This window comes from Rutidosis leptorrhynchoides, chromosome 3 (assembly GCF_046630445.1).
Source record: "Rutidosis leptorrhynchoides isolate AG116_Rl617_1_P2 chromosome 3, CSIRO_AGI_Rlap_v1, whole genome shotgun sequence".
NCBI classification, from domain to species: Eukaryota; Viridiplantae; Streptophyta; class Magnoliopsida; order Asterales; family Asteraceae; genus Rutidosis; species Rutidosis leptorrhynchoides.
In genome coordinates this window covers 428,331,594-428,475,772 of record NC_092335.1, presented here as the reverse complement: position 1 = coordinate 428,475,772, position 144,179 = coordinate 428,331,594, and positions in this window count along the sequence as shown.

Here is a 144,179-nt window from a genome sequence, read left to right as displayed (position 1 = left end):
TAACAAGGTCTTAATACTTTGTTTAATAATTACACCAGGATATCGACTGCGTGTAACCCAAGGTTTTAATACTTTGTTATCAATTATGCCAAGTGTCCTTGTACATAATTTCACCCCTGTTTTAATAATTCTAGTGACTATTAATTCATTCCCGTATCCGGTTAAATGAACGATTATTCGTACATATAAATATCCCGCCCATCATGTCCGATTGAGTGTATATGGTTATTTATAGGTACGTCCAATTGTAATTCTTTATATTAAAATTAACAAGCTATCATTTAGTTAAACAAATATAAAGCCCATTAATAGCCCATAGTCTAATTTCCACAAGTGTCGTTCTTTTGTCCAAACCCCAATTATGGTACAAAGCCCAATTACCCAATTTTAGTATTTTAGCCCAACATCATGATTACTTCGTCTTAAATAAGCATAATAATAACTTAAGTACGAGACATTAATTTAAAAAAGGAGAACATATCTTACATTGATTATTTATCGCGTAGTGTTACACGGACACAGCTCCGACTTTAAAACCCGTAAAATAACCTTTGCATAACCCAAAACTAATCTAATATAAAACTATACTATACTATATATATAATATATATATATATATATATATATATATATATATATATATATATATATATATATATATATATATATATATATATATATATATATATATATATATATTTATTATTACAGAGGAGTATTATTTATTTTTTATGTATAAAACTCGGCAGAAGCTCGTTGAATTTATAGGAAATTTTGATCCTGGTGTGCTCCGCGATCGTGGAGGTTTAAGCCTTCAGAGCTCCGCGAGTGCGGAGGTCCGAAATCCAGCTCACAAATTGAACCACTAGGATTGTATTTTGTACATTTGAGCTTTTTGGACGTTTTTGTCTTCAAATCTTCGTTTTTGCCTTTTGTCTTCGCACTTATTTATTTAAACGAATATTACTTGAAAATAGAACAATTGCAACTGAAAACTTTACATATCGGAAGGATATTGCGCCTAAATATATGTTCATTTGGAGCACTATCAAATATCCCCACACTTGAACGTTGCTTATCCTCAAGCAATACAGAACTTGAAATTAAATCACACGAATCACTTCTTTATTCTTCACACTTTATACATTAGTGATTTTGGTACGGCGGTATAAACAATGATAGTAACGATGTGGTTTACAGTCCCACATGACTATATAAATTTAGATCCTTAAGGAAATTGGATCTTTATGAAAATATTTGATCTTTTGTAAATTAAATCTAGATTTTATCCTAGATAAGTTTTCCGGAATAACCCTTCACCGGTGTTTGCAAATTGTTTTTGTGGGTTTGGTGGGTTTCAGATTTGAAAATTTTAGCTCAAAACTTATGGTTTTGTGTCACCCACTTGCTAACCTTGTATTGGGAAAGCAACACGTCCAGTATACTTGCTCCGTATATTACCTTTTGGTAAACTACCGTCCGGTTGTAAAGGAAAGTGTTGAACAAGCAACTGTTAAGGCAATGTCTAATGACATGCAGATGTTCATGGTCTACAACGTGTCGGATGCAATTACTCTCCTTTATAGGAGCAATAGTAAAGATCACCCTATAATTTTTTTCGGTCTGGCACAAGGTCCTGTCTTCAACCATGCTATGCAACCACCGTTCTTACGGTTGACACCCGATTTGGTTCAGATGACCTAATGAATTCCAGGTGAATTTCTAGGATTTTACGTTCGATGGTAATGAACGCATTGAAAATAGGTTTTCAGAAAACAAATCGGTTTTAATTTTGATCAAAATATTTTCTCGTTCAGGCTCGAGTTTAGATATCATCGAATTCTATGAGTTTGTAATTCTCAATCTTTAAGGTCAATCTCAAGGATTGAGTAATATCAGGCTTAAAAGCTGATTTTTAATCTTTAAGGAGATTATCCTTTCTGGGGGTCTGATTAATTAGTCTTATCAAGCTAATTTGCACGGCGCCCTCCCCATTTTACGAGACAGATCCTCTCATGGTTAGGATAAGTTTGACCACTTGGCGACCCTGTTTGATGCTGAGGTCCGTGGATTTCCTGCTGATTTTAGAGATGACTTTTCTAGATTTTTCGTCAACCTACAGCTGGTCTGGACGATAACTTCTTGACCTAAATCAAGAAGCGCGTGTCTTTTTTGGAAGACTTTACTTCCTTTTAACGATGGAATTGATTCATCGTGTAGATCCATCTTTCTTCCAGTAAATCGGGTAAAACTGTTTAGTTTAGTCCAAAGCAAAAGTATCTTCAATTATTTGTTACAGAAATATGTGACATATGTTTAAAATAACTTGGTAAATTTTCCCACACTTGGCTTTTATTTTCTTTTATTTGCCTTTTTATTGTCCTCTATTCCATTTTAAATGAATTCTAACATTTTGGTTTGTTTCGCAATTTATGTCCTTTCCGAGGTAACAATAATTTCGGTGTTAACACCTAGTTTTATCATTCATAAATATGTATAAACATGATTTTGAGTTCATTTAATTAAAAATTTTGAAAAATTTTACTAGAAGTGGGTAGTCAGTATATAAGACTAGGGCTGTTCTTTATTATCAGAGAGCACTAGATTCTAATACAACTACTACGTTACTAGTATTTTTAATGATAACCAAGTGTTTAAGTTAAAAATTTTAAAAATCCGAAAAAATTTAACCCCTTCCCACACTTAAGATCTTGCAATGCCCTCATTTGCAAGTAATCAGTAACAATTTAAATTATTGAGGGTGATTAGCATAGAAAAATGATTAAATTTTACCAAAGTTTCCAAACATATTGGCGTTTGTTTACTGAATGATAAATGGTTCATATCATTTGTTCATTCCGTCTGTTGGTACATCACATTTGTTTTTCGTTTTGTCGTCAAAATTAATAGCTTTTGCTGAACTTAATGCCAGTCTTTGAAAATACGTTGTTTTACCCTGTTTTGTACATGAGATAAACTACAACCACATATATACATATTTTTGAAGTTGGGTTTTCACACCACATTCAAAAATTCTTAAAATCTAATAAAGTTAGAAAATTATAAAAGCTATTATAATAATAAAATAAGAAATAAGAAAATTAAGAATTAGTAACATTACAATAAAATAAACAAAAATAGAAAATTACGGATGAGGAGGATGGTTCCAGTATGGGTCCCAAGCGTATCCATAGATGCTGTAAAATGCTTGGGCCGGGTCTTATGTAGGATATGGTGGTCGGCTCTCTAAAGTCCAAGGAGCAAATTCGGGCATAACGGTAGGAATGTAGTCTCTACCTACGTGTGTACAATGACTTATGATTTGGCTTTGATGATACTGCCAATCTTGAAATGCTTTTTGTCTAGCCATTTCATACTCGTGTCGAGCCATAAAAATTTGCATTTTCGTCATTGGATTACCCCCTCCCGGTTGACCTTGCTGTTGATCTCTCTCAACCTGTGGATGCCTACCATCATAACGTGCTGCCGCGTTGTTTCATTTCTTTAAGACCTTAGCACCATGATAAACACGCAAATCTATTCTATCGCGGGGTTCTGGTTCTGCCATTAATATTCCCTCCGACTTCTATCCACATAAAGATATTCAGCAATTAAAGTAATAAATATACCACCTCCTATTATGCTACCACGCCTCATACCCCTAACCATAGTCAATAAATAATAACCCACACAAAAAGGTATACTTACAGCGCTATGTGGGTCTCGAATATACATGTGGTAAAACAAATCATGTTCATTTACCTTTTCCTTATTCTTACCTCGTTGTGTAATCGAATTGGCTAAAAACCTATGGATTACTCTTAATTCAGCTCTATCAATATCAAGATAAGAGTATAATCCCCCCTGGAATCGGCGATGGCTAGTCATCCTACTCCATACGTCATTTGTATCAAAATTCTCATCCACCTTCCTACCATAAACTATTAACCTATGGCAATCATAAGATGCTAGCTCCTCGGGCGTATATATACCTAAAGCCCGAGCCATGTCAAGTAAGGACATATGGCGCATCTCCCCTCCTAATAAAAATCTAATAAAACTACGATCGGTTAAAGTATCTACCCGATCATTTATTTCAATAGTACACAATAACTCTATACACCATTCTCTATATACAGGTCTACGCATGTTGAATAAATGTACCCAATCACTAAAAGTAGAATTACCATACCTTTGATTAAGTAATTCCCTGATTGGCTCGGCCAATTCCACTACCTCTAATGGTGCCCAATCTATAACTCTGGGTACCTCAACATTATTAGACACAAGGTTGTGCAGGTTCTTTTGATATTTTGGATAGTCTATCCAATATCTATCAAATCTCAAATTCGGATGTAAATATGCCTCATGAATGTTTGAATATGAAACAATTGGGTGAGGCATATCTTGTCGGTATTGGTTATAAATTTCCTGTTGATTTGCATCTTCCGGAGGAGCATTGCGAGTCTAGGATGAAGATTCACCCCTTTCAGTCTGCAAAATAAACACAATTTTTGTGCATCCAAATATGCATTAGTTTTAGCAAAATCATAAATCCAAACAATTACAATGACATGTTTAATCCATATTAAACTCTATACACATTTTCAAAATATTAACAATTCTACACTTTTACAAATATACTTTTACAAAAATGTACACAAAGTTCCTTCACATTTATCTTTTAAAACATGTCAAAAACAATCATTATAACAATTAAACAAGTTCCTCATGGCATTCATATCAATTAAATCAAGTTTATGCAATTTTGGTTCAAAAAGTCCACTTTAATCTTCATAAATCATGTTTAGGATCAAAGTTTTGATCATTTAGCAACTTAAACATGTTACACTACTCAATTTAGCATAAACTAACAACAAAATTCGGCCATAACCTGTTTATATCAAAAAGCCCTAATTTTGCTCAAGAACACAAACCCTAGATTATACAAAAATTGAAGTTCAAAGCTTCTAATCATGTTAAATAGCATCAATCTAGGTTATACAAGCATAATACACAAACAATTGAAGCATTATTACACTAGAAAGCATCAAAATCGAATTAGGCATAAAATTGTTCAAGAACACTAAAAATTCGGATTAAATGGTGTTTAGGTGTAAAAATTTACCGATTTCCTTGAGTAATTCCTTGATAATAGTCTCCTCATTGTGATTTTATGAAACATTTGATGAAAAATGGTGAAAAATCACGAATTTGGGCGATTTTTTTGTGTGTTTTTTCGCAGAAAAATGGGTGTGAGTGTGCAAACTGGTCTGTTCGACCAGTTATATTTTTTTCTGGATTTTTGATGCTCCGCGAGTGCGGTGGTGGGAACCCACAAAGCACCGTGAGTCGCGGCGAAATTTTTATTTTTTATTTTTTATTTTTTTTATAAAACCTTATAACTTTATAAAACATAAAATTAATTTAAAAATTAAAATTTTGTTTCTTTTTAGGATGAGGGAGTTTCGGATCGGTGTCCTAGTCCGTCCCTCGACAAAAATTTTAAAATTTGTCATTTTTAAGCGCGGTTTTAAAAGGAAAGATTTTTGGGTTTTTTTTAAATGTTTTTGGCATACTTTAATTCAATAAGATTAAAAATAATAATAATAAAAGTTCTCGTCCCTCCCTCGGGTAAAGAAATTTCGGTTCAACGACCTAGTCTTCAACTCACGACGAATTTTAAAAATCATATTTTTAACTTAGCGAAATAAAGTAAATTTTTGTTTTTAAATTCAAACCAAACTTAAATTTAAAATGCATAAAATTGAAAATTCATATTAATAATTAAAAATTCACACCAAACTTATATTATATTTTTGTTTTTATACATACAAACTTATATTAAAAATATTAAAATTTTCAAATATTTACAAACTTAAATATATTGATTTTAAAAAAAAGTTCACAATATTAATTTAATATTTATATATTAATTTTAAAAACATGGTAAAAATAAAATTAAAAATCTTTTTGGCTTTTATCCCACTTTAATCAATCAAATATTATCAAAAATATGCGCCCCTCTTTTCGGTAAAGTAATTTCGGTTCCATGACCTAATTTAACTCATGACGAATTTTTGAAATATTTTTGGTTGATTGATTAAAGATATTTATACCTTAAGAATAAACGTTAAATTTTGCAGTGATGTAATAAATTTTTGTATGATATCAATAATTTCGGCCGCAAGACCTAATTTTATCGAATACCAATTTAATACTTTATAGCGAATAAATTAGCGTTTATTATCAAAAGGTTAAAAATAAAAATAAAAATAAAAACTGTACAAACTTACCTGTGAAATATATTTCTTAGTGATATGCTCTAGCCCATTCATAAGATAGTCGGACTAATTGATTTTCCATGGCTACATAGGCATAACCTCGAGCATTTAACGTTTTTTCTTCTAAACATATGAACGGTCTGTCTCTGCATGAAGTAACAAATTCGGTGTTTGAATAGGTTTGATTATTTGAACATTTACCTTCATGTGACCATTTTCCGCATTTGTGACATCTTTCAAGGTGTCGTGCTCTTCTTTTCGCTGCGGATTTTGATTTTCCTTTACCAAATTGTAACTTATTATTTTCGCATCTGGATTCTTTTCTTACTCCGTCCAATTTTTCTCTGATTACTGATACTATTTCACTTGGAAGGGTGTCATTATTACGTTTAGTGATCAAAGCGTGTAGCATTAGACCATGGTTTAATTCACAGGAAGTCTTCATTTCGTAAAACCTAAAAAAAATAAAAATTCAGAATGGGGGGGGGGAAGACTAGTTCTTTAGGGTCTGCTAGGGAAAGACCATTCGGGTTCCATTTTTGAGAACTACACGAAAACAGAAAATCTAACTCTAACAGAAATACATATTATCCTTAAAAGACTTGATTCTCCCCACACTTAGTTAGCTATTGTGTTGAAATTGTGATTAACTTCGTTGTCAACTTCCATCAAACTATCTATGTAATGTTTAACTCTGTGACCATTAACTTTAAATTCAATCCCATTTGAATTTATTAATTCTATTGTTCTGTATGGGAAAACTCTTTTGACTATGAATGGTCCAGACCATCTTGATTTCAATTTTCCAGGAAATAGCTTGAATCGTGAATTGAAAAGAAGAACTTTGTCTCCTTCCTTAAATTCTTTTGAACTTCTGATTCTTTTATCATGCCATTTCTTCGTTCTTTCCTTATAAATTAGCGAATTTTCGTATGCTTTTTGTCTTAATTCTTCTAATTCATTTAGTTGACTTAATCGTAGACGTACAGCTTCATGTAAATCAAGATTACATGTCTTCAAAGCCCAAAATGCTTTGTGTTCAATTTCTACTGGAAGATGACATGCTTTTCCGTAAACGAGTTTAAAAGGTGTGGTTCCAATTGGAGTTTTATAGGCTGTTCTAAAAGCCCAGAGTGCATCCTCCAATTTAATGGACCATTCCTCAAGTTTTAAGAACTTTCTCAAGTTGATTATTACAGAAATGAGTTCCCCGATCACTTATTAAAGCTTTCGGTGTTCCAAACCTAGCAAAAAGGCGTTTTAAAAAGTTGAATACAACTCGTGCATCGTTAGTTGGGAGAGCTTGTGCTTCCGCTCATTTAGATACATAATCAATGGCTACGAGAATATAGAGATTATTATGAGGTTTTGGAAATGGACCCATAAAGTCAATACCCCAAATGTCAAATACTTCACATACTTGAATGACATTTTGTGGCATTTCATCACGTTGACTTATTTTTCTGGCCCTTTCACAAGCATCACAGGATTTGCAAAGAAGGTGTGCGTCTTTGTAAATTGTAGGCCAATAGAATCCAGCATCGTAAACTTTTCTTGCTGTTAGTTGAGGCCCATAATGCCCTCCTGTTGGTCCTGTGTGACAATGGTTTAAGATTTTACTAGCTTCATCTCCGAATACACATCGGCGTATTATTCCATCTGGACAACTTTTAAACAAATGTGAATCTTCCCAGAAATAGTGTTTTATATCACTAAAGAATTTCTTTCGTTTTTGGTATGACAATCCTTTTTCAAGGAATCCACATACTAAATAGTTTGCATAGTCTGCAAACTATGGAATTTCATTATAATCTATCTTCAATAGATATTCATCAGGAAAGTTGTCTTGTATGGCCGATTCATTTAGAACTTCTAATTCTGGATTTTCAAGACGAGAAAGATGATCAGCGGCGAGATTTTCTGCTCCCTTTTTATCTCGGATTTCAATATCAAACTCTTTTAAGAGTAAGATCCAACGGATTAATTGTGGTTTAGCATCTTGTTTCGAAAATAGGTATCTAAGAGCAGAATGGTCGGTATAGACCACCGTTTTCGCTAGAACGAGATATGAACGAAATTTGTCAAAAGCAAAGACAATAGCAAGGAGTTCTTTTTCAGTAGTTGTGTAATTTGTTTGTGCTCCTTGTAATGTCTTACTAGCATAATATATATGTTGAAATCGTTTTTCAATCCTTTGTCCTAACACGGCTCCCATTGCAAAATCACTTGCATCGCACATAAGTTCAAATGGTAGATTCCAATTTGGAGTTATCATAATCGGCGCATTAGTGAGTTTTTCTTTAAGAATATTAAAATATTTGATACATTCATCTGAAAAGATGAATGGAGCATCCTTTTCTAGGAGTTTATTCATAGGAGTGGCAATTTTAGAAAAATCTTTTATGAAACGTCGGTAAAAACCGGCATGCCCTAGAAAACTCCTAACTCCTCTAACATTTGTGGGATGTGGAAGTTTAGCAATTACATCTACTTTAGCTCTATCCACTTCAATTCCTTCCTTTGAAATTTTATGTCCAAGAACGATGCCTTCTTTAACCATGAAATGGCATTTTTCCCAATTAAGAACTAGATTTGATTGTTCACATCTAATAAGCATTCGTTCAAGATTAACTAGATATGATTCAAATGTATCACCGAAAACTGAAAAGTCATCCATGAAAACTTCCATGCATTCTTCTATCATGTCGTGAAAAATCGCCATCATGCACCTTTGAAAGGTTGCAGGGGCGTTGCAAAGTCCAAATGGCATGCGTTTGTAAGCAAAAGTACCATAAGGGCATGTGAACGTGGTTTTTTCTTGGTCCTCGGGTGCTATTGGAATTTGAAAATATCCGGAAAAACTATCAAGAAAACAATAGTAACTATTTCCGGCTAATCTTTCCAACATTTGATCAATGAAAGGTAAGGGAAAGTGATCTTTTCTGGTGGCGTCATTTAATTTTCTATAATCAATACATACACGCCATCCTGTTATAGTCCTAGTCGGAATAAGCTCATTTTTCTCATTTGTGATGACAGTCATGCCACCCTTCTTAGGCACGCATTGAACTGGGCTTACCCATGGACTATCAGAAATTGGATAAATTAAACCTGCATCTAGCAGTTTAATAATTTCTTTCTTTACAACATCTTGCATATTAGGATTTAGTCTTCGTTGGCGTTGCACATACGTTTTATGACCTTCTTCCATAAGGATTTTATGTGTGCAATACGAAGGACTTATTCCTTTAATATCATGAATTTTCCATGCAATAGCTGGTTTATGAGCTTTTAGCACAGAAATGAGTTGAGATTTTTCATTTTCAGTAAGAGAAGACGATATTATTACAGGTAATTCAGATTCACCATGTAAATAAGCGTATTCCAAATGGTTTGGAAGTGGCTTTAACTCTAATTTTGGTGGTTCTTCTATCGATGATTTATATCGATATCTGTCTTCTTCTTTTAGCATTTGAATTTCTTCTGTTGTTGGTTCATATCCATTAGCCATAAGTGTAGCTAACATTTCAGTTTCATCAATTGGTTCAGTTCCTTCTCCTAAAGAACATTCTCCTGTTCCTTGTAATTCTGGAAATTCTTCTAACAATTCTGCATGTGATTCTATAGTTTAAATATAATAACATGTATCATCTGCAGATTGCGGTTGTTGCATTGCTCTATCAACTGAAAAGGTAACACTCTCGTCCTCTATACTTAGGGTTAGTTTCTTACCAAACACGTCTATCATTTCTTTAGCCGTGTTTAAAAATGGTCTTCCTAATATGAGAGGAACTTGAGAATCTTCTTCCATGTCCAGAACAACAAAATCTACTGGAAATACTAAAGTACCAACTTTAACTAGCATGTTCTCCATTATCCCTCTAGGATATTTTACTGATCTATCGGCTAGTTGTATGCTTATTCGTGTTGGTTTCAATTCTCCAAGGTCTAGTTTAGTGTATAGTGAATACGGCATTAAATTTATACTAGCACCTAAGTCTGCCAATGCTTCTATTGAACTAAGACTACCCAGAAAACATGGAATTGTGAAACTTCCTGGATCAGATAGTTTTTCTGGTATCTTATTCAACAGCACTGCTGAATAATTAGCATTCATAGTAACAGCCGAGAGTTCTTCCATTTTCTTTCTATTCGTGATTAGATCTTTCAGGAATTTAGCATATGTAGGCATTCCTGAAATCACATCAATGAAAGGAAGATTTACATTTATCTGTTTAAACATATCCAAGAATTTGGATTGCTCGGCTTCAAGTCTCTCTTTTCTCATTTTACTCAGGTAAGGAAGTGGTGGTTGGTATGGTTTAACATAAGGTTTAGCCTTAACTGTGTTATCTTCATTAACCTTTTCAACTACCGGTTCTTTTTCCTTATCTTGCTCAGGTTGTGGTTCTTGTAGAGTAGGAATAGCTTCATCAGAAATTACAGGTATTTCAGGTGGTTTAAGTATAATACCACTTCTTGTGGTAATGGCTTTAGCTGTTTCATTCCGGGGGTTAGCATTTGTATCACTAGGTAGACTTCCCGGTTTTCTTTCACCTATTAACCTTGCTAGGTTACTTACTTCTTGTTCCAGATTTTGAATAGAAGCTTGTTGATTTCTAAATGCTTGAGAATTATGTTCATTGGTTTGTTTCTGAGATGTGAAAAACTGTGTTTGAGATTCAACTAGCTTCGTCATCATGTCTTCTAAATTTGGCTTTTTATCATCGGTTTGTGGTGGTTTGTTTTGAAAATTAGGTCTTTGCTGATTGTAAGTATTATTGGATACTTGTTGATTACTAGGACCTTGTTGGTTGTTGTATGGAACATTTCGGTTATAATTCTGGTTTTGATTGTAAATTGGTCTTGGCGGTTGATAATTATTCTGATAATTATTTCCAGGCCTTTGGTTTATGTATGAAACATTCTCTCTTTGTTCCATTGTTAGTTCAATACTGAGACAATCTTTTGTCAAATGTGGTCCTCCACACTGCTCACAACTAATTCGTATTAAGTGAATATCCTTAGTCATCTTTTCCATTCGTCTCTCGACAGCATCTATCTTTGTAGAAATGGAATCTAAGTCATGGCTAGAATCGGCTCTAGCTGCTTTAGATGATCTAACGATATCTTTTTCTTGGTGCCACTCATGTGAGTGGGAAGCAGTGTTATCAATAATCTTATAAGCGTCAGTTTCTGTTTTCTTCATAATAGAACCACCAGCTGCTATGTCTATGTCTTTCCTTGTAGTGATGTCGCATCCTTGGTAGAATATTTGTACTATTAGACAGGTGTCTAAACCATGTTGCGGACATCCTCTCAATAACTTTCCAAATTTGGTCCATGCCTCATATATAGTTTCATTTGGCTTCTGTATGAACGTAACAATTTCTCCTTGAAGTCTCACGGCTTTGGATGCCGGAAAGAATTGTTTAAGAAAATTTTCAACTAAAACGTCCCATGTATCAATCGCCCCTTCAGGTAACGATTCCAACCAATCTTTGGCTTCTCCCTTTAAAGTCCAGGGAAATAACATGAGATATATCTGTTCATCCTCAACTTCTCGGATTTTAAATAGTGTGCAGATCCTATTAATGGTATGAAGATGTTCATTTGGATCTTCCTTCGGCACACCACTAAATTGGCATTGATTAGTCACCATGTGTAGAATTTGTCCTTTGATTTCATAATCTGGCGCATTAATGTCTGGTTGAGTAATTGCGTGACCTTAGCCATTGCGTTTAGCTCTCATTCGGTCTTCCATACTTAAAGGTTCCAGATTTTCCATGATTGAATTTGTTGAATCTGAATCACTAGAGGATTCTGATTTAATGGTTCGTTCCTCAAAAATCTCTGTTTGAATGATTGGTGGCTCCGGAGGAAAGATTAATGGTTCAGGATCTATAAATCGTCCTTGAATATTCTCCGGATTCTCAATTGTGAGGTCGGGTTCAAAAAATGGATTATCGGAAATTTGAATTGGAGTACTTGGTCGACTGGATGACGATTCTAAAGAAAAATCAACGGCAACAATATTTGCTAGATGTCTTGATCGAGTTATAGGTGGTGAACGTACAAAAGGTGGTGAACGTTTTGCTCGGTGCATTCACTGAATATCCTATTAGTTTTTAAAAAGGAAGAAAAATTATATAAGTTATCAAATTAATAGACTTTTCTGATTTTGCCCACGTTTCGAATAGCCAAAAGATGCAGCAGAGGGGCAGGATTCGTTTGGTCTCAATATAATTGAGTACTGTTTGGCTCCAATAACCCGGTCCACGTACAAATCCAACTATGTCCTAAAAACTAGAATGTCGAGAAATAAGAAAGAGAAAGAGCGCCTCGCATAACATCAAGTATTTTCTGGACCGGGTTATTGGAGCCAAACAGTACTCAATTATATTGAGACCAAACGAATCCTGCCCCTCTGCTGCATCTTTTGGCTATTCGAAACGTGGGCAAAATCAGAAAAGTCTATTAATTTGATAACTTATTTAATTTTTCTTCCTTTTTAAAAACTAATAGGATATTCAGTGAATGCACCGAGCAAAACGTTCACCACCTTTTGTACGTTCACCACCTGTAACTCGATCAAGACATCTAGCAAATATTGTCGCCGTTGATTTTTCTTTAGAATCGTCATCCAGTCGACCAAGTACTCCAATTCAAATTTCCGATAATCCATTTTTTGAACCCGACCTCACAATTGAGAATCCGGAGAATATTCAAGGACGATTTATAGATCCTGAACCATTAATCTTTCCTCCGGAGCCACCAATCATTCAAACAGAGATTTTTGAGGAACGAACCATTAAATCAGAATCCTCTAGTGATTCAGATTCAACAAATTCAATCATGGAAAATCTGGAATCTTTAAGTATGGAAGACCGAATGAGAGCTAAACGCAATGGCTAAGGTCACGCAATTACTCAACCAGACATTAATGCGCCAGATTATGAAATCAAAGGACAAATTCTACACATGGTGACTAATCAATGCCAATTTAGTGGTGCGCCGAAGGAAGATCCAAATGAACATCTTCGTACCTTTAATAGGATCTGCACACTATTTAAAATCCGAGAAGTTGAGGATGAACAGATATATCTCATGTTATTTCCCTGGACTTTAAAGGGAGAAGCCAAAGATTGGTTGGAATCGTTACCTGAAGGGGCGATTGATACATGGGACGTTTTAGTTGAAAATTTTCTTAAACAATTCTTTCCGGCATCCAAAGCCGTGAGACTTCAAGGAGAAATTGTTACGTTCACACAGAAGCCAAATGAAACTCTATATGAGGCATGGACCAGATTTGGAAAGTTATTGAGAGGATGTCCGCAACATGGTTTAGACACCTGTCAAATAGTACAAATATTCTACCAAGGATGCGACATCACTACAAGGAAAGACATAGACATAGCAGCTGGTAGTTCTATTATGAAGAAAACAGAAACTGACGCCTATAAGATTGTTGATAACACTGCTTCCCACTCACATGAGTGGCACCAAGAAAAAGATATCGTTAGATCATCTAAAGCAGCTAGAGCCGATTCTAGCCATGACTTTGATTCCATTTCTGCAAAGATAGATGCTGTCGAGAGACGAATGGAAAAGATGACTAAGGATATTCACTCAATACGAATTAGTTGTGAGCAGTGTGGAGGACCACACTTGACAAAAGATTGTCTCAGTATTGAACTAACAATGGAACAAAGAGAGAATGTTTCATACATAAACCAAAGGCCTGGAAATAATTATCAGAATAATTATCAACCGCCAAGACCAATTTACAATCAAAACCAGAATTATAACCGAAATGTTCCATACAACAACCAACAAGGTCCTAGTAATCAACAAGTATCCAATAATACTTACAATCAGCAAAGACCTAATTTTCAAAACAAACCACCACAAACCGATGATAAAAAGCCAAATTTAGAAGACATGATGACGAAGCTAGTTGAATCTCAAACACAGTTTTTCACATCTCATAAACAAACCAATGAACATAATTCTCAAGCATTTAGAAATCAACAAGCTTCTATTCAAAATCTGGAACAAGAAGTAAGTAACCTAGCAAGGTTAATAGGTGAAAGAAAACCGGGAAGTCTACCTAGTGATACAAATGCTAACCCCCGGAATGAAACAGCTAAAGCCATTACCACAAGAAGTGGTATTACACTTAAACCACCTGAAATACCTGTAATTTCTGATGAAGCTATTCCTACTCCACAAGAACTAGAACCTGAACAAGATAAGGAAAAAGAACCGGTAGTTGAAAAGGTTAATGAAGATAACACAGTTAAGGCTAAACCTTATGTTAAACCATACCAACCACCACTTCCTTACCCGAGTAAAATGAGAAAAGAGAGACTTGAAGCCGAGCAATCCAAATTCTTGGATATGTTTAAATAGATAAATGTAAATCTTCCTTTCATTGATGTGATTTCTGGAATGCCTAGATATGCTAAATTTCTGAAAGATCTAATCACGAATAGAAAGAAAATGGAAGAACTCTCGGCTGTTACTATGAATGCTAATTGTTCAGCAGTGCTGTTGAATAAGATACCAGAAAAACTATCTGATCCAGGAAGTTTCACAATTCCATGTTTTCTGGGTAGTCTTAGTTCAATAGAAGCATTGGCAGACTTAGGTGCTAGTATAAATTTAATGCCGTATTCACTATACACTAAACTAGACCTTGGAGAATTATAACCAACACAAATAAGCATACAACTAGCCGATAGATCAGTAAAATATCCTAGAGGGATAATGGAGAACATGCTTGTTAAAGTTGGTACTTTAGTATTTCCAGTAGATTTTGTTGTTCTGGACATGGAAGAAGATTCTCAAGTTCCTCTCATATTAGGAAGACCATTTTTAAACACGGCTAAAGCAATGATAGACGTGTTTGGTAAGAAACTAACCCTAAATATAGAGGACGAGAGTGTTACCTTTTCAGTTGATAGAGCAATGCAACAACCGCAAACTGCAGATGATACATGTTATTATATTCAAACTATAGAATCACATGCAGAATTGTTAGAAGAATTTCCAGAATTACAAGGAACAGGAGAATGTTCTTTAGGAGAAGGAACTGAACCAATTGATGAAACTGAAATGTTAGCTACACTTATGGCTAATGGATATGAACCAACAACATAAGAAATTCAAATGCTAAAAGAAGAAGACAGATATCGATATAAATCATCGTTAGAAGAACCATCGAAATTAGAGTTAAAGCTTCTTCTAAACCATTTGGAATACGCTTATTTACATGGTGAATCTGAATTTCCTGTAATAATATCGTCTTCTCTTACTGAAAATGAAAAATCTCAACTCATTTCTATGCTAAAAGCTCATAAACCATCTATTGCATGAAAAATTCATGATATTAAAGGAATAAGTCCTTCGTATTGCACACATAAAATCCTTATGGAAGAAGGTCATAAAACGTATGTGCAACGCCAACGAAGACTAAATACTAATATGCAAGATGTTGTTAAGAAAGAAATTATTAAACTGCTAGATGCAGGTTTAATTTATCCAATTTCTGATAGTTCATGGGTAAGTCCACTTCAATGCGTGCCTAAGAAGGGTGGCATGACTGTCATCACAAATGAGAAAAATGAGCTTATTCCGACTAGGACTGTAACAAGATGGCGTGTATGTATTGATTATAGAAAATTAAATGACGCCACCAGAAAAGATCACTTTCCCTTACCTTTCATTGATCAAATGTTGGAAAGATTAGCTGGAAATAGTTACTATTGTTTTCTTGATGGTTTTTCCGGATATTTTCAAATTCCAATAGCACCCGAGGACCAAGAAAAAACCACATTCACATGCCCTTATGGTACTTTTGCTTACAAACGCATGCCATTTGGACTTTGCAACGCTCCTGCAACCTTTCAAAGGTGCATGATGGCAATTTTTCAGGACATGATAGAAGAATGCATGGAAGTTTTCATGGATGACTTTTCAGTCTTCGGTGATACATTTGAATCATGTCTAGTTTATCTTGAACGAATGCTTATTAGAAGTGAACAATCAAATCTAGTTCTTAATTGGGAAAAATGCCATTTCATGGTTAAAGAAGGCATCGTTCTTGGACATAAAATTTCAAAGGAAGGAATTGAAGTGGATAGAGCTAAAGTAGATGTAATTGCTAAACTTCCACATCCCACAAATGTTAGAGGAGTTAGGAGTTTTCTAGGGCATGCCGGTTTTTACCAACGTTACATAAAAGATTTTTCTAAAATTGCCACTCCTATGAATAAACACCTAGAAAAGGATGCTCCATTCATCTTTTCAGATGAATGTATCAAATCTTTTAATATTCTTAAAGAAAAACTCACTAATGCGCCGATTATGATAACTCCAAATTGGAATCTACCATTTGAACTTATGTGCGATGCAAGTGATTTTGCAATGGGAGCCGTTTTAGGACAAAGGATTGAAAAACGATTTCAACCTATATATTATGCTAGTAAGACGTTACGAGGAGCACAAACAAATTACACAACTACTGAAAAAGAACTCCTTGCTATTGTCATTGCTTTTGACAAATTTCGTTCATATCTCGTTCTAGCGAAAACGGTGGTCTATACCGACCATTCTGCTCTTAGATACCTATTTTCGAAACAAGATGCTAAACCACAATTAATCCGTTGGATCTTACTCTTACAAGAGTTTGATATTGAAATTCGAGATAAAAAGGGAGCAGAAAATCTCGCCGCTGATCATCTTTCTCGTCTTGAAAATCCAGAATTAGAAGTTCTAAATGAATCGGCCATACAAGACAACTTTCCTGATGAATATCTATTGAAGATAGATTATAATGAAATTCCATGGTTTGCAGACTATGCAAACTATTTAGTATGTGGATTCCTTGAAAAAGGATTGTCGTACCAAAAATGAAAGAAATTCTTTAGTGATATAAAACACTATTTCTGGGAAGATCCACATTTGTTTAAAAGTTGTCCAGATGGAATAATACGCCGATGTGTATTCGGAGATGAAGCTAGTAAAATCTTAAACCATTGTCACACAGGACCAACAGGAGGGCATTATGAGCCTCAACTAACAACAAGAAAAGTTTACGATGCTGGATTCTATTGGCCTACAATTTACAAAGACGTACACCTTCTTTGCAAATCCTGTGATGCTTGTCAAAGGGCCGAAAAAATAAGTCAACGTGATAAAATGCCACAAAATGTCATTCAAGTATGTGAAGTATTTGACATTTGGGGTATTGACTTTATGGGTCCATTTCCAAAATCTCATAATAATCTCTATATTCTCGTAGCCATTGATTATGTATCTAAATGGGCGGAAGCACAAGCTTTCCCAACTAACGATGCACGAGTTGTAGTCAACTTTTTAAAACGCCTTTTTGCTAGGTTTGGAACACCGAAAGCTTTAATAAGTGATCGGGGAACTCATTTCTGTAATAATCAACTTGAGAAAGTTCTTAAAAGATATGGAGTAACTCATAAAATCTCCACTACTTATCATCCACAGACAAGTGGACAAGTTGAAAATACCAACCGAGCATTAAAACGTATTCTAGAGAAAACCGTAGGATCAAATCCGAAGAAATGGTCCATTAAATTGGAGGATGCACTCTGGGCTTTTAGAACAGCCTATAAAACTCCAATTGGAACCACACCTTTTAAACTCGTTTACGGAAAAGCATGTCATCTTCCAGTAGAAATTGAACACAAAGCATTTTGGGCTTTGAAGACATGTAATCTTGATTTACATGAAGCTGGACGTCTACGATTAAGTCAACTAAACGAATTAGAAGAATTAAGAAAAGAAGCATACGAAAATTCGCTAATCTATAAGGAAAGAACGAAGAAATTGCATGATAAAAGAATCAGAAGTTCAAAAGAATTTAAGGAAGGAGACAAAGTTCTTCTTTTCAATTCACGATTCAAGCTATTTCCTGGAAAATTGAAATCAAGATGGTCTGGACCATTCATAGTCAAAAGAGTTTTCCCATACGGAAAAATAGAATTAATAAATTCAAATGGGATTGAATTTAAAGTTAATGGTCACAGAGTTAAACATTACATAGATAGTCCGATGGAAGTTGACAACGAAGTTAATCACAATTTCAACACCACTGCTAACTAAGTGTGGGGAGAATCAAGTCTTTTAAGGATAATATGTATTTCTGTTAGAGTTAGATTTTCTGTTTTCGTGTAGTTCTAGAAAATGGAACCCGAATGGTCTTTCCCTAGCAGACCCTAAAGAACTAGTCTTCTCCCCCCATTCTGAATTTTTATTTTTTTAAGGTTTTATGAAATGAAGACTTCTTGTGAATTAAACCATGGTCTAATGCTACACGCTTTGATCACTAAACGTAATAATGACACCCTTCCAAGTGAAATAGTATCAGTAATCAGAGAAAAATTGAACGGAGTAAGAAAAGAATCCAGATGCGAAAATAATAAGTTACAATTTGGTAAAGGAAAATCAAAATCCGCAGTGAAAAGAAGAGCACGACACCTTGAAAGATGTCACAAATGCGGAAAATGGTCACACAAAGGTAAATGTTCAAATAATCAAACCTAGTCAAACACCGAATTTGTTACTTTATGCAGAGACGGACCGTTCATATGTTTAGAAGAAAAAACGTTAAATACTCGAGGTTACGCCTATGTAGCCATGGAAAATCAATTAGTCCGACTATCTTATGAATGGGCTAGAGCATATCACTAAGAAATATATTTCACAGGTAAGTTTGTACAGTTTTTATTTTTAACCTTTTGATAATAAACGCTAATTTGTTCGCTATAAAGTATTAAATTGGTATTCGATAAAATTAGGTCTTGCGACCGAAATTATTGATATCATACAAAAATTTATTACATCACTGCGAAATTTAACGTTTATTCTTAAGGTATAAATATCTTTAATCAGCAACCAAAAATATTTCAAAAATTCGTCATGAGTTAAATTAGGTCATGGAACCAAAATTACTTTACCGAAAAGAGGGGCGCATATTTTTGATAATATTTGATTGATTAAAGTGGGTTAAAAGCCAAAAACAAAAATACTTGATGTTATGCGAGGCGTATATGAAATAGTGTATATTTTACTAGGAAAAACTATTAAATACGATACAATTTTACACAAGATATTTATTTATTTATAGAATGGATATACCTAAACCTTGCTACAACACTTATAGGTAGTGTACCTAATCGTATAGTAGTGTAGTTTTTAGTAAGTCCGGTTCGTTCCACAGGGAAATCTTTTAAACAAAGCTTAACCCTATATTAGTTTTAATTTATAAAAATACAAATATATATATATAAGTAATATTATTATTATAAAAGGGGGTTTTTACCGTTTAATGACCGGTTTGTCGATTTTTAAAACTTTAGTCGCAGTTAAAACCTAATGTAAAATATTAAATAAATAAAAGACTTAATTTAAAGCGTAAAATAAATAACGATAATGAAATTGCAATAAATAAAAGTGTGATGAAATAAAATTGCGATAATTAAAAAGTGCGATAATTAAAAGTGCAATTAAATACAATGACAATAAATAAAAGTGCGATAATTAGATGTGCAATTAAATATGAAAATAAAGGAATTATGCTTATTTAAACTTCCGTAATCATGATATTTGACGTGTTGATTTTAGTTTATTCCCATGGGTTAATTATTCTTTGTCCTGGATTATTTAATATGTCCGTCTGGTTTTTGTCCATAACAGTCCATCAGTCATAAATATAAAGTGCGAGTGTCCTCGTCAAATTATCCTTATACCCGAAGTCAAATATTCCAACTAATTGGGGGCTTAAACTGTAACAAGGTTTTAATACTTTGTTAACAATTACGCCAAGTGTCCTTGTACATAATTTCACCCTTGTTTTAATAAATCTATTAACTATTAATCCATTCCCATGTTTGGTTAAATGAACGATTATTCGTACATATAAATGAACGATTATTATCCAAACCCCAATTATGGTACAAAGCCCAATTACCCAATTTTAGTATTTAGCCCAACATCATGATTACTTCGTTTTAAATAAGCATAATAATAACTTAGCTACGAGACATTAAATTAAAAAGGTTGAACATAACTTATAATGATTAAAAATAGCATAGCGTTACACGGACAGAATTACACCCTTACAATATTCGCTAACATACCCTTATTATTAGAAATTAAAATTAAAATTAAAATTAAAATATAAATATATATATATATATATATATATATATATATATATATATATATATATATATATATATATATATATATATATATATATATATATATATATATATATATATATATATATATATATATATCTTACGTATGAATGAAGAAGAAAAAGATGTGTAAAAATCGGCCGAATGCTCGGCCTTTTATAGGCCCACATAATACTATTTGACCTCCGCGAGTGCGGAGGTTTTTGTCTTCAAAGCTCCACGAGTGCGGAGCCCCTGATTCCAGCTAACATAAATTTAGCTCCTAGCTTGCCGACGGATTTTATTATATAAATATAATATAAATATATAATTTATATAATTAATTATATATTATATTATATTTATATACATAATTAATTAGTAACTTTCGGTCCGTTGCGTCATACGTTGAAAGCTGGTTCATGTCTTGGTTTCGGATTTTCGAACGTCCTTTCGTATGATTTAATATCTTGTACTTTGCGTTTTGCGGCTTGTACTCTTGTCATTTTTAGGCGTTCCTTATCAATAATTTGAACCTCTTTGCTTGTACTTTTTACTTTTTAGCTTTTTGGTCGTTTGCGTCTTCAATTTGTCGAATCTGCCTTTTGTCTTCACCTTTTAATATTTAAACGAATATTCCTTGTAAATAGGACAACTGCAACTAAAAGCTTGTCTTTCTTGAGGGATAATGCTATGAAATATATGTTCGTTTTTAGCATTATCAAATATTCCCACACTTGAGCTTTGCTTGTCCTCAAGCAATATAGTCTTGAAATATACTAGAATCACTTCTTTATTCTTCACACTTTGTACATCAGTGATTTCTATACGGCGGTATGAACAATGGTAGTAACGTTATGGTTTACAGTCCCACATGACTATAAAAATTTAGATCCATTAAGGAAATTGGATCTTTATGAAAACATTTGATCTTTTGAAAATTAAATCTAGCTTTTACCCTAGATAAGTTTTCCGGAATAACCCTTCACCGGTGTTTGCAAATTCTTTTTGTGGATTTGGTGGGTTTCATATTTGAAATTTTTAGCTCAAAACTTGCAGTTTTGTGTCACCCACTTGCTAACCTTGTATTGGGAAAGCAACACGTCCAGTATACTTGTTCCGTATATTACCTTTCAATAAACTACCGTCCGGTTGTAAAGGAAAGCGTTGAACAAGCAACTGTTAAGGCAATGTCCCCTGACATGCTTTTAATTATGGTCTATAACGTATCGGATGCAATTACTATCCTTTGTAGGAGCAATAGTAAAGCTCACCCTTATAATTTTTCGGTCTGGCACAAGGTCCTGTCTTTGACCATGCTATGCAACCACCATTCTTACGGTTGACACCCAATTTGGTTCAGGTGACCTAATGAATTCTAGGTGAATTCTCAGAATTTTACGTTCAATGGTAATGAACGCATTGAAAATGGGTTTTCAGAAAACAAATCGGTTTGTAATTTTGATCAAAATATTTTCTCGTTCAGCTCGAGTTTAGATATCATTGAATTCCATGAGTTTGAATTCTCAATCTTTAAGGTCAATCTCTAGGATTGAGTAATATCAGTCTTAAAAGCTGATTTTTGATCTTTAAGGAGATTATCCTTTCTGGGGATCTGATTCATTAGTTTTATCCAGCTAATTTGCACGGCGTCCTCCCCATTTTACAAGACAGATCCTCTCATGGTTAGGATAAGTCTGACCACTTGGCGACCCTGTTTGATGCTGAGGTCCGTGGATTTCCTGCTGATTTTAGAGATGACTTTTCTAGATTTTTCATCAACCTACAGCTGGTCTGGACGACAACTTCATGATCTAAATCAAGAAGCGCGTTTCTTTTTCGGAAGACTTTACTTCCTTTTAACGATGGGATTGATTCATCGTGTAGATCCATCTTTCTTATAGTAAATCGGGTAAAACTGTTTAGTTTAGTCCAAAGCAAAAGTATCTTCAATTATTTGTTACAGAAATATGTGACATATGTTTAAAATAACTTGGTAAATTTTTCCACACTTGGCTTTTATTTTCTTTTATTTACCTTTTTATTGTCCTCTATTCCATTTTAAATGAATTCTAAAATTTTGGTTTGTTTCTCAATTTATGTCCTTTCCGAGGTAACAATAATTTCGGTGTTAACACCTAGTTTTATCATTCATAAATATGTATAAACATGATTTTGAGTTCATTTAATTGAAAATTTTGAAAAATTTTACTAGAAGTGGGTAGTCAGTATATAAGACTAGGGCTGTTATTTATTATCACAGAGCACTAGATTCTAATACAACTACTACGTTACTAGTATTTTTAAGTTAAAATTTTTAAAAATCCGGAAGAATTTAACCCTTTCCCACACTTAAGATCTTGCAATGCCCTCATTTGCAAGAAATCAGTAACAATTTAAATTATTGAGGGTGATTAGCGTAGAAAAATGATTAAATTTTACCAAAGTTTCCAAACATATTGGCGTTTGTTTGCTGAATGATAAATGGTGCATATCATTTGTTCATTCAGTCTGTTGGTACATCACATTTGTTTTTCATTTTGTCGTCAAAATAAATAGCTTTTGCTGAACTTAATGCCAGTCTTTGAAAATGCGCTGTTTTACCCTGTTTTGTACATGAGATAAACTACAAACACATATATACATATTTTTGAAGTTGGGTTTTCACACCACATTCAAAAATTATTAAAATCTAATAAAGTTAGAAAATTATAAAAGCTATTATAATAATAAAATAAGAAATAAGAAAATTAAGAATTAGTAACATTACAATAAAATAAACAAAAATAGAAAATTACGGATGAGGAGGATGGTTCCAGTATGGGTCCCAAGCGTATCCATAGATGCTGTAAAATGCTTGGGCCGGGTCATATGTAGGATATGGTGGTCGGCTCTCTAAAGTCCAAAGAGCAAATTCGGGCATAACGGTAGGAATGTAGTCTCTACATACGTGTGTACAATGACTTATGATTTGGCTTTGATGATACTGCCAATCTTGAAATGCTTTTTGTCTAGCCATTTCATACTCATGTCGAGCCATAAAAATTTGCATTTCCGTCATTGGATTACCCCCTCCCGGTTAACCTTGCTGTTGATCTCTCTCAACCTGTGGATGCCTGCCATCATAACTTGCTGCCGCGTTGTTTCGTTTCTTTAAGACCTTAGCACCATGATAAACACGCAAATCTATTCTATCGCGGGGTTCTGGTTCAGCCATTAATATTCCCCCTGACTTCTATCCACACCAAGATATTCAGCAATTAAAGTAATAAATATACCACCTCCTATTATGCTACCACGCCTCATACCCCTAACCATAGTTAAAAAATAATAAAACACACAAAAAGGTATACTTACAGTGCTATGTGGGTCTCGAATACACATGTGGTAAAACAAATCATGTTCATTTACCTTTTCCTTATTCTTACCTCGTTGTGTAATCGAATTGGCTAAAAACCTATGGATTACTCTTAATTCAGCTCTATCAATATCAAGATAAGAGTATAATCCCCCCTGGAATCGGCGATGGCTAGTCATCCTACTCCATACGTCATTTGTATCAAAATTCTCATCCACCTTCCTACCATAAACTATTAACCTCTGGCAATCATAAGATGTTAGCTCCTCGGGCGTATATATACCTAAAGTCCGAGCCATGTCTAGTAAGGACATATGGCGCATCTCCCCTCCTAATAAAAATCTAATAAAACTACGATCGGTTAAAGTATCTACCCGATCATTTATTTCAATATTACACAATAACTCTATACACCATTCTCTATATACAGGTCTACGCATGTTGAATAAATGTACCCAATCACTAAAAGTAGAATTACCATACCTTTGAGTAAGTAATTCCCTGATTGGCTCTGCCAATTCCACTACCTCTAATGGTGCCCAATCTATAACTCTGGGCACCTCAACATTATTAGACACAAGGTTGTGCAGGTTCTTTTGATATTTTGGATAGTGTAGTGACCCGAACTTTTCCATGTTTATATATATTAATTGAGATTGATATTTACATGATTAAATGTTTCCAACATGTTAAGCAATCAAACTTGTTAAGACTTGATTAATTGAAATATATTTCATATAGACAATTGACCACCCAAGTTGACCGGTGATTCACGAACGTTAAAACTTGTAAAAACTATAGGATGACATATATATGGATATATATATAGTTAACATGATACTATGATAAGTAAACATATCATTAAGTATATTAACAATGAACTACATATGTAAAAACAAGACTACTAACTTAATGATTTTTAAACGAGACATATATGTAACGATTATCGTTGTAAAGACATTTAATGTATATATATCATATTAAGAGATATTCATACATGATAATATCATGATAATATAATAATTTAAAATCTCATTTGATATTATAAACATTGGGTTAACAACATTTAACAAGATCGTTAACCTAAAGGTTTCAAAACAACACTTACATGTAACGACTAACGATGACTTAACGACTCAGTTAAAATGTATATACATGTAGTGTTTTAATATGTATTTATACACTTTTGAAAGACTTCAATAGACTTATCAAAATACTTCTACTTAACAAAAATGCTTACAATTACATCCTCGTTCAGTTTCATCAACAATTCTACTCGTATGCACCCGTATTCGTACTCGTACAATACACAGCTTTTAGATGTATGTACTATTGGTATATACACTCCAATGATCAGCTCTTAGCAGCCCATGTGAGTCACCTAACACATGTGGGAATCATCATTTGGCAACTAGCATGAAATATCTCATAAAATTACAAAAATATGAGTAATCATTCATGACTTATTTACATGAAAACAAAATTACATATCCTTTATATCTAATCCATACACCAACGACCAAAAACACCTACAAACACTTTCATTCTTCAATTTTATTCATCTAATTGATCTCTCTCAAGTTCTATCTTCAAGTTCTAAGTGTTCTTCATATATTCTACAAGTTCTAGTTACATAAAATCAAGAATACTTTCAAGTTTGCTAGCTCACTTCCAATCTTGTAAGGTGATCATCCAACCTCAAGAAATCTTTGTTTCTTATAGTAGGTTATCATTCTAATTCAAGGTAATAATCATATTCAAACTTTGGTTCAATTTCTATAACTATAACAATCTTATTTCAAGTGATGATCTTACTTGAACTTGTTTTCGTGTCATGATTCTGCTTCAAGAACTTCGAGCCATCCAAGGATCCGTTGAAGCTAGATCCATTTTTCTCTTTTACAGTAGGTTTATCCAAGGAACTTAAGGTAGTAATGATGTTCATAACATCATTCGATTCATACATATAAAGCTATCTTATTCGAAGGTTTAAACTTGTAATCACTAGAACATAGTTTAGTTAATTCTAAACTTGTTCGCAAACAAAAGTTAATCCTTCTAACTTGACTTTTAAAATCAACTAAACACATGTTCTATATCTATATGATATTCTAACTTAATGATTTAAAACCTGGAAAAACGAAAAATACCGTAAAACCGGATTTACGCCGTCGTAGTAACACCGCGGGCTGTTTTGGGTTAGTTAATTAAAAACTATGACAAACTTTGATATAAAAGTTGTTATTCTGAGAAAATAATTTTTATTATGAACATGAAACTATATCTAAAAATTATGGTTAAACTCAAAGTGGAAGTATGTTTTCTAAAATGGTCATCTAGACGTCGTTCTTTCGACTGAAATGACTACCTTTACAAAAATGACTTGTAACTTATTTTTTCGACAATAAACCTATAATTTTTCTGTTTAGATTCATAAAATAGAGTTCAATATGAAACCATAGCAATTTGATTCACTCAAAACGGATTTAAAATGAAGAAGTTATGGGTAAAACAAGATTGGATAATTTTTCTCATTTTAGCTACGTGAAAATTGGTAACAAATCTATTCCAACCATAACTTAATCAACTTGTATTGTATATTATGTAATCTTGAGATACCATAGACACGTATACAATGTTTCGACCTATCATGTCGACACATCTATATATATTTTGGAACATCCATAGACACTCTATATGTGAATGTTGGAGTTAGCTATACAGGGTTGAGGTTGATTCCAAAATATATATAGTTTGAGTTGTGATCAATACTGAGATACGTATACACTGGGTCGTGGATTGATTCAAGATAATATTTATCGATTTATTTCTATACATCTAACTGTGGACAACTAGTTGTAGGTTACTAACGAGGACAGCTGACTTAATAAACTTAAAACATCAAAATATATTAAAAGTGTTGTAAATATATTTTGAACATACTTTGATATATATGTATATATTGTTATAGGTTCATGAATCAACCAGTGGCCAAGTCTTACTTCCCGATGAAGTAAAAATCTGTGAAAGTGAGTTATAGTCCCACTTTTAAAATCTAATATTTTTGGGATGAGAATACATGCAGGTTTTATAAATGATTTACAAAATAGACACAAGTACGTGAAACTACATTCTATGGTTGAATTATCGAAATCGAATATGCCCCTTTTTATTAAGTCTGGTAATCTAAGAATTAGGGAACAGACACCCTAATTGACGCGAATCCTAAAGATAGATCTATTGGGCCTAACAAACCCCATCCAAAGTACCGGATGCTTTAGTACTTCGAAATTTATATCATATCCGAAGGGTGTCCCGGAATGATGGGGATATTCTTATATATGCATCTTGTTAATGTCGGTTACCAGGTGTTCACCATATGAATGATTTTTATCTCTATGTATGGGATGTGTATTGAAATATGAAATCTTGTGGTCTATTATTATGATTTGATATATATAGGTTAAACCTATAACTCACCAAAATTTTTGTTTACGTTTTAAGCATGTTTATTCTCAGGTGATTATTAAGAGCCTCCGCTATCGCATACTTAAATAAGGACGAGATTTGGAGTCCATGCTTGTATGATATTGTGTAAAAACTGCATTCAAGAAACTTATTTTGTTGTAACATATTTGTATTGTAAACCATTATGTAATGGTCGTGTGTAAACATGATATTTTAGATTATCATTATTTGATAATCTACGTAAAGCTTTTTAAAACCTTTATCTATGAAATAAAGGTTATGGTTTGTTTTAAAAATGAATGCAGTCTTTGAAAAACGTCTCATATAGAGGTCAAAACCTCGCAACGAAATCAATTAATATGGAACGTTTTTAATCAATAAGAACGGGACATTTCAGTTGGTATCAGAGCGTTGGTCTTAGAGAACCAGAATTTTGCATTAGTGTGTCTTATCGAGTTTGTTAGGATGCATTAGTGAGTCTGGACTTCGACCGTGTTTACTTGAAAAATGATTGCTTAACAAATTTTGTTGGAAACTATATATTTTTAACATGTGAATATTATGTGATATATTAATCTCTTAACGCGTTTGATATTATGTGATAGATGTCTACCTCTAGAACAAGTCCCATTGACTCACCTAATAATAATGAAGAGTCAAATGTAAATTGGAATGATTCATGGACTGATTCACAAGTTCCCGAAGAGGAACCGGAAGAAGAGTCGGAACCGGAAGAAGAATCGGAACCGGAAGAAGAATCGGAACCGGATGAAGAAATAGAACCGGTGGGGGAAATAATAAAACGGTTAAGTAAAAGAAAATCCTCAACCAACCGACCAAGGTTAATTATGGTCAATGGTGTTTCCGCCAAGGAAGCAAAATATTGGGAGGATTACCAATTCTCCGATGAATCGGATTCCGACGAGAATTCCGATAATGTTATAGAAATTACCCCAACTGAATTTAAAAAGGCAAAAGAAAATAATAAGGGAAAGGGCATAAAAATAGAGAAATCTAATTCCAACCCCGATGAACTTTATATGTATCGTCAACCCCCGAAGTCCTTAAGTTGTAACAATGACCCGGGAACCTCTAAACCACCAGGTTTTTCTAAACCAATGTGGAAAACGACGACTCGTATTAGGGGAACATCATATATCCCTAGAAACTTGGCAAAACGAACCAAAACCGAAGAAGAAGAAGAAGAAACAAGCGAGTCGGAATAAGATAGTTGTATTCCTGTGGTGTAATATATGTAATATAGTGTGCTTATGCTTTATGATATATGTAAAAACTGCTTGTATTAATAAGTATTTTTTTTATGAATCTAACTCTTGTCTATTTTACAGTATAAAAACAAAAAATAGATAGACAACCCAATATTTTAAGAGACCTACCCGGAGACATGATTGATGAAATCTTGTCTAGAGTCGGTCAGAATTCTTCGGCACAACTATTTAAGGCGAGATCAGTTTGTAAGACATTCGAAGAACGTTCCAAGAATGCCTTGGTTTATAAAAGACTTTCGTTCGAAAGATGGGGGATATCACATTGGGAAATCCATAAGTTACGATGTGTTTACTTTGACGCATATATTGCGGGGAACCCAAATGCTATTTTACAAAAATGGGTTAAGAAATTATTTTGACTCAATATATCCGAATATTGGACTTCGTGATTTAGAAAAAGCGGCTAACATGCAACATAAAGAAGCATGTTATGCTTACGGATTAGTAATGTTCGCTTCTCACCAAAGTGAGAACAAGAACATCGGGCTACAACTATTAAACAAAACGTTTCCACAAGTGACGGAGTCGGTAATTGGGGTAAGAAATGAGGTTTTTAGATTGTTACGGGACTGTTGGACATTACGTAACCCTCGTCCCTTTGACGACGTTACAACACGCTGTCTTATCAATGGCCATAACGGTTGTGTTCCACAAGACCAAGGATGGGAAGTAATCCTAGTAAAACCAGAATGCATGACTTGTTTCTGGACATATGAATTACGTGTCTTTATTGCCTTTGCTGAACGACTTGTGTACTAGCTAGAATTATCTTCACAACCATCTTGTATCAAATTTATTGTGTGCTATATTTCATGCTATATGTAAAATAAGCGGTATTGTAAGTTTGTAAAATATTGTGTAAAAGTTTGAACGCGAAATATTATTATAATCAGTTTTTCATATAGAATTGTAGTAGTTGAATTATATATTAGCTACTAAGTATGAACTTAACGGGTAGGTACTGCCCGAATTTAAACTTATAAAACGCTAATATGAAGAAAAAGCTTTTATAAATGAGTTCATATTATGCTACGAAATACTATTAACTACTCTTAATATTCTGTATGATTAACTTGTTCCATTTGACTATTTTGAAGGAAATGGCACCGACTACTCGACACACCGTGAATATGAATGAAGAGGAATTCCGTACTTTTCAAGATTCAAACATAGCCGCAGTACAGGCTGCGCTACATACCAACAATAACCTTGGATCTAGCAGTACAGGAAATCGTGTAGGATGTACCTACAAAGAATTCACTGCCTGCAAACCTTTGGAATTTAATGGAACCGAAGGACCGATCGGATTGAAACGGTGGACCGAGAAGGTCGAATCGGTGTTTGCCATAAGTAAGTGTACTGAAGAGGACAAAGTGAAGTACGCTACGCATACCTTCACAGGTTCTGCGTTAACATGGTGGAATACCTATCTAGAGCAAGTGGGACAAGACGATGCGTACGCACTACCATGGTCAGAATTCAAGCACTTGATGAACGAGAAGTACCGTCCCAGAACCGAGGTCAATAAGCTCAAGACAGAACTTAGAGGGTTATGAACCCAAGGATTTGATATTACCACGTACGAAAGACGATTCACAGAATTGTGCCTATTGTGTCCGGGAGCATTCGAAGATGAGGAAGAGAAGATCGATGCGTTTGTGAAAGGATTACCGGAAAGAATCCAAGAAGATATAAGTTCACACGAGCCCGCCTCCATACAACAGGCATGTAGAATGGCTCACAAACTAGTGAACCAGATTGAAGAAAGAATTAAAGAACAGACTGCTGAAGAGGCCAATGTGAAGCAAGTCAAAAGAAAGTGGGAGGAAAACGGTGATAAGAATCACCAATACAACAACAACAGCAATTACAACAATAATCGCAACAATTATCCCAACAATCGCAACATCAATCGCAACTACAATAAACGGCCCAACAACAACAACAACAACCCCAACTACAACAATCATCCCAACAACAATAATAACCGCAACAACAACGACAATCAGAAGCAGCTATGCCAAAGGTGTGAAAAGTATCACTCGGGGTTCTGCACCAAATTTTGCAACAAGTGTAAAAGAAATGGTCATAGCGTGGTGAAGTGTGAGGTCTACGGACCAGGGGTTAATAGAACCAAAGGAACAAATGGTGTCGGAACGAGTAATGGCGGAGCAAGTAGTGTCGGAGCAAGTTATGCCAATGTAGTTTGTTATAAATGTGGAAAACCGGGCCACATTATTAGAAATTGCCCGAACCAGGAGAACACGAATGGACAAGGCCGCGGAAGAGTTTTCAATATTAATGCGGCAGAGGCACAGGAAGACCTGGAGCTTGTTACGGGTACGTTTCTTATTGACAATAAATCTGCTTACGTTTTATTTGATTCGGGTGCGGATAGAAGCTATATGAGTAGAGATTTTTGTGCTAAATTAAGTTGTCCATTGACGCCTTTGGATAGTAAATTTTTACTCGAATTAGCAAATGGTAAATTAATTTCAGCAGATAATATATGTTGGAATCGAGAAATTAAACTGGTTAGCAAAACATTTAAGATTGATTTGATACCAGTAGAGTTAGGGAGTTTTGATGTGATAATTGGTATGGACTGGTTGAAAGAAGTGAAAGCAGAGATCGTTTGTTACAAAAATGCAATTCGCATTATACGAGAAAAAGGAAAACCCTTAATGGTGTACGGAGAAAAGGGCAACACGAAGCTACATCTTATTAGTAATTTGAAGGCACAAAAACTAATAAGAAAAGGTTGCTATGCTGTTCTAGCACACGTCGAGAAAGTACAAACTGAAGAAAAGAGCATCAATGATTTTCCCATTGCAAAAGAATTTCCCGATGTATTTCCGAAAGAATTACCGGGATTATCCCCACATCGATCCGTTGAATTTCAAATAGATCTTATACCAGGAGCTGCACCAATAGCTCGTGCTCCTTACAGACTCGCACCCAGTGAGATGAAAGAACTGCAAAGCTAATTACAAGAACTTTTAGAGCGTGGTTTCATTCGACCAAGCACATCACCGTGGGGAGCTCCTGTTTTGTTTGTCAAGAAGAAAGATGGTACATTCAGGTTGTGTATCGACTACCGAGAGTTGAACAAACTTACCATCAAGAACTGCTACCCACTACCAAGAATCGACGACTTATTTGATCAACTTCAAGGCTCATCTGTTTATTCAAAGATTGACTTACGTTCCGGGTATCATCAAATGCGGGTGAAAGAAGATGATATTCCAAAGACTGCTTTCAGAACACGTTACGGTCATTACGAGTTTATGGTCATGCCATTTGGTTTAACTAATGCACCAGCTGAAATGTCCCGTTCTTATTGATTAAAAACGTTCCATATTAATTGATTTCGTTGCGAGGTTTTGACCTCTATATGAGACGTTTTTCAAAGACTGCATTCATTTTTAAAACAAACCATAACCTTTATTTCATAAATAAAGGTTTAAAAAGCTTTACGTAGATTATCAAATAATGATAATCTAAAATATCCTGTTTACACACGACCATTACATAATGGTTTACAATACAAATATGTTACATCGAAATCAGTTTCTTGAATGCAGTTTTTACACAATATCATACAAACATGGACTCCAAATCTTGTCCTTATTTTAGTATGCAACAGCGGAAGCTCTTAATATTCACCTGAGAATAAACATGCTTTAAACGTCAACAAAAATGTTGGTGAGTTATAGGTTTAACCTATATATATCAAATCGTAACAATAGACCACAAGATTTCATATTTCAATACACATCCCATACATAGAGATAAAAATCATTCACATGGTGAACACCTGATAACCGACAATAACAAGATGCATATATAAGAATATCCCCATCATTCCGGGACACCCTTCGGATATGATATAAATTTTGAAGTACTAAAGCATCCGATACTTTGGATGGGGTTTGTTAGGCCCAATAGATCTATCTTTAGGATTCGCGTCAATTAGGGTGTCTGTTCCCTAATTCTTAGATTACCAGACTTAATAAAAAGGGGCATATTCGATTTCGATAATTCAACCATAGAATGTAGTTTCACGTACTTGTGTCTATTTTGTAAATCATTTATAAAACCTGCATGTATTCTCATCCCAAAAATATTAGATTTTAAAAGTGGGACTATAACTCACTTTCACAGATTTTTACTTCGTCGGGAAGTAAGACTTGGCCACTGTTGATTCACGAACCTATAACAATATATACATATATATTAAAGTATGTTCAAAATATATTTACAACACTTTTAATATATTTTGATGTTTTAAGTTTATTAAGTCAGTTGTCCTCGTTAGTAACCTATAACTAGTTGTCCACAGTTAGATGTACAGAAATAAATCGATAAATATTATCTTGAATCAATCCACGACCCAGTGTATACGTATCTCAGTATTGATCACAACTCAAACTATATATATTTTGGAATCAACCTCAACCCTGTATAGCTAACTCCAACATTCACATATAGAGTGTCTATGGTTGTTACGAAATATATATAGATGTGTCGACATGATAGGTCGAAACATTGTATATGTGTCTATGGTATCTCAAGATTACATAATATACAATACAAGTTGATTAAGTTATGGTTGGAATAGATTTGTTACCAATTTTCACGTAGCTAAAATGAGAAAAATTATCCAATCTTGTTTTACCCATAACTTCTTCATTTTAAATCCGTTTTGAGTGAATCAAATTGCTATGATTTCATATTGAACTCTATTTTATGAATCTAAACAGAAAAAGTATACGTTTATAGTCGGAAAATTAAGTTACAAGTCGTTTTTGTAAAGGTAGTCATTTCAGTCGAAAGAACGACGTCTAGATGTCCATTTTAGAAAACATACTTCCACTTTGAGTTTAACCATAATTTTTGGATATAGTTTCATGTTCATAATAAAAATCATTTTCTCAGAATAACAACTTTTAAATCAAAGTTTATCATAGTTTTGAATTAACTAACCCAAAACAGCCCGCGGTGTTACTACGGCGGCGTAAATCCGGTTTTACGGTGTTTTTCGTGTTTCCAGGTTTTAAATCATTAAGTTAGCATATCATATAGATATAGAACATGTGTTTAGTTGATTTTAAAAGTCAAGTTAGAAGGATTAACTTTTGTTTGCGAACAAGTTTAGAATTAACTAAACTATGTTCTAGTGATTACAAGTTTAAACCTTCGAATAAGATAGCTTTATATGTATGAATCGAATGATGTTATGAACATCATTACTACCTTAATTTCCTTGGATAAACCTACTGGAAAATAGAAAAATGGATCTAGCTTCAATGGATCCTTGGATGGCTCGAAGTTCTTGAAGGAGAATCATGACACGAAAACAAGTTCAAGTAAGATCATCACTTGAAATAAGATTGTTATAGTTATAGAAATTGAACCAAAGTTTGAATATGATTATTACCTTGTATTAGAATGATAACCTACTGTAAGAAACAAAGATTTCTTGAGGTTGGATGATCACCTTACAAGATTGGAAGTGAGCTAGCAAACTTGAAAGTATTCTTGATTTTATGAAACTAGAACTTTTGGAATTTATGAAGAACACTTAGAACTTGAAGATAGAACTTGAGAGAGATCAATTAGATGAAGAAAATTGAAGAATGAAAGTGTTTGTAGGTGTTTTTGGTCGTTGGTGTATGGATTAGATATAAAGGATATGTAATTTTGTTTTCATGTAAATAAGTCATGAATGATTACTCATATTTTTGTAATTTTATGAGATATTTCATGCTAGTTGCCAAATGATGGTTCCCACATGTGTTAGGTGACTCACATGGGCTGCTAAGAGCTGATCATTGGAGTGTATATACCAATAGTACATACATCTAAAAGCTGTGTATTGTACGAGTACGAATAAGGGTGCATACGAGTAGAATTGTTGATGAAACTGAACGAGGATGTAATTGTAAGCATTTTTGTTAAGTAGAAGTATTTTGATAAGTATATTGAAGGCTTTCAAAAGTGTATAAATACATATTAAAACACTACATGTATATACATTTTAACTGAGTCGTTAAGTCATCGTTAGTCGTTACATGTAAGTGTTGTTTTGAAACCTTTAGGTTAACGATCTTGTTAAATGTTGTTAACCCAATGTTTATAATATCAAATGAGATTTTAAATTATTATATTATCATGATATTATCATGTATGAATATCTCTTAATATGATATATATACATTAAATGTCTTTACAACGATAATCGTTACATATATGTCTCGTTTAAAAATCATTAAGTTAGTAGTCTTGTTTTTACATATGTAGTTCATTGTTAATATACTTTATGATATGTTTTCTTATCATAGTATCATGTTAACTATATATATATATCCATATATATGTCATCATATAGTTTTTACAAGTTTTAACGTTCGTGAATCACCGATCAACTTGGGTGGTCAATTGTCTATATGAAACATATTTCAATTAATCAAGTCTTAACAAGTTTGATTGCTTAACATGTTGGAAACATTTAATCATGTAAATATCAATCTCAATTAATATATATAAACATGGAAAAGTTCGGGTCACTACAGTACCTACCCGTTAAATAAATTTCGTCCCGAAATTTTAAGCTGTTGAAGGTGTTGACGAATCTTCTGGAAATAGATGCGGGTATTTCTTCTTCATCTGATCTTCACTCTCCCAGGTGAACTCGGGTCCTCTACGAGCATTCCATCGAACCTTAACAATTGGTATCTTGTTTTGCTTAAGTCTTTTAACCTCACGATCCATTATTTCGACGGGTTCTTCGATGAATTGAAGTTTTTCGTTGATTTGGATTTCATCTAACGGAATAGTGAGATCTTCTTTAGCAAAACATTTCTTTAAATTCGAGACGTGGAAAGTGTTATGTACATCCACGAGTTGTTGAGGTAACTCTAGTCGGTAAGCTACTGGTCCGACACGATCAATAATCTTGAATGGTCCAATATACCTTGGATTTAATTTCCCTCGTTTACCAAATCGAACAACGCCTTTCCAAGGTGCAACTTTAAGCATGACCATCTCTCCAATTTCAAATTCTATATCTTTTCTTTTAATGTCAGCGTAGCTCTTTTGTCGACTTTGGGCGGTTTTCAACCGTTGTTGAATTTGGATGATCTTCTCGGTAGTTTCTTGTATAATCTCCGGACCCGTAATCTGTCTATCCCCCACTTCACTCCAACAAATCGGAGACCTGCACTTTCTACCATAAAGTGCTTCAAACGGCACCATCTCAATGCTTGAATGGTAGCTGTTGTTGTAGGAAAATTCTGCTAACGGTAGATGTCGATCCCAACTGTTTCCGAAATCAATAACACATGCTCGTAGCATGTCTTCAAGCGTTTGTATCGTCCTTTCGCTCTGCCCATCAGTTTGTGGATGATAGGCAGTACTCATGTCTAGACGAGTTCCTAATGCTTGCTGTAATGTCTGCCAGAATCTTGAAATAAATCTGCCATCCCTATCAGAGATAATAGAGATTGGTATTCCATGTCTGGAGACGACTTCCTTCAAATACAGTCGTGCTAACTTCTCCATCTTGTCATCTTCTCTTATTGGTAGGAAGTGTGCTGATTTGGTGAGACGATCAACTATTACCCAAATAGTATCAAAACCACTTGCAGTCCTTGGCAATTTAGTGATGAAATCCATGGTAATGTTTTCCCATTTCCATTCCGGGATTTCGGGTTGTTGAAGTAGACCTGATGGTTTCTGATGCTCAGCTTTGACCTTAGAACACGTCAAACATTCTCCTACGTATTTAGCAACATCGGCTTTCATACCCGGCCACCAAAAATGTTTCTTGAGATCCTTGTACATCTTCCCCGTTCCAGGATGTATTGAGTATCTGGTTTTATGAGCTTCTCTAAGTACCATTTCTCTCATATCTCCAAATTTTGGTACCCAAATCCTTTCAGCCCTATACCGGGTTCCGTCTTCCCGAATATTAAGATGCTTCTCCGATCCTTTGGGTATTTCATCCTTTAAATTTCCCTCTTTTAAAACTCCTTGTTGCGCCTCCTTTATTTGAGTAGTAATGTTATTATGAATCATTATATTCATAGATTTTACTCGAATGGGTTCTCTGTCCTTCCTGCTCAAGGCATCGGCTACCACATTTGCCTTCCCCGGGTGGTAACGAATCTCAAAGTCGTAATCATTCAATAATTCAATCCACCTACGCTGCCTCATATTCAGTTGTTTCTGATTAAATATGTGTTGAAGACTTTTGTGGTCGGTATATATAATACTTTTGACCCCATATAAGTAGTGCCTCCAAGTCTTTAATGCAAAAACAACCGCACCTAATTCCAAATCATGCGTCGTATAATTTTGTTCGTGAATCTTCAATTGTCTAGACGCATAAGCAATCACCTTCATTCGTTGCATTAATACACAACCGAGACCTTGCTTTGATGCATCACAATAAATCACAAAATCATCATTCCCTTCAGGCAATGACAATATAGGTGCCGTAGTTAGCTTTTTCTTCAATAACTGAAACGCTTTCTCTTGTTCATCATTCCATTCAAATTTCTTCCCTTTATGCGTTAATGCAGTCAAGGGTTTTGCTATTCTGGAAAAGTCTTGGATGAACCTTCTGTAGTAACCAGCTAGTCCTAAAAACTGGCGTATGTGTTTCGGAGTTTTCGGGGTTTCCCACTTTTCAACAGTTTCTATCTTTGCCGGATCCACCTTAATAACTTCTTTGTTCACTATGTGACCGAGGAATTGAACTTCTTCCAACCAAAATGCACACTTTGAAAACTTAGCTTACAATTCTTCCTTCCTCAATACTTCTAACACCTTTCTCAAATGTTCACCGTGTTCTTGGTCATTCTTTGAGTAAATAAGTATGTCATCAATGAAAACAATGACAAACTTGTCAAGGTATGGTCCACACACTCGGTTCATAAGGTCCATGAACACAGCTGGTGCATTAGTTAAACCAAACGGCATGACCATAAACTCGTAATGACCGTAACGTGTTCTGAAAGCAGTCTTTGGAATATCATCTTCTTTCACCCGCATTTGATGATACTCGGAACGTAAGTCAATCTTTGAATAAACAGACGAGCCTTGTAGTTGATCAAATAAGTCGTCAATTCTCGGTAGTGGGTAGCGGTTCTTGATGGTAAGTTTGTTCAACTCTCGGTAGTCGATACACAACCTGAATGTACCATCTTTCTTCTTGACAAACAAAACAGGAGCTCCCCACGGTGATGTGCTTGGTCGAATGAAACCACGCTCTAAAAGTTCTTGTAATTGGCATTGCAGTTCTTTCATCTCGCTGGGTGCGAGTCTGTAAGGAGCACGAGCTATTGGTGCAGCTCCTGGTACAAGATCTATTTGAAATTCAACGGATCGATGTGGGGGTAATCCCGGTAATTCTTTCGGAAATACATCGGGAAATTCTTTTGCAATGGGAACATCATTGATGCTCTTTTCTTCAGTTTGTACTTTCTCGACGTGTGCTAGAACAGCATAGCAACCTTTTCTTATTAGTTTTTGTGCCTTCAAATTACTAATAAGATGTAGCTTCGTGTTGCCCTTTTCTCCGTACACCATTAAGGGTTTTCATTTTTCTCGTATAATGCGAATTGCATTTTTGTAACAAACGATCTCCGCTTTCACTTCTTTCAACCAGTCCATACCGATTATCACATCAAAACTCCCTAACTCTACTGGTATCAAATCAATCTTAAATGTTTCGCTAACCAGTTTAATTTCTCGATTCCGACATATATTATCTGCTGAAATTAATTTACCATTTGCTAATTCGAGTAAAAATTTACTATCCAAAGGCGTCAATGGACAACTTAATTTAGCACAAAAATCTCTACTCATATAGCTTCTATCCGCACCCGAATCAAATAAAACGTAAGCAGATTTATTGTCAATAAGAAACGTACCCGTAACAAGCTCCGGGTCTTCCTGTGCCTCTACCGCATTAATATTGAAAACTCTTCCACGGCCTTGTCCATTCGTGTTCTCCTGGTTCGGGCAATTTCTAATAATGTGGCCTGGTTTTCCACATTTATAACAAACTACATTGGCATAACTTGCTCCGACACTACTTGCTCCGCCATTACTCGTTCCGACACCATTTGTTCCTTTCGTTCTATTAACCCCTGGTCCGTAGACCTCACACTTCGCCGCGCTATGACCATTTCTTTTACACTTGTTGCAAAATTTGGTGCAGAACCCCGAGTGATTCTTTTCACACCTTTGGCATAGCTGCTTCTGATTGTTGTTGTTGTTGTTGTTGCGGTTATTATTGTTGTTGGGATGATTGTTGTAGTTGCTATTGTTGTTGTTGTTGTTGTTGGGCCGTTTGTTGTAGTTGCGATTGATGTTGCGATTGTTGGGATAATTGTTGCGATTATTGTTGTAATTGCTGTTGTTGTTGTATTGGTGATTCTTATCACCGTTTTCCTCCCACTTTCTTTTGACTTGCTTCACATTGGCCTCTTCAGCAGTCTGTTCTTTAATTCTTTCTTCAATCTGGTTCACTAGTTTGTGAGCCATTCTACATGCCTGTTGTATGGAGGCGGGCTCGTGTGAACTTATATCTTCTTGGATTCTTTCCGGTAATCCTTTCACAAACGCGTCGATCTTCTCTTCCTCATCTTCGAATGCTCCCGGACACAATAGGCACAATTCTGTGAATCGTCTTTCGTACGTGGTAATATCAAATCCTTGGGTTCGTAACCCTCTAAGTTCTATCTTGAGCTTATTGACCTCGGTTCTGGGACGGCACTTCTCGTTCATCAAGTGCTTGAATGCTGACCACGGTAGTGCGTACGCATCGTCTTGTCCCACTTGCTCTAGATAGGTATTCCACCATGTTAACGCAGAACCTGTGAAGGTATGCGTAGCGTACTTTACTTTATCCTCTTCAGTACACTTACTTATGGCAAACACCGATTCGACCTTCTCGGTCCACCGTTTCAATCCGATCGGTCCTTCGGTTCCATCAAATTCCAAAGGTTTGCAGGCAGTGAATTCTTTGTAGGTGCATCCTACACGATTTCCTGTACTGCTAGATCCAAGGTTATTGTTGGTATGTAGCGCAGCCTGTACTGCGGCTATGTTTGAAGCTAGAAAAGTACGGAATTCCTCTTCATTCATATTCACGGTGTGTCGAGTAGTCGGTGCCATTTCCTTCAAAATAGTTAAATGGAACAAGTTAATCATATAGAATATTAAGAGTAGTTAATAGTATTTCGTAGCATAATATGAACTCATTTATAAAAGCTTTTTCTTCATATTAGCGTTTTATAAGTTTAAATTCGGGTAGTACCTACCCGTTAAGTTCATACTTAGTAGCTAATATACAATTCAACTACTACAATTCTATATGAAAAACTGATTGTAATAATATTTCGCGTTCAAACTTTTATACAATATTTTACAAACTTACAATACCGCTTATTTTACATAAAGCATGAAATATAGCACACAATAACTTTGATACAAGATAGTTGTGAAGACAATTCTAGCTAGTACACAAGTCGTTCGGCAAAGGCAATAAAGACACGTAATTCATACGTCCAGAAACAAGTCATGCATTCTGGTTTTACTAGGACTACTTCCCATCCTTGGTCTTGTGCAACATAACCGTTATGGCCGTTGATAAGACAGCGTGTTGTAACGTCATCAAAGGGACGAGGGTTACGTAATGTCCAACAGTCCCGTAATAATCTAAAAACCTCATTTCTTACCCCAATTACCGACTCCGTCACTTGTGGAAACGTTTTGTTTAATAGTTGTAGCCCGATGTTCTTGTTCTCACTTTGGTGAGAAGCGAACATTACTAATCCGTAAGCATAACATGCTTCTTTATGTTGCATGTTAGCCGCTTTTTCTAAATCACGAAGTCCAATATTCGGATATATTGAGTCAAAATAATTTCTTAACCCGTTGCGTAAAATAGCATTTGGGTTCCCCGCAATATATGCGTCAAAGTAAACACATCGTAACTTATGGGTTTCCCAATGTGATATCCCCCATCTTTCAAACGAAAGTCTCTTATAAACCAAGACATTCTTGGAACGTTCTTCGAATGTCTTACAAACTGATCTCGCCTTAAATAGTTGTGCCGAAGAATTCTGGCCGACTCTAGACAAGATTTCATCAATCATGTCTCCGGGTAGGTCTCTTAAAATATTGGGTTGTCTATCCATTTTGTGTTTTTAAACTGTAAAATAGACAAGAGTTAGTTTCATAAAAAAATACTTATTAATACAAGCAATTTTTACATATATCATAAAGCATAAGAACACTATATTACATATATTACACCACACGAATACAACTATCTTATTCCGACTCGGTCGTTTCTTCTTCTTCGGTTTTGGTTCGTTTTGCCAAGTTTCTAGGGATATATGATGTTCCCCTAATACGAGCCGTCGTTGTCCACATTGGTTTAGAAAAACCTGGTGGTTTAGAGGTTCCCGGGTCATTGTTACAACTTAAGGACTTCGGGGGTTGACGATACATATAAAGTTCATCGGGGTTGGAATTAGATTTCTCTATTTTTATGCCCTTTCCCTTATTATTTTCTTTTGCCTTTTTAAATTCAGTTGGGGTAATTTCTATAACATCATCGGAATTCTCGTCGGAATCCGATTCATCGGAGAATTGGTAATCCTCCCAATATTTTGCTTCCTTGGCGGAAACACCATTGACCATAATTAACTTTGGTCGGTTGGTTGAGGATTTTCTTTTACTTAACCGTTTTATTATTTCCCCCACCGGTTCTATTTCTTCATCCGGTTCCGATTCTTCTTCCGGTTCCGATTCTTCTTCCAGTTCCGACTCTTCTTCCGGTTCCTCTTCGGGAACTTGTGAATCAGTCCACAAATCATTCCAATTTACATTTGACTCTTCATTATTATTAGGTGAGTCAATGGGACTTGTTCTAGAGGTAGACATCTATCACATAATATCAAACACGTTAAGAGATTAATATATCACATAATATTCATATGTTAAAAATATATAGTTTCCAACAAAAATGTTAAGCAATCATTTTTCAAGTAAACACGGTCGAAGTCCAGACTCACTAATGCATCCTAACAAACTCGATAAGACACACTAATGCAAAATTCTGGTTCTCTAAGACCAACGCTCTGATACCAACTGAAATGTCCCGTTCTTATTGATTAAAAACGTTCCATATTAATTGATTTCGTTGCGAGGTTTTGACCTCTATATGAGACGTTTTTCAAAGACTACATTCATTTTTAAAACAAACCATAACCTTTATTTCATAAATAAAGGTTTAAAAAGCTTTACGTAGATTATCAAATAATGATAATCTAAAATATCCTGTTTACACACGACCATTACATAATGGTTTACAATACAAATATGTTACATCGAAATCAGTTTCTTGAATGCAGTTTTTACACAATATCATACAAACATGGACTCCAAATCTTGTCCTTATTTTAGTATGCAACAGCGGAAGCTCTTAATATTCACCTGAGAATAAACATGCTTTAAACGTCAACAAAAATGTTGGTGAGTTATAGGTTTAACCTATATATATCAAATCGTAACAATAGACCACAAGATTTCATATTTCAATACACATCCCATACATAGAGATAAAAATCATTCACATGGTGAACACCTGATAACCGACAATAACAAGATGCATATATAAGAATATCCCCATCATTCCGGGACACCCTTCGGATATGATATAAATTTCGAAGTACTAAAGCATCCGATACTTTGGATGGGGTTTGTTAGGCCCAATAGATCTATCTTTAGGATTCGCGTCAATTAGGGTGTCTGTTCCCTAATTCTTAGATTACCAGACTTAATAAAAAGGGGCATATTCGATTTCGATAATTCAACCATAGAATGTAGTTTCACGTACTTGTGTCTATTTTGTAAATCATTTATAAAACCTGCATGTATTCTCATCCCAAAAATATTAGATTTTAAAAGTGGGACTATAACTCACTTTCACAGATTTTTACTTCGTCGGGAAGTAAGACTTGGCCACTGTTGATTCACGAACCTATAACAATATATACATATATATTAAAGTATGTTCAAAATATATTTACAACACTTTTAATATATTTTGATGTTTTAAGTTTATTAAGTCAGTTGTCCTCGTTAGTAACCTATAACTAGTTGTCCACAGTTAGATGTACAGAAATAAATCGATAAATATTATCTTGAATCAATCCACCACCCAGTGTATACGTATCTCAGTATTGATCACAACTCAAACTATATATATTTTGGAATCAACCTCAACCCTGTATAGCTAACTCCAACATTCACATATAGAGTGTCTATGGTTGTTCCGAAATATATATAGATGTGTCGACATGATAGGTCGAAACATTGTATACGTGTCTATGGTATCTCAAGATTACATAATATACAATACAAGTTGATTAAGTTATGGTTGGAATAGATTTGTTACCAATTTTCACGTAGCTAAAATGAGAAAAATTATCCAATCTTGTTTTACCCATAACTTCTTCATTTTAAATCCGTTTTGAGTGAATCAAATTGCTATGATTTCATATTGAACTCTATTTTATGAATCTAAACAGAAAAAGTATACGTTTATAGTCGGAAAAATAAGTTACAAGTTGTTTTTGTAAAGGTAGTCATTTCAGTCGAAAGAACGACGTCTAGATGTCCATTTTAGAAAACATACTTCCACTTTGAGTTTAACCATAATTTTTGGATATAGTTTCATGTTCATAATAAAAATCATTTTCTCAGAATAACAACTTTTAAATCAAAGTTTATCATAGTTTTGAATTAACTAACCCAAAACAGCCCGCGGTGTTACTACGGCGGCGTAAATCCGGTTTTACGGTGTTTTTCGTGTTTCCAGGTTTTAAATCATTAAGTTAGCATATCATATAGATATAGAACATGTGTTTAGTTGATTTTAAAAGTCAAGTTAGAAGGATTAACTTTTGTTTGCGAACAAGTTTAGAATTAACTAAACTATGTTCTAGTGATTACAAGTTTAAACCTTCGAATAAGATAGCTTTATATGTATGAATCGAATGATGTTATGAACATCATTACTACCTTAATTTCCTTGGATAAACCTACTGGAAAATAGAAAAATGGATCTAGCTTCAATGGATCCTTGGATGGCTCGAAGTTCTTGAAGGAGAATCATGACACGAAAACAAGTTCAAGTAAGATCATCACTTGAAATAAGATTGTTATAGTTATAGAAATTGAACCAAAGTTTGAATATGATTATTACCTTGTATTAGAATGATAACCTACTGTAAGAAACAAAGATTTCTTGAGGTTGGATGATCACCTTACAAGATTGGAAGTGAGCTAGCAAACTTGAAAGTATTCTTGATTTTATGAAACTAGAACTTTTGGAATTTATGAAGAACACTTAGAACTTGAAGATAGAACTTGAGAGAGATCAATTAGATGAAGAAAATTGAAGAATGAAAGTGTTTGTAGGTGTTTTTGGTCGTTGGTGTATGGATTAGATATAAAGGATATGTAATTTTGTTTTCATGTAAATAAGTCATGAATGATTACTCATATTTTTGTAATTTTATGAGATATTTCATGCTAGTTGCCAAATGATGGTTCCCACATGTGTTAGGTGACTCACATGGGCTGCTAAGAGCTGATCATTGGAGTGTATATACCAATAGTACATACATCTAAAAGCTGTGTATTGTACGAGTACGAATAAGGGTGCATACGAGTAGAATTGTTGATGAAACTGAACGAGGATGTAATTGTAAGCATTTTTGTTAAGTAGAAGTATTTTGATAAGTGTATTGAAGTCTTTCAAAAGTGTATAAATACATATTAAAACACTACATGTATATACATTTTAACTGAGTCGTTAAGTCATCGTTAGTCGTTACATGTAAGTGTTGTTTTGAAACCTTTAGGTTAACGATCTTGTTAAATGTTGTTAACCCAATGTTTATAATATCAAATGAGATTTTAAATTATTATATTATCATGATATTATCATGTATGAATATCTCTTAATATGATATATATACATTAAATGTCTTTACAACGATAATCGTTACATATATGTCTCGTTTAAAAATCATTAAGTTAGTAGTCTTATTTTTACATATGTAGTTCATTGTTAATATACTTTATGATATGTTTTCTTATCATAGTATCATGTTAACTATATATATATATATCCATATATATGTCATCATATAGTTTTTACAAGTTTTAACGTTCGTGAATCACCGATCAACTTGGGTGGTCAATTGTCTATATGAAACATATTTCAATTAATCAAGTCTTAACAAGTTTGATTGCTTAACATGTTGGAAACATTTAATCATGTAAATATCAATCTCAATTAATATATATAAACATGGAAAAGTTCGGGTCACTACACCAGCTGTGTTCATGGACCTTATGAACCGAGTGTGTAGACCATACCTTGACAAGTTTGTCATTGTTTTCATTGATGACATACTTATTTACTCAAAGAATGAACAAGAACACGGTGAACATTTGAGAAAGGTGTTAGAAGTATTGAGGAAGGAAGAACTGTACGCTAAGTTTTCAAAGTGTGCATTTTGGTTGGAAGAAGTTCAATTCCTCGGTCACATAGTGAACAAAGAAGGTATTAAGGTGGATCCGGCAAAGATAGAAACTGTTGAAAAGTGGGAAACCCCGAAAACTCCGAAACACATATGCCAGTTTTTAGGACTAGCTGGTTACTACAGAAGGTTCATCCAAGACTTTTCCAGAATAGAAAAACCCTTGACTGCATTAACGCATAAAGGGAAGAAATTTGAATGGAATGATGAACAAGAGAAATCGTTTCAGTTATTGAAGAAAAAGCTAACTACGACACCTATATTGTCATTGCCTAAAGGGAATGATGATTTTGTGATTTATTGTGACGTATCAAAGCAAGGTCTCGTTGTGTATTAATGCAACGAACGAAGGTGATTGCTTATGCGTCTAGACAATTGAAGATTCACGAACAAAATTATACGACACATGATTTGGAATTAGGCGCGGTTGTTTTTGCATTAAAGACTTGGAGGCACTACTTATATGGGGTCAAAAGTATTATATATACCGACCACAAAAGTCTTCAACACATATTTAATCAGAAACAACTGAATATGAGGCAGCGTAGGTGGATTGAATTATTGAATGATTACGACTTTGAGATTCGTTACCACCCGGGGAAGGCAAATGTGGTAGCCGATGCCTTGAGCAGGAAGGACAGAGAACCCATTCGAGTAAAATCTATGAATATAATGATTCATAATAACCTTACTACTCAAATAAAGGAGGCGCAACAAGGAGTTTTAAAAAAGGGAAATTTAAAGGATGAAATACCCAAAGGATCGGAGAAGCATCTTAATATTCGGGAAGACGGAACCCGGTATAGGGCTGAAAGGATTTGGGTACCAAAATTTGGAGATATGAGAGAAATGGTACTTAGAGAAGCTCATAAAACCAGATACTCAATACATCCTGGAACGGGGAAGATGTACAAGGATCTCAAGAAACATTTTTGGTGGCTGGGTATGAAAGCCGATGTTGCTAAATACGTAGGAGAATGTTTGACGTGTTCTAAGGTCAAAGCTGAGCATCAGAAACCATCAGGTCTACTTCAACAACCCGAAATCCCAGAATGGAAATGGGAAAACATTACCATGGATTTCATCACTAAATTGCCAAGGACTGCAAGTGGTTTTGATACTATTTGGGTAATAGTTGATCGTCTCACCAAATCAGCACACTTCCTGCCAATAAGAGAAGATGACAAGATGGAGAAGTTAGCACGAATGTATTTGAAGGAAGTCATCTCCAGACATGGAATACCAATCTCTATTATCTCTGATAGGGATGGCAGATTTATTTCAAGATTCTGGCAGACATTACAGCAAGCATTAGGAACTCGTCTAGACATGAGTACTGCCTATCATCCACAAACTGATGGGCAGAGCGAAAGGACGATACAAACACTTGAAGACATGCTACGAGCATGTGTTATTGATTTCGGAAACAGTTGGGATCGACATCTACCGTTAGCAGAATTTTCCTACAACAACAGCTACCATTCAAGCATTGAGATGGTGCCGTTTGAAGCACTTTATGGTAGAAAGTGCAGGTCTCCGATTTGTTGGAGTGAAGTGGGAGATAGACAGATTACGGGTCCGGAGATTATACAAGAAACTACCGAGAAGATCATCCAAATTCAACAACGGTTGAAAACCGCCCAAAGTCGACAAAAGAGCTACGCTGACATTAAAAGAAAAGATATAGAATTTGAAATTGGAGAGATGGTCATGCTTAAAGTTGCACCTTGGAAAGGCGTTTTTCGATTTGGTAAACGAGGGAAATTAAATCCAAGGTATATTGGACCATTCAAGATTATTGATCGTGTCGGACCAGTAGCTTACCGACTTGAGTTACCTCAACAACTCGCGGCTGTACATAACACTTTCCACATCTCGAATTTGAAGAAATGTTTTGCTAAAGAAGATCTCACTATTCCGTTAGATGAAATCCAAATCAACGAAAAACTTCAATTCATCGAAGAACCCGTCGAAATAATGGATCGTGAGGTTAAAAGACTTAAGCAAAACAAGATACCCTGATGGAATGCTCGTAGAGGACCCGAGTTCACCTGGGAGCGTGAAGATCAGATGAAGAAGAAATACCCACATCTATTTCCAGAAGATTCGTCAACACCTTCAACAGCTTAAAATTTCGGGACGAAATTTATTTTACGGGTAGGTACTGTAGTGACCCGAACTTTTCCATGTTTATATATATTAATTGAGATTTATATTTACATGATTAAATGTTTCCAACATGTTAAGCAATCAAACTTGTTAAGACTTGATTAATTGAAATATATTTCATATAGACAATTGACCACCCAAGTTGACCGGTGATTCACGAACGTTAAAACTTGTAAAAACTATAGAATGACATATATATGGAGATATATATATATATAGTTAACATGATACTATGATAAGTAAACATATCATTAAGTATATTAACAATGAACTACATATGTAAAAACAAGACTACTAACTTAATGATTTTTAAACGAGACATATATGTAACGATTATCGTTGTAAAGACATTTAATGTATATATATCATATTAAGAGATATTCATACATGATAATATCATGATAATATAATAATTTAAAATCTCATTTGATATTATAAACATTGGGTTAACAACATTTAACAAGATCGTTAACCTAAAGGTTTCAAAACAACACATACATGTAACGACTAACGATGACTTAACGACTCAGTTAAAATGTATATACATGTAGTGTTTTAATATGTATTTATACACTTTTGAAAGACTTCAATAGACTTATCAAAATACTTCTACTTAACAAAAATGCTTACAATTACATCCTCGTTCAGTTTCATCAACAATTCTACTCGTATGCACCCGTATTCGTACTCATACAATACACAGCTTTTAGATGTATGTACTATTGGTATATACACTCCAATGATCAGCTCTTAGTAGCCCATGTGAGTCACCTAACACATGTGGGAACCATCATTTGGCAACTAGCATGAAATATCTCATAAAATTACAAAAATATGAGTAATCATTCATGACTTATTTACATGAAAACAAAATTACATATCCTTTATATCTAATCCATACACCAACGACCAAAAACACCTACAAACACTTTCATTCTTCAATTTTCTTCATCTAATTGATCTCTCTCAAGTTCTATCTTCAAGTTCGAAGTGTTCTTCATATATTCTACAAGTTCTAGTTACATAAAATCAAGAATACTTTCAAGTTTGCTAGCTCACTTCCAATTTTGTAAGGTGATCATCCAACCTCAAGAAATCTTTGTTTCTTATAGTAGGTTATCATTCTAATACAAGGTAATAATCATATTCAAACTTTGGTTCAATTTCTATATCTATAACAATCTTATTTCAAGTGATGATCTTACTTGAACTTGTTTTCGTGTCATGATTCTGCTTCAAGAACTTCGAGCCATCCAAGGATCCGTTGAAGCTAGATCCATTTTTCTCTTTTCCAGTAGGTTTATCCAAGGAAATTAAGGTAGTAATGATGTTCATAACATCATTCGATTCATACATATAAAGCTATCTTATTCGAAGGTTTAAACTTGTAATCACTAGAACATAGTTTAGTTAATTCTAAACTTGTTCGCAAACAAAAGTTAATCCTTCTAACTTGACTTTTAAAATCAACTAAACACATGTTCTATATCTATATGATATGCTAACTTAATGATTTAAAACCTGGAAACACGAAAAACACCGTAAAACCGGATTTACGCCGTCGTAGTAACACCGCGGGCTGTTTTGGGTTAGTTAATTAAAAACTATGATAAACTTTGATTTAAAAGTTGTTATTTTGAGAAAATAATTTTTATTATGAACATGAAACTATATCCAAAAATTATGGTTAAACTCAAAGTGGAAGTATGTTTTCTAAAATGGTCATCTAGACGTCGTTCTTTCGACTTAAATGACTACCTTTACAAAAACGACTTGTAACTTATTTTTCCGACTATAAACCTATACTTTTTCTGTTTAGATTCAGAAAATAGAGTTAAATATGAAACCATAGCAATTTGATTCACTCAAAACGGATTTAAAATGAAGAAGTTATGGGTAAAACAAGATTGGATAATTTTTCTCATTTTAGCTACGTGAAAATTGGTAACAAATCTATTCCAACCATAACTTAATCAACTTGTATTGTATATTATGTAATCTTGAGATACCATAGACACGTATACAATGTTTCGACCTATCATGTCGACACATCTATATATATTTCGGAACAACCATAGACACTCTATATGTGAATGTTGGAGTTAGCTATACAGGGTTGAGGTTGATTCCAAAATATATATAGTTTGAGTTGTGATCAATACTGAGATACGTATACACTGGGTCGTGGATTGATTCAAGATAATATTTATCGATTTATTTCTATACATCTAACTGTGGACAACTAGTTGTAGGTTACTAACGAGGACAGCTGACTTAATAAACTTAAAACATCAAAATATATTAAAAGTGTTGTAAATATATTTTGAACATACTTTGATATATATGTATATATTGTTATAGGTTCGTGAATAAACCAGTGGCCAAGTCTTACTTCCCGACGAAGTAAAAATCTGTGAAAGTGAGTTATAGTCCCACTTTTAAAATCTAATATTTTTGGGATGAGAATACATGCAGGTTTTATAAATGATTTACAAAATAGACACAAGTACGTGAAACTACAATCTATGGTTGAATTATCGAAATCGAATATGCCCCTTTTTATTATGTCTGGTAATCTAAGAATTAGGGAACAGACACCCTAATTGACGCGAATCCTAAAGATAGATCTATTGGGCCTAACAAACCCCATCCAAAGTACCGGATGCTTTAGTACTTCGAAATTTATATCATATCCGAAGGGTGTCCCGGAATGATGGGGATATTCTTATATATGCATCTTGTTAATGTCGGTTACCAGGTGTTCACCATATGAATGATTTTTATCTCTATATATGGGATGTGTATTGAAATATGAAATCTTGTGGTCTATTATTATGATTTGATATATATAGGTTAAACCTATAACTCACCAACATTTTTGTTTATGTTTTAAGCATGTTTATTCTCAGGTGATTATTAAGAGCCTCCGCTATCGCATACTTAAATAAGGACGAGATTTGGAGTCCATGCTTGTATGATATTGTGTAAAAACTGCATTCAAGAAACTTATTTTGTTGTAACATATTTGTATTGTAAACCATTATGTAATGGTCGTGTGTAAACAGGATATTTTAGATTATCATTATTTGATAATCTACGTAAAGCTTTTTAAAACCTTTATCTATGAAATAAAGGTTATGGTTTGTTTTAAAAATGAATGCAGTATTTGAAAAACGTCTCATATAGAGGTCAAAACCTCGCAACGAAATCAATTAATATGGAACGTTTTTAATCAATACGAACGGGACATTTCAGATAGTCTATCCAATATCTATCAAATCTTAAATTCGGATGTAAATCTGCCTCATGAATGTTTGAATATGAAACAATTGGGTGAGGCATATCTTGTCGGTATTGGTTATTAATTTCCTGTTGATTTGCATCTTCCGGAGGAGCATTGCGAGCCTGGGATGAAGATTCACCCCTTTCAGTCTGCAAAATAAACACAATTTTTGTGCATCCAAATATGCATCAGTTTTAGCAAAATCATAAATCTAAACAATTACAATGACATGTTTAATCCATATTAAACTCTATACACATTTTCAAAATATTAGCAATTCTACACTTTTACAAATATACTTTTACAAAAATGTACACAAAGTTCCTTCGCATTTATCTTTTAAAACATATCAAAAACAATCATTATAACAATTAAACAAGTTCCTCATGGCATTCATATCAATTAAATCAAGTTTATGCAATTTTGGTTCAAAAAGTCCACTTTAATCTTCATAAATCATGTTTAGGATCAAAGTTTTGATCATTTAGCAACCTAAACATGTTACACTACTCAATTTAGTATAAACTAACAACAAAATTCGGCCATAACCTGTTTATATCAAAAAGCCCTAATTTTGCTCAAGAACACAAACTCCAGATTATTCAAAAACTGAAGTTCAAAGCTTCTAATCATGTTAAATAGCATCAATCTAGGTTATACAAGCATAATACACAAACAATTGAAGCATTATTACACTAGAAAGCATCAAAATCGAATTAGGCACAAAATTATTCAAGAACACTAAAAATTCGGATTAAATGGTGTTTAGGTGTAGAAATTTACCGATTTCCTTGAGTAATTCCTTGATAATAGTCTCCTCATTGTGATTTTATGAAAGATTTGATGAAAAATGGTGAAAAATCAAGAATTTGGGCGATTTTTTTGTGTGTTTTTCGCAGAAAAGTGGGTGTGAGTGTGCAAACTGGTCTGTTCGACCAGTTATATTTTTTTCTGGATTTTTGATGCTCCGCGAGTGCGGTGGTGGGAACCCACAAAGCACCGCGAGTCGCGGCGATATTTTTATTTTTATTTTATAAAACCTTATAACTTTATAAAACATAAAATTAATTTAAAAATTAAAATTTTGTTTCTTTTTAGGATGAGGGCGTTTCGGATCGATGCCCTAGTCCGTCCCTCGACAAAAATTTTAAAATTTGTCATTTTAAGCGCGGTTTTAAAAGCCAAAAAGATTTTTAATTTTATTTTTACCATGTTTTTAAAATTAATATATAAATATAAAATTAATATTGTGAACTTTTTTTTAAAATCAATATATTTAAGTTTGTAAATATTTGATGTCGTGCGAGGTGTACGTGAAATACTATCTATTTTTGATACGAAAAGCGATACAAATTACACAAGTTTTAATTATTTACAGATGGGATATACCTAAACCTTGCTACAACACTATAGGCAGTGTACCTAATCGTAGAGTAGTATAGTTTTTAGTAAGTCCGATTCGTTCCACAGGGAGACGACTTATTTTACACTATATTTTAAACAACTATATTTGTACAAAATATATATTTTTATATATAATAATAATATAAAAGGAGGTTTACCGTTTAATGACCGGTTTGTCGATTTTATATTTTAAGTCACAATTAAAACCTAATGAAAAATATAAATGACGATAATTTAAGTGCGATAATTAAAAGTGCAATAAATAAAATGATAGTAAATAAAAATTCGATAATTAAAAGTGCAATTAAATATGAAATAAAGGAATTATGCTTATTTAAACTTCCGTAATCATGATGTTTGACGTGTTGATTTTTAGTTTATTCTCATGGGTTAATTATCCTTTGTCCTGGATTATTTAATATGTCCGTCTGGTTTTTGTCCATAACAATCCATCAGTCATAAATATAAAATGCGAGTGTCCTCGTCAAATTATCCTTATACCCGAAGTCAAATATTCCAACTAATTGGGGACTTAAACTGTAACAAGGTCTTAATACTTTGTTTAATAATTACACCAGGATATCGATTGCGTGTAACCCAAGGTTTTAATACTTTGTTATCAATTATGCCAAGTGTCCTTATACATAATTTCACCCCTGTTTTAATAATTCTAGTGACTATTAATTCATTCCCGTGTTCGGTTAAATGAACGATTATTTGTACATATAAATATCCCGCCCATCGTGTCCGATTGAGTGTATATGGTTATTTATAGGTACGTCCAATTGTAATTCTTTATATTAAAATTAACAAACTATCATTTAGTTAAACAAATATAAAGCCCATTAATAGCCCATAGTCTAATTTCCACAAGTGTCGTTCTTTTGTCCAAACTGCAATTATGGTACAAAGCCCAATTACCCAATTTTAGTGTTTTAGCCCAACATCATGATTACTTCGTCTTAAATAAGCATAATAATAACTTAAGTACGAGACAATAATTTAAAAAGGAGAACATAGCTTACATTGATTATTTATCGCGTAGTGTTACACGGACAGAGCTCCGACTTTAAAACCCGTAAAATAACCTTTGCATAACCCAAAACTAATCTAATATAAAACTATACTATACTATTTATAATATATATATATATATATATATATATATATATATATATTTATTATTATTACAGAAGAGTATTATTTATTTTTTATGTATAAAACTCGGCAGAAGGTCGTTGAATTTATAGGAAATTTTGATCCTGGTGTGCTCCGCGATCGTGGAGGTTTAAGCCTTCAGAGCTCCGCGAGTGCGGAGGTCCGAAATCCAGCTCACAAATTTTTGGCCATTTGCTTGTCGACGTTTTATTTAAATATATATAATATATAAATAATTTATATAATTATTTAAATATTATATTATATTCTTGTGCATAGTTGACTCATAATTTTTAGTCCGTTGCGTCGGGCGTTGATAGTTGGCTTAGGTCCTGGTTCCGGATTTCCGAACGTCCTTTCGTATAATTTAATATCTTGTACTTTGCGTTCCGCAACTTGTACTCTTGTCATTTTTAGACGTTTCTTATCAATAAATTGAACTACTAGGATTGTATCTTGTACATTTGAGCTTTTTGGACGTTTTTGTCTTCAAATCTTCGTTTTCGCCTTTTGTCTTCGCACTTATTTATTTAAACGAATATTACTTGAAAATAGAACAATTGCAACTGAAAACTTTACATATCGGAAGGATATTGCGCCTAAATATATGTTAATTTGGAGCACTATCAAATATCCCCACACTTGAACGTTGCTTGTCTTCAAGTAATACAGAACTTGAAATTAAATCACACGAATCACTTCTTTATTCTTCACACTTTATAAATCAGTGATTTTGATACGGCGGTATAAACAATGATAGTAACGACGTGGTTTACAGTCTCACATGACTATATAAATTTAGATCCTTAAGGAAATTGGATCTTTATAAAAACATTTGATCTTTTGTAAATTAAATCTAGATTTTATCCTAGATAAGTTTTCCAGAATAACCCTTCACCGGTGTTTACAAATTGTTTTTGTGGGTTTGGTGGGTTTCAGATTTGAAAATTTTAGCTCAAAACTTATGGTTTTGTGTCACCCACTTGCTAACCTTGTATTGGGAAAGCAACACGTCCAGTATACTTGCTCCGTATATTACCTTTCGGTAAACTACCGTCCGGTTGTAAAGGAAAGTGTTGAACAAGTAACTGTTAAGGCAATGTCTAATGATATGCAGATGTTCATGGTCTACAACGTGTCGGATGCAATTACTATCCTTTATAGGAGCAATAGTAAAGATCACCCTATAATTTTTTTTCGGTCTGGCACAAGGTCCTGTCTTCGACCATGCTATGCAACCACCGTTCTTACGGTTGACACCCGATTTGGTTCAGATGACCTAATGAATTCCAAGTGAATTTCTAGGATTTTACGTTCAATGGTAATGAACGCATTGAAAATAGGTTTTCAGAAAACAAATCGGTTTTAATTTTGATTAAAATATTTTCTCGTTCAGGCTCGAGTTTAGATATCATCGAATTCCATGAGTTTGTAATTCTCAATCTTTAAGGTCAATCTTAAGGATTGAGTAATATCAGGCTTAAAAGCTGATTTTTAATCTTTAAGGAGATTATCCTTTCTGGGGGTCTGATTCATTAGTCTTATCAAGCTAATTTGCACGGCACCCTCCCTATTTTACGAGACAGATCCTCTCATGGTTAGGATATGTCTCGTAAAATAGGGAGGGCGCCATGCAAATTAGCTTGATAAGACTAATGAATCAGACCCCCAGAAAGGATAATCTCCTTAAAGATTAAAAATCAGCTTTTAAGCCTGATATTACTCAATCCTTGAGATTGACCTTAAAGATTGAGAATTACAAACACATGGAATTCGATGATATCTAAACTCGAGCCTGAACGAGAAAATATTTTGATCAAAATTAAAACCGATTTGTTTTCTGAAAACCTATTTTCAATGCGTTCATTACCATTGAACGTAAAATCCTAGAAATTCACCTGGAATTCATTAGGTCATCTGAACCAAATCGGGTGTCAACCGTAAGAACGGTGGTTGCATAGCATGGTCGAAGATAGGACCTTGTGCCAGACCGAAAAAAATTATAGGGTGATCTTTACTATTGCTCCTATAAAGGATAGTAATTGCATCCGACACGTTGTAGACCATGAACATCTGCATGTCATTAGACATTGCCTTAACAGTTGCTTGTTCAACACTTTCCTTTACAACCGGACGGTAGTTTACCGAAAGGTAATATACGGAGCAAGTATACTGGACGTGTTGCTTTCCCAATACAAGGTTAGCAAGTGGGTGACACAAAACCATAAGTTTTGAGCTAAAATTTTCAAATCTGAAACCCACCAAACCCACAAAAACAATTTGCAAACACCGGTGAAGGGTTATTCCGGAAAACTTATCTAGGATAAAATCTAGATTTAATTTACAAAAGATCAAATGTTTTCATAAAGATCCAATTTCCTTAAGGATCTAAATTTATATAGTCATGTGGGACTGTAAACCACATCGTTACTATCATTGTTTATACCGCCGTATCAAAATCACTGATGTATAAAGTGTGAAGAATAAAGAAGTGATTCGTGTGATTTAATTTCAAGTTCTGTATTACTTGAAGACAAGCAACGTTCAAGTGTGGGGATATTTGATAGTGCTCCAAATTAACATATATTTAGGCGCAATATCCTTCCGATATGTAAAGTTTTCAGTTGCAATTGTTCTATTTTCAAGTAATATTCGTTTAAATAAATAAGTGCGAAGACAAAAGGCGAAAACGAAGATTTGAAGACAAAAACGTCCAAAAAGCTCAAATGTACAAGATACAATCCTAGTAGTTCAATTTATTGATAAGAAACGTCTAAAAATGACAAGAGTACAAGTTGCGGAACGCAAAGTACAAGATATTAAATTATACGAAAGGACGTTCGGAAATCCGGAACCAGGACCTAAGCCAACTATCAACGCCCGACGCAACGGACTAAAAATTATGAGTCAACTATGCACAAGAATATAATATAATATTTAAATAATTATATAAATTATTTATATATTATATATATTTAAATAAAACGTCGACAAGCAAATGGCCAAAAATTTGTGAGCTGGATTTCGGACCTCCGCACTCGCGGAGCTCTGAAGGCTTAAACCTCCACGATCGCGGAGCACACCAGGATCAAAATTTCCTATAAATTCAACGACCTTCTGCCGAGTTTTATACATAAAAAATAAATAATACTCTTCTGTAATAATAAATATATATATATATATATATATATATATATATATATATATATATATATATATATATATATATATATATATTATATATAGTATAGTATAGTTTTATATTAGATTAGTTTTGGGTTATGCAAAGGTTATTTTACGGGTTTTAAAGTCGGAGCTCTGTCCGTGTAACACTACGCGATAAATAATCAATGTAAGCTATGTTCTCCTTTTTAAATTATTGTCTCGTACTTAAGTTATTATTATGCTTATTTAAGACGAAGTAATCATGATGTTGGGCTAAAATACTAAAATTGGGTAATTTGACTTTGTACCATAATTGGGGTTTGGACAAAAGAACGACACTTGTGGAAATTAGACTATGGGCTATTAATGGGCTTTATATTTGTTTAACTAAATGATAGTTTGTTAATTTTAATATAAAGAATTACAATTGGACGTACCTATAAATAACCATATACACTCAATCGGACACGATGGGTGTAGTGACCCGAACTTTTCCATGTTTATATATATTAATTGAGATTGATATTTACATGATTAAATGTTTCCAACATGTTAAGCAATCAAACTTGTTAAGACTTGATTAATTGAAATATGTTTCATATAGACAATTGACCACCCAAGTTGACCGGTGATTCACGAATGTTAAAACTTGTAAAAACTATATGATGACATATATATGTATATATATATAGTTAACATGATACTATGATAAGTAAACATATCATTAAGTATATTAACAATTAACTACATATGTAAAAACAAGACTACTAACTTAATGATTTTTAAACGAGACATATATGTAACGATTATCGTTGTAAAGACATTTAATGTATATATATCATATTAAGAGATATTCATACATGATAATATCATGATAATATAATAATTTAAAATCTCATTTGATATTATAAACATTGGGTTAACAACATTTAACAAGACCGTTAACCTAAAGGTTTAAAAACAACACTTACATGTAACGACTAACGATGACTTAACGACTCAGTTAAAATGTATATACATGTAGTGTTTTAATATGTATTTATACACTTTTGAAAGACTTCAATACACTTATAAAAATACTTCTACTTAACAAAAATGCTTACAATTACATCCTCGTTCAGTTTCATCAACAATTCTACTCGTATGCACCCGTATTCGTACTCGTACAATACACAGCTTTTAGATGTATGTACTATTGGTATATACACTCCAATGATCAGCTCTTAGCAGCCCATGTGAGTCACCTAACACATGTGGGAACCATCATTTGGCAACTAGCATGAAATATCTCATAAAATTACAAAAATATGAGTAATCATTCATGACTTATTTACATGAAAACAAAATTACATATCCTTTATATCTAATCCATACACCAACGACCAAAAACACCTACAAACACTTTAATTCTTCAATTTTCTTCATCTAATTGATCTCTCTCAAGTTCTATCTTCAAGTTCTAAGTGTTCTTCATATATTCTACAAGTTCTAGTTACATAAAATCAAGAATACTTTCAAGTTTGCTAGCTCACTTCCAATCTTGTAAGGTGATCATCCAACCTCAAGAAATTTTTGTTTCTTATAGTAGGTTATCATTCTAATACAAGGTAATAATCATATTCAAACTTTGGTTCAATTTCTATAACTATAACAATCTTATTTCAAGTGATGATCTTACTTGAACTTGTTTTCGTGTCATGATTCTGCTTCAAGAACTTCGAGCCATCCAAGGATCCGTTGAAGCTAGATCCATTTTTCTCTTTTCCAGTAGGTTTATCCAAGGAAATTAAGGTAGTAATGATGTTCATAATATCATTCGATTCATACGTATAAAGCTATCTTATTCGAAGGTTTAAACTTGTAATCACTAGAACATAGTTTAGTTAATTCTAAACTTGTTCGCAAACAAAAGTTAATCCTTCTAACTTGACTTTTAAAATCAACTAAACACATGTTCTATATCTATATGATATGCTAACTTAATGATTTAAAACCTGAAAACACGAAAATCACCGTAAAACCGGATTTACGCCGTCGTAGTAACACCGCGGGCTGTTTTGGGTTAGTTAATTAAAAACTATGATAAACTTTGATTTAAAAGTTGTTATTCTGATAAAATGATTTTTATTATGAACATGAAACTATATCCAAAAATTATGGTTAAACTCAAAGTGGAAGTATGTTTTCTAAAATGGTCATCTAGACGTCGTTCTTTCGACTGAAATGACTACCTTTACAAAAACGACTTGTAACTTATTTTTCCGACTATAAACCTATACTTTTTCTGTTTAGATTCATAAAATAGAGTTCAATATGAAACCATAGCAATTTGATTCACTCAAAACGGATTTAAAATGAAGAAGTTATGGGTAAAACAAGATTGGATAATTTTTCTCATTTTAGCTACGTGAAAATTGGTAACAAATCTATTCCAACCATAACTTAATCAACTTGTATTGTATATTATGTAATCTTGAGATACCATAGACACGTATACAATGTTTCGACCTATAATGTCTACACATCTATATATATTTCGGAACAACCATAGACACTCTATATGTGAATGTTGGAGTTAGCTATACAGGGTTGAGGTTGATTCCAAAATATATATAGTTTGAGTTGTGATCAATACTGAGATACGTATACACTGGGTCGTGGATTGATTCAAGATAATATTTATCGATTTATTTCTGTACATCTAACTGTGGACAACTAGTTGTAGGTTACTAACGAGGACAGCTGACTTAAGAAACTTAAAACATCAAAATATATTAAAAGTGTTGTAAATATATTTTGAACATACTTTGATATATATGTATATATTGTTATAGGTTCGTGAATCAACCAGTGGCCAAGTCTTACTTCCCGACGAAGTAAAAATCTGTGAAAGTGAGTTATTGTCCCACTTTTAAAATCTAATATTTTTGGGATGAGAATACATGCAGGTTTTATAAATGATTTACAAAATAGACACAAGTACGTGAAACTACATTCTATGGTTGAATTATCGAAATCGAATATGCCCCTTTTTATTAAGTCTGGTAATCTAAGAATTAGGGAACAGACACCCTAATTGACGCGAATCCTAAAGATAGATCTATTGGGCCTAACAAACCCCATCCAAAGTACCGGATGCTTTAGTACTTCGAAATTTATATCATATCCGAAGGGTGTCCCGGAATGATGGGGATATTCTTATATATGCATCTTGTTAATGTCGGTTACCAGGTGTTCACCATATGAATGATTTTTATCTCTATGTATGGGATGTGTATTGAAATATGAAATCTTGTGGTCTATTATTATGATTTGATATATATAGGTTAAACCTATAACTCACCAACATTTTTGTTGACGTTTTAAGCATGTTTATTCTCAGGTGATTATTAAGAGCTTCCGCAGTCGCATACTTAAATAAGGACGAGATTTGGAGTCCATGCTTGTATGATATTGTGTAAAAACTGCATTCAAGAAACTTATTTTGTTGTAACATATTTGTATTGTAAACCATTATGTAATGGTCGTGTGTAAACAGGATATTTTAGATTATCATTATTTGATAATCTACGTAAAGCTTTTTAAACCTTTATTGATGAAATAAAGGTTATGGTTTGTTTTAAAATGAATGCAGTCTTTGACAAACGTCTCATATAGAGGTCAAAACCTCGCAACGAAATCAATTAATATGGAACGTTTTTAATCAATAAGAACGGGACATTTCAGTTGGTATCCGAGCGTTGGTCTTAGAGAACCAGAATTTTGCATTAGTGTGTCTTATCGAGTTTGTTAGGATGCATTAGTGAGTCTGGACTTCGACCGTGTTTACTTGAAAAATGATTGCTTAACAAATTTTGTTGGAAACTATATATTTTTAACATGTGAATATTATGTGATATATTAATCTCTTAACGCGTTTGATATTATGTGATAGATGTCTACCTCTAGAACAAGTCCCATTGACTCACCTAATAATAATGAAGAGTCAAATGTAAATTGGAATGATTCGTGGACTGATTCACAAGTTCCCGAAGAGGAACCGGAAGAAGAGTCGAAACCGGAAGAAGAATCGGAACCGGAAGAAGAATCGGAACCGGATGAAGAAATAGAACCGGTGGGGGAAATAATAAAACGGTTAAGTAAAAGAAAATCCTCAACCAACCGACCAAGGTTAATTATGGTCAATGGTGTTTCCGCCAAGGAAGCAAAATATTGGGAGGATTACCAATTCTCCGATGAATCGGATTCCGACGAGAATTCCGATGATGTTATAGAAATTACCCCAACTGAATTTAAAAAGGCAAAAGAAAATAATAAGGGAAAGGGCATAGAAATAGAGAAATCTAATTCCAACCCCGATGAACTTTATATGTATCGTCAACCCCCGAAGTCCTTAAGTTGTAACAATGACCCGGGAACCTCTAAACCACCAGGTTTTTCTAAACCAATGTGGATAACGACGGCTCGTATTAGGGGAAAATCATATATCCCTAGAAACTTGGCAAAATGAACCAAAACCGAAGAAGAAGAAACAAGCGAGTCGGAATAAGATAGTTGTATTCATGTGGTGTAATATATGTAATATAGTGTGCTTATGCTTTATGATATATGTAAAAATTGCTTGTATTAATAAGTATTTTTTTTTATGAATCTAACTCTTGTCTATTTTACAGTACAAAAACGCAAAATGGATAGAGAACCCAATATTTTAAGAGACCTACCCGGAGACATGATTGATGAAATCTTGTCTAGAGTCGGTCAGAATTCCTCGGCACAACTATTTAAGGCGAGATCAGTTTGTAAGACATTCGAAGAACGTTCCAAGAATGTCTTGGTTTATAAGAGACTTTCGTTTGAAAGATGGGGGATATCACATTGGGAAACCCATAAGTTACGATGTGTTTACTTTGACGCATATATTGCGGGGAACCCAAATGCTATTTTACGCAACGGGTTAAGAAATTATTTTGACTCAATGTATCCGAATATAGGACTTCATGATTTAGAAAAAGCGGCTAACATGCAACATAAAGAAGCATGCTATGCTTATGGGTTAGTAATGTTCGCTTCTCACCAAAGTGAGAAAAAGAACATCGGGCTACAGCTATTAAACAAAATGTTCCCACAAGTGACGGAGTCGGTAATTGGGGTAAGAAATGAGGTTTTTAGATTGTTACGGGACTGTTGGACATTACGTAACCCTCGTCCCTTTGACGACGTTACAACACGCTGTCTTATCAACGGCCATAACGGTTATGTTGCACAAGACCAAGGATGGGAAGTAGTCCTAGTAAAACCAGAATGCATGACTTGTTTCTGGACGTATGAATTACGTGTCTTTATTGCCTTTGCTGAACGACTTGTGTACTAGCTAGAATTATCTTCACAACTATCTTGTATCAAAGTTATTGTGTGCTATATTTCATGCTTTATGTAAAATAAGCGGTATTGTAAGTTTGTAAAATATTGTATAAAAGTTTGAACGCGAAATATTATTATAATCAGTTTTTCATATAGAATTGTAGTAGTTGAATTGTATATTAGCTACTAAGTATGAACTTACCGGGTAGGTACTACCCGAATTTAAACTTATAAAACGCTAATATGAAGAAAAAGCTTTTATAAATGAGTTCATATTATGCTACGAAATACTATTAACTACTCTTAATATTCTGTATGATTAACTTGTTCCATTTAACTATTTTGAAGGAAATGGCACCGACTACTCGACACACCGTGAATATGAATGAAGAGGAATTTCGTACTTTTCTAGCTTCAAACATAGCCGCAGTACAGGCTGCGCTACATACCAACAATAACCTTGGATCTAGTAGTACAGGAAATCGTGTAGGATGCACCTACAAAGAATTTACTGCCTGCAAACCTTTGGAATTTGATGGAACCGAAGGACCGATCGGATTGAAACGGTGGACCGAGAAGGTTGAATCGGTGTTTGCCATAAGTAAGTGTACTGAAGAGGACAAAGTGAAGTACGCTACGCATACCTTCACAGGTTCTGCGTTAACATGGTGGAATACCTATCTAGAGCAAGTGGGACAAGACGATGCGTACGCACTACCGTGGTCAGCATTCAAGCACTTGATGAACGAGAAGTACCGTCCCAGAACCGAGGTCAATAAGCTCAAGACAGAACTTAGAGGGTTACGAACCCAAGGATTTGATATTACCACGTACGAAAGACGATTCACAGAATTGTGCCTATTGTGTCCGGGAGCATTCGAAGATGAGGAAGAGAAGATCGACGCGTTTGTGAAAGGATTACCGGAAAGAATCCAAGAAGATATAAGTTCACACGAGCCCGCCTCCATAAACAGGCATGTAGAATGGCTCACAAACTAGTGAACCAGATTGAAGAAAGAATTAAAGAACAGACTGCTGAAGAGGCCAATGTGAAGCAAGTCAAAAGAAAGTGGGAGGAAAACGGTGATAAGAATCACCAATACAACAACAACAGCAATTATAACAATAATCGCAACAACTATCCTAACAATCGCAACATCAATCGCAACTACAACAAACGGCCCAACAACAACAACAACAACAACAACAACAACAACAACAATAGCAACCACAACAATCATCTTAACAACAATAATAACCGCAACAACAACAACAATCAGAAGCCGCTATGCCAAAGGTGTGAAAAGTATCACTCGGGGTTCTGCACCAAATTTTGCAACAAGTGTAAAAGAAATGGTCATAGCGCGGCGAAGTGTGATGTCTACGGACCAGGGGTTAACAGAACGAAAGGAACAAATGGTGTCAGAACGAGTAATGGCGGAGCAAGTAGTGTCGAAGCAAGTTATGCCAATGTATTTTGTTATAAATGTGGAAAACCAGGCCACATTATTAGAAATTGCCCGAACCAGGAGAACACGAATGGACAAGGCCGCGGAAGAGTTTTCAATATTAATGTGGCAGAGGCACAGGAAGACCCGGAGCTTGTTACGGGTACATTTCTTATTGACAATAAATCTGCTTACGTTTTATTTGATTCGGGTGCGGATAGAAGCTATATGAGTAGAGATTTTTGTGCTAAATTAAGTTGTCCATTGACGCCTTTGGATAGTAAATTTTTACTCGAATTAGCAAATGGTAAATTAATTTCAGCAGATAATATATGTCGGAATCGAGAAATTAAACTGGTTAGCGAAACATTTAAGATTGATTTGATACCAGTAGAGTTAGGGAGTTTTGATGTGATAATCGGTATGGACTGGTTGAAAGAAGTGAAAGCAGAGATCGTTTATTACAAAAATGCAATTCGCATTATACGAGAAAAAGGAAAACCCTTAATGGTGTACGGAGAAAAGGGCAACACGAAGCTACATCTTATTAGTAATTTGAAGGCACAAAAACTAATAAGAAAAGGTTGCTATGCTGTTCTAGCACACGTCGAGAAAGTACAAACTGAATAAAAGAGCATCAATGATGTTCCCGTCGCAAAAGAATTTCCCGATGTATTTCCGAAAGAATTACCGGGATTACCCCCACATCGATCCGTTGAATTTCAAATAGATCTTGTACCAGGAGCTGCACCAATAGCTCGTGCTCCTTACAGACTCGCACCCAGCGAGATGAAAGAACTGCAAAGCCAATTACAAGAACTTTTAGAGCGTGGTTTCATTCGAATAAGCACATCACCTTGGGGAGCTCCTGTTTTGTTTGTCAAGAAGAAAGATGGTACATTCAGGTTGTGTATCGACTACCGAGAGTTGAACAAACTTACCATCAAGAATCACTACCCAATACCGAGAATCGACGACTTATTTGATCAACTACAAGGCTCGTCTGTTTATTCAAAGATTGACTTACGTTCCGGGTATCATCAAATGCGGGTGAAAGAAGATGATATTCCAAAGACTGCTTTCAGAACACGTTACGGTCATTACGAGTTTATGGTCTTGCTGTTTGGTTTAACTAATGCACCAGCTGTGTTCATGGACCTTATGAACCGAGTGTGTGGACCATACCTTGACAAGTTTGTCATTGTTTTCATTGATGACATACTTATTTACTCAAAGAATGACCAAGAACACGGTGAACATTTGAGAAAGGTGTTAGAAGTATTGAGGAAGGAAGAATTGTACGCTAAGTTTTCAAAGTGTGCATTTTGGTTGGAAGAAGTTCAATTCCTCGGTCACATAGTGAACAAAGAAGGTATTAAGGTGGATCCGGCAAAGATAGAAACTGTTGAAAAGTGGGAAACCCCGAAAACTCCGAAACACAAACGCCAGTTTTTAGGACTAGCTGGTTACTACAGAAGGTTCATCCAAGACTTTTCCAGAATAGCAAAACCCTTGACTGCATTAACGCATAAAGGGAAGAAATTTGAATGGAATGATGAACAAGAGAAAGCTTTTCAGTTATTGAAGAAAAAGCTAACTACGGCACCTATATTGTCATTGCCTGAAGGGAATGATGATTTTGTGATTTATTGTGACGCATCAAAGCAAGGTCTCGGTTGTGTATTAATGCAACGAACGAAGGTGATTGCTTATGCGTCTAGACAATTGAAGATTCATGAACAAAATTATACGACGCATGATTTGGAATTAGGCGCGGTTGTTTTTGCATTAAAGACTTGGAGGCACTACTTATATGGGGTCAAAAGTATTATATATACCGACCACAAAAGTCTTCAACACATATTTAATCAGAAACAACTGAATATGAGGCAGCGTAGGTGGATTGAATTATTGAATGATTACGACTTTGAGATTCGTTACCACCCGGGGAAGGCAAATGTGGTAGCCGATGCCTTGAGCAGGAAGGACAGAGAACCCATTCGAGTAAAATCTATGAATATAATGATTCATAATAACCTTATTACTCAAATAAAGGAGGCGCAACAAGGAGTTTTAAAAGAGGGAAATTTAAAGGATGAAATACCCAAAGGATCGGAGAAGCATCTTAATATTCGGGAAGACGGAACCCGGTATAGGGCTGAAAGGATTTGGGTACCAAAATTTGGAGATATGAGAGAAATGGTACTTAGAGAAGCTCATAAAACCAGATACTCAATACATCCTGGAACGGGGAAGATGTACAAGGATCTCAAGAAACAGTTTTGGTGGCCGGGTATGAAAGCCGATGTTGCTAAATATGTAGGAGAATGTTTGACGTGTTCTAAGGTCAAAGCTGAGCATCAGAAACCATCAGGTCTACTTCAACAACCCAAAATCCCGGAATGGAAATGGGAAAACATTACCATGGATTTCATCACTAAATTGCCAAGGACTGCAAGTGGTTTTGATACTATTTGGGTAATAGTTGATCGTCTCACCAAATCAGCACACTTCCTGCCAATAAGAGAAGATGACAAGATGGAGAAGTTAGCACGACTGTATTTGAAGGAAGTCATCTCTAGACATGGAATACCAATCTCTATTATCTCTGATAGGGATGGTAGATTTATTTCAAGATTCTGGCAGACATTACAGCAAGCATTAGGAACTCGTCTAGACATGAGTACTGCCTATCATCCACAAACTGATGGGCAGAGCGAAAGGACTATACAAATGCTTGAAGACATGCTACGAGCATGTGTTATTGATTTTGGAAACAGTTGGGATCGACATCTACCGTTAGCAGAATTTTCCTACAACAACAGCTACCATTCAAGCATTGAGATGGCGCCGTTTGAAGCACTTTATGGTAGAAAGTGCAGGTCTCCGATTTGTTGGAGTGAAGTGGGGGATAGACAGATTACGGGTCCAGAGATTATACAAGAAACTACCGAGAAGATCATCCAAATTCAACAACGGTTGAAAACCGCCCAAAGTCGACAAAAGAGCTACGCTGACATTAAAAGAAAAGATATAGAATTTGAAATTGGAGAGATGGTCATGCTTAAAGTTGTACCTTGGAAAGGCGTTGTTCGATTTGGTAAACGAGGGAAATTAAATCCAAGGTATATTGGACCATTCAAGATTATTGATCGTGTCGGACCAGTAGCTTACCGACTTGAGTTACCTCAACAACTCGCGGCTGTACATAACACTTTCCACGTCTCGAATTTGAAGAAATGTTTTGCTAAAGAAGATCTCACTATTCCGTTAGATGAAATCCAAATCAACGAAAAACTCCAATTCATCGAAGAACCCGTCGAGATAATGGATCGTGAGGTTAAAAGACTTAAGCAAAACAAGATACCAATTGTTAAGGTTCGATGGAATGCTCGTAGAGGACCCGAGTTCACCTGGGAGCATGAAGATCAGATGAAGAAGAAATACCCACATCTATTTCCAGAAGATTCGTCAACACCTTCAACAGCTTAAAATTTCGGGACGAAATTTATTTAACGGGTAGGTACTGTAGTGACCCGAACTTTTCCATGTTTATATATATTAATTGAGATTGACATTTACATGATTAAATGTTTCCAACATGTTAAGCAATCAAACTTGTTAAGACTTGATTAATTGAAATATGTTTCATATAGACAATTGACCACCCAAGTTGACCGGTGATTCACGAACGTTAAAACTTGTAAAAACTATATGAAGACATATATATGTATATATATATAGTTAACATGATACTATGATAAGTAAACATATCATTAAGTATATTAACAATGAACTACATATTTAAAAACAAGACTACTAACTTAATGATTTTTAAACGAGACATATATGTAACGATTATCGTTGTAAAGACATTTAATGTATATATATCATATTAAGAGATATTCATACATGATAATATCATGATAATATAATAATTTAAAATCTCATTTGATATTATAAACATTGGGTTAACAACATTTAACAAGACCGTTAACCTAAAGGTTTAAAAACAACACTTACATGTAACGACTAACGATGACTTAACGACTAAGTTAAAATGTATATACATGTAGTGTTTTAATATGTATTTATACACTTTTGAAAGACTTCAATACACTTATCAAAATACTTCTACTTAACAAAAATTCTTACAATTACATCCTCGTTCAGTGTCATCAACAATTCTACTCGTATGCACCCGTATTCGTACTCGTACAATACACAGCTTTTAGATGTATGTACTATTGGTATATACACTCCAATGATCAGCTCTTAGCAGCCCATGTGAGTCACCTAACACATGTGGGAACCATCATTTGGCAACTAGCATGAAATATCTCATAAAATTACAAAAATATGAGTAATCATTCATGACTTATTTACATGAAAACAAAATTACATATCCTTTATATCTAATCCATACACCAACGACCAAAAACACCTACAAACACTTTCATTCTTCAATTTTCTTCATCTAATTGATCTCTCTCAAGTTCTATCTTCAAGTTCTAAGTGTTCTTCATATATTCTACAAGTTCTAGTTACATAAAATCAAGAATACTTTCAAGTTTGCTAGCTCACTTCCAATCTTGTAAGGTGATCATCCAACCTCAAGAAATCTTTGTTTCTTACAGTAGGTTATCATTATAATACAAGGTAATAATCATATTCAAACTTTGGTTCAATTTCTATAACTATAACAATCTTATTTCAAGTGATGATCTTACTTGAACTTGTTTTCGTGTCATGATTCTGCTTCAAGAACTTCGAGCCATCCAAGGATCCGTTGAAGCTAGATCCATTTTTCCCTTTTCCAGTAGGTTTATCCAAGGAAATTAAGGTAGTAATGATGTTCATAACATCATTCGATTCATACGTATAAAGCTATCTTATTCGAAGGTTTAAACTTGTAATCACTAGAACATAGTTTAGTTAATTCTAAACTTGTTCGCAAACAAAAGTTAATCCTTCTAACTTGACTTTTAAAATCAACTAAATACATGTTCTATATCTATATGATATGCTAACTTAATGATTTAAAACCTGAAAACACGAAAAACACCGTAAAACCGGATTTACGCCGTCGTAGTAACACCGCGGGCTGTTTTGGGTTAGTTAATTAAAAACTATGATAAACTTTGATTTAAAAGTTGTTATTCTGAGAAAATGATTTTTATTATGAACATGAAACTATATCCAAAAATTATGGTTAAACTCAAAGTGGAAGTATGTTTTCTAAAATGGTCATCTAGACGTCGTTCTTTCGACTGAAATGACTACCTTTACAAAAACGACTTGTAACTTATTTTTCTGACTATAAACCTATACTTTTTCTGTTTAGATTCATAAAATAGAGTTCAATATGAAACCATAGCAATTTGATTCACTCAAAACGGATTTAAAATGAAGAAGTTATGGGTAAAACAAGATTGGATAATTTTTCTCATTTTAGCTACGTGAAAATTGGTAACAAATCTATTCCAACCATAACTTAATCAACTTGTATTATATATTATGTAATCTTGAGATACCATAGACACGTATACAATGTTTCGACCTATCATGTCGACACATCTATATATATTTCGGAACAACCATAGACACTCTATATGTGAATGTTGGAGTTAGCTATACAGGGTTGAGGTTGATTCCAAAATATATATAGTTTGAGTTGTGATCAATACTGAGATACGTATACACTGGGTCATGGATTGATTCAAGATAATATTTATCGATTTATTTCTGTACATCTAACTGTGGACAACTAGTTGTAGGTTACTAACGAGGACAGCTGACTTAAGAAACTTAAAACATCAAAATATATTAAAAGTGTTGTAAATATATTTTGAACATACTTTGATATATATGTATATATTGTTATAGGTTCGTGAATCAACCAGTGGCCAAGTCTTACTTCCCGACGAAGTAAAAATCTGTGAAAGTGAGTTATAGTCCCACTTTTAAAATCTAATATTTTTGGGATGAGAATACATGCAGGTTTTATAAATGATTTACAAAATAGACACAAGTACGTGAAACTACATTCTATGGTTGAATTATCGAAATCGAATATGCCCCTTTTTATTAAGTCCGGTAATCTAAGAATTAGGGAACAGACACCCTAATTGACGCGAATCCTAAAGATAGATCTATTGGGCCTAACAAACCCCATCCAAAGTACCGGATGCTTTAGTACTTCGAAATTTATATCATATCCGAAGGGTGTCCCGGAATGATGGGGATATTCTTATATATGCATCTTGTTAATGTCGGTTACCAGGTGTTCACCATATGAATGATTTTTATCTCTATGTATGGGATGTGTATTGAAATATGAAATCTTGTGGTCTATTATTATGATTTGATATATATAGGTTAAACCTATAACTCACCAACATTTTTGTTGACGTTTTAAGCATGTTTATTCTCAGGTGATTATTAAGAGCTTCCGCTGTCGCATACTTAAATAAGGACGAGATTTAGAGTCCATGCTTGTATGATATTGTGTAAAAACTGCATTCAAGAAACTTATTTTGTTGTAACATATTTGTATTGTAAACCATTATGTAATGGTCGTGTGTAAACAGGATATTTTAGATTATCATTATTTGATAAACTACGTAAAGCTTTTTAAACCTTTATTGATGAAATAAAGGTTATGGTTTGTTTTAAAATGAATGCAGTCTTTGAAAAACGTCTCATATAGAGGTCAAAACCTCGCAACGAAATCAATTAATATGGAACGTTTTTAATCAATAAGAACGGGACATTTCAATGGGCGGGATATTTATATGTACGAATAATCGTTCATTTAACCGGATACGGGAATGAATTAATAGTCACTAGAATTATTAAAACAGGGGTGAAATTATGTACAAAGACACTTGGCATAATTGATAACAAAGTATTAAAACCTTGGGTTACACGCAGTCGATATCCTGATGTAATTATTAAACAAAGTATTAAGACCTTGTTACAGTTTAAGTCCCCAATTAGTTGGAATATTTGACTTTGGGTATAAGGATAATTTGACGAGGACACTCGCATTTTATATTTATGACTGATGGATTGTTATGGACAAAACCCAGACGGACATATTAAATAATCCAGTTCAAAGGATAATTAACCCATGGGAATAAACTAAAAATCAACACGTCAAACATCATGATTACGGAAGTTTAAATAAGCATAATTCCTTTATTTCATATTTAATTGCACTTTTAATTATAGCATTTTTATTTACTATCATTTTATTTATTGTACTTTTAATTATCGCACTTAAATTATCGTCATTTATATTTTTCATTAGGTTTTAATTGTGACTTAAAATATAAAATTGACAAACCGGTCATTAAATGGTAAACCCCCTTTTATATTATTATTATATATAAAAATATATATTTTGTACAAATATAGTTGTTTAAAATATAGTGTAAAATAAGTCGTCTCCCTGTGGAACGAACCGAACTTACTAAAAACTGTACTACTCTACGATTAGGTACACTGCCTATAGTGTTGTAGCAAGGTTTAGGTATATCCCATCTGTAAATAATTAAAACTTGTGTAATTTGTATCGCTTTTCGTATCAAAAATATATAGTATTTCACGTACACCTCGCACGACATCAAGATTTTGTATTTGATAATGCTAAAAATGAACATATATTTCATAGTATTATCCCTCAAGAAAGACAATATTTTAGTTGAAGTTGTCCTATTTACAAGGAATATTCGTTTAAATATTAAAATGTGAAGACAAAAGGCAGATTCGACAAATTGAAGACGCAAACGACCAAAAAGCTAAAAAGTACAAAGTACATGCAAAGAGGTTCAAATTATTGATAAGGAACGCCTAAAAATGACAAGAGTACAAGCCGCAAAACGCAAAGTACAAGATATTAAATCATACGAAAGGACGTTCGAAAATCCGAAACCGAGACATGAACCAGCTTTCAACGTATGACGCAACGGATCGAAAGTTACAAATTAATTATGTATATAAATATAATATAATATATAATTAATTATATAAATTATATATTTATATTATATTTATATAATAAAATCCGTCGGCAAGCTAGGAGCCAAATTTATGTTAGCTGGAATCAGGGGCTCCGCACTCGTGGAGCTTTGAAGACAAAAACCTCTGCACTCGCGGAGGTCAAACAGTATTACGTGGGCCTATAAAAGGCCGAGCATTCGGCCGATTTTTACACATCTTTTTCTTCTTCATTCATACGTAAGATATATATAAATAAATAAATATATATATATATATATATATATATATATATATATATATATATATATATATATATATATATATATATATATATATATATATATATATATATATATATAAATATTTTTATATTTTAATTTTAATTTTAATTTTAATTTCTAATAATAAGGGTATGTTAGCGAATATTGTAAGGGTGTAAGTCGAAATTCTGTCCGTGTAACGCTACGCTATTTTTAATCATTGTAAGTTATGTTCAACCTTTTTAATTTAATGTCTCGTAGCTAAGTTATTATTATGCTTATTTAAAACAAAGTAATCATGATGTTGGGCTAAATACTAAAATTGGGTAATTGAGCTTTGTGCCATAATTGGGGTTTGAACAAAAGAACGACACTTGTAGAAATTAGACTATGGGCTATTAATGGGCTTTATATTTGTTTCACTAAATGATAGTTTGTTAATTTTAATATAAAGATTTACAATTGGACGTACCTATAAATAACCATATACACTCGATCGGACACGATGGGCGGGATATTTATATGTACGAATAATCGTTCATTTAACCGAACATGGGAATGGATTAATAGTTAATAGATTTATTAAAACAAGGGTGAAATTATGTACAAGGACACTTGGTGTAATTGTTAACAAAGTATTAAAACCTTGTTACAGTTTAAGTCCCCAATTAGTTAGAATATTTGACTTCGGGTATAAGGATAATTTGACGAGGACACTCGCACTTTATATTTATGACTGATGGACTGTTATGGACAAAAACCAGACGGACATATTAAATAATCCAGGACAAAGAACAATTAACCCATGGGAATAAACTAAAATCAACACGTCAAACATCATGATTACGGAAGTTTAAATAAGCATAATTCTTTTATTTTCATATTTAATTGCACTTTTAATTATCGCACTTTTATTTATTGTCATTGTATTTAATTGCACTTTTAATTATCGTACTTTTTAATTTTCTCGCACTTTTATTTATCGCAATTTCATTATCGTTATTTACTTTACGTTTTAAATTAAGTTGTATTTATTTTTAATATTTTACATTAGGTTTTAACTGCGACTAAAGTTTTAAAATCGACAAACCGGTCTTTAAACGGTAAACCCCCTTTTTATATATTATTATATATTATTATATATTATTATATATATTTTGTACAAATATAGTTATTTAAAATATAGTGTGAAATAAGCCATCTCCATTTGGAACGAACCAGACTTACTAAAAACTATACTACTCTGCGATTAGGTACACCGCCTATAGTGTTGTAGCAAGGTTTAGGTATATCCCATCTGTAAATAAATAATTAAAACTTGTGTAATTTTTAACGTATTTCGTAGTAAAAAATAATAGTATTTCCGTACCCCCACGCTACAACATCAAGTTTTTGGCGCCGCTGTCGGGGAACTCGGCGAAACGCTATATTTTTTATTTTTATATATATTTTTATAAATATTTTTATAAATATATTTTTAGAAAAACAATATAAAATTTAAAAAAAAAACGGAACCATTTTGAGTCTGCAAACATCCGCACTCGCGGAGCCATTCTGCCATGTGGAACCACAGTCGCGGAGCTGTCTTACACAGCAAACCTGGTACGCAGCATTTAATACGGATTAGGGTTTTATTATTTATTATTATTAATATTTAACCTAATTAGGGTTCTTATTAATTAATATATTTGTATTTAGTTTTAATAATAACTTTTAATATTTAGTTTAATTATTATTATAAATTATATATATTAATATTTTTATATACTAATAATCTAAAAATAATATTTTTATAAAAATTGTACTTTTTACAACTTTTAGTATATTTTTTATATTTTGTATCTTTTTATTCGTTTTAGCGTAATTTTTGTATTTTTCATTCATATTTAGTTTTAAATATAGTTTTTGCCATAGTTATTTTTACTTTTAGATTTTTAGGCTTTGCCGTAAAATCCCTTAAGTGCTTTTTCTTTAGACTAAGATTTAGGTGCTTTAGAATTTTGCGACACCGTTTTTAGTTTTTAGTTCCTTTTTAAGTTATTGCCATTTGGGATATAGTTTTTCTTTTAAGCTTTAATATTTTTAGACGCAACTTCTAATTCTTAAATTTTAGTGCCTTTTAAGTTACGACGCGCTACTTTCTTATTTTTATTTTGCGACGCCTAATTATTTTTCGCGTTTTTATTTTTCGACGTTTTTCGACGTTTTTCGACGCGCACTCTTTTTCTTTCTTATATCTCGACACTATAGTTTTTAGGACATAGAATTTTTCTATTTCTTCTCTAAAATTTCTTTAAATTTCAACGAAAAATTATTTTAAGTGGTTAAATTGATAGACATCCAAATTTTCTGCTTCGTAGTAATAGTTGGATTTGTTAGTGGCTGAGTTGTGAGCTTCCGATTTAAAGGGTTCTGGCTCCCTGCTGCATCTATTGGCTATTCGAAACGTGGGCAAAAGCAGAAAAGTCTATTAATTTGATAACTTATATAATTTTTATTTTTATAACTAATAGGATAATTAAGTAAATGCACCACATTGTAGCTACAATTTAGTAATAAGCGCATTATGGAAAATCTCGAGAATATTTTGGAAACTCTTTATGACATCCGAAATTAATTTAATCAATACTCTCAAACGGGTGTTGATGACAATTCGTTCGGTCAATCTTGGATCACGAATGACGAAACAATAACTGGTTGTGAAATCTGTGGAGATTATCATTCAACATGGGAATGTTATTATTATGTTCCTATGGAAAATTACGCACCCATGGAACCTGAATGGAATAATTATGAAGAATACAATTCAAATTGGGATTATTCCCAAGAATATATCCAAACTCAACAACCAGAAGATGAGGAACATTATTTGTCTAAAAATCTTTTAGACAATATGAAAATCAAACTCGAAGAACTCGATGCTCAAAATGAACAAATGAGAGAGTTTGTAAATCGGCAAGCTGAAACCCTATCAGATTACACACCTGTTGATCTGAGGAGTATTGTGCAAGAAAATTTCATATCATCGAACTTTGATGAATTCGAGAGCTCCGAAATCACCAATTATCCCGATGATACTTTTTATTCAGTTTTACCAATTTCACAACATATCGACACATTATCCTCTACCGACAAAATCATAAATCCATCAATGGATGAAGAAGAAGTAAGGGTGACAAATTGGTACTCTTGGGAAAACGATAACGTTGAAAATTTTACCCCCGAGACCAAAGTGGAGGAACCAATAAGGACCGTTAATGAAGAAGAATTTGCTTCAATCCAGCCACAACCTTCCAACCCAATATTCTCAATAGACGAGTCATCTATCGCAGATGAACTACGAGCTGTAATAGATAATGACACCTCGGATTTCACCCAATTGGGTAATAGAGGTGAAACCTTTGATCCCGAGAATGAACGGGAGGAAATGTTAGGAATTGTCCACCATATAGTATGTATGTCGGTATATAACGATCCATTTGACCAAGAACCAGAAAAGAGACATATCCATTTACTAAAAGCTACACTTAAAAAAGAATTAAGTAGTGATGATAGGGTGGGTCTAAACTTTAAACCCATTGATATATTTTATACCACCCGAGATGTAAATAACTGGCTCACTATTTTAATTCGTGGAACTTATTCTACCGACTTCACATGTCATCAGCTAAGTATGGGGAAGTCTATCCCCACTTAACGTTAAATTAGGGGTTCGGGTTAGTGCATAACTCGTTAATAAAAATGCATGATGAGTTAGGGTAAAAGACGCATTTTCAAATATTAGTAAACAGTTCAGAAAAGCATCCATTTTTGAAGAAAAACATGTGTGATAAAACAAGAAGGAATGAACGATGAGGTGCACCATCTATCATTCGACGAGCTTTGAAATTACAAACTGGGTATTCTTAATCACTTTTCTACACTAATCACCCTCATGAATTTATAATAATAGTCTGATTTCATGCAAATGAGGGCATTGCATGATCTCAAGTGTGGGGAAGGGTTATAAATTCTCTCGGTTTTATACTTGGTTTATTTTCTAAATTTTATGAATATTTAAAAAAATTTCAACTAAATGAATTCAAAATCATGTTTATACATATTTATGAACAAAACTAGGTGTTAATACCGAAATTATTGTTACCCTAAAAAGAGGACATAAATTGAGAAACAACTAAAACGCTTGAATTTATTTATTAAGATATAAAAAGACGCATGAAAAAAGTCAAGTGTGGGGAGAATGTACCAAGTTATTCAATTAAAAACTATCTATCACATGTTTCTGTAAAGTTATTGCAGGTGCTTTTGTTTTGGACTAAATTAACTGTTTTACCCGATTTATTGTAATACTTTTGAAAGAATAGATGGATCTACACGATGAATCAATTCCATCATTAAAAGGAAGTAAAGTCTTCTGAAAAAGACACGCGCTTCTTGATTTAGGTCAAGAAGTTGTCGTCCAGACCAGCTGTAGGTTGACGAAAAATCTAGAAAAGTCATCTCTAAAATCAGCAGGAAATCCGCTGACCTCAACATCAAACAGGGTTGCCAAGTGGTCAGACTTATCCTAACCATGAGAGGATCTGTCTCGTAAAATGGGGAGGGCGCCATGCAAATTAGCTTGATAAGACTAATGAATCAGACCCCTAGAAAGGATAATCTCCTTAAAGATTAAAAATCAGCTTTTAAGCCTGATATTACTCAATCCTTGAGATTGACCTTAAAGATTGAGAATTACAAACTCATGGAATTCGATGATATCTAAACTCGAGCTTGAACGAGAAAATATTTTGATCAAAATTAAAACCGATTTGTTTTCTGAAAACCTATTTTCAATGTGTTCATTACCATTGAACGTAAAATCCTAGAAATTCACATGGAATTCATTAGGTCATCTGAACCAAATCGGGTGTCAACCGTAAGAATGGTGGTTGCATAGCATGGTCGAAGACAGGACCTTGTGCCAGACCAAAAAAAATTATAGGGTGATCTTTACTATTTCTCCTATAAAGGATAGTAATTGCATGCGACACGTTGTAGACCATGAACATCTGCATTTCATTAGACATTGCCTTAACAGTTGCTTGTTTAACACTTTCCTTTACAACCGGATGGTAGTTTACCGAAAGGTAATATACGGAGCAAGTATACTGGACGTGTTGCTTTCCCAATACAAGGTTTGCAAGTGGGTGACATAAAACCATAAGTTTTGAGCTAAAATTTTCAAATCTGAAACCCACCAAACCCACAAAAACAATTTGCAAACACCGGTGAAGGGTTATTCCGAAAAACTTATCTAGGATAAAATCTAGATTTAATTTACAAAAGATCAAATATTTTCATAAAGATCCAATTTCCTTAAGGATCTAAATTTATATAGTCATGTGGGACTGTAAACCACATCGTTACTATCATTGTTTATACCGCCGTATCAAAATCACTGATGTATAAAGTGTGAAGAATAAAGAAGTGATTCGTGTGATTTAATTTCAAGTTCTGTATTGCTTGAGGACAAGCAACGTTCAAGTGTGGAGATATTTGATAGTGCTCCAAATGAACATATATTTAGGCGCAATATCCTTTCGATATGTAAAGTTTTCAGTTGCAATTGTTCTATTTTCAAGTAATATTCGTTTAAATAAATAAGTGCGAAGACAAAAGGCGAAAACGAAGATTTGAAGATAAAAACGTCCAAAAAGCTCAAATGTACAAGATACAATCCTAGTGGTTCAATTTATTGATAAGAAACGTCTAAAAATGACAAGAGTACAAGTTGCGGAACGCAAAGTACAAGATATTAAATTATACGAAAGGACGTTCAGAAATCCGGAACCGGGACCTGAGCCAACTATCAACGCCCGACGCAACGGACTAAAAATTATGAGTCAACTATGCACAAGAATATAATATAATATTTAAATAATTATATAAATTATTTATATATTATATATATTTAAATAAAACGTCGACAAGCAAATGGCCAAAAATTTGTGAGCTGGATTTCAGACCTCCGCACTCGCGGAGCTCTGAAGGCTTAAACCTCCACGATTTCGGAGCACACCAGGATCAAAATTTCCTATAAATTCAACGAGCTTCTGCCGAGTTTTGTACATAAAAAATAAATAATACTCCTCTGTAATAATAATAAATAAATAAATATAAATATATATATATATATATATATATATATATATATATATATATATATATATATATATATATATATATATATATATATATATATATATATATATATATATATATATATATTATAGTATAGTATAGTTTTATATTAGATTAGTTTTGGGTTATGCAAAGGTTATTTTACGGGTTTTAAAGTCGGAGCTCTGTCCGTGTAACACTACGCGATAAATAATCAATGTAAGCTATGTTTTCCTTTTTAAATTATTGTCTCGTACTTAATTATTATGCATATTTAAGACGAAGTAATCATGATGTTGGGCTAAAATACTAAAATTGGGTAATTGGGCTTTGTTCCATAATTGGGGTTTGGACAAAAGAACGACACTTGTGGAAATTAGACTATGGGCTATTAATGGGCTTTATATTTGTTTAACTAAATGATAGTTTGTTAATTTTAATATAAAGAATTACAATTGGACGTACCTATAAATAACCATATACACTCAATCGGACACGATGGGCGGGATATTTATATGTACGAATAATCGTTCATTTAACCGGACACGGAAATGAATTAATAGTCACTAGAATTATTAAAACAGAGGCGAAATTATGTACAAGGACACTTGGCATAATTGATAACAAAGTATTAAAACCTTGGGTTACACGCAGTCGATATCCTGGTGTAATTATTAAACAAAGTATTAAGACCTTGTTACAGTTTAAGTCCCCAATTAGTTAAAATATTTGACTTCGGGTATAAGGATAATTTGACGAGGACACTCGCATTTTATATTTATGACTGATGGATTGTTATGGACAAAAACCAGACGGACATATTAAATAATCCAGGACAAAGGATAATTAACCCATGGGAATAAACTAAAAATCAACACGTCAAACATCATGATTACGGAAGTTTAAATAAGCATAATTCCTTTATTTCTTATTTAATTGCACTTTTAATTATCGCATTTTTATTTACTATCATTTTATTTATTGCACTTTTAATTATCGCACTTAAATTATCGTCATTTATTTTTCATTAGGTTTTAATTGTGACTTAAAATATAAAATCGACAAACTGGTCATTAAACGGTAAACCCCCTTTTATATTATTATTATATATAAAAATATATATTTTGTACAAATATAGTTGTTTAAAATATAGTGTAAAATAAGTCGTCTCCCTGTGGAACGAACCGGACTTACTAAAAACTATACTACTCTACGATTAGGTACACTGCCTATAGTGTTATAGCAAGGTTTAGGTATATCCCATCTGTAAATGATTAAAACTTGTGTAATTTGTATCGCTTTTCGTATCAAAAATATATAGTATTTCACGTACACCTCGCACGACATCAAGTTTTTGGCGCCGCTGCCGGGGACTCGGTGAAACGCTATAATTTTAATATATATTTGTATAAACATATTTGTAAATTATTTTTAGAAAAACAATATAAAAAAAAACGTTTTGCATACGCCGCGACTCGCGGAGTTTGTTGCCAGCTTGGATCCGCACTCGCGGAGTTTGGCCTGACACGCCTGATCAACCTAATTCAGCATTAATTACGGAGTATTAATTATTATTATTTATTTAAACCCTAATTACTTTATTATTATTATAATTTAGTTTATTTTTTTATTAATTAGTTTTAATTAGTTTTATTAATATATAAAAATTAATACTTTTATAAAATAAATAAAAAATAATAATATTTTTTTATAAATAAATAATTTTATCACTTTTTATATATTTTTATATTTCGTAACTTTTTAATCATTTATTCGTAATATTTAATTTTTATTGTTCGTAGCTAGTTTTAAGTTTTAGTTTTTGCCGTAGTTTATTTTTATTTCTAGATTTTTAGGCTTTGCCGTAAAAGCCCTTAAGTGCTTTTTCTTTAGATTAAAATTTAGGCGCTTTAGAATTTTGCAACGCAGTTTTTAGATTTTAGTGCCTATTTAAGTTATTGCCGTTTTGGATATAGAATTCCTTTAAGCTTTAATACCTTTAGGCGCAACTTTTTAAATATAGTTTTTAGACTTTTAATTTTCGACGTTTTTCTTTCTCATTTTTATTTTTCGACGTTTTTCGACGCGCACTCTTTTTCTTTCTTATTTCTCGACACGCTAGTTTTTAGGACTTAGAAATTTTCTCTACTTCTTCTCTAATAATTCCAAAAGAAAAATTATTTTAAGCGGTTAAATTGATAGACATCCAAATTTTCTGCTTCGTAGTAATAGTTAGATTTGTTAGTGGCTGAGTTGTGAGCTTCCGATTTAAAGGGTTCTGGCTCCCTGCTGCATCTATTGGCTATTCGAAACGTGGGCAAAAGCAGAAAAGTCTATTAATTTGATAACTTATATAATTTTTATTTTTATAACTAATAGGATAATTAAGTAAATGCACCACATTGTAGCTAAAATTTAGTAATAAGCGCATTATGGAAAATCTCGAGAATATTTTGGAAACTCTTTATGACATCCGAAATCAATTTAATCAATACTCTCAAACGGGTGTTGATGACAATTCGTTCGGTCAATCTTGGATCACGAATGACGAAACAATAACTGGTTGTGAAATCTGTGGAGATTATCATTCAACATGGGAATGTTATTATTATGTTCCTATAGAAAATTATGCACCCATGGAACCTAAATGGAATAATTATGAAGAATACAATTCAAATTAGGATTATTCTCAAGAATATATCCAAACTCAACAACCAGAAGATGAGGAACATTATGTGTCTGAAAATCTTTTAGACAATATGAAAATCAAACTCGAAGAACTCGATGCTCAAAATGAACAAATGAGAGAGTTTGTAAATCGGTAAGCTGAAACCCTATCAGATTACACACCTGTTGATATGAGGATTATTGTGCAAGAAAATTTCATATCATCGAATTTTGATGAATTCGAGAGCTCCGAAATCACCAATTATCCCGATGATACTTTTTATTCAGTTTTACCAATTTCACAACATATCGACACATTAGCCTCTACCGACAAAATCATAAATCCATCAATGGATGAAGAAGAAGTAAGGGTGACAAATTGGTACTCTTGGGAAAACGATAACGTTGAAAATTTTACCCCCGAGACCAAAGTGGAGGAACCAATAAGGACCGTTAATGAAGAAGAATTTGCTTCAATCCAGCCACAACCTTCCAACCCAATATTCTCAATAGATGAGTCATCTACCGAAGATGAACTACGAGCTGTAATAGATAATGACACCTCGGATTTCACCCAATTGGGTAATAGAGGTGAAACCTTTGATCCCGAGAATGAACGGGAGGAAATGTTAGGAATTGTCCTCCCTATAGTATGTATGTCGGTATATAATGATCCATTTGACCAAGAACCAGAAAAGAGACATATCCATTTACTAAAAGCTACACTTAAAAAAGAATTAAGTAGTGATGATAGGGTGGGTCTAAACTTTAAACCCATTGATATATTTTATACCACCCGAGATGTAAATAACTGGCTCACTATTTTAATTCGTGGAACTTATTCTACCGACTTCATATGTCGTCAGCTAAGTGTGGGGAAGTCTAACCCCACTTAACGTTAAATTAGGGGTTTAGGTTAGTGCATAACTCGTTAATAAAAATGCATGATGAGTTAGGGTAAAAGACGCATTTTCAAATATTAGTAAACAGTTCAGAAAAGCATCCATTTTTGAAGAAAAACATGTGTGATAAAACAAGAAGGAATGAACGATGAGGTGCACCATCTATCATTCGACGAGCTTTGAAATTACAAACTGGGTATTCTTAATCACTTTTCTACACTAATCACCCTCATGAATTTATAATAATAGTCTGATTTCATGCAAATGAGGGCATTGCATGATCTCAAGTGTGGGGAAGGGTTATAAATTCTCTCGGGTTTATACTTGGTTTATTTTCTAAATTTTATGAATATTTGAAAAAATTTCAACTAAATTAATTCAAAATCATGTTTATACATATTTATGAACAAAACTAGGTGTTAATACCGAAATTATTGTTACCCTAAAAAGAGGACATAAATTGAGAAACAACTAAAACGCTTGAATTTATTTATTAAGATATAAAAAGACGCATGAAAAAAGCCAAGTGTGGGGAGAATGTACCAAGTTATTCAATTAAAAACTATCTATCACATGTTTCTGTAAAGTTATTGCAGGTGCTTTTGTTTTGGACTAAATTAACTGTTTTATCCGATTTATTGTAATACTTTTGAAAGAATAGATGGATCTACACGATGAATCAATTCCATCATTAAAAGGAAGTAAAGTCTTCCGAAAAAGACACGCGCTTCTTGATTTAGGTCAAGAAGTTGTCGTCCAGACCAGCTGTAGGTTGACGAAAAATCTAGAAAAGTCATCTCTAAAATCAGCAGGAAATCCACGGACCTCAGCATCAAACAGGGTCGCCAAGTGGTCAGACTTATCCTAACCATAAGAGGATCTGTCTCGTAAAATGGGGAGGGCACCGTGCAAATTAGCTTGATAAGACTAATGAATCAGACCCCTAGAAAGGATAATCTCCTTAAAGATTAAAAATCAGCTTTTAAGCCTGATATTACTCAATCCTTGAGATTGACCTTAAAGATTGAGAATTACAAACTCATGGAATTCGATGATATCTAAACTCGAGCCTGAACGAGAAAATATTTTGATCAAAATTAAAACCGATTTGTTTTCTGAAAACCTATTTTCAATGCGTTCATTACCATTGAACGTAAAATCCTAGAAATTCACCTGGAATTCATTAGGTCATCTGAACCAAATCGGGTGTCAACCGTAAGAACGGTGGTTGCGTAGCATGGTCGAAGACAGGACCTTGTGCCAGACCGAAAAAAAATTATAGGGTAATCTTTACTATTGCTCCTATAAAGGATAGTAATTGCATCCGACACTTTGTAGACCATGAACATCTGCATGTCATTAGACATTGCCTTAACAGTTGCTTGTTCAACACTTTCCTTTACAACCGGACGGTAGTTTACCGAAAGGTAATATACGGAGCAAGTATACTGGACGTGTTGCTTTCCCAATACAAGGTTAGCAAGTGGGTGACACAAAACCATAAGTTTTGAGCTAAAATTTTCAAATCTGAAACCCACCAAACCCACAAAAACAATTTGCAAACACCGGTGAAGGGTTATTCCGTAAAACTTATCTAGGATAAAATCTAGATTTAATTTACAAAAGATCAAATGTTTTCATAGAAATCCAATTTCCTTAAGGATCTAAATTTATATAGTCATGTGGGACTGTAAACCACATTGTTACTATCATTGTTTATACCGCCGTATCAAAATCACTGATGTATAAAGTGTGAAGAATAAAGAAGTGATTCGTGTGATTTAATTTCAAGTTCTGTATTGCTTGAGGACAAGCAACGTTCAAGTGTGGGGATATTTGATAGTGCTCCAAATGAACATATATTTAGGCGCAATATCCTTCCGATATGTAAAGTTTTCAGTTGCAATTGTTCTATTTTCAAGTAATATTCGTTTAAATAAATAAATGCGAAGACAAAAGGCGAAAACGAAGATTTGAAGACAAAAACGTCCAAAAAGCTCAAATGTACAAGATACAATCCTAGTGGTTCAATTTATTGATAAGAAATGTCTAAAAATGACAAGAGTACAAGTTGCGGAACGCAAAGTACAAGATATTAAATTATACGAAAGGACGTTCGGAAATCCGGAACCAGGACCTAAGCCAACTATCAACGCCCGACGCAACGGATTAAAAATTATGAGTCAACTACGCACAAGAATATAATATAATATTTAAATAATTATATAAATTATTTATATATTATATATATTTAAATAAAACGTCGACAAGCAAATGGCTAAAAATTTGTGAGCTGGATTTCGGACCTCCGCACTCGCGGAGCTCTGAAGGCTTAAACCTCCACGATCGCGGAGCACACCAGGATCAAAATTTCCTATAAATTCAACAAGCTTCTGCCGAGTTTTATACATAAAAAATAAATAATACTCCTCTGTAACAATAATAAATATATATATATATATATATATATATATATATATATATATATATATATATATATATATATATAGTATAGTTTTATATTAGATTAGTTTTGGGTTATGCAAAGGTTATTTTACGGGTTTTAAAGTCGGAGCTCTGTCCGTGTAACACTACGAGATAAATAATCAATGTAAGCTATGTTCTCCTTTTTAAATTAATGTCTCGTACTTAAGTTATTATTATGCTTATTTAAGACGAAGTAATCATGATGTTGGGCTAAAATACTAAAATTGGGTAATTGGGCTTTGTTCCATAATTGGGGTTTGGACAAAAGAACGACACTTGTGGAAATTAGACTATGGGCTATTAATGGGCTTTATATTTGTTTAACTAAATGATAGCTTGTTAATTTTAATATAAAGAATTACAATTGGACGTACCTATAAATAACCATATACACTCAATCGGACACGATGGGCGGGATATTTATATGTACGAATAATCGTTCATTTAACCGGACACGGGAATGAATTAATAGTCACTAGAATTATTAAAACAGGGGTGAAATTATGTACAAGGACACTTGGCATAATTGATAACAAAGTATTAAAACCTTGGGTTACACGCAGTCGATATCCTGGTGTAATTATTAAACAAAGTATTAAGACCTTGTTACAGTTTAAGTCCCCAATTAGTTGGAATATTTGACTTCGGGTATAAGGATAATTTAATGAGGACACTCGCATTTTATATTTATGACTGATGGATTGTTATGGATAAAAACCAGACGGACATATTAAATAATCCAGGACAAAGCATAATTAACCCATGGGAATAAATTAAAAATCAACACGTCAAACATCATGATTACGGAAGTTTAAATAAGCATAATTCCTTTATTTCATATTTAATTACACTTTTAATTATCGCATTTTTATTTACTATCATTTTATTTATTGCACTTTTAATTATCGCACTTAAATTATCATCATTTATATTTTTCATTAGGTTTTAATTGTGACTTAAAATATAAAATCGACAAACCGGTCATTAAACGGTAAACCCCCTTTTATATTATTATTATATATAAAAATATATATTTTGTACAAATATAGTTGTTTAAAATATAGTGTAAAATAAGTCGTCTTCCTGTGGAACGAACCGGACTTACTAAAAACTGTACTACTCTACGATTAGGTACACTGCCTATAGTGTTGTAGCAAGGTTTAGGTATATCCCATCTGTAAATAATTAAAACTTGTGTAATTTGTATCGCTTTTCGTATCAAAAATATATAGTATTTCCCGTACACCTCGCACGACATCAAGTTTTTACAAAAATATATAGTATTTCACGTACACATCGCTTTTGTAATCTTTTGTAATAACTTGATCCTGGTGTGCTCCGCGATCGTGAAGGTTTAAGCCTTCAGAGCTCCACGAGTGCGGAGGTCCGAAATCCAGCTCACAAATTTTTGGCCCTTTGCTTGTCGACGTTTTATTTAAATATATATAATATATAAATAATTTATATAATTATTTAAATATTATATTATATTTTTGTGCATAGTTGACTCGTAATTTTTAGTCCATTGTGTCGGGCGTTGATAGTTGGCTCAGGTCCCGGTTCCGGATTTCCGAACGTCATTTCGTATAATTTAATATCTTGTACTTTGCGTTTTGCGGCTTGTACTCTTGTCATTTTTAGGCGTTCCTTATCAATAATTTGAACCTCTTTGCTTGTACTTTGTACTTTTTAGCTTTTTGGTCATTTGTGTCTTCAATTTGTCGAATCTGCCTTTTGTCTTCACGTACACCTCGCACGACATCAAGTTTTTACAAAAGATTACAAAAGCGATGTGTACGTGAAATACTATATATTTTTGTAAAAACTTGATGTCGTGCGAGGTGTACGTGAAATACTATATATTTTTGATACGAAAAGCGATACAAATTACACAAGTTTTAATTATTTACAGATGGGATATACCTAAACCTTGCTACAACACTATAGGCAGTGTACCTAATCGTAGAGTAGTATAGTTTTTAGTAAGTCCGGTTCGTTCCACAGGGAGACGACTTATTTTACACTATATTTTAAACAACTATATTTGTACAAAATATATATTTTTATATATAATAATAATAATAATATAAAAGGGGGTTTACCGTTTAATGACCGGTTTGTTGATTTTATATTTTAAGTCATAATTAAAACCTAATGAAAAATATAAATGACGATAAATTAAGTGCGATAATTAAAAGTGCAATAAATAAAATGATAGTAAATAAAAATGCGATAATTAAAAGTGCAATTAAATATGAAATAAAGGAATTATGCTTATTTAAACTTCCGTAATCATGATGTTTGACGTGTTGATTTTTAGTTTATTCTCATGGGTTAATTATCCTTTGTCCTGGATTATTTAATATGTCCGTCTGGTTTTTATCCATAACAATCCATCAGTCATAAATATAAAATGCGAGTGTCCTCGTCAAATTATCCTTATACCCGAAGTCAAATATTCCAACTAATTGGTGACTTAAACTGTAACAAGGTCTTAATACTTTGTTTAATAATTACACCCGGATATCGACTGCGTGTAACCCAAGGTTTTAATACTTTGTTATCAATTATGCCAAGTGTCCTTGTACATAATTTCACCCCTATTTTAATAATTCTAATGACTATTAATTCATTCCCGTGTCCGGTTAAATGAACGATTATTCGTAGATATAAATATCCCGCCCATCGTATCCGATTGAGTGTATATGGTTATTTATAGGTACGTCCAATTGTAATTCTTTATTTTAAAATTAAGAAACTATCATTTAGTGAGGAATATTCATTTGAGTCCATAAATTAAGTTGAGATTCAAGGGACCAATGAGAGCGCGACATGTGTCGCGAAAATCACATGTGATTGAAAAAAATTCAAAAAAAAAATTTCGAAAAAAAATTCAAAAATTTTTTTTCGAAAATTTTTTTTTTTATTTTTTTTCGAATTTTTTTTTAAAAATTTTTTATTTATTTTTTTTACAATCACATGTGATTTACCTGCACAATCACATGTGATTGGATTTACCATGCATAATCACATGTAATTAGATTTACAATTACATGTGATTGACATGCATAATCACATATGATTTAAAAAAAAATTCGAAAAAAAAATTAAAAAAAAAATTCGAAAAAAAAATTTTGAAAAAAAAATATTTCAAAAAAAAAATTTCGAATTTTTTTTTTTCTAATCACATGTGATTTTCGCGCCACATGTCGCGTTCTCATTGATCCCTTTGTTTTCAAGCAAATTTATAGATGCAAATAATTACAACTCATCATTTAGTTAAACAAATATAAAGCCCATTAATAGCCCATAGTCTAATTTCCACAAGTGTCGTTCTTTTGTCCAAACCCCAATTATGGTACAAAGCTCAATTACCCAATTTTAGTATTTTAGCCCAACATCATGATTACTTCGTCTTAAATAAGCATAATAATAACTTAAGTACGAGACATTAATTTAAAAAGGAGAACATAGCTTACATTGATTATTTATCGCGTAGTGTTACACGGACAGAGCTCCGACTATAAAACCCGTAAAATAACCTTTGCATAACCCAAAACTAATCTAATATAAGACTATACTATACTATATTTATAATATATATATATATATATATATATATATATATATATATATATATATATATATATATATATATATATATATATATATATATATATATATATATATATATATATTTTTATTATTATTACAGAGGAGTATTATTTATTTTTTATGTATAAAACTCGGCAGAAGCTCATTGAATTTATAGGAAATTTTGATCCTGGTGTGCTCCGCGATCGTGGAGGTTTAAGCCTTCAGAGCTCCGCGAGTGGGGAGGTCCGAAATCCAACTCACAAATTTTTGGCCATTTGCTTGTCGACGTTTTATTTAAATATATATAATATATAAATAATTTATATAATTATTTAAATATTATATTATATTCTTGTGCATAGTTGACTCATAATTTTTAGTCCGTTGCGTCGGGCGTTGATAGTTGGCTCAGGTCACGGTTCCGGATTTCCGAACGTCCTTTCGTATAATTTAATATCTTGTACTTTGAGTTCCGCAACTTGTACTCTTGTCATTTTTAGACGTTTTTTATCAATAAATTGAACCACTAGGATTGTATCTTGTACATTTGAGCTTTTTGGACGTTTTTGTCTTCAAATCTTCGTTTTCGCCTTTTGTCTTCGCACTTATTTATTTAAACGAATATTACTTGAAAATAGAACAATTGCAACTGAAAACTTTACATATCGGAAGGATATTGCGCCTAAATATATGTTCAATTGGAGCACTATCAATAATGACATGCAGATGTTCATGGTCTACAACGTGTAAAATGTAGTGCGAGGTGTACGTGAAATACTATATATTTTTGATACGAAAAGCGATACAAATTATACAAGTTTTAATTATTTACAGATGGAATATACCTAAACCTTGCAACAACACTATAGGCAGTGTACCTAATCGTAGAGTAGTATAGTTTTTAGTAAGTCCGGTTCGTTCCACAGGGAGACGACTTATTTTACACTATATTTTAAACAACTATATTTGTACAAAATATATATTTTTATATATAATAATAATAATATAAAAGGGGGTTTACCGTTTAATTACCGGTTTGTCAATTTTATGTTTTAAGTCACAATTAAAACCTAATGAAAAATATAAATGACGATAATTTAAGTGCGATAATTAAAAGTGCAATAAATAAAATGATAGTAAATAAAAATGCGATAATTAAAAGTGCAATTAAATATGAAATAAAGGAATTATGCTTATTTAAACTTCCGTAATCATGATGTTTGACGTGTTGATTTTTAGTTTATTCCCATGGGTTAATTATCCTTTGTCCTGGATTATTTAATATGTCCGTCTGGTTTTTGTCCATAACAATCCATCAGTCATAAATATAATATGCGAGTGTCCTCGTCAAATTATCCTTATACTCGAAGTCAAATATTCCAACTAATTGGGGACTTAAACTGTAACAAGGTCTTAATACTTTATTTAATAATTACACCAGGATATCGACTGCGTGTAACCCAAGGTTTTAATACTTTGTTATCAATTATGCCAAGTGTCCTTGTACATAATTTCAACCCTGTTTTGATAATTCTAGTGACTATTAATTCATTCCCGTGTCCGGTTAAATGAACGATTATTCGTACATATAAATATCCGGTCCATCGTGTCCGATTGAGTGTATATGGTTATTTATAGGTACGTCCAATTGTAATTCTTTATATTAAAATCAACAAACTATCATTTAGTTAAACAAATATAAAGCTCATTAATAGCCCATAGTCTAATTTCCATAAGTGTCGTTCTTTTGTCTAAACCCCAATTATGGTACAAAGCCCAATTACCCAATTTTAGTATTTTAGCCCAACATCATGATTACTTCGTCTTAAATAAGCATAATAATAACTTAAGTACGAGACATTAATTTAAAAAGGAGAACATAGCTTACATTGATTATTTATCGCGTAGTGTTACACGGACAGAGCTCCAACTTTAAAACCCGTAAATTAACCTTTGCATAACCCAAAACTAATCTAATATAAAACTATACTATATATATATATATATATATATATATATATATATATATATATATATATATATATATATTTATTATTATTACAGAGGAGTATTATTTATTTTTTATGTATAAAACTCGGCAGAAGCTCAGTGAATTTATAGGAAATTTTGATCCTGGTGTGCTCCGCGATCGTGGAGGTTTAAGCCTTCAGAGCTCCGCGAGTGGGGAGGTCCGAAATCCAACTCACAAATTTTTGGCCATTTGCTTGTCGACGTTTTATTTAAATATATATAATATATAAATAATTTATATAATTATTTAAATATTATATTATATTCTTGTGCATAGTTGACTCATAATTTTTAGTCCGTTGCGTCGGGCGTTGATAGTTGGCTCAGGTCCCGGTTCCGGATTTCCGAACGTCCTTTCGTATAATTTAATATCTTGTACTTTGAGTTCCGCAACTTGTACTCTTGTCATTTTTAGACGTTTTTTATCAATAAATTGAACCACTAGGATTGTATCTTGTACATTTGAGCTTTTTGGACGTTTTTGTCTTCAAATCTTCGTTTTCGCCTTTTGTCTTCGCACTTATTTATTTAAACGAATATTACTTGAAAATAGAACAATTGCAACTGAAAACTTTACATATCGGAAGGATATTGCGCCTAAATATATGTTCATTTGGAGCACTATCAATAATGACATGCAGATGTTCATGGTCTACAACGTGTAAAATGTAGTGCGAGGTGTACGTGAAATACTATATATTTTTGATACGAAAAGCGATACAAATTATACAAGTTTTAATTATTTACAGATGGAATATACCTAAACCTTGCTACAACACTATAGGCAGTGTACCTAATCGTAGAGTAGTATAGTTTTTAGTAAGTCCGGTTCGTTCCACAGGGAGACGACTTATTTTACACTATATTTTAAACAACTATATTTGTACAAAATATATATTTTTATATATAATAATAATAATATAAAAGGGGGTTTACCGTTTAATTACCGGTTTGTCAATTTTATATTTTAAGTCACAATTAAAATCTAATGAAAAATATAAATGACGATAATTTAAGTGCGATAATTAAAAGTGCAATAAATAAAATGATAGTAAATAAAAATGCGATAATTAAAAGTGCAATTAAATATGAAATAAAGGAATTATGCTTATTTAAACTTCTGTAATCATGATGTTTGACGTGTTGATTATTAGTTTATTCCCATGGGTTAATTATCCTTTGTCCTGGATTATTTAATATGTCCGTCTAGTTTTTGTCCATAACAATCCATCAGTCATAAATATAATATGCGAGTGTCCTCGTCAAATTATCCTTATACCCGAAGTCAAATATTCCAACTAATTGGGGACTTAAACTGTAACAAGGTCTTAATACTTTGTTTAATAATTACACCAGGATATCGACTGCGTGTAACCCAAGCTTTTAATACTTTGTTATCAATTATGCCAAGTGTCCTTGTACATAATTTCAACCCTGTTTTGATAATTCTAGTGACTATTAATTCATTCCCGTGTCCGGTTAAATGAACGATTATTCGTACATATAAATATCCGGCCCATCGTGTCCGATTGAGTGTATATGGTTATTTATAGGTACGTCCAATTGTAATTCTTTATATTAAAATTAACAAACTATCATTTAGTTAAACAAATATAAAGCTCATTAATAGCCCATAGTCTAATTTCCATAAGTGTCGTTCTTTTGTCCAAACCCCAATTATGGTACAAAGCCCAATTACCCAATTTTAGTATTTTAGCCCAACATCATGATTACTTCGTCTTAAATAAGCATAATAATAACTTAAGTACGAGACATTAATTTAAAAAGGAGAACATAGCTTACATTGATTATTTATCGCGTAGTGTTACACGGACAGAGCTCCAACTTTAAAACCCGTAAATTAACCTTTGCATAACCCAAAACTAATCTAATATAAAACTATATATATATATATATATATATATATATATATATATATATATATATATATATATATATATATATATATATATATATATATATATATATATATATATATTTATTTATTTATTTATTTATTTATTATTATTACAGAGGAGTATTATTTATTTTTTATGTATAAAACTCGGCAGAAGCTCGTTGAATTTATAGGAAACTTTGATCCTGGTGTGCTCCGCGATCGTGGAGGTTTAAGCCTTGAGAGTTCCGCGAGTGCGGAGGTCCGAAATCCAGCTCACAAATTTTTGGCCATTTGCTTGTCGACGTTTTATTTAAATATATATTATATATAAATAATTTATATAATTATTTAAATATTATATTATATTCTTATGCATAGTTGACTCATAATTTTTAGTCCGTTGCGTCGGGCGTTGATAGTTGGCTCAGGTCCCGGTTCCGGATTTCCGAACGTCCTTTTGTATAATTTAATATCTTGTACTTTGCGTTCCGCAACTTGTACTCTTGTCATTTTTAGACGTTTCTTATCAATAAATTGAACCACTAGGATTGTATCTTGTACATTTGAGCTTTTTGGACGTTTTTGTCTTCAAATCTTCGTTTTCGCCTTTTGTCTTCGCACTTATTTATTTAAACAAATATTACTTGAAAATAGAACAATTGCAACTGAAAACTTTACATATCGGAAGGATATTGCGCCTAAATATATGTTCATTTGGAGCACCATCAAATATCCCCACACTTGAACGTTGCTTGTCCTCAAGTAATACAGAACTTGAAATTAAATCACACGAATCATTTCTTTATTCTTCACACTTTATACATCAGTGATTTTGATACGGCGGTATAAACAATGATAGTAACGATGTGGTTTACAGTCCCACATGACTATATAAATTTAGATCCTTAAGGAAATTGGATCTTTATGAAAACATTTGATCTTTTGTAAATTAAATCTAGATTTTATCCTAGATAAGTTTTCCGGAATAACCCTTCACCGGTGTTTGCAAATTGTTTTTGTGGGTTTGGTGGGTTTCAGATTTGAAAATTTTAACTCAAAACTTATGGTTTTGTGTCACCCACTTACTAACCTTGTATTGGGAAAGCAACACGTCCAGTATACTTGCTCCGTATATTACCTTTCGGTAAACTACAGTCCGGTTGTAAAGGAAAGTGTTGAACAAGCAACTGTTAAGGCAATGTCTAATGACATGCAGATGTGCATGGTCTACAACGTGTCGGATGCAATTACTATCCTTTATAGGAGCAATAGTAAAGATCACCCTATAATTTTTTTTCGATCTGGCACAAGGTCCTGTCTTCGACCATGCTATGCAACCACCGTTCTTACGGTTGACACCCGATTTGGTTCAGATGACCTAATGAATTCCAGGTGAATTTCTAGGATTTTACGTTCAATGGTAATGAACGCATTGAAAATAGGTTTTCAGAAAACAAATCGGTTTTAATTTTGATCAAAATATTTTCTCGTTCAAGCTCGAGTTTAGATATCATCGAATTCCATGAGTTTGTAATTCTCAATCTTTAAGGTCAATCTCTAGGATTGAGTAATATCAGTCTTAAAAGCTGATTTTTGATCTTTAAGGAGATTATCCTTTCTGGGGATCTGATTCATTAGTCTTATCCAGCTAATTTGCACGGCGTCCTCCCCATTTTACAAGACAGATCCTCTCATGGTTAGGATAAGTCTGACCACTTGGCGACCCTGTTTGATGCTGAGGTCCGTGGATTTCCTACTGATTTTAGAGATGACTTTTCTAGATTTTTCGTCAACCTACAGCTGGTCTGGACGACAACTTCATGATCTAAATCAAGAAGCGCTTTTATTTTTCGGAAGACTTTACTTCCTTTTAATGATGGGATTGATTCATCGTGTAGATCCATCTTTCTTACAGTAAATCGGGTAAAATTGTTTAGGTTAGGTCAAAGCAAAAGTATCTTCAATTATTTGTTACAGAAATATGTGACATATGTTTAAAATAACTTGGTAAATTTTCCCACACTTGGCTTTTATTTTCTTTTATTTGCCTTTTTATTGTCCTCTATTCCATTTTAAATGAATTCTAATATTTTGGTTTGTTTCTCAATTTATGTCCTTTCCGAGGTAACAATAATTTCGGTGTTAATACCTAGTTTTATCGTTCATAAATATGTATAAACATGATTTTGAGTTCATTTAATTGAAAATTTTGAAAAATTTTACTAGAAGTGGGTAGTCAGTATATAAGACTAGGGCTGTTCTTTATTATCAGAGAGAACTAGATTCTAATACAACTACTACGTTACTAGTATTTTTAATGATAACCAAGTGTTTAAGTTAAAAATTTTAAAAATCCGAAAGAATTTAACCCCTTCCCACACTTAAGATCTTGCAATGCCCTCATTTGCAAGAAATCAGTAACAATTTAAATTATTGAGGGTGATTAGCGTAGAAAAATGATTAAATTTTACCAAAGTTTCCAAACATATTGGCGTTTGTTTGCTGAATGATAAATGGTGCATATCATTTGTTCATTCCGTCTGTTGGTACATCACATTTGTTTTTCATTTTGTCGTCAAAATTAATAGCTTTTGCTGAACTTAATGCCAGTCTTTGAAAATGCGCTGTTTTACCCTGTTTTGTACATGAGATAAACTACAAACACATATATACATATTTTTGAAGTTGGGTTTTCACACCACATTCAAAAATTATTAAAATCTAATAAAGTTAGAAAATTATAAAAGCTATTATAATAATAAAATAAGAAATAAGAAATAAGAAAATTAAGAATTAGTAACATTACAATAAAATAAACAAAAATAGAAAATTACGGATGAGAATGATGGTTCCAGTATGGGTCCCAAGCGTATCCATAGATGCTGTAAAATGCTTGGGCCGGGTCATATGTAGGATATGGTGGTCGGCTCTCTAAAGTCCAAGGAGCAAATTCGGGCATAACGGCAGGAATGTAGTCTCTACCTACATGTGTACAATGACTTATGATTTAGCTTTGATGATACTGCCAATCTTGAAATGCTTTTTGTCTAGCCATTTCATACTCGTGTCGAGCCATAAAAATTTGCATTTCCGTCATTGGATTACCCCCTCCCGGTTGACCTTGCTGTTGATCTCTCTCAACCTATGGATGCCTGCCATCATAACGTGCTGCCGCGTTGTTTCGTTTCTTTAAGACCTTAGCACCATGATAAACACGCAAATCTATTCTATCGCGGGGTTCTGGTTCTGCCATTAATATTCCCCCCGACTTCTATCCACACCAAGATATTCAGCAATTAAAGTAATAAATATACCACCTCCTATTATGCTACCACGCCTCATACCCCTAACCATAGTCAATAAATAATAACCCACACAAAAAGGTATACTTACAGCGCTATGTGGGTCTCGAATACACATGTGGTAAAACAAATCCTGTTCACTTACCTTTTCTTTATTCTTACCTCGTTGTGTAATCGAATTGGCTAAAAACCTATGGATTACTCTTAATTCAGCTCTATCAACATCAAGATAAGAGTATAATCCCCCCTGGAATCAGCGATGGCTAGTCATCCTACTCCATACGTCATTTGTATCAAAATTCTCATCCACCTTCCTACCATAAACTATTAACCTCTGGGAATCATAAGATGCTAGCTCCTCGGGCGTATATACACCTAAAGCCCGAGCCATGTCTAGTAAGGACATATGGCGCATCTCCCCTCCTAATAAAAATCTAATAAAACTACGATCAGTTAAAGTATCTACCCGATCATTTATTTCAATAGTACACAATAACTCTATACGCCATTCTCTATATACAGGTCTACGCATGTTGAATAAATGTACCCAATCACTAAAAGTAGAATTACCATACCTTTGAGTAAGTAATTCCCTGATTGGCTCGGCCAATTCCACTACCTCTAATGGTGCCCAATCTATAACTCTGGGTACCTCAACATTATTAGACACAAGGTTGTGCAGGTTCTTTTGATATTTTGGATAGTCTATCCTGTAGTGACCCGAACTTTTCCATGTTTATATATATATTAAATGAAATTGTTATTTACATGATTATATGTTTCCAACATGTTAAGCAATCAAACTTGTTAAGACTTGATTAATTGAAATAGGTTTCATATAGACAATTGACCACCCAAGTTGACCGGTGATTCACGAACGTTAAAACTTGTAAAAACTATACGATGACATATATATGGTTATATATATAGTTAACATGATTTTATTATAAGTATGTATCTCATTAGGTATTTTAACAATGAGTTATATACATAAAAAATGAGAGTATTAATTTAAAAAACTCGAAAACGATATATATAATGATTATCGTTATAACAACGTCTTACTAGGTACATATGAATCATATTAAGATATTGATACACTTGGTTAATTATGTTAATGATAAGTAAATATATTATTAAGTGTATTAACAATGAAATACATATGTAAAAATAAGACTACTAACTTAATGATTTCGAAACGAGACATATATGTAACGATTATCGTTGTAACGACATTTAACTGTATATATATCATACTAAGATGTAGCGACCCGACAAAATCGTCATTTACGGCGCCGTCTACTTAGGTCCCGTTACGTGGTCATAAGTCTTTAAAACAACATTTGACCAAAAGATATGTCGCATTCATTTCAAATGTAAAGATTGTTCAAAGTTTACGAGAATAGTTCCACCACAAGTTACGTTACAAAGTTATAAGTACAAATGAAACTTATGCGACACAATTTAAAAGTAGCCAAAAGACGCTCCATGTATGCATATATACTCGACATCCAATGCAAGTATCAAAATAATGAGCGGAAGCATGTATCATGTATCGTTCAAAGACCTGAGAAAAACATAGAAATCTGTCAACGAAAACGTTGGTGAAATCATAGGTTTGAGTAAGTAAGTACAAGTGAACCACAAGATTTGCAACAATGAGATAATAGTAATACATTCCAAAAGTTTGTTTCACGAGCACCCAATTATCAATGCTTAACATTCCTTCCATAGAACCCCATCACCTTAGTGCTAGAACATACACTGTTTCTCGAAAATATATTTCATTCGTAAACGGTAGCGAACCGTTTGAATGAGGGTTTGTCAAACCCATATGGCCATATAACATAAGTTCTCGCTTACACCCGGCAAGTGTAACTAATGATAATCGAATTGAGGATTTTTGTTCTAAACTCGTATGTAGAATGTTTGTTTTCCTGTACTTGTGTTCACTTAGTTAAAAAGGAACGTTTATGTTTTCTCATCCCAAATGTAAGTTTCAAAAGAGTAAAAGTGGGACTATGATCTCACCTTGAGTGCACGAGTAGTAAAGTACTTCAACAAGTAAACGTGTGCAAAGAACAATGCTAGTCTTGACCTAAACAAATAGGTCGTATCAACAACGGTAAACACAAGAGGTCAAAGATGTTCAATTAGTCCTATGGCTCGTTACGACTCGATTACGTAGCATGTGAATCAATTTGTCAAGTTTCATGCAAGATATAAGTATAGAAACAAGTTAGGAATGTTGCATAATCATTTGGTTAAGTTTGACAAAAAGTCAAACTTTGGTCGGTCAAAGTCAACGAAAAAGTCAACACGTTCGGGTCGGGTCCCGAACTATTTTTCTGAGGTTTTTAATCATATATAAGTATGTTAGAACAAGTTACATGTGAATCGGAGGTCCATAGCATAGCAAACATTTTCCGTAAAATGACCAACGAGGACAGTAGCCTGCCAGTGCATCTGGACGGCGTCCAGATTTTCTGGACGGCGTCCAGCTTTGAAGGCTGGGACGGTGTCTAGATTTTCTGGACGGCGTCCAGCTTTGAATACTGGGACGGCGTCCAAGTATCTGGACGGCGTCCAGGTTGGATTTCAAGTCTGATGCAGAACTCCTAAGTGCACGAACCAAAAACCAAATAAACACAATTTATGATCCGCAAACAATCAAGTCAAGTATTTTATACCGTTGGGAAGGTAATTTGACGAAGAAAACGACTAGACACATTTCAACAAGTAATTTAACACCTACAACAACCCAAAACCGCATTAAACGTTCATAATCAAAGGTTCAAGTTCTAAAAATGCATTTCATGATTCGGGTAACCAATTTACATGTATGATATGCCGTTTCGAAGGTAATCAAACACACGTTGCAACAAAACACTTATCAACAATATTTCATAGCATTTGATACATCAAAAGTTCATGTAAAGCTTATCAAACCCTAACCAAAATCTCAAAACCAATAATCATGTTAATGTAAGGTTTTCATGTCAATCAACACACCAAAACGAAGTTAATGAAGTAACTAACACTTTGAACACACAACCATTAACATCTAAACACATTTTATCATTCAAAATCAAAGGTTAAACTAACCCATTTCAAGTGTTCATGCTAGTTACACCAAATAACAAGATCGAGCATACAAATTACATACACGACATCACAATGAGCCATAGACACTAACTAACACCATTTCAAGTCAAAAACACGAATTTAGAGAAATCTAGAGTTTTAGAAATGTTACCCAAATGAGATGAAGTTGGTACCAAAATGAAGAGGATGAAGAGAGGATCACGAATATGTAATTTATTTTGTTGTAAGCCTCCTAGATCGAATTTAGATGATGATTGAATGAATTTGGTAATTGTGTGTGTGTTCTTGCTAGAGAGAAAGAGAGAGAGATAGAGATGGTTGAATGGTGGTGATTGGGGTGGACTAGTTGACCTAGTCAACTAGTTTGCCCCGTGTCAATTTTAGTCCCTCAAGTTTGAATCGGGTGCGTGAATTACCTAATCGAGATATTTTAAAACGCATATCAACGGGAGATGTTATAAACATATAACGGAGTTTAAATTAGTATAACAGAAAGTAAATGGAAAAAGGCGGGATGTTACATTACCTACTCCTTAAAAGAAATTTCGTCCCGAAATTTAAGTAGGCGTAGTAGTCGTTGTTTCTTCCTCGAGATCTTGCGTTTCCGAATTCACGAATAGATGAGGATACTTCCTTTGCATTTGATCTTGTCTTTCCCAAGTAAACTCGGGTCCCCTTTTGGCGTTCCAACGGACTTTAACAATCGGGATTCGGCTTTGTTTCAATGTCTTGACGGAGGTGTCCACAATTTCAACCGGTTCCTCCATAAAATGAAGTTTGTCATCAATAGTAAGTTCCTCGAGAGGGATGACGATATCGGGTTCGGCAAGACACTTTTTCAAGTTAGATACATGGAAGGTAGGATGAACGGAGTTCAATTGAGGCGGAAGATCTAAACGATAAGCAACAGTTCCGATACGCTCCAAGATTTCGAAAGGACCAATATACCGCGGATTTAGCTTCCCGCGTTTAACAAAACGGATTACACCCTTCCAAGGTGCGACTTTTAACATGACGCGGTCACCGACTTGAAATTCAAGGTCATTGCGTCTTTTGTCGGTATAGCACTTTTGACGACTTCGGGCCGTCCTAAGCCTATCTCGGATTTGAACGATTTTCTCGGTGGTTTCGTGAATGAGTTCGGGTCCGGTAATTTGCACGTCGCCTACCTCGGCCCAACAAAGAGGTGAACGACATTTTCGGCCATATAGCGCTTCAAAAGGTGCGGCCTTTATACTCGCGTGATAACTATTGTTGTAAGAGAACTCGGCGAGGGGTAAGTGCTTGTCCCAAGCTTTTCCGAAATCAACCACGTAAGCTCGTAACATGTCCTCTAAGGTTTGAATTGTACGTTCGCTTTGTCCATCGGTTTGAGGATGATATGCGGTGCTCATGTCTAAACGCGTTCCCAACGCTTCTTGCAATGTACGCCAAAATCTAGAAACGAAACGGCCATCTCGGTCGGAGATAATCGATAAAGGTACACCGTGTCGGGCTACGATCTCCTTAATGTAAAGTTGTGCAAGTTTCTCCATTTTGTCCGTTTCTTTCATGGCAAGGAAGTGTGCGGATTTGGTGAGACGGTCAACAATAACCCAAATGGTATCATAACCGCCCGTCGTTTTTGGTAGCTTGGTGATAAAATCCATCGTTATCCTTTCCCACTTCCATTGCGGGATCTCGGGTTGTTGAAGTAGTCCGGACGGTCTTTGGTGTTCGGCTTTGACTTTGGAACATGTCAAACACTTGGAAACATAAGTAGCTACGTCCCTTTTGATGTTCGGCCACCAATATAGTTGTTTAAGGTCGTGGTACATCTTATTGGCACCGGGGTGAATCGAGTATCGTGACTTATGGGCTTCATCTAAAATAAGGCTTCGTAGGTCCCCATAACTAGGCACCCAAATCCTTCCGGCGTAATATCGGAGTCCGGTCTCCCTAATTTCGAATCGAGAGACGAGAATGTTCAAGAGCTCGTGTGAAAGGTTTTCATCCTTGAGAGCCTCATCTTGGGCTACCCGAATTTGGCTATTAAGGTTTGTGTTGATAGTAATGTTTAAGGCTCGGACATGAAGAGGCACCGCTCTTTCTTTTCGACTTAAGGCATCGGCTACTACATTTGCCTTCCCGGGATGGTAACGAAGCTCGCAATCGTAATCGTTTAAGGTTTCAATCCACCTTCGTTGTCTCATGTTTAGTTGCTTTTGATCGAAAATGTGTTGGAGACTTTTGTGGTCGGTAAAGATAGTACTTTTGGTTCCATAAAGATAGTGTCTCCACATTTTAAGTGCAAAGACAACGGCTCCGAGTTCGAGATCATGCGTCGTGTAGTTTCGTTCATGAATTTTGAGTTGTCGAGAAGCATAAGCAATGACTTTCGTTCGTTGCATTAATACACACCCAAAACCATGTTTCGAGGCATCGCAATATACAACAAAGTCATCATTGCCTTCGGGAAGTGCCAAGATAGGAGCGGTGGTTAGCTTTGTTTTCAAGATTTGAAATGCGGATTCTTGTTCGGTCTCCCAAATGAATTTCTTTCCCTTGTGAGTTAATGCGGTTAGAGGACGTGCAACCAAAGAGAAGTTTTCGATGAATCTACGATATTACCCGGCGAGACCCAAGAATTGACGAATGTTAGTAGGAGTAGTAGGAGTCTCCCATTTACTAATGGCTTCGATTTTTGTGGGATCGACTTTAATACCTTGATCACTTACAACATGACCAAGAAATTGAACTTCCTTTAACCAAAATTCACACTTGGAGAATTTGGCATAAAGTCGTTCTTGTCTCAAGAGTTCAAGCACAAGTCGGAGATGTTGTTCGTGCTCTTCTTCATTTTTAGAATAGATCAATATGTCATCGATGAACACAATAACGAATTTATCGAGATACGGTTTGCACACGCGGTTCATAAGATCCATGAACACCGCCGGTGCGTTAGTGAGACCAAATGGCATGACAAGGAATTCATAACTACCATAACGAGTCCGAAAAGCGGTTTTGGAGACATCTACCCCCTTAACCCTTAATTGATGATAACCCGAGCAGAGATCGATTTTCGGATATACACAAGACCCTTGTAGTTGATCAAAGAGGTCATCGATGCGAGGAAGAGGATATCGGTTCTTAACCGTCAATTTATTTAGTTCACGATAATCAATGCACATTCGTAGGGATCCGTCTTTCTTTTTAACAAACAAAATCGGAGCGCCCCAAGGTGAATGGCTAGGTTGGATAAAACCACGATCAAGTAGTTCTTGGATTTGACTTTGCAATTCTTGCATTTCGGATGGAGCAAGTCTATACGGTGCACGTGCTACGGGTGCGGCTCCCGGAATAAGATCGATTTGGAATTCAACCGGTCGATGAGGTGGAAGACCCGGCAATTCGTCGGGAAATACATCGAAAAAGTCACTAACAATTGGCACATCATCGATATGCTTCTCATCGGACTCGACTTTCTTAACGTGGGCAAGGATCGCAAAACAACCCTTACAGAGTAGTTTTCTAACTTTAAGGCACGAAACGAGGTTGAGTCTGGTGCAACTCTTATCGCCATAAACAATCAAAGGTTCACCATTCTCGGTAGGAATTCGGATTGCGTTAAGATCACAAAGGATGTGAGATTTTGTTTTGACTAACCAATTCATACCGATTATTAAATCAAAGCTTCCTAGTTCCATGGGTATCAAGTCAATTTCAAATTCCTTACCCAAAATGTTTAACGTACACCCCCGGTAATATGTGTCGGCACTTAATAGTTTCCCGTTAGCCACTTCAATGGTATAAGTGGTATCTAATGGAAGAGGTGGAGTGCTAAAAGAATGAGTCAAAGTCTTGGATACAAAGCATTTATCGGCACCCGAATCGAATAAGCAAGAGACATAAGAATTGTTGAGAAGAAACGTACCCGTGACTAGTTCAGTGTCATCCCGGGCTTCCTCGGTGTTGATGTTGAAAGCTCGGCCGCGCGTGTTGGGGTTATCTTTCTTCTTTGGGCATGCATTTCTATAATGACCCGTTTGGCCACATTCGTAACAAGTGCCGTCTTTGGTGCATTGGGCCACTTTCGAGCGACGGGAGCGGCACTTTTACAATCGTTGGCCTTATGACCAATTCCTTGGCACCGATGGCAAATTAGCTTACTACATTCGCCAAAGTGATGTTTGTTGCATTTGTTGCAAAGAGGTAGATTTCCGGCATAACCCTTCTTGCCGTCGGAGGTGAAAGATTTCTTGGCAAAGTTGTGGTTGCTTGATTGGGGAGCTTCCCATTTTCTTTTGTTTTTACCTGACTTGTCTTCGTCTTTAGGTGCCGGTACTACGATTTCGTCCACCATCTCTATCAATTTGCGGGCCATGTTCAAAGCTTCTTGATGATTAGGGGGTTTGGATGACATTACTCCGTGTTTGATGCTCTTTGAAAGACCATCCATGTAAAGTTCAACCCTTAAAGCTTCGGGGTTCACAAGATTTGGGCACATCAAGGCTAGTTCGGAAAATTGTTGATTATAAGCCTTGAGATCATTTCCGATCGCCTTTAAAGTTCTTAGCTCTTGTTCGAGCCTTCGGGTTTCTTCATGAGGGAAATATTCGACAATCATCTTTTCCCTCAAGTCGGCCCAAGAGAGGGCGTGAGCTTCATCGGTACCCACCGATTGTACATAAGTATTCCACTATGTAAAAGCGACACCGGCGAAGGTGTGAGTGGAGTATTTGACCTTGTCTTGGTCCCGACAACCGCTTATGCTAAAGACGGCTTCCGTTTGCTCAAACCATCGGGTGAGCACGACCGGTCCCCCGGTTCCATCAAAAGTGTGAGGTTTGCACCCCATGAAGGATTTGTAGGAGCACCCTTCGTTTGAGTTACTGGCTCCATTGTTGTTGTTGTTGTGATTGTTGTTATTGTTATTGTTGTTGGAAGAGTGACCGGCCATGGCCGCATCTACGGCTGTGGCTATCACGCGTTGTAGAGCTTGTTCGGGAGTTTCACGGCGTGGCGCACGGCGAAGAGGCATTGTTCCTTCAAAACAAAAGGATACCGTTGGTTAGTATTCTAAATAATACTAACCGTGATATGGAATAAAGATAGAGAGAAAATTTTCCTTGACTCGCCTTAAATTCTTTATGCCACAATGTCGGAACGTTCATATGAGTCACCGTAATATAATCCCGGAAATTATATTACCCTGATTCATATGTGCATTCGACATCATTTCATATAGTCAAGGTGGCGTGTCAATCAAATTAAACAACGTGAGATTAAGATGAATTAAGAGTAGATATGAGTAGAAGCGTTCGAGTATAAATGCACAAGTAGTCAAGTAATTCCTACTTCAAGTCTATATGCCGGTTGTAGTCTAGACTCACCAATGTACCCTATGACTCGAGGTTGACACCAATGAACTCTAAATCCCTACAACCAACGCTCTGATACCATCTGTAGCGACCCGACAAAATCGTCATTGACGGCTCCGTCTACTTAGGTCCCGTTACATGGTCATAAGTCTTTAAAACAACGTTTGACCAAAAGATATGTCGCATTCATTTCAAATGTAAAGATTGTTCAAAGTTTACGAGAATAGTTCCACCACAAGTTACGTTACAAAGTTATAAGTACAAATGAAACTTATGCGACACAATTTAAAAGTAGCCAAAAGACGCTCCATGTATGCATATATACTCGACATCCAATGCAAGTATCAGAATAATGAGCGGAAGCATGTATCATGTATCGTTCAAAGACCTGAGAAAAACATAGAAATCTGTCAACGAAAACGTTGGTGAAATCATAGGTTTGAGTAAGTAAGTACAAGTGAACCACAAGATTTGCAACAATGAGATAATAGTAATACATTCCAAAAGTTTGTTTCATGAGCACCCAATTATCAATGCTTAACATTCCTTCCATAGAACCCCATCACCTTAGTGCTAGAACATACACTGTTTCTCGAAAATATATTTCATTCGTAAACGGTAGCGAACCGTTTGAATGAGGGTTTGTCAAACCCATATGGCCATATAACATAAGTTCTCGCTTACACCCGGCAAGTGTAACTAATGATAATCGAATTGAGGATTTTTGTTCTAAACTCGTATGTAGAATGTTTGTTTTCCTGTACTTGTGTTCACTTAGTTAAAAAGGAACGTTTATGTTTTCTCATCCCAAATGTAAGTTTCAAAAGACTAAAAGTGGGACTATGATCTCACCTTGAGTGCACGAGTAGTAAAGTACTTCAACAAGTAAACGTGTGCAAAGAACAATGCTAGTCTTGACCTAAACAAATAGGTCGTATCAACAACGATAAACACAAAAGGTCAAAGATGTTCAATTAGTCCTATGGCTCGTTACGACTCGATTACGTAGCATGTGAATCAATTTGTCAAGTTTCATGCAAGATACAAGTATAGAAACAAGTTAGGAATGTTGCATAATCATTTGGTTAAGTTTGACAAAAAGTCAAACTTTGGTCGGTCAAAGAAAACGAAAAAGTCAACACGTTCGGGTCGGGTCCCGAACTATTTTTCTGAGGTTTTTAATCATATATAAGTATGTTAGAACAACTTACATGTGAATCGGAGGTCCATAGCATAGCAAACATTTTCCGTAAAATGACCAACGAGGACAGTAGCCTGCCAGTGCATCTGGACGGCGTCCAGATTTTCTGGACGGCGTCCAGCTTTGAAGGCTGGGACGACGTCCAGATTTTCTGGACGGTGTCCAGCTTTGAATACTGGGACGGCGTCCAAGCATCTGGACGGCGTCCAGGTTGGATTTCAAGTCTGATGCAGAACTCCTAAGTGCACGAACCAAAAACCAAATAAACACAATTTATGATCCGCAAACAATCAAGTCAAGTATTTTATATCGTTGGGAAGGTAATTTGACGAAGAAAACGACTAGACACATTTCAACAAGTAATTTAACACCTACAACAACCTAAAACCGCATTAAACGTTCATAATCAAAGGTTCAAGTTCTAAAAACGCATTTCATGATTCGGGTAACCAATTTACATGTATGATATGCCGTTTCGAAGGTAATCAAACACACGTTGCAACAAAACACTTATCAACAATATTTCATAGCATTTGATACATCAAAAGTTCATGTAAATCTTATCAAACCCTAACCAAAATCTCAAAACCAATAATCATGTTAATGTAAGGTTTTCATGTCAATCAACACACCAAAACAAAGTTAATGAAGTAACTAACACTTTGAACACACAACCATTAACATCTAAACACATTTTATCATTCAAAATCAAAGGTTAAACTAACCCATTTCAAGTGTTCATGCTAGTTACACCAAATAACAAGATTGAGCATACAAATTACATACACAACATCACAATGAGCCATAGACACTAACTAACACCATTTCAAGTCAAAAACATGAATTTAGAGAAATCTAGAGTTTTAGAAATGTTACCCAAACGGGATGAAGTTGGTACCAAAATGAAGAGGATGAAGAGAGGATCACAAATATGTAATTTATTTTGTTGTAAGCCTCCTAGATCGAATTTAGATGATGATTGAATGAATTTGGTAATTGTGTGTGTGTTCTTGCTAGAGAGAAAGAGAGAGAGATGGAGATGGTTGAATGGTGGTGATTGGGGTGGACTAGTTGACCTAGTCAACTAGTTTGCCCCGTGTCAATTTTAATCCCTCAAGTTTGAATCGGGTGCGTGAATTACCTAATCGAGATAATTTAAAACGCGTATCAACGGGAGATGTTATAAACATATAACGGAGTTTAAATTAGTATAACGGAAAGTAAATGGAAAAAGGCGGGATGTTACATAAGATATATTATATATATCATAATATCATGATAATATAACAATTTAACATCTCATTTGTTATAATAAACAATGGGTTAACAACATTCAACAAGATCGTTAACCTAAAGGTTTCAAAACAACATTTACATGTAACGACTAACGATGACTTAACGACTCAGTTAAAATGTATATACATGTAGTGTTTTAATATGTATTCATACACTTTTGAAAGACTTCAAGACACTTATCAAAATACTTATACTTAACAAAAATGCTTACAATTACATCCTCGTTCAGTTTCATCAACAATTCTACTCGTATGCACCCATATTCGTACTCGTACAATACACAGCTTTTAGATGTATGTACTATTGGTATATACACTCTAATGATCAGCTCTTAGCAGCCCATGTGAGTCACCTAACACATGTGGGAACCATCATTTGGCAACTAGCATGAAATATCTCATAAAATTACACAAATAAGAGTAATCATTCATGACTTATTTACATGAAAACAAAATTACATATACTTTATATCTAATCCATACACCAACGACCAAAAACACCTACAAACACTTTCATTCTTCAATTTTCTTCATCTAATTGATCTCTCTCAAGTTCTATCTTCAAGTTCTAAGTGTTCTTCATAAATTCCAAAAGTTCTAGTTTCATAAAATCAAGAATACTTCCAAGATTGCAAGTTTACGTCCAAGTTTTCTAAATCCATTCCAAGTAATCATCCAAGATCAAGAAACCTTTGTTACTTACAGTAGGTTATCTTTCTAATACAAGGTAATACTCATATTCAAACTTTAAATCAATTTCTATAACTATAACAATCTTATTTCGAGTGGAAATCTTACTTGAAATTGTTTTCGTGTCATGATTCTGCTTCAAGAACTTTCAAGCCATCCAAAGATCCTTTGAAGCTAGATCTATTTTTCTCATTTGCAGTAGGTTTATCCAAGGAACTTGAGGTAGTAATGATGTTCATAACATCATTCGATTCATACATATAAAGCTATCTTATTCGAAGTTTAAAACTTGTAATCACTAGAACATAGTTTAGTTAATTCTAAACTTGTTCGCAAATAAAAGTTAATCCTTCTAACTTGACTTTTAAAATAAACTAAACACATGTTATATATCTATATGATATGCTAACTTAATGATTTAAAACCTGGAAACACGAAAAATACCGTAAAATCGGATTTACGCCGTCGTAGTAACACCGCGGGCTGTTTTGGGTTAGTTAATTAAAAACTATGATAAACTTTGATTTAAAAGTTATTATTCTGGGAAAATGATTTTTATTATGAACATGAAACTATATCCAAAAATTATGGTTAAACTCAAAGTGGAAGTATGTTTTCTAAAATGGTCATCTAGACGTCGTTCTTTCGACTGAAATGACTACCTTTACAAAAACGACTTGTAACTTATTTTGCCGACTATAAACCTATACTTTTTATGTTTAGATTCATAAAATAGAGTTCAATATGAAACCATAGCAATTTGATTCACTCAAAACGGATTTAAAATGAAGAAGTTATGGGTAAAACAAAATTGGATAATTTTTCTCATTTTAGCTACGTGAAAATTGGTAACAAATCTATTCCAACCATAACTTAATCAACTTGTATTGTATATTATGTAATCTTGAGATACCATAGACACGTATACAATGTTTCGACCTATCATGTCGACACATCTATATATATTTCGGAACAACCATAGACACACTATATGTGAATGTTGGAGTTAGTTATACAGGGTTGAGGTTGATTCCAAAATATATATAGTTTGAGTTGTGATCAATACTGAGATACGTATACACTGGGTCGTGGATTGATTCAAGATAATATTTATCGATTTATTTCTGTACATCTAACTGTGGACAACTAGTTGTAGGTTACTAACGAGGACAGCTGACTTAATAAACTTAAAACATCAAAATATATTAAAAGTGTTGTAAATATATTTTGAACATACTTTGATATATATGTATATATTGTTATAGGTTCGTGAATCAATCAGTGGCCAAGTCTTACTTCTCGACGAAGTAAAAATCTGTGAAAGTGAGTTATAGTCCCACTTTTAAAATCTAATATTTTTGGGATGAGAATACATGCAGGTTTTATAAATGATTTACAAAATAGACACAAGTACGTGAAACTACATTCTATGGTTGAATTATCGAAATCGAATATGCCCCTTTTTATTAAGTCTGGTAATCTAAGAATTAGGGAACAGACACCCTAATTGACGCGAATCCTAAAGATAGATCTATTGGGCCTAACAAACCCCATCCAAAGTACCAGATGCTTTAGTACTTCGAAATTTATATCATATCCGAAGGGTGTCCCGGAATGATGGGGATATTCTTATATATGCATCTTGTTAATGTCGGTTACCAGGTGTTCACCATATGAATGATTTTTATCTCTATGTATGGGATGTGTATTGAAATATGAAATCTTGTGGTCTATTGTTACGATTTGATATATATAGGTTAAACCTATAACTCACCAACATTTTTGTTGACGTTTAAAGCATGTTTATTCTCAGGTAAATACTAAGAGCTTCCGCTGTTGCATACTAAAATAAGGACAAGAATTGGAGTCCATGTTTGTATGATATTGTGTAAAAACTGCATTCAAGAAACTGATTTCGATGTAACATATTTGTATTGTAAACTATTATGTAATGGTCGTGTGTTAACAGGATATTTTAGATTATCATTATTTGATAATCTACGTAAAGCTTTTTAAACCTTTATTTATGAAATAAAGGTTATGGTTTGTTTTAAAAATGAATGCAGTCTTTGAAAAAACGTCTCATATAGAGGTCAAAACCTCGCAACGAAATCAATTAATATGGAACGTTTTTAATCAATAAGAACGGGACATTTCAGTTGGTATCCGAGCGTTGGTCTTAGAGAACCAGAAAATTTGCATTAGTGTGTCTTATCGAGTTTGTTAGGATGCATTAGTGAGTCTGGACTTCGACCGTGTTTTCTTTAAAAATGATTGCTTAACATTTTTGTTGGAAACTATATATTATTAACATTTATATATTATGTGATATATTAATCTCTTAACATATTTGATATTGTGTGATAGATGTCTACCTCTAGCACAAATCCCATTGACTCACCTAATAATAACGAAGAGTCGAATATATATTGGACTGATTCACAAGTTCCCGAAGAAGAACCGGAAGAAGAATCAGAACCGGAAGAAGAATCAGAACCGGAGGAGGAAATAGAACCGGTGGGGGAAATAATAAAACGGTTAAGTAAAAGAAAATCCTCAACCAACCGACCAAGGTTAATTATGGTCAATGGTGTTTCAAGCAAAATATTGGGAGGATTACCAATTCTCCAATGAATCGGATTCCGACGAGAATTCCGATGATGTTATAGAAATTACCCCAACTGAATTTAAAAAGGCAAAAGAAAATAATAAGGGAAAGGGCATAAAAATAGAGAAATCTAATTCCAACCCCGATGAACTTTATATGTATCGTCAACCCCCGAAGCACTTAAGTTGTAACAATGACCCGGGAACCTCTAAACCACCAGGTTTTTCTAAACCGTTGTGGAAAACGACAGCTCGTATTAGGGGAACATCATATATCCCTAGAAACTTGGTAAAACGAACCAAAACTGAAGAAGAAGAAACGAGCGAGTCGGAATAAGATAGTTGTATTCGTGTGGTGTAATATATGTAATATAGTGTGCTTATGCTTTATGATATATGTAAAAATTGCTTGTATTAATAAGTATTTTTTTTAATGAATCTAACTCTTGTCTATTTTACAGTATAAAAACACAAAATGGATAGACAACCCAATATTTTAAGAGACCTACCCGGAGACATGATTGATGAAATCTTGTCTAGAGTCGGTCAGAATTCTTCGGCACAACTATTTACGGCGAAATCAGTTTGTAAGACATTCGAAGAACGTTCCAAGAATGTCTTGGTTTATAAGAGACTTTCGTTTGAAAGATGGGGGATATCACATTGGGAAACCCATAAGTTACGATGTGTTTACTTTGACGTATATATTGTGGGGAACCCAAATGCTATTTTACGCAACGGGTTAAGAAATTATTTTGACTCAATGTATCCGAATATAGGACTTCATGATTTAGAAAAAGCGGCTAACATGCAACATAAAGAAGCATGCTATGCTTACGGGTTAGTAATGTTCGCTTCTCACCAAAGTGAGAAAAAGAACATCGGGCTACAACTATTAAACAAAACGTTCCCACAAGTGACGGAGTCGGTAATTGGGGTAAGAAATGAGGTTTTTAGGTTATTACGAGACTGTTGGTCATTACGTAACCCTCGTCCCTTTGACGACGTTACAACACGCTGTCTTATCAACGGCCATAACGGTTATGTTCCACAAGACCAAGGATGAGAAGTAGTCCTAGTTAAACCGGAATGCATGACTTGTTTCTGGACGTATGAATTACGTGTCTTTATTGCCTTTCCTGAACGACTTGTGTACTAGCTAGAATTATCTTCACAACTATCTTGTATCAAAGTTATTGTGTGCTATATTTCATGCTTTATGTAAAATAAGCGGTATTGTAAGTTTGTAAAATATTGTATAAAAGTTTGAACGCGAAATATTATTATAATCAGTTTTTCATATAGAATTGTAGTAGTTGAATTGTATATTAGCTACAAAGTATGAACTTAACGGGTAGGTACTACCCGAATTTAAACTTATAAAATGCTAATATGAAGAAAAAGCTTTTATAAATGAGTTCATATTATGCTACGAAATACTATTAACTACTCTTAATATTCTGTATGATTAACTTGTTCCATTTGACTATTTTGAAGGAAATGGTACCGACTACTCGACACACCGTGAATATGAATGAAGAGGAATTCCGTACTTTTCTAGCTTCAAACATAGCCGCAGTACAGGCTGCGCTACATACCAACAATAACCTTGGATCTAGCAGTACAGGAAATCATGTAGGATGCACCTACAAAGAATTCACTGCCTGCAAACCTTTGGAATTTGATGGAACCGAAGGACCGATCGGATTGAAACGGTGGACCGAGAAGGTCGAATCGGTGTTTGCCATAAGTAAGTGTACTGAAGAGGACAAAGTGAAGTACGCTACGCATACCTTCACAGGTTCTGCGTTAACATGGTGGAATACCTATCTATAGCAAGTGGGACAAGATGATGCGTACGCACTACCGTGGTCAGCATTCAAGCACTTGATGAACGAGAAGTACCGTCCCAGAACCGAGGTCAATAAGCTCAAGACAGAACTTAGAGGTTTACGAACCCAAGGATTTGATATTACCACATACGAAAGACGATTCACAGAATTGTGCCTATTGTGTCCGGGAGCGTTCGAAGATGAGGAAGAGAAGATCGACGCGTTTGTGAAAGGAATACTGGAAAGAATCCAAGAAGATATAAGTTCACACAAGCCCGCCTCCATACAACAGGCATGTAGAATGGCTCACAAACTAGTGAACCAGATTGAGGAAAGAATTAAAGAACAGACGGCTGAAGAGGCCAATGTGAAGCAAGTCAAAAGAAAGTGGGAGGAAAACGGTGATAAGAATCACCAATACAACAACAACAGCAATTACAATAATAATCGTAACAATTATCCCAACAATCGCAATATCAATCGCAACTACAACAAACGGCCCAATAACAACAACAACAACAACAACAACAACAACAACAACAACAACATCAACTACAACAATCATCCCAACAACAATAACAACCGCAACAACAACAACAACAACAATCAGAAGCAGCTATGCCAAAGGTGTGAAAAGTATCAATCGGGGTTCTGCACCAAATTTTGCAACAAGTGTAAAAGAAATGGTCATAGCACGGCGAAGTGTGAGGTCTACGGACCAGGGGTTAACAGAACGAAAGGAACAAATGGTGTCGGAATGAGTAATGGCGGAGCAAGTAGTGTCGGAGCAAGTTATGCCAATGTAGTTTGTTATAAATGTGGAAAACCGGGCTACATTATTAGAAATTGCCCTAACCAGGAGAACACGAATGGACAAGGTCGCGGAAGAGTTTTCAATATTAATGCGGCAGAGGCACAGGAAGACCCGGAGCTTGTTACGGGTACGTTTCTTATTGACAATAAATCTGCTTACGTTTTATTTGATTCGGGTGCGGATAGAAGCTATATGAGTAGAGATTTTTGTGCTAAATTAAGTTGTCCATTGACGCCTTTGGATAGTAAATTTTTACTCGAATTAGCAAATGGTAAATTAATTTCAGCAGATAATATATGTCGGAATCGAGAAATTAAACTGGTTAGCGAAACATTTAAGATTGACTTGATACCAGTAGAGTTAGGGAGTTTTGATGTGATAATCAGTATGGACTGGTTGAAAGAAGTGAAAGCAGAGATCGTTTGTTACAAAAATGCAATTCGCATTATACGAGAAAAAGGAAAACCCTTAATGGTGTACGGAGAAAAGGGCAACACGAAGCTACATCTTATTAGTAATTTGAAGGCACAAAAACTAATAAGAAAAGGTTGCTCTGCTGTTCTAGCACACGTCGAGAAAGTACAAACTAAAGAAAAGAGCATCAATGATGTTCACGTCACAAAAGAATTTCCCGATGTATTTCCGAAAGAATTACCGGGACTACCTCCACATCGATCTGTTGAATTTCAAATAGATCTTGTACCAGGAGCTGCACCAATAGCTCGTGCTCCTTATAGACTCGCACCCAGCGAGATGAAAGAACTGCAAAGCCAACTGCAAGAACTATTAGAACTTGGTTTCATTCAACCAAGCACATCACCATGGGGAGCTCCTGTTTTGTTTGTCAAGAAGAAGGATGGTACATTTAGGTTGTGTATTGACTGCAGAGAGTTGAACAAACTTACCATCAAAAACCGTTATCCACTGCCGAGAATTGACGACTTATTTGATCAACTACAAGGCTCGTCGGTTTATTCGAAGATCGATTTACGTTCTGGATATCATCAAATGCGAGTAAAGGAGGATGATATTCCAAAAACTGCTTTTAGGACGCGTTATGGTCATTACGAGTTTATGGTTATGCCGTTTGGATTGACTAACGCACCAGCTGTGTTCATGGACCTTATGAACCGAGTGTGTGGGCCATATCTTGACAAGTTTGTCATTGTTTTCATCGATGACATACTTATTTACTCAAAGAATGATCAAGAGCACGAAGAACATTTGAGAAAAGTGCTAGAAGTATTGAGGAAAGAAAAACTGTACGCTAAGTTTTCAAAGTGTGCATTTTGGTTGGAAGAAGTTCAATTCCTCGGTCACATAGTGAACAAAGAAGGTATCCAGGTGGACCCGGCAAAGATCGAAACCGTTGAGAAGTGGAAAACCCCAAAAATTCCGAAATACATACGCCAGTTTTTAGGATTGGCTGGTTACTACAGAAGATTCATCCAAGATTTCTCCAAAATAGCAAAACCCTTTACTGCGTTAAAGCATAAAGGGAAGAAATTTGAATAGAAGGATGAACAAGAGAAGGCGTTTCAATTATTAAAGAAAAAGCTAACTACGGCACCTATATTGTCATTTTCTGAAGGAAATGATGATTTTGTGATTTATTGTGACGCATCAAAGCAAGGTCTCGGTTGTGTATTAATGCAACGGACGAAGGTGATTGCTTATGCGTCTAGACAATTGAAGATTCACGAGCAAAATTATACGACGCATGATTTGGAATTAGGCGCGGTTGTTTTTGCATTAAAGACTTGGAGGCACTACTTATATGGGGTCAAAAGTATTATATATACTGACCACAAAAGTCTTCAACACATATTTAATCAGAAACAACTGAATATGAGGCAGCGTAGGTGGATTGAATTGTTGAATGATTATGACTTTGAGATTCGTTACCACCCGGGGAAGGCAAATGTGGTAGCCGACGGCTTGAGCAGAAAGGACAGAGAACCCATTCGAGTAAAATCTATGAATATAATGATTCACACTAACCTTACTACTCAAATAAAGGAGGCGCAACAAGGAGTTTTAGAAGAGGGAAATTTAAAGGATGAAATACCCAAAGGATCGGAGAAGAATCTTAATATTCGGGAAGACGGAACCCGGTATAGGGCTGAAAGAATTTGGGTACCAAAATTTGGAGATATGAGAGAAATGGTACTTAGAGAAGCTCATAAAACCAGATACTCAATACATCCTGGAACGGGGAAGATGTACAAGGATCTTAAGAAACATTTTTGGTGGCCAGGTATGAAAGCCGATATTGTTAAATATGTAGGAGAATGTTTGACGTGTTCTAAGGTCAAAGCTGAACATCAGAAACCATCAGGTCTACTACAACAACCTGAAATCCCGAAATGGAAATGGGAAAACATTACCATGGATTTCATTACTAAATTGCCAAGGACTGCAAGTGGTTATGATACTATTTGGGTAATAGTTGATCGTCTCACCAAGTCAGCACACTTCCTGCCAATAAGAGAAGATGACAAGATGGAGAAGTTAGCACGACTGTATTTGAAGGAAGTCGTCTCCAGACATGGAATACCAATCTCTATTATCTCTGATAGGGATGGAAGATTTATTTCAAGATTCTGGCAGACATTACAGCAAGCATTAGGAACTCGTCTAGACATGAGTACTGCCTATCATCCACAAACTGATGGGCAGAGCGAAAGGACGATACAAACGCTTGAAGACATGCTACGAGCTTGTGTTATTGATTTCGGAAACAGTTGGGATCGACATCTACCGTTAGAAGAATTTTCCTACAACAACAGCTACCATTCAAGCATTGAGATGGCGCCGTTTGAAGCACTTTATGGTAGAAAGTGCAGGTCTCCGATTTGTTGGAGTGAAGTGGGGGATAGACAGATTACGGGTCCGGAGATAATACAAGAAACTACCGAGAAAATCATCCAAATTCAACAAAGATTGAAAACCGCCCAGAGTCGACAAAAGAGCTACGCGGACAGTAAAAGAAAAGATATAGAGTTTGAAATTGGAGAAATGGTCATGCCTAAGGTTTCACCTTGGAAAGGCGTTGTTCGATTTGGTAAACGGGGGAAACCAAATCCAAGGTACATTGGACCATTCAAGATTATAGATCGTGTCGGACCAGTAGCTTACCAACTGGAGCTACCTCAACAACTCGCGGCTGTACATGACACTTTCCACGTCTCAAATTTTAAGAAATGTTTTGCTAAAGAAGATCTCACTATTCCGTTGGACGAAATCCAAATCAATGAAAAACTTCAATTCATTGAAGAACCCGTCGAAATCATGGATCGTGAGGTTAAGAGACTTAAGTAAAAACAAGATACCGATTGTTAAGGTTCGATGGAATGCTCATAGAGGACCTGAGTTCACCTGGGAGCATGAAGATCAGATGAAGAAGAAATACCCGCATTTATTTCCAGAAGATACGTCAACACCTCCAACTGCTTAAAATTTCGGGACGAAATTTATTTAACGGGTAGGTACTGTAGTGACCCGAACTTTTCCATGTTTATATATATATATATATTAAATGAAATTGTTATTTACATGATTAAGTGTTTCCAACATGTTAAGCAATCAAACTTGTTAAGACTTGATTAATTGAAATAGGTTTCATATAGACAATTGACCACCCAAGTTGACCGGTGATTCACGAACGTTAAAACTTGTAAAAACTATACGATGACATATATATGGTTATATATATAGTTAACATGATTTTATTATAAGTATGTATCTCATTAGGTATTTTAACAATGAGTTATATACATAAAAAATGAGAGTATTAATTTAAGAAACTCGAAAACGATATATATAACGATTATCGTTATAACAACGTCTTACTAGGTACATATGAATCATATTAAGATATTGATACACTTGGTTAATTATGTTAATGATAAGTAAATATATTATTAAGTGTATTAACAATGAAATACATATGTAAAAATAAGACTACTAACTTAATGATTTCGAAACGAGACATATATGTAACGATTATCGTTGTAACGACATTTAACTGTATATATATCATACTAATATATATTATATATCATAATATCATGATAATATAACAATTTAACATCTCATTTTTTATAATAAACAATGGGTTAACAACATTCAACAAGATCGTTAACCTAGAGGTTTCAAAAACAACATTTACATGTAACGACTAACGATGACTTAACGACTCAGTTAAAATGTATATACATGTAGTGTTTTAATATGTATTCATACACTTTTGAAAGACTTCAAAACACTTATCAAAATACTTCTACTTAACAAAAATGCTTACAATTACATCCTCGTTCAGTTTCATCAACAATTCTACTCGTATGCACCCGTATTCGTACTCGTACAATACACAGCTTTTAGATGTATGTACTATTGGTATATACACTCCAATGATCAGCTCTTAGCAGCCCATGTGAGTCACCTAACACATGTGGGAACCATCATTTGGCAACTAGCATGAAATATCTCATAAAATTACAAAAATATGAGTAATCATTCATGACTTATTTACATGAAAACAAAATTACATATCCTTTATATCTAATCCATACACCAACGACCAAAAACACCTACAAACACTTTCATTCTTCAATTTTCTTCATCTAATTAATCTCTCTCAAGTTCTATCTTCAAGTTCTAAGTGTTCTTCATAAATTCCAAAAGTTCTAGTTTCATAAAATCAAGAATACTTCCAAGATTGCAAGTTTACTTCCAAGTTTTCTAAATCCATTCCAAGTAATCATCCAAGATCAAGAAACCTTTGTTACTTACATTAGGTTATCTTTCTAATACAAGGTAATAATCATATTCAAACTTTAATTCAATTTCTATAACTATAACAATCTTATTTCGAGTGGAAATCTTACTTGAAATTGTTTTCATGTCATGATTCTGCTTCAAGAACTTTCAAGCCATCCAAGGATCCTTTGAAGCTAGATCTATTTTTCTCATTTCCAGTAGGTTTATCCAAGGAACTTGAGGTAGTAATGATGTTCATAACATCATTCGATTCATACATATAAAGCTATCTTATTCGAAGGTTTAAACTTGTAATCACTAGAACATAGTTTAGTTAATTCTAAACTTGTTCGCAAATAAAAGTTAATCCTTCTAACTTGACTTTTAAAATCAACTAAACACATGTTCTATATCTATATGATATGCTAACTTAATGATTTAAAACCTGGAAACACGAAAAACACCGTAAAATCGGATTTACGCCGTCGTAGTAACACCGCGGGCTGTTTTGGGTTAGTTAATTAAAAACTATGATAAACTTTGATTTAAAAGTTATTATTCTAGAAAAATGATTTTTATTATGAACATGAAACTATATCCAAAAAATATGGTTAAACTCAAAGTGGAAGTATGTTTTCTAAAATGATCATCTAGACGTCGTTCTTTCGACTGAAATGACTACCTTTACAAAAACGACTTGTAACTTATTTTTCCGACTATAAACCTATACTTTTTCTGTTTAGATTCATAAAATATAGTTCAATATGAAACCATAGCAATTTGATTCACTCAAAACGGATTTAAAATGAAGAAGTTATGGGAAAAACAAGATTGGATAATTTTTCTCATTTTAGCTACGTAAAAATTGGTAACAAATCTATTCCAACCATAACTTAATCAACTTGTATTGTATATTATGTAATCTTGAGATACCATAGACACATATACAATGTTTCGACCTATCATGTCGACACATCTATATATATTTCGGAACAACCATAGACACACTATATGTGAATGTTGGAGTTAGTTATACAGGGTTGAGGTTGATTCCAAAATATATATAGTTTGAGTTGTGATCAATACTGAGATACGTATACACTGGGTCGTGGATTGATTCCAGATAATATTTATCGATTTATTTCTATACATCTAACTGTGGACAACTAGTTGTAGGTTACTAACGAGGACAGCTGACTTAATAAACTTAAAACATCAAAATATATTAAAAGTGTTGTAAATATATTTTGAACATACTTTGATATATATGTATATATTGTTATAGGTTCGTGAATCAACCAGTGGCTAAGTCTTACTTCCCGACGAAGTAAAAATCTGTGAAAGTGAGTTATAGTCCCACTTTTAAAATCTAATATTTTTGGGATGAGAATACATGCAGGTTTTATAAATAATTTACAAAATAGACACAAGTACGTGAAACTACATTCTATGGTTGAATTATCGAAATCGAATATGCCCCTTTTTATTAAGTCTGGTAATCTAAGAATTAGGGAACAGACACCCTAATTGACGCGAATCCTAAAGATAGATCTATTGGGCCTAACAAACCCCATCCAAAGTACCGGATGCTTTAGTACTTCAAAATTTATATCATATCCGAAGGGTGTCCCGGAATGATGGGGATATTCTTATATATGCATCTTGTTAATGTCGGTTACCAGGTGTTCACCATATGAATGATTTTTATCTCTATGTATGGGATGTGTATTGAAATATGAAATCTTGTGGTCTATTGTTACGATTTGATATATATAGGTTAAACCTATAACGCACCAACATTTTTGTTGACGTTTAAAGCATGTTTATTCTTAGGTAAATACTAAGAGCTTCCGCTGTTGCATACTAAAATAAGGACAAGAATTGGAGTCCATGTTTGTATGATATTGTGTAAAAACTGCATTCAAGAAACTGATTTCGATGTAACATATTTGTATTGTAAACCATTATGTAATGGTCGTGTGTTAACAGGATATTTTCGATTATCATTATTTGATAATCTACGTAAAGCTTTTTAAACCTTTATTTATGAAATAAAGGTTATGGTTTGTTTTAAAAATGAATGCAGTCTTTGAAAAAACGTCTCATATAGAGGTCAAAACCTCGCAACGAAATCAATTAATATGGAACGTTTTTAATCAATAAGAACGGGACATTTCATATCCAATATCTATCAAATCTCAAATTCAGTTGTAAATCTGCCTCATGAATGTTTGAATATGAAACAATTGGGTGAGGCATATCTTGTCGGTATTGGTTATTAATTTCCTGTTGATTTGCATCTTCCGGAGGAGCATTGCGAGCCTGGGATGAAGATTCACCCCTTTCAGTCTGCAAAATAAACACAATTTTTGTGCATCCAAATATGCATTAGTTTTAGAAAAATCATAAATCTAAACAATTACAATGACATGTTTAATCCATATTAAACTCTATACACATTTTTAAAATATTAACAATTCTACACTTTTACAAATATACTTTTACAAAAATGTACACAAAGTTCCTTCGCATTTATCTTTTAAAACATGTCAAAAACAATCATTATAACAATTAAACAAGTTCCTCATGGCATTCATATCAATTAAATCAAGTTTATGCAATTTTGGGTCAAAAAGTCCACTTTAATCTTCATAAATCATGTTTAGGATCAAAGTTTTGATCATTTAGCAACCTAAACATGTTACACTACTCAATTTAGCATAAACTAACAATAAAATTCGGCCATAACCTGTTTATATCAAAAAGCCCTAATTTTGCTCAAGAACACAAACCCTAGATTATTCAAAAATTGAAGTTCAAAACTTCTAATCATGTTAAATAGCATCAATCTAGGTTATACAAGCATAATACACAAAAAATTGAAGCATTATTACACTAGAAAGCATCAAAATCGAATTAGGCATAAAATTGTTCAAGAACACTAAAAATTCGGATTAAATGGGGTTTAGGTGTAGAAATTTACCGATTTCCTTGAGTAATTCCTTGATAATAGTCTCCTCATTGTGATTTTATGAAAGATTTGATGAAAAATGGTGAAAAATCACGAATTTGGGCGATTTTTTTGTGTGTTTTTCGCAGAAAAATGGGTGTGAGTGTGCAAACTGGTCTGTTCAACCAGTTATATTTTTTTCTAGATTTTTGATGCTCCGCGAGTGCGGTGGTGGGAACCCACAAAGCACCGCGAGTCGCGGCGATATTTTTTTTTTATTTTTTTTTATAAAACCTTATAACTTTATAAAACATAAAATTAATTTAAAAATTAAAATTTTGTTTCTTTTTAGGATGAGGGCGTTTCGGATCGATGTCCTAGTCCGTCCCTCGACAAAAATTTTAAAATTTGTCATTTTTAAGCGCGGTTTTAAAAGCAAAGATTTTTGGGTTTTTTTAATGTTTTTGGCATACTTTAATTCAATAAGATTAAAAATAATGATAATAAAAGTTCTCGTCCCTCCCTCGGGTAAAGCAATTTCGGTTCAACGACCTAGTCTTCAACTCACGACGAATTTTAAAAATCATATTTTTAACTTAGCGAAATAAAGTAAATTTTTGTTTTTAAATTCACACCAAACTTAAATTTAAAATGCATAAAATTAAAAATTCATATTAATAATTAAAAATTCACACCAAACTTATATTATATTTTTGTTTTTATACATTACAACTTATTTTAAAATATTAAAATTTTCAAATATTTACAAACTTAAATATATTGATTTTAAAAAAAAGTTCACAATATTAATTTAATATTTATATATTAATTTTAAAAACATGGTAAAAATAAAATTAAAAATCTTTTTGGCTTTTATCCCACTTTAATCAATCAAATATTATCAAAAATATGTGCCCCTCTTTTCGGTAAAGTAATTTCGGTTCCATGACCTAATTTAACTCATGACGAATTTTTGAAATATTTTTGGTTGATTGATTAAAGATATTTATACTTTAAGAATAAACGTTAAATTTCGCAGTGATGTAATAAATTTTTGTATGATATCAATAATTTCGGTCGCAAGACCTAATTTTATCGAATACCAATTTAATACTTTATAGCAAACAAATTTGCGTTTATTATCAAAAGGTTAAAAATAAAAATAAAAATAAAAACTGTACAAACTTACCTGTGAAATATATTTCTTAGTGATATGCTCTAGCCCATTCATAAGATAGTCGGACTAATTGATTTTCCATGGCTACATAGGCGTAACCTCGAGCATTTAACGTTTTTTCTTCTAAACATATGAACTGTCCGTCTCTGCATAAAGTAACAAATTCGGTGTTTGAATAGGTTTGATTATTTGAACATTTACCTTCGTGTGACCATTTTCCGCATTTGTGACATCTTTCAAGGTGTCGTGCTCTTCTTTTCGCTGCGGATTTTGATTTTCCATTACCAAATTGTAACTTATTATTTTCGCATCTGGATTCTTTTCTTACTCCGTCCAATTTTTCTCTGATTACTGATACTATTTCACTTGGAAGGGTGTCATTATTACGTTTAGTGATCAAAGCGTGTAGCATTAGACCATGGTTTAATTTACAGCCAAGTCTTCATTTCGTAAAACCTAAAAAAAATAAAAATTCAGAATGGGGGGAGAAGACTAGTTCTTTAGGGTCTGCTAGGGAAAGACCATTCGGGTTCCATTTTCGAGAACTACACGAAAACAGAAAATCTAACTCTAACAGAAATACATATTATCCTTAAAAGACTTGATTCTCCCCACACTTAGTTAGCTGTGGTGTTGAAATTGTGATTAACTTCGTTGTCAACTTCCATCGGACTATCTATGTAATGTTTAACTCTGTGACCATTAACTTTAAATTCAATCCCATTTGAATTTATTAATTCTATTGTTCCGTATGGGAAAACTCTTTTGACTATGAATGGTCCAGACCATCTTGATTTCAATTTTCCAGGAAATAGCTTGAATCGTGAATTGAAAAGAAGAACTTTGTCTCCTTCCTTAAATTCTTTTGAACTTCTGATTCTTTTATCATGCCATTTCTTCGTTCTTTCCTTATAGATTAGCGAATTTTCGTATGCTTCTTGTCTTAATTCTTCTATTTCGTTTAGTTGACTTAATCGTAGATGTCCAGCTTCATGTAAATCAAGATTACATGTCTTCAAAGCCCAAAATGCTTTGTGTTCAATTTCTACTAGAAGATGACATGCTTTTCCGTAAACGAGTTTAAAAGGTGTGGTTCCAATTGGAGTTTTGTAGGCTGTTCTAAAAGCCCAGAGTGCATCCTTCAATTTAATGGACCATTCCTTCGGATTTGATCCTACGGTTTTCTCTAGAATACGTTTTAATGCTCGGTTGGTATTTTCAACTTGTCCACTTGTCTGTGGATGATAAGCAGTGGAGATTTTATGAGTTACTCCATATCTTTTAAGAACTTTCTCAAGTTGATTATTACAGAAATGAGTTCCCCGATCACTTATTAAAGCTTTCGGCGTTCCAAACCTAGCAAAAAGCCATTTTAAAAAGTTGACTACAACTCGTGCATCGTTAGTTGGGAGAGCTTGTGCTTCCGCCCATTTAGTTACATAATCAATGGCTACGAGAATATAGAGATTATTATGAGATTTTGGAAATGGACCCATAAAGTCAATACCCCAAATGTCAAATACTTCACATACTTGAATGACATTTTGTGGCATTTCATCACGTTGACTTATTTTTCTGGCCCTTTGACAAGCATCACAGGATTTGCAAAGAAGGTGTGCGTCTTTGTAAATTGTAGGCCAATAGAATCCAGCATCGTAAACTTTTCTTGATGTTAGTTGAGGCCCATAATGCCCTCTTGTTGGTCCTGTGTGACTATGGTTTAAGATTTTACTAGCTTCATCTCCGAATACACATCGGTGTATTATTCCATCTGGACAACTTTTAAACAAATGTGGATCTTCCCAGAAATAGTGTTTTATATCACTAAAGAATTTCTTTCGTTTTTGGTACGACAATCTTTTTTCAAGGAATCTACATACTAAATAGTTTGCATAGTCTACAAACCATGGAATTATAATCTATCTTCAATAGATATTCATCAGGAAAGTTGTCTTGTATGGTCGATTCATTTAGAACTTCTAATTCTGGATTTTCAAGACGAAAAAGATGATCAGCGGCGAGATTTTCTGCTCCCTTTTTATCTCGGATTTCAATATCAAACTCTTGTAAGAGTAAGATCCAACGGATTAATCGTGGTTTAGCATCTTGTTTCAAAAATAGGTATCTAAGAGCAGAATGGTCGGTATAGACCACCGTTTTAGCTAGAACGAGATATGAACGAAATTTGTCAAAAGCAAAGGCAATAGCAAGGAGTTCTTTTTCAGTAGTTGTGTAATTTGTTTGTGCTCCTTGTAACGTCTTACTAGCAAAATATATAGGTTGAAATCGTTTTTCAATCCTTTCTCCTAAAACGGCTCCCATTGTAAAATCACTTGCATCGCACATAAGTTCAAATGGTAGATTCCAATTTGGAGTTATCATAATCAGCGCATTATTGAGTTTTTCTTTATGAATATTAAAAGATTTGATACATTCATCTGAAAAGATGAATGGAGCATCCTTTTCTAGGAGTTTATTCATAGGAGTGGCAATTTTAGAAAAATCTTTTATGAAACGTCGGTAAAAACCGGCATGCCCTAGAAAACTCCTAACTCCTCTAACATTTGTGGGATGTGGAAGTTTAGCAATTACATCTACTTTAGCTCTATCCACTTCAATTCCTTCCTTTGAAATTTTATGTCCAAGAACGATGCCTTCTTTAACCATGAAATGGCATTTTTCCCAATTAAAAACTAGATTTGATTGTTCACATCTAATAAGCATTCGTTCAAGATTAACTAGACATGATTCAAATGTATCACCGAAGACTGAAAAGTCATCCATGAAAACTTCCATGCATTCTTCTATCATGTCGTGAAAAATCGCCATCATACACCTTTGAAAGGTTGCAGGGGCGTTGCAAAGTCCAAATGGCATGCGTTTGTAAGGGCATGTGAACGTGGTTTTTTCTTGGTCCTCGGGTGCTATTGGAATTTGAAAATATCCGGAAAAACCATCAAGAAAAAAATAGTAACTATTTCCGGCTAATCTTTCCAACATTTGATCAATGAAAGGTAAGGGAAAGTGATCTTTTCTGGTGGCGTCATTTAATTTTCTATAATCAATACATATACGCCATCCTGTTACAGTCCTAGTCGGAATAAGCTCATTTTTCTCATTTGTGATGACAGTCATGCCACCCTTCTTAGGCACGCATTGAACTGGGCTTACCCATGGACTATCAAAAATTGGATAAATTAAACCTGCATCTAGCAGTTTAATAATTTCTTTCTTAACAACATCTTGCATATTAGGATTTAGTCTTCATTGGCGTTGCACATATGTTTTATGACCTTCTTCCATAAGGATTTTATGTGTGCAATACGAAGGACTTATTCCTTTAATATCATGAATCTTCTATGCAATAGCTGGTTTATGAGCTTTTAGCACAGAAATGAGTTGAGATTTTTCATTTTCAGTAAGAGAAGACGATATTATTACAGGTAATTCAGATTCACCATGTAAATAAGTGTATTCCAAATGGTTTGGAAGTGGCTTTAACTCTAATTTCGGTGGTTCTTCTATCGATGATTTATATCGATATCTGTCTTCTTCTTTTAGCATTTGAATTTCTTCTGTTGTTGGTTCATATCCATTAGCCATAAGTGTAGCTAACATTTCAGTTTCATCAATTGGTTTAGTTCCTTCTCCTAAAGAACATTCTCCTGTTCCTTGTAATTCTGGAAATTCTTCTAACAATTCTGCATGTGATTCTATAGTTTGAATATAATAACATGTATCATCTGCAGATGGCGGTTGTTGCATTGCTCTATCAACTGAAAAGGTAACACTCTCATCCTCTATACTTAGGGTTAGTTTCTTACCAAACACGTCTATCATTGCTTTAGCCGTGTTTAAAAATGGTCTTCCTAATATGAGAGGAACTTGAGAATCTTCTTCTATGTCCAGAACAACAAAATCTACTGGAAATACCAAAGTACCAACTTTAACTAGCATGTTCTCCATTATCCCTCTAGGATATTTTACTGATCTATCAGCTAGTTGTATGCTTATTCGTGTTGGTTTCAATTCTCCAAGGTCTAGTTTAGTGTATAGTGAATACGGCATTAAATTTATACTAGCACCTAAGTCTGCCAATGCTTCTATTGAACTAAGACTACCCAGAAAACATGGAATTGTGAAACTTCCTGGATCAGATAGTTTTTCTGGTATCTTATTCAACAGCACTGCTGAACAATTAGCATTCATAGTAACAGCCGAGAGTTCTTCCATTTTCTTTCTATTCGTGATTAGATCTTTCAGAAATTTAGCATATCTAGGCATTCCTGAAATCACATCAATGAAAGGAAGATTTACATTTATCTGTTTAAACATATCCAAGAATTTGGATTGCTCGGCTTCAAGTCTCTCTTTTCTCATTTTACTCGGGTAAGAAAGTGGTGGTTGGTATGGTTTAACATAAGGTTTAGCCTTAACTATGTTATCTTCATTAACCTTTTCAACTACCGGTTCTTTTTCCTTATCTTGTTCAGGTTGTGGTTCTTGTGGAGTAGGAATAGCTTCATCAGAAATTACAGGTATTTCAGGTGGTTTAAGTGTAATACCACTTCTTGTGGTAATGGCTTTAGCTGTTTCATTCCGGGGGTTAGCATTTGTATCACTAGGTAGACTTCCCGGTTTTCTTTCACCTATTAACCTTGCTAGGTTACTTACTTCTTGTTCCAGATTTTGAATAGAAGCTTGTTGATTTCTAAATGCTTGAGCATTTTATTCATTGGTTTGTTTCTGAGATGTGAAAAATTGTGTTTGAGATTCAACTAGCTTCGTCATCATGTCTTCTAAATTTGGCTTTTTATCATCGGTTTGTGGTGGTTTGTTTTGAAAATTAGGTCTTTGCTGATTGTAAGTATTATTGGATACTTGTTGATTACTAAACCATATTGCGGACATCCTCTCAATAACTTTCCAAATCTGTTCCATGCCTCATATAGAGTTTCATTTGGCTTCTGTGTGAACGTAACAATTTCTCCTTGAAGTCTCACGGCTTTGGATGCCGGAAAGAATTGTTTAAGAAATTTTTCAACTAAAATGTCCCATGTATCAATCGCCCCTTCAGGTAATGATTCCAACCAATCTTTAGCTTCTCCCTTTAAAGTCCAGGGAAATAACATGAGATATATCTTTTCATCCTCAACTTCTCGGATTTTAAATAGTGTGCAGATCCTATTAAAGGTACGAAGATGTTCATTTGGATCTTCCTTCAGCGCACCACTAAATTGGCATTGATTAGTCACCATGTGTAGAATTTGTCCTTTGATTTCATAATCTGGCGCATTAATGTCTGGTTGAGTAATTGCGTGACCTTGGCCAGTGCGTTTAGCTCTCATTCGGTCTTCCATACTTAAAGGTTCCAGATTTTCCATGATTGAATTTGTTGTATCTGAATCACTAGAGGATTCTGATTTAATGGTTCGTTCCTCAACAATCTCTGTTTGAATGATTGGTGGTTCCGGAGGAAAGATTAATGGTTCAGGATCTATAAATCATCCTTGAATATTCTCCGGATTCTCAATTGTGAGGTCGGGTTCAAAAAATAGATTATCGGAAATTTGAATTGGAGTACTTGGTCGACTGGATGACGATTCTAAAGAAAAATCAACGGCGACAATATTTGCTAGATGTCTTGATCGAGTTACAGGTGGTGAACGTACAAAAGGTGGTGAACGTTTTGCTCGGTGCATTCACTGAATATCCTATTAGTTTTTAAAAAGGAAGAAAAATTATATAAGTTATCAAATTAATAGACTTTTCTGATTTTGCCCACGTTTCGAATAGCCAAAAGATGCAGCAGAGGGGCAGGATTCGTTTGGTCTCAATATAATTGAGTATTGTTTGGCTCCAATAACCCGGTCCACGTACAAATCCAACTATTACTACGAACTAGAAAATTTTGATGTCTATCAATTTAACCGCTTATAATAATTTTTCGTTGAAATTTAAGAAATTTTAGAGAAGAAATAGAGAAAAATTCTATGTCCTAAAAACTAGAATGTCGAGAAATAAGAAAGAAAAAGAGCGCGTCGAAAAACGTCAAAAAATAAAAGATTGAAAAATAATAGGCGTCGAAAAATAAAAATAAGAAAGTAGCGCGTCGAAACTTAAAAAGGAACTAAAAACTAAGAATTAAAAGTTGCGTCTAAAAATATTAAAGCTTACAAGGAATTCTATATCCCAAATGGCAATATCTTAAAAAGGTACTAAAAACTTAGAACAGCGTCGCAAAATTCTAAAGCACCTAAATCTTAGTCTAAAGAAAAAGCACTTAAGGGATTTTACGGCAAAGCCTAAAAATCTAGAAATAAAAATAACTATGGCAAATACTATGATTTAAAACTAAATACGAGCGAAAAATACAAATATTACGCTAAAACGAATAAATAAAAAAAATACAAAATATAAAAATTTACTTAAAGTTGTAAAAAGTACAATTTTTATAAAAATATTATTTTTATATTATTTATTTAATAAAACTATTAATTTTATAAATTAATTAAACTAATTATAACTTAATAATACAAATTAAATAAATAACTAAACTAATTAATTAAATAAAACCCTAAAAACTAAATAATTAAATTAATTAAACCCTAATTTCGTATTAATTACAGTCCTAGGTTGACCTGTCAGATTGACCTCCGCGAGTGCGGTTAGGTCCAGTTCAAAAGCTCCGCGAGTCGCGGAGGGTCAAATTTAGGCTGAAAAGGGGTTCGTTTTTGCACAGTTTTAGTTTTTTTCTTTTTATTTTTTTTTATGTTTTTCTGTTTTATCAAATATATATAAAATATAAATATAACTAAATATTTTTATAAAATAATAAAATACTTATTTTTAAACTCAAAAGTAAAAATACTTTTTTTTTTAAACTTTATATATTTTTTTAACAAACTCTTTTTGTATTTTTATATTTTTATATTTAAAAAAAATTATATTTTTATACGAAGGACTTAATAAAAACTTTTACAAAATTATATTATTATTATTATTATTATTTTTTATATCATTAGCGTTGCGCTTTCGGCGTTTAAGTTCCCTGGCAGCGGCGCCAAAAATACTTGATGTTATGCGAGGCGTATATGAAATAGTGTATATATTACTAGGAAAAATTATTAAATACGATACAATTTTACACAAGATATTTATTTATTTATAGAATGGATATTACTTGAAAATAGAACAATTGCAACTGAAAACTTTACATATCGGAAGGATATAGCGCCTAAATATATGTTCATTTAGAGCACTATCAAATATCCCCACACTTGAACGTTGCTTGTCCTCAAGTAATACAGAACTTGAAATTAAATCACACGAATCACTTCTTTATTCTTCACACTTTATACATCAGTGATTTTGATACGGCAGTATAAACAATGATAGTAACGATGTGGTTTACAGTCCCACATGACTATATAAATTTAGATCCTTAAGGAAATTGGATCTTTATGAAAACATTTGATCTTTTGTAAATTAAATCTAGATTTTATCGTAGATAAGTTTTCCAGAATAACCCTTCACCGGTGTTTGCAAATTGTTTTTGTGGGTTTGGTGGGTTTCAGATTTGAAAATTTTAGCTCAAAACTTATAGTTTTGTGTCACCCACTTGCTAACCTTGTATTGGGAAAGCAACACGTCCAGTATACTTGCTCCGTATATTACCTTTCGGTAAACTACCGTCCGGTTGTAAAGGAAAGTGTTAAAAAAGCAACTGTTAAGGCAAAGTCTAATGACATGCAGATGTTCATGGTCTACAACGTGTCGGATGCAATTACTATCCTTTATAGGAGCAATAGTAAAGATCACCCTATAATTTTTTTCGGTCTGGCACAAGGTCCTGTCTTCGACCATGCTATGCAACCGCCGTTCTTACGGTTGACACCCGATTTGGTTCAGATGACCTAATGAATTTCAGGTGAATTTCTAGGATTTTACGTTCAATGGTAATGAACGCATTGAAAATAGGTTTTCAGAAAACAAATCAGTTTTAATTTTGATCAAAATATTTTCTCGTTCAGGCTCGAGTTTAGATATCATCGAATTCCATGAGTTTGTAATTCTCAATCTTTAAGGTCAATCTCTAGGATTGAGTAATATCAGTCTTAAAAGCTGATTTTTGATCTTTAAGGAGATTATCCTTTCTGGGGATCTGATTCATTAGTCTTATCCAGCTAATTTGCACGGCGTCCTCCCCATTTTACAAGACAGATCCTCTCATGGTTAGGATAAGTCTGACCACTTGGCGACCCTGTTTGATGATGAGGTCCGTGGATTTCCTGCTGATTTTAGAGATGACTTTTCTAGATTTTTCGTCAACCTACAGCTGGTCTGGATGACAACTTCATGATCTAAATCAAGAAGCGCGTTTCTTTTTCGGAAGACTTTACTTCCTTTTAACGATGGGATTGATTCATCGTGTAGATCCATCTTTCTTACAGTAAATCGGGTAAAACTGTTTAGTTTAGTCCAAAGCAAAAGTATCTTCAATTATTTGTTACAGAAATATGTGATATATGTTTAAAATAACTTGGTAAATTTTCTCACACTTGACTTTTATTTTCTTTTATTTGCCTTTTTATTGTGCTCTATTCCATTTTAAATGAATTCTAACATTTTGGTTTGTTTCTCAATTTATGTCCTTTCCGAGGTAACAATAATTTCGGTGTTAACACCTAGTTTTATCGTTCATAAATATGTATAAACATGATTTTAAGTTCATTTAATTGAAAATTTTGAAAAATTTTACTAGAAGTGGGTAGTCAGTATATAAGACTAGGGCTGTTATTTATTATCAGAGAGCACTAGATTCTAATACAACTACTACGTTACTAGTATTTTTAATGATAACCAAGTGTTTAATAGGGGTTCGGGTTAGTGCATAACTCGTTAATAAAAATGCATGATGAGTTAGGGGTGAAATACTATATATTTTTGATACGAAAAGCGATACAAATTACACAAGTTTTAATTATTTACAGATGGGATATACCTAAACCTTGCTACCACACTATAGGAAGTGTACCTAATCATAGAGTAGTATAGTTTTTAGTAAGTCCGGTTCGTTCCACGGGGAGACGACTTATTTTACACTATATTTTAAACAACTATATTTGTACAAAATATATATTTTTATATATAATAATAATATAAAAGGGGGTTTACCGTTTAATGACCGGTTTGTCGATTTTATATTTTAAGTTACAATTAAAACCTAATGAAAAATATAAATGACGATAATTTAAGTGCGATAATTAAAAGTGCAATAAATAAAATGATAGTAAATAAAAATGCGATAATTAAAAGTGCAATTAAATATGAAATAAAGGAATTATGCTTATTTAAACTTTCGTAATCATGATGTTTGACATGTTGATTTTTAGTTTATTCCCATGGGTTAATTATCCTTTGTCCTGGATTATTTAATATGTCCGTCTGGTTTTTGTCGATAACAATCCATCAGTCATAAATATAAAATACGAGTGTCCTCGTCAAATTATCCTTATACCCGAAGTCAAATATTCCAACTAATTGGGGACTTAAACTGTAACAAGGTCTTAATACTTTGTTTAATAATTACACCAGGATATCGACTGCGTGTAACCCAAGGTTTTAATACTTTGTTAACAATTACGCCAAGTGTCCTTGTACATAATTTCACCCCTGTTTTAATAATTCTAGTGACTATTAATTCATTCCCGTGTCCAGTTAAATGAACGATTATTCGTACATATAAATATCCCGTCCATCGTGTCCGATCGAGTGTATATGGTTATTTATAGGTACGTCCAATTGTAAATCTTTATATTAAAATTAACAAACTATCATTTAGTTAAACAAATATAAAGCCCATTAATAGCCCATAGTCTAATTTCCACAAGTGTCGTTCTTTTGTCCAAACCCCAATTATGGTACAAAGCCCAATTACCCAATTTTAGTATTTAGCCCAATATCATGATTACTTCGTTTTAAATAAGCATAATAATAACTTAAGTACGAGACATTAATTTAAAAAGGAGAACATAGCTTACATTGATTATTTATCGTGTAGTGTTACACGGACAGAGCTCCGACTTTAAAACCCGTAAAATAACCTTTGCATAACCCAAAACTAATCTAATATAAAAATATACTATACTATATATAATATATATATATATATATATATATATATATATATATATATATATATATATATATATATATATATATATATATATATATATATATATATATATATATATTATTATTATTACAGAGGAGTATTATTTATTTTTTATGTATAAAACTCGGCAGAAGCTCGTTGAATTTATAGGAAATTTTGATCCTGGTGTGCTCCGCGATCGTGGAGGTTTAAGCCTTCAGATCTCCGCGAGTGCGGAGGTCCGAAATCCAGCTCACAAATTTTTGGCCATTTGCTTGTCGACGTTTTATTTAAATATATATAATATATAAATAATTTATATAATTATTTAAATATTATATTATATTCTTGTGCATAGTTGACTCATAATTTTTAGTCCGTTGCGTCGGGCGTTGATAGTTGGCTCAGGTCCCGGTTCCTGATTTCTGAACGTCCTTTCGTATAATTTAATATCTTGTACTTTGCGTTCCGCAACTTGTACTCTTGTCATTTTTAGACGTTTCTTATCAATAAATTGAACCACTAGGATTGTATCTTGTACATTTTAGCTTTTTGAACGTTTTTGTCTTCAAATCTTCGTTTTCGCCTTTTGTCTTCGCACTTATTTATTTAAACGAATATTACTTGAAAATAGAACAATTGCAACTGAAAACTTTACATATCGGAAGGATATTGCGCCTAAATATATGTTCATTTGGAGCACTATCAAATATCCCCACACTTGAACGTTGCTTGTCCTCAAGCAATACAGAACTTGAAATTAAATCACACGAATCACTTCTTTATTCTACACACTTTATACATCAGTGATTTTGATACGGTGGTATAAACAATGATAGTAACGATGTGGTTTACAGTCCCACATGACTATATAAATTTAGATCCTTAAGGAAATTGGATCTTTATGAAAACATTTGATCTTTTGTAAATTAAATCTAGATTTTATTCTAGATAAGTTTTCCGGAATAACCCTTCACCGGTGTTTGCAAATTGTTTTTGTGGGTTTGGTGGGTTTCAGATTTGAAAATTTTAGCTCAAAACTTATGGTTTTGTGTCACCCACTTGCTAACCTTGTATTGGGAAAGCAACACGTCTAGTATACTTGCTCCGTATATTACCTTTCGGTAAACTACCGTCCGGTTGTAAAGGAAAGTGTTGAACAAGCAACTGTTAAGGCAATGTCTAATGACATGCAGATGTTCATGGTCTACAACGTGTCGGATGCAATTACTATCCTTTATAGGAGCAATAGTAAAGATCACCCTATAATTTTTTTCGGTCTGGCACAAGGTCCTGTCTTCGACCATGCTATGCAACCACCGTTCTTACGGTTGACACCCGATTTGGTTCAGATGACCTAATGAATTCCAGGTGAATTTCTAGGATTTTACGTTCAATGGTAATGAACGCATTGAAAATAGGTTTTCAGAAAACAAATCGGATTTAATTTTGATCAAAATATTTTCTCGTTCAGGCTCAAGTTTAGATATCATCGAATTCCATGAGTTTGTAATTCTCAATCTTTAAGGTCAATCTCAAGGATTGAGTAATATCAGGCTTAAAAGCTGATTTTTAATCTTTAAGGAGATTATCCTTTCTCGGGGTCTGATTCATTAGTCTTATCAAGCTAATTTGCACGGCGCCCTCCCCATTTTACGAGACAGATCCTCTCATGGTTAGGATAAGTCTGACCACTTGGCGACCCTGTTTGATGCTGAGGTCCGTGGATTTCCTGCTGATTTTAGAGATGACTTTTCTACATTTTTCGTCAACCTACAGCTGGTCTGGATGACAACTTCTTGACCTAAATCAAGAAGCGCGTGTCTTTTTTGGAAGACTTTACTTCCTTTTAATGATGGAATTGATTCATCGTGTAGATCCATCTATTCTTTCAAAAGTATTACAATAAATCGGGTAAAACAGTTAATTTAGTCCAAAACAAAAGCACCTGCAATAACTTTACAGAAACATGTGATAGATAGTTTTTAATTGAATAATTTGGTACATTCTCCCCACACTTGGGTTTTTTCATGCGTCTTTTTATATCTTAATAAATAAATTCAAGCGTTTTAGTTGTTTCTCAATTTATGTCCTCTTTTTAGGGTAACAATAATTTCGGTATTAACACCTAGTTTTGTTCATAAATATGTATAAACATGATTTTGAATTCATTTAGTTGAAAATTTTTCAAATATTCATAAAATTTAGAAAATAAACCAACTATAAATCCGAGAGAATTTATAACCCTTCCCCGCACTTGAGATCATGCAATGCCCTCATTTGCATGAAATCAGACTATTATTATAAATTCATGATACTTGGTTGAAAATTTTCCAAATACCCAATTAGTTGGAATGTTTGTTATAAATGTGGAAAACCGTGCCACATTATTAGAAATTGCCCGAACTAGGAGAACACGAATGGACAAGGCCGCGGAAGAGTTTTCAATATTAATGCGGCAGAGGCACAGGAAGATCCGGAGCTTGTTAATAGTTGTAGCCCGATGTTCTTGTTCTCACTTTGGTGAGAAACGAACATTACTAACCCGTAAGCATAACATGCTTCTTTATGTTGCATGTTAGCCACTTTTTCTAAATCACGAAGTCTTATATTCGGATATATTGAGTCAAAATAATTTCTTAACCCGTTGCGTAAAATAGCATTTGGGTTCCTGTGCCTTCAAATTACTAATAAGATGTAGCTTCGTGTTGCCCTTTTCTCCGTACACCATTAAGGGTTTTTTTTCCTCGTATAATGCGAATTGATGTAATGTATCATTAGTGAATAGCGGTGGTAGTATTGATTATATATGGATTAGAACTGTAATAACATTGCAACATTGAAAATTTGAAGGAAGCAACAAAAACTGTAAACGACCTTAACCGTTGAAGGCATGATAATACAGAATGGATGGTTGGAAAACTCTCAATAGAAAATTTAGTACCGAAAAACGGATTATGCAAAACTATGAAGGAAGCCGTGGACAAATCACAAAGAATAAGTTTGACTTCAAGGAATTCAAATGATTCAATACCTGCTGAAGTCTTTAGCGAATATCTTACTCCTTACTCTAAACTCTTGCGGACAATACTCTTCATCATCCTCTGATCTTAGAAATTCCAAGATATCCTCGTATCTTTCATTATAAATATCCTCCATACTTCTGAAGATATTTTCATAACTATTCTTATCTAAATCATTAATCTATTAGTGCTATCAGTGTTACATCATATAGAAACTGTTATTTTCTATATTCTGTAAACTTTCGAGCTTAAAATATGAATGTTATTGAAGTAATGTTGGGAATTGATGCATGAGTTAGTATAATATAATGACACTTGATCAACGTGATTATATTACAGTAAGTCATGCTGAGTTTCTAATGGGACGTGATGATTCACAGATCATAACGTCGTCATGTGCCATGTTACATAACTCTTTCATTATGCTTAACTTCTGAACATATCAAGAAAGTATATTCTTGATAGTTCTATTTTCAGTGACTCTGGTAATTTGACAAATCAAATCATGCTAATACATTCTTTCTTATTTAGAACATGATGTTTATCCGAAATTTTATACTTACGAATTCTGGACTGTTACTCGCTTTACTAGAGGTCGGGAGGATAATAAAAAGACAAAGAGCTCCAAAATATAAGAGAAAATATAAAGCCCAATAACAACACGGAAGTTACAAACCGTGGGTATTAATATGAATAGCAATATAAAGACACGGTATAATTAAGAATAGTATCACCCCAAGGCAATAGTAGAAGTAAAAAGATTTTTCTATTGGAAGATTGAAATGAAGGAGGACAGAAATGATAATTAGGAAAATATCAGGGATTAGAACTGGAAGAAACATATTGACGAATGTTTTAAAATTTGAATTGAAGGGGAAAGAATAGAAAGTGGGAGATGTGGAAATAAGGAATCGAAGGGAATAGATTTATAGTGAATTATCAGACGGAGTAATCGAGACAGATCACCGTATTTAATTATGGAAATCTTAATTTCCTTATTCGCCGAATAATCAAATCTTTTAGATTTCGAAGATTTTCTTTAAATCCCTTGAATTTCGGAATTTAACAAAGACAACGTCAGAAGTTAAGACGCATCTTATTTTCTAAAATCAATAGTGAATAGGGACAAATCTGCGTTTATTCATTTTACTCTTTTGTGATAGTATCACTCGTACTCTTCGAGTAATCGAATTATCTTATCCATATTACTCAATGGTAATAAATCTCTATTTATCAACTCATATTCATCATGAAAACAATTTTATTGTTAGCCATGACCACCTCACTCAAATTTCGGGACGAAATTTCTTTAACGGGTAGGTACTGTGATGACCCGGGAAATTCCGACCAAATTTAAACCTGAATCTTATTTGATTTCGATACGATAAGCAAAGTCTGTAAGGTTGAGTCTCAAAAAGTTTGAACTGTTTCATGTATTCAATTGACCTATGACTATTCTCGACGATTCACGAACAATTGTTTGTAAATAAATATGTATATATATTTATAAACGTAATTATATATAATAACTCGAAATTATAAAATATAATTTAAATATTAGAATTTAATATATAAAAAAAGATACAAGGAAATTGGGTGCAATTTAAAATGAACATATTTAAAGATATATAAATTCTGTGTATAATTATTATTATATGTATATTGTAATATATATTATTTTATACAAAATGTAATGCTCAATATAAATTATAGTGTAAAATATATTATATAGTTATAGTACATAATCAATATTATGTAATACAGATATATTAAATTTAATTATAAATTGAAATATAGTTGATATATAAATTATCATTTTAATACTAATATTAATAACAGATGTGATACATTAACTTATTATATAAGTAATATAAAAAAATGATTGTTATACTTACTTTCTGTATTAATATTAACAATAATACTAGTCGATATTATTAAGTATATATAGACAGTAAATTGATACGCCAAATTTGTTATATTAATATCATCATAACTATCAAAATTAATACTATTAACATCATTATTATTATCACTGAGATTATTAGAAATTATTATAAGTGTTGTTATACAAACTTATTATTATCATAAATGTTGTTATTATTACTAATAATACTATTAACATTATTATAAATATTATTATTCTAGTGATGTATATTATTATTATTATCATTTATTACTATGAACTTTATTATCATTACTTTTATTATTATCTTTACCCCTATTGTTATTAGCATATATTTTTTTTAGCTTTATAAATATTATTATTACTATTATTAATATCATTTTTAATTATTAACATTATCATTATTAATATATATTTATTAATATCATTATTATATATATATTTATTAAAAATATGATGTATAAAGACAGCTAACTAATCATTTATCAAATTAAAATGTCCTACTCTGTGAATTAATTGGAAAAGATAAGAAGAAATCAGGCCGTGACCTGTTCTTGGGCTTTGAAGATCAAAATCGATTTCGTAATTGTTTTTCAAAATCTAATAATGCCATTCTGATAGAAAACCTTCATTCAAACTATCTGGAAACTTTTAATTTCCAATTTTTAGTATCAAGTCCGAATTTCGGAGTCAAAGGTAATGTTCTTAAAAAGTCAACTTTGTATTCATAGGAAAATTAATAATCGTATCGATACTTTTGAGTCAATTGGTTGTTGATAAGGTTTCTATGAGCGATATAAAATCTTTTTCATGTTGTAACTTTTATCTAAAACGTATTCGAAATCAAAGTTAATTTTTTTTTTTTAAAAACCGGTCGCGAGCAGCAGCAGACTCAGTCTGTTTCTTGTTCATTTGTTTTGTTAATTAATGACTATCTATCTAAGTTTTAGTTAATTACTAGTCTTTGTTTGAAACAACGAAGTTCGTTATCTTGTTTGTGAATTGAGTTTGCCTGGTCGATCAGTTTGGGGAAGAAAGAAAAAGAAACAGAAACAGACGATTTAAATAAATATAAGCTGAGTAAAATGTCAGAAAGACAGGATCAGAAGAACGGTTAGGAGGGGTGTCGGGTGTGCGGGAGGTCTCGGGTTCGAATCTCGGCGGTGACATTCTTTTTATTGAACCTTTCTTCAAAGGTTGTAACTTTTCTTTTTATTTTTATTATCATCATTATTATTATTATTATTAATGTAAATTGATATTGTTAAAGTTATTATTGATATTATTATTACTATTATTATTATTATTATTATTATTATTATTATTATTGGTATTATTATTAGGTATTAATATTATTATCATTAGCATTATTATTATTAAGCAATTTGAATATTAACATTATTATTATTACCATTATCAGATATTATTAATATTGTTACTATAATTAATATTATTATTATTATTATTACTACTAATATAAGTATCATGAGAAAGATTATCACTTACTAAATTTTATTATGAATATAGTTACAAACAAGATTAGTATTATTATTATTATCATTATTATTATGAAAATGATTATAACTTTAAGTGATAAGAACTATAGATATAGGTTATAAAGTTAACAAAAGGTTATGCTAAAATTTATTATTACTAACACTGTTATTATTATTATTCTTATATAATTAAAGTAAAAGTATCATTACACTTAAAATTATCAAAGTTATTATTTTATAAAAACTATCATTTTTATCAAAAATTGGTAAAGTTATTATCTTAATCATTATTAAAACTTACACTATTATTGTTATTATCATTACTATAAAAATAACACAAACTAGTTTTATTATCATTAATATTAGTATTAGCATCCTTTTATAACTATTAGTATTATTATTATTATTATTATTATTATTATTATTATTATTATTATTATTATTATTATTATTATTATTATTATTATTATTATTATTATTATCATTTCTTTTTATCAAAATTTATAATATTAATAATATTATCATATAGATTATTATTAGTAACAATATTACTATAACAAATATGTATTTCCTAAATAAGAGTATACTTATTACACTATCATAACATTACATATAATACATCAAGATTATCTATATAAATATTTATATCTAATAAATTATTAATTTTTAATATGATATTAATCATATGTATATATATATCTATAAAAATATTAACCATTTTAATTATATACACGAATTAGATATATATATATATATATATATATATATATATATATATATATATATATATATATATATATATTTATATATATAATATATTTTTAAAAATAAACAAAGTAAAGTTGAAGTGAATTTGGTGTATGGTTTTGAATCGAAGAAGAAGAAAAAGATGGAGAACATAGAAGTATAGTTATACAGAATTACTTAGGAATTATAACAGAAAAAGTGAAGGCATTCGAGTGGTTAAGGTGCGTGCTGGGTGAACGGAAGGTCACGGGTTCGAGTCCCGGCATGGGCGATTTTGATATTTTTTTGAGCCTTTAAGGTAGTAACCTATTTTATTATTATTATTGTTATGTTTATTATTATTATTATTATCATTATTATTATTATTATTATTATTCTTATTATTCTTATTATTCTTATTATTATTATTATGCTTAATTGATTAAAACTTTGTTAGGATTATGTTTAAATTATAATTACTTTGTGATGTAATTGAATTGTTGATATAGTTATTATTATTATCCTTATTGATATATATAATTAAGTATTATTAATACCAATGTTATTAATATAACTTAAATTTTGATTACATACAAATATATTCATATGTATAAATATGTACAAAAATGAATATGGTTATGATTACGAATATGTTTAAGTATAAATTGATAAAATATAATAATAAGTATGATTTAGTTTATAGTATAATATAAACATAAGTATAAATATAAGTATTGATAAAAGATGATATTAAGAAATTTAGATGAAATTAGAAAAGGGGTTAAAATATAAACATGATAATGATAATGATATAATTCGATTTCTTATTAGTTTTAATATTAATTATTATTATTATTATTATTATTATTATTATTATTATTATTATTATTATTATTATTATTATTATTATTATTAGATTATTATTATCTAAACTATCACTTTAACAAATAAATCTTTGGTACATTATATATACTTATTACGTATACTAGGATTATAATAATATTTAATATAATAAACTAATGATATTTCATAAATGAAATACTAATTGCATATATATATATATATATATATATATATATATATATATATATATATATATATATATATATATATATATATATATATATATATATATATATATATATATATATATATATATATATTAATCATTATAAATCTATATACACAAAATCAATATATATATATATATATATATATATATATATATATATATATATATATATATATATATATATAAATATAATTTAAGATATAATATAAGTATACGTTTTAAAGTGAAATTTAGTATAAATTCTATATAACTATAAACATATAAATAATACATATTAATAAATGAAAGTTTGTGAATTACATTATATGTATTAATAGATATATAATTGTTATAGGTTCGTGAATCCGAGGCCAACCCTACATTTGTTCAATGTCGTCATATGTATTTTTACTACAAAATACATTATGGTGAGTTCATTTGATTCCCTTTTACTCTTTACATTTTTGGGACTGAGAATACATGCGCTACTTTTACAACTGCTATATTAAATGCTTTTGAAATACATTTTGAACTGCGAATACATGAAATGCTTTTATAAATGTTTGACGAGATAGACCTAAGCAAAACATTCCTCGAATGAATTATGTGGACATGATAATTGCCACCATTGAATTATGTGGACGTGATAATTGCCACAATTGATATGAATATTTTCCCCTGATTATTATTGCTTGGTAACCTAAGAATTAGGGAAAATCACTAATTTTGAGAATTAGTGCACTCCTAATTGACGCGAATCCTAAAGGTAGCTATCGGGTTTAACACCCCTACCCAGAATGTTCACTAGACGGAAGGGCTAGTGGGCGTGGTGTTTAGTACTTCGAAGTTTATATGATTATTATATAGACGAGATGTTCTGTTTTGGGGATATTATTATGCGCATTATATGTTAAGGTCGGTTACCAAGCCAAGCAATGAATGAAAAGTGAATGTTATATATCGAGAGAATGATTTTATACACAGGTTATGTGTATGTTATTTTTGTGCACGAGATATGTGTACGGTTACTAAGATTTATGAAAGATGATTTCGTACACGAGAAAGGTGTACTGTATTTAAAAGATATCGCATGTACATTACAGGTGGGTATAGGATTCGGGCTCATTTGTACCATGCAGCATTTAAATCTTGTGGTCTATCAAAATGATGAATTTTATTGTTTTATGATAAACCTATGAACTCACCAACCTTTTGATTGACACTTGAAAGCATGTTTATTCTCAGGTATTAAGGAAATCTTCCGTTGTGCATTTGCTCATTATAGAGATATTACTTGGAGTCATTTATGGAATATTTCAAAAGCCGTTGCATTCGAGTCGTTGAGTTCATCAAGAATATTATTAAGTCATTTATAGTGGGATATATTATGAAATGGTATGCGTGCTGTCACCTTTCGATGTGATGAAAGTTTGTCTTTTAAAAACGAATGCAATGTTTGTAAAATGTATCATATAGAGGTCATGTACCTCACGATGTAACCAAATGTATTGTATTCGTCCAGATGGATTAGGACGGGTCACTATAGGTGGTATCAGAGCGGTGGTCTTAGCGAACCAGGTCTTGTATTAGTGTGTCTAACTGATAGTTGTTTAGATGCATTAGTGAGTCTGGACTTCGACCGTGTCTGCATGTCAAAAGTTTTGCTTATCATTTAATGTCGAAAAATTATTTGCTTATCATTCTTAAAGTCTAGACACATCTTACTACCTCTATTGCATAGACAGTGAAAGGACCCGTCCTAATCCATCCGGACGAAGTCCATATCGATTATAAACGATTCATAGCAGTTGATTACATCGCGAGGTATTTGACCTCTATATGATACATTTTACAAACATTGCATTCGATTTTTGAAAAGACAATCTTTCATTTCGTCGAAAGTTGACGGCGTGCATACCATTTTATAATAAGTCTAACTATAATTGATTTAATAATAATCTTGATGAACTCAATGACTCGAATGCAACGTCTTTTGAAACATGTCATGAATGACTCCAAGTAATATCTCTAAAATGAGCAAATGCACAGCGGAAGATTTCTTTCGTACCTGAGAATAAACATGCTTTCAAGTGTCAACCAAAAGGTTGGTGAGTTCATTAGTTTAACATAAATAATCATTTTCTAAGTTTAATAGACCACAAGATTTCATATTTCCATTTCTCATAAACATACGTCCCATGCATAGAGACAAAAATATCATTCATATGGATTGAACACCTGGTAACCGACATTCACAATATGTATATAAGAATATCCCCATCATTCCGGGATCCTCCTTCGGACATGATATAAATTTCAAAGTACTAAAGCATCCGGTACTTTGGATGGGGCTTGTTGGGCCCGATAGATCTATCTTTAGGATTCGCGTCAATTAGGGTGTCTGTTCCCTAATTCTTAGATTACCAGACTAAAAAGGGGCATATTCAGTTTAATAATCCAACCATAGAATGTAGTTTCATTTACTCGTGTCTATTTCGTAAAACAGTTATAAAAGCAGCGCATGTATTCTCAGTCCCAAAAATGTAAAGAGTAAAAGAGAATCAAATAAACTCACCTAATGTATTTTGTAGTAAAAATACATATGACAACATTTAACAATGCAGGGTTGGCCTCGGATTCACGAACCTATATCATTTGTATATATATTAAAACATATAATTGTAATTGAACAATTTTATATTTTATATCCTAAATTATATATTATATATATTTAATTTATGTATATATTCAAAATGATTAATATTTATATAGTTATATTAATATATATATATATATATATATATATATATATATATATATATATATATATATATATATATTTGATTAGTATTATATTAAAAATACCTAACTTGGTATTTATGAATATTTATATAAAAATTGTTAATATGAGTAATACACTTACTTATATGTAGTATTACTTATAAGTATAGTTTTGTATCCATAAAATCTAATTGGTAAAAATAATATTGATAATAGTAATAAAAATTGTATTTGATTATAATGGTAATATTAATAATAACAATACTGATAATAATAATTATTATTATGGTAATTTTACTGCTAATAATAGTTAGGATAATAATTTTAATGATATAATAATAATAATAATAATAATAATAATAATAATAATAATAATAATAATAATAATAATAATAATAATAATAATAATAATAATAATAATAATAATCCTAATTATAATTATAATTATGATACTTATACTAATGTTAACTAATTTGATAACACTCTTTATTTGATTAAAACAATGATATTTTTAAATATTAGGAGTAATAATAATTATCATAACTAATAATTTTAACAATAATATCATAATAATAATGTTAATAATAATAACACTTATCATGGCAATAACAATCATAATAATAATATTAATAATAATAATAATAATAATAATAATAATAATAATAATAATAATAATAATAATAATAATAATAATAATAATAATAATAATAATAATAATAATAATAAAAATATAATGTATATACCCTTTCTAAAGCTTTTCCAAAAAGAATTGTCCACGACAGGGTTCGAACCCCAGATCTCTCGTTCCCCGACAATACCCTCTAACCATTACGCCATATCTGTTTTTCTGTATTGAATTCGTTCTCAACTGCACTTAACTCATTTATGTTTTCTAGTTTCCTTTTTCATCTTCTTCAATTTTTCCATCGACCAAACACCCAGTTAATCATAACAGAAATTCTAGAATTTATAGGATTGGTAAATGGAGTACTACAATCGGTTGTAATTGATTCTAGTTGCCAGAAAACAAAACGGAGAAGGAAAAATAGTAACAACATCAACATGAATTCGGTAATGGGTCTATGAACTCAAACTTTGATTGTGAGTTCTAGATCGTTTTAGACTTTGAGTCCTACATGAAATAGATTCTAAATCCTCCCAGGAAACTTTTCAAACTATCAATTGATCCAAATATTTCAAAACGAGTTCGAATTTGACTCAAGAACATTCGTTGACTTTTTGAAAATTAAAGTTTGACCTAAAAATTGAAATTCAATAGGAACAATTAGAAATTGAGATTTTGTAAGTAATTTGGGTGACTGATTCCCAACACGAATGCAATTATAATTTTTGAAATTGATTTATATTCGAGCTTTTGAAAAAACTGAGAACATAACAGAGGTATCGATATATATTCCATCTTTTCGGTTCAATTTTTCTGATTTGAAAATTGTAATTGATTTTGAAGGACTGAAGAAGGATATTTGCTTGTTTTTCCTCAACAAAAATGGGTGAACATTTGTCTTTTGAAGAATAGCAGTCGACAGAAGGATTCGATCGATACAAAGATTAAATAAAATAAAAAAATGACAGATGAATATGATATTTACCAGGTCCTTGTTTGTTTCTGTAATTGATTCCAATCAGAGACAGACCTTCAACTGCTTTTGGCGTGTCTATGTGGATTGAAGTCGATTGTGAGATAATTTTTAAACATAAAGGACCATCGAATATCTTTGATGTTGATGTTAAAGTAGATTATATACGATACAGTTTTATACATCTGATTATATCTATTATTATAATTAATATATGTAATTAATAATAATTCTGTTAATAAATATAATAAAAATAATTTATGTCTTAAAATCATACTTACATCAATTTTTCATATATATGTATATATATTTTATATTAATTTTAATAGTACAGTCATTAGTATTTATTGTTATTTAATATTAATAATAATAATGAAATTAATAATAGTAGTTATAGTAGAAATAATAATATTAATATCATAATAATATTAATAAGAATAATGATAATTGTAATAATAATAATAATAATAATAATAATAATAAGGCTAGTGATAATAATAATGCTATCATAATAAAAAAAAATTTTATCCTAACTACACACTTATCTTATTCAGTATTTTCTTTTATAATGATAATTTTAATTATACCCATCAAATATCATTGATGGTAACAATAACAATAATGATAGTATTAACATACCAAATTACTATTAATTCATGATTATATTACATAAAATAAAATATTATAAATTTCTACATATATTATAATATATTCATACATATACATATTCATACATATATATATATATATATATATATATATATATATATATATATATATATATATATATATATATATATATATACTAAGATATCTACCTACAACTAATGGTTCGTGAATCATTGAGAATAGTCGAAGGCCAAATATATTCATGAAAGCAGTTAACAAAATTTAAGATTCAACATTACAGACTTTGCTTATCTTGTCGAAATTATGTAAAGATCAAGTTTAAATTTGATCGGAAATTCTCGGGTCGTCACAGACAGTGTATAGATAAATTCATATCTTAGTGTATCTGTTATTGTTATCTTAGTGTATCTGTTATAAGTGTATATATACAATATCTTGAATTGATGAAAATATAATTTAATCATTTGAGTTAAT